The sequence below is a fragment of the Abramis brama genome (genome assembly GCF_963993115.1).
Source record: "Abramis brama genome assembly, chromosome: 1".
NCBI lineage: Eukaryota > Metazoa > Chordata > Actinopteri > Cypriniformes > Leuciscidae > Abramis > Abramis brama.
The window spans coordinates 79201858-79346036 of NC_139963.1; the positions used below are offsets into that span (position 1 = coordinate 79201858).

Sequence of the window (144179 nt, forward strand, 5' to 3'; positions counted from 1 at the left end):
CTAGCTTGATTAGCATGTTGTTAGCATGATGCTAGCTTTATTAGCATGTTGATAGCATAATGCTAGCATGATTAGCATGTTGCTAGCATGATGCTAGCTTGATTAGCATGTTGCTAGCATGATGCTAGCTTTATTAGCATGTTGGTAGCCTAATGCTAGCATGATTAGCATGTTGCTAGCATGATGCTAGCTTGATTAGCATGAGGCTAGCATTATGCTAGCTTGATTAGCATGTTGTTAGCATGATGCTAGCTTTATTGGCATGTTGGTAGCCTAATGCTAGCATGATTAGCATGTTGCTAGCATGATGCTAGCTTGATTCGCATTATGCTAGCTTGATTAGCATGTTGCTAGCATGATTAGCATGTTGCTAGCATGGTGCTAGCTTGATTAGCATGCTGCTAGCATAATGCTAGCATGATTAACATGTTGCTAGCATGATGCTAGCTTGATTAGCATGATGCTAACATTAAGCTAGCTTGATTAGCATGTTGTTAGCATGATGCTAGCTTTATTAGCATGTTGGTAGCATAATGCTAGCATGATTAGCATGTTGCTAGCATGATGCTAGCTTGATTAGCATGTTGCCAGCATGTTTTTAGCAAGATGCTGTTGCCAGGTGGTTGCTAGGGTGTTCTGGGTGGTTGCTATGGTGTTGCTAGGCAGTTGCTAAGGTGTTCTGGGTGGTTGCTAGGCAGTTGCTAGGGTATTCTTGGTGGTTGCTAGGCAGTTGCTAGGGTATTCTTGGTGGTTGCTAGGGCGTTGCTAGGTGGTTGCTAGGGTGTTCTGGGTGGTTGCTATGGTGTTGCTAGGCAGTTGCTATGGTATTCTGGGTGGATACTAGGGCATTGCTAGGCAGTTGCTAGGGTGTTCTGGGTGGTTGCTAGGCAGTTGCTAGGTGTTCTAGGTGGTTGCTAGGCAGTTGCTAGGGTGTTCTGGGTGCTTGCTAGAGTTTTTTGTGGTTACTAGAGCATTTCTAGACGTTGCTATGGTGTTCAGGGTGGTTGCTAAGGTGTTTTTGTTAGTTGCTATGGTGTTACTAGGTGGTTGGTAGTTGTCAAAGATGGTTACTATGGAGTTTTTATAGAGTTCTTAAAATCTTTAATAACGAGTGCCTTCAGTACTATGGCCGAATAGGCACAAGCATGGAGCGATATCGCAAGGCCACGAGAGTAAAATTGCTTTAAAAAATAAAAAAAATGTAAAAAAATGTTTTTTTTTGGTTTAGGGTGGTTGCTAGGGAGCTCTTAGTGGTTGCTAGGGTGCTGAAACTGGTTGCTATGGTGTGGCTATGAAGATTTTAGGCCATTACTTATTGGCTGCTTGATAATATAAATCCTCTGAGGGAGAGAGAGAGGGAGAGACGCAGGGGTGTCAGGCCCCTTGGAGTCTGTGTGTGTGAAAACGTCGGTTGGGATTCAAATATTTTTAGAACTCCCAATGTAAAGTCAATGGGACTTTTTTGGCCGCTTTTTCGTCCGCTGTGCGAACATCGTACACCCGATCGCTTAGAAAAGTCATAGCACACCTCTCCTCAACGAGCCGCTCGATTTGACGCCTCACTCAGGGGTCTGTGACAAACGGTGCGGGGCGCATTACGCGCCAAACTTTTGTCCAGAATAATAAAAAGAAGTAAAAGAATAATAACTAGAATGTACATTTCCTGAAGAAAATGTGAAGTGGTGCTTGCAGTGGCAAAATTCGCCACTGGGCAGATGCTAACACAATTTTCATGTTGTGATACCATGATATACCACATTTTAGCATTATTTACCACGATTTACCATGTTTCTAAGATGATGTACTACGATTTACCACATTCCAGCATGATTTACTATGATTAACATGTTGTTAGAATGATGCTAGCAGGATTAGAATGTTGTTAGCATGATTAGCATGTTAGTTGGATGATGCTAGCATGATAAGCATGTTGCTAACATGCTTTTAACAAGATGCTAGCATGATTAGCATGTTTTTAGCATGCTTTTAACAAGATGCTAGCATGATTATCATGTTGCTAGCATGCTTTTAACAAGATGCTAGCATGATTAGCATTTTGCTAGCATGTTTTTAGCTAGATGCTAACACGATTAGCATGTTGTTAGCATTATGCTAGCTTGATTAGCATGTTGCTAGCATGATGCTAGCTTGATTAGCATTTTGCTAGCATGTTTTTAACTAGATGCTAACACGATTAGCATGTTGTTAGCATTATGCTAGCTTGATTAGCATGTTGCTAGCATGATGCTAGCTTGATTAGCATTTTGCTAGCATAATGCTAGCATGATGCTAGCATTATGCTAGCTTGATTAGCATGTTGTTAGCATGATGCTAGCTTTATTAGCATGTTGGTAGCACAATGCTAGCATGATTAGCATGTTGCTAACATGATGCTAGCTTGATTAGCATGATGCTAGCTTGATTAGCATGTTGCTAGCATGATTCTAGCATGATTAGCATGTTGCTAGCATGATGCTAGCTTGATTAGCATGTTGCCAGCATGTTTTTAGCAAGATGCTGTTGCCAGGTGGTTGCTAGGGTGTTCTGGGTGGTTGCTATGGTGTTGCTAGGCAGTTGCTAAGGTGTTCCGGGTGGTTGCTAGGCAGTTGCTAGGGTATTCTTGGTGTTTGCTAGGGCGTTGCTAGGTGGTTGCTAGGGTGTTCTGGGTGGTTGCTATGGTGTTGCTAGGCAGTTGCTATGGTATTCTGGGTGGATGCTAGGGCATTGCTAGGCAATTGCTAGGGTGTTCTGGGTGGTTGCTATGGTGTTGCTAGGCAGTTGCTAAGGTGTTCTGGGTGGTTGCTAGGCAGTTGCTAGGGTATTCTTGGTGGTTGCTATGCAGTTGCTAGGGTATTCTTGGTGGTTGCTAGGGCGTTGCTAGGTGGTTGCTAGGGTGTTCTGGGTGGTTGCTGTGGTGTTGCTAGGCAGTTGCTGTGGTATTCTAGGTGGATGATAGGGCATTGCTAGGCAGTTGCTAGGGTGTTCTGGGTGGTTGCTAGGCAGTTGCTAGGTGTTCTAGGTGGTTGTTAGGCAGTTGCTAGGGTGTTCTGGGTGCTTGCTAGAGTTTTTGTGGTTACTAGAGCATTTCTAGACGTTGCTAGGGTGTTCAGGGTGGTTGCTAAGGTGTTTTTGTTAGTTGCTATGGTGTTACTAGGTGGTTGGTAGTTGTCAAATATGGTTACTATGGAGTTTTTATAGAGTTCTTAAAATCTTTAATAACGAGTGCCTTCTGTACGGCACTCGGCCTACGGCCTCGTGCCTATGGCCGAATAGGCACCAGCATGGAGCGATATCGCAAGGCCACGAGAGTAAAACTGCTTTAAAAAATAAAAAAAAATAAAAAAATGTTTTTTTTTTTGTTTAGGGTGGTTGCTATGGAGCTCTTAGTGGTTGCTAGCGTGCTGAAACTGGTTGCTAGGGTGTGGCTATGAAGATTTTAGGCCATTACTTATTGGTTGCTTGATAATATAAATCCTCTGAGGGAGAGAGAGAGGGAGAGACGCAGGGGTGTCAGGCCCTTTGGAGTCTGTGTGTGTGAAAACGTCGGTTGGGATTCAAATATTTTTAGAACTCCCAATGTAAAGTCAATGGGACTTTTTTGGCCGCTTTTTCGTCCGCTGTGCGAACATCGTACACCCGATCGCTTAGAAAAGTCATAGCACACCTCTCCTCAATGAGCCGGTCGATTTGACACCTCACTCAGGGGTCTGTGACAAACGGTGCGGGGCGAGTTACGCGCCAAACTTTTGTCCAGAATAATAAAAAGAATAATAATAAGTATGAGCAATAACAATAGTGATGCTTTCAAAAAAGCACCACTAATAAGTATGAGCAATAACAATAGTGATGCTTTCAAAAAAGCACCACTAATAATAAGTATGCAAGAGAACACTAATGATGCCTTGCTTTCAGCAAGCACCATTAATAAGTATGCAAGAGAACACTAATGATGCCTTGCCTTTGGCAAGCACCATTAAAAATAATAAGTATGAGCAATAACAATAGTGATGCTTTCAAAAAAGCACCACTAATAATAAGTATGAGCAATAACAATAGTGATGCTTTTAAAAAAGCACCACTAATAATAAGTATGAGCAATAACAATAGTGATGCTTTCAAAAAAGCACCACTAATAATAAGTATGAGCAATAACAATAGTGATGCCTTGCTTTCAGCAAGCACCACTAATAAGTTTAAATAGGATTTCAGTAAGTTGGCTTTCTCAAGCCAACTTAATTATAAATCTTTTCCTACGTTTGATATTCTTTTTTCTAATTTTTTTCACTATGGACTTGATCCTTTTTAATGCTGTTTCCTCTCCGTATTTATTCTGTAGTTCCTCTACTGTGTCTTCCAACCTCCCTGTTGTTCTTCTCCAGCTGTGTTAACCAAAGACAAACAGTTAGAAGAATAAAACGTATGTACAATAGCAAAAATAAAGTTGGTCATTAGTTGTTAGGGTTAGATACACCTGCAGACGCATTCATACACCTGTTCACCTGTTTTCATTTAGCATACACCAGAGTTCAAACATTCACTTTTTCAAAGGCCGAATGATTACGTGGTCAAAATTTCTCTTTTTAACATAAGTTAAAAATGTACACGAGTCACGACGCATTGCATTATGCACCTGACCTGCCGGCTGATGAAGTATTTATTACATCAAGAAAACATGAATACAACACACTGCACTTGGATGAATACATTTATTTATAATATTACCAGTTCCATATGATCTTTATTAAAAAATAAGACAATAAATGATTTTATTTTTTAAATTTGACTGCATTCTTGTCCATTTCTAAATGTTTACTTTTTGATTTATGAATTAAAACAGACTGATGGGAAAAAACATTATTTTGCTGTTACTTTTTTAAAATTTGTTTTATTATTATTATTCAACAATCTCTTTCTTTTTGTTATTTTTTATTAGTTGTAATTTTATATAAACATTTAACTTTTAAAATAAAGGTTTTACAACAACATCACCATCTTCTGTTATATTTGGGCCTCCATGCTCATCTATTTACAGTATATGATATTGGTGAAGGGATTCTCTATCTCTAGCTACGGCCCTGTTCACAGGAGTCGCTGAGAGCAAGTTCCAGCTGATAACGGTCATAAAGTGTGAGATAAGGTGCAAGTAGCTAAACTAAACATTTCATATTTGACAGCTGTTTTGAGAAAATTTTGACAGCTGCTTTTCTCTAATTTCACCATTTTGAACTTAAAATAGGCCTATATAATAGATGTGATTTAATGTGAGAGGAGAAGAAACAAATAACAGCCATTTTCATCATATTAGGCATAAGATTAATAATGAATGTGTACATATTGTGAATTAATTTAATAAACATATTTACCTAACATCCATAGCCTTCAGTAAATTAAGGCTAGACAAGAACAACAAAGTTCCTTTTTAACTCTGCCCCCTGCTCTAGTTAGAACTTTGGAGCGCTTAAAAGTGTGGGGCTCAAAAATAAGTGTCATTTGGAACTCTTTTATCAAAAAATATGTTGATAATGATTAGTTATGCCAAATGATAGTTTGGCATGCATGGGACTGTGTGTCCATATGCTAGTGAGAGAGAGAAATACATTCTACAATGATATAAAATATATCTTCATTAAATGCCGATTTTGTCTATTCTTTAATCCACACATAAAATAGGTTTTTATACCTGCTCAAGTACTTCTTGATGAGTTTCTTCTGTATTAAACATCGAATCTTCTCAGTCAGATCGTCGCAAGATCTCAGGAATCCTCTCACACTGCTCGTGTTCACGCGCTCCATCGTTGCACGTGTGTGTGTGTGTGTGTGTGTGTGTGTGTGTGTGTGTGCGTGACTCGAACGATTCAAACTTCCATAAAGCCAGGGTTGCCAGGTCCCAGAAATATTTCCAGCCCAATGACAACTCAAAACCCGCCCAAATGGAATAAAAACTAGCCCAATTTTCCCATGTCCAATCAGATTAGACAACGGCTGGATTATTAACTTCCGTCTTCAGCATCTGATGATTCCCGATATTATAGTTACTTTATTCCTTTATGACTCTGTTTTTCGGTTCAGCATTTAATATCAAATTAGAGGTTATGGTTTTATTGTTTTACACTTTTCAAGCGATTTCTGTTTGCTTTAAACAAGCGACTTTTTATTTTAATTTTTAGACTTGATAGAGTATTTTATATTTTGGAGGCTTTTTTGTTAAAGACCCTATCCTTAAAGGTATGCTGTGTAGGAATTTCTCCCATCTAGCGGTGAAATTCTATTTTGCATTTAAACGAATAGTGCTCTCTAGCGCCTTGCTTTTTCAAATGCGTGTTGCAACTGCGGTAGCCGTTATGTGTCAAGAATCTATGACAACGTGTCTTCCAATAGCACTTCATCGAGTTTACCTGTACATGTTTTACTGTTATGCTGCCTATATAATGATTTACACAAACAAGCAATGAAAAAAAGCTTGTAATTTAGACCGTAACTTTGACTTACCTGTCGAGAAGAAAGCAGGCACCTTCAGCGTCCTTTTCAAAGTCTTTCTCCTTCATTAGCTCTTTCCACCTGGGAAAAGCTATCCCGATATTTATTTACATCCTGATAAATTAAATTTTTGCTTTTTGGCGATGAGGATTCCTTCTCCTGCATAACTATGATCCAACATTATATTGTCCCGTGCAGTGCAGCCTTTTCAAATTTGCCGGGGAGTATCAACGCCGCCCATATGGTCTAGCGGTTAGGATTCCTGGTTTTCACCCCGTATGGGAAGACAATTTTTTTATATTGCCAACAAAATTCAAGTTATTCAAGTTCATCAATAATCATTTTTAGTTATTCATAGTCTTAGAGGCTTACACGAACTGCAGAAAATATGTAAAAACTCATGAATGAGTATAAATATATTTTCACAAATACAATTATATTGAATTCAGAAAATTTCACTATGGAATATTTACTTTATCTATCATAATTTCAATTTAGTATGTCATCATTTACACTTTTCATCTCATAATTATGACGCATAGTCATCATTTTAATTTAAACTTTTTAAGTCATAATTTTGACTTTTTGACATAATTATTACTTAATTCAGAATTACAATTTTTGTCAATTACGCCTTTTTAATGTAATACTTAAAACGATTTTAAGTCATAATTTGGTAACACTATTTTGATGGTTCTTTTGAACGTGCTGTTGACTATAGTAGTGTCGCACCTGCATGTCCACTTACTCGCTTGTGAGAGTCAGAGTGTGTAAAGTAAACTCTCATTAGTGTTAGTAGAGTATTAATGGACTGGTAGGGTTATGGTTAGAATAAGTTGAGTTACTTATAATCAGTAGAATACCTGTTGGGGAGCATCACAATAAAGAGTTAGCAGATATTAAGCATAGTCTATTTTTTCAGATGTTTAAATGACAAAATACCATTTTTTTCAACCGAGTGAATCTAGGCCTTCAGAAGTCATAACTTCAGGGGTCAACGGTTTAGGTCAGTTGGCGAAAACCCTACATGTGTAAGGTAGTTTTCCAGATTTTCCCCCATAATCAAATACTGTATTACACTTTTCAAAGTATAATCTAGCTTTAAAGTTAGAATAAAAAGTAAAAAAACAAACATATCTTCATACCTGTTGTGTTCTGACACAAGGTTATTTTTGTTTTATAAATGTATTTGCTTATTTCTACATATATCAACCTGATAAATATGGACTACCCAATACGTCTGACACAACATTTTTAAGAAAAAAAAACAGTGCTTTAAAATACAACTAAACCATGATAACAGATGATTTTTTTGACAGTCCTACAGTTTTTGACAGTCATACAGTTTTTGACAGTCCTACATAAATGCATGTTGATTGCTGAGTTTCAGGCATAGTGCATTGTTTGAGAAATCTAATATCGGTGTAATCTTTGCGAGGTCTCACTCACAACGCACAACTTTGTGTTGGGTGATATATGTCTATGAAACATCGATGTGAAAGATGAGTATTGCTGTTTTTTCTGTTACATATTACACTTCAAACTCGTCTAACTATTACACTTATTTTGTTATTATTACACAGTTATTTTGTTTGTGTGTTTGTGTGCGTTTGTGTGTCGCTAAACAACAGTTAAGCTAATGAATTACAGTTGATACGTGGTATTTTTACGTGAAAGGAGGGTTGATTCATTTTTTATTCTGTCCACACCAATACTTTGAGTTTTAGGCGTCTGTCTTTTAGGCTCGATCCAGAAAACAGACGTTCTGTTTTATGTCTTAATAATTGTTCTTCTTTTTATGATCTTCTTTTTATTCGGCATAATGCCGAAATGTTTTAACATATTGTAAATTTCAATGGTTAGATAAATCATCTAACTATTATATCTAACAATCAAAAGTTATATGTGAAACAAGCTCAGTCGCATTAGAGTTGGTTTCTTGTTTATATTGAACATTGTTATTGAACCGCATGTTTAACAGCGCTATTGTTCTCAGCCTCATCAAAGTTTTCACCGGAGCATACCGACTCTGAAACAAGACCAAATATTAGCGCGTAACATTTTGGACACCTTTGTTTTTAGGCATCTTTGATTTTGTTTGCATTTCTTCTGAAACACCCTGTTTTGAAATTGTTTAACAATTTTTAACATCGCTAGCGTAACACTTATCGTATTGCCGGGTGTGATTGTAATGTTTTGTATGGTGTTTTCTTTACACTTTCCCCCGGATATCTGTTTCCTACAGTTAGCTATAATGTTAGTGAACTCTATGTCTTCTCTTTGTTCATATACGACAGTATTCACATGAATTGGTTTGATTTGATAAAATGATGGTTTAAACCATCATCTTCATGTGAGACATTTACATTATATTATTATACCGTCCTAGTTTTTAAATAGCGCTAAAATGTATATTTTATATTTTAACCCTTTATGCGGATATAGAATTCCTCACAAGGTTCTCTGTTCTCTGGTCTATGTTTTTAAAAATACCGCAAAACAAAGACAAGGACCCTCAAAATCGGTGCATACAACAAAACACATGTTGGTGTACGATGATTTATCAGAAAATTACTTTTGTTTGAAGAAAAACTTAAATCAGCTGGTGCTTGATAACTATTGTAGTTATTAAACACGGTAATGATGTGTTCAATGCGATATTGATTTTAATTTTAACTCAGTGCGCTAAAGGTCTATGAACTTTAACATCATAGTTAACTTAAAGCATGCGCAAAATGAAATAGATCCTAACTACTTTCTAAATGTGTGTTACAGAACTTATGGCGAACAATTCACCCATGCATATGTTTAATCAGATTTCGTAACTGGATTGAGTAAAAATAATAAACTTCTCTCTGGTGACCAATGCATAACTTCTCCATGACACTACTTCTGTTGCATCGTGACTATAATTTACATAGTTATTTATGGCTTTCCTGATGACGACACCCGTACATCCTACGCAACAGGGTGGGCGAGGGGGCGGACCCCAATCGCCGTCCTGATAAATATTTCAGGACATCGCACGCTCTAGCTCTACTTCTAGCTCTACTAGCCTCGGACTGCTGTGCTACTGCATCATCTTATTGATCAAAAGTTGATGGACTGTCAAAGCCCGCTTCAACATTTGCCTGATGAAAACTACGCTCCTGACCCAAAAACACAAACTTCCGAGCATTAACGCACAAACCCTGGACGACTGTACCGCAAGGACTCACTCAGGAGATTCCAGGAACGAAAAGCATCTTTCATCATCGAATAGTGGACTATTCGAAAAGTTGAAAAAATGGCGACGCAAAACCTGATGGAGAACAAGTATCATCCAGCATGTGAGTGCGCCACGGGCAAAGAGTGTCCTTTAAGAGCTACGCTAGACTCTATGTTTAAAGATCATTTTAGAGGCCAGATGGTTGGCTTGATGCACAGGATCATCGATGCTGCGTGTGGTATGAAAAACGATTGTGCACAGGATACCAAACGTGTGACAAATCTCAAAAATTAAATGGATGTCGTAAGAGGCCTGACAAAGTCATGGACTGATGTAACGCCCATGTTTTTTAACGGCAAAGAGCCGAACGGCGTAATCCTCAGAAAAGTTCTGGATGTGCTGCGTGCATGTTGTGATGAATTTGAAATCACAGAGATACTCGCTATTTGTACTTTTGTAACGGATCTCTGTGTGTCACTGGTGTCAAAAAATGCAAAAACTGACGTTGGTGAATTAGTTGAAAGTCTGGTCAACTACATCCTAGAGCAAGACATGATAGCCTGCAGAGATTTTCTATTCTGGTTAGACCATCTGTAAATGTCATTATTGTTTTACTTTATGTACTGCCGATCTATCATTTTCTTCACTACTTCAATGTATGAAAGTATAATGTTGAAATAAAAATTTCTGAATGAAAAAATGTCTGAGCTCATAATAATAGTATTATAATAGTATACATAATAATAATATTTAGAATAATTAAAAATACTATATGATTTAAAAGATTAAATATTTCAATATTTAAATATTTGATTTCTGCATTTAAATGACTGTATTCCTGAGGTGGCAACCATTTCCAAGATGTGAATACCTGAAATTGTGTGGTGATTTTTCAATTTTTGAAATTGCGGTGTTGAACAAAATTTGATTTTGTTCTTAGCATCGGTTCCTGCATCATAGAGGGTATTTAATAAGATGAATAAGATTATGTGTTCTGTCATGGACGACTAGACACTAGTCATGGGATGTCCAGCAGAGAGAAGGGCTTGAGTGGACACGCCTTGTGGTCACATTTTTACCCGCCACCGCAAACCTCCTGTCGTCCTCTCACTCTGCCTTTTCCCCCGCTTCGCAACGTAGCCATCCTTCAGCTTTCCGCCCCTGCGACAGCCGTAACATCGACCACCACGGCATCCATTTCAGGCCAAATGGAGGAGCAGGTGGGTTACTTAAACACGGCATTCAGCAACCTGGCCCTCTCCAGTCCTATGTCTCACCAGCGACCTCCGACTTGTCACAATCCTGGCATGCGTCGGGAACTGGAACACCTTGACACCTTTCAGAATTGGACTCTTGCTACATTAACTCCAGCCGAGCTTGCCAAAAGCGGTTTCTACTACCTTGGCCAGGGCGACAGAGTGGCTTGCTTCAGTTGTGGAGGCCAGCTTAGCAACTGGGAACCGGGAGATCGGGCAGTATCAGAGCACCAGAGGCATTACCCCAACTGCTGCTTCGTTCGAGGTGACCGTGCAGATAATGTACCTTTATCTGGTGGCGGCCTTTCCAATGGATCGGCAATGCAACAGTGTGAAGAAAGGTTGCTCACATTTGTCAACTGGCCCTCAGGAATAACTGTTCGACCAGACCAATTGGCTAAGGCTGGTTTTTACTATGTTGGTCGTAATGATGACGTGAAGTGCTTTTGTTGTGATGGTGGACTCAGATGTTGGGAGCCTGGTGATGATCCATGGAGAGAACATGCTAAGTGGTTTCCAAGATGTGAATACCTGTTGCAAGAAAAGGGCCAAGAGTTTGTTCATCAGATTCAAGCAAGATTTCCAAGACTATTTGAACAGATATTGACTAATGGAGACAGCGACTCGAGAGAATTTGTTGATCCAGCTGTTGTACACCTGGGTCCTGGAGAAGACCGTTCAGAAGATGCAGTGATGATGAACAATCCTGTGGTGAAGCAAACCGTTCAAAGCAAAATCCTCGCAAGTGGAGAAAATTACGAAACCGTTCAAGAGTTGGTGTCTGATTTACTAAGTGCAGAAGATGAGAAGAGAGAGGAGGAGCGAGAAAGTAAGTTTCTTACTTTTCTTAAGCAACATCATCTTGCCATGTCACAACAACTAAAAAGTGTGCAGAGCTTAATGGACCATCTTCTAGAGGAGAACGTCATCTCGCAGAAAGAGTATGGCATTATTCGTAACTGCACTACAGTCAAGCAGCAGACAGGGCAGCTCATTGAGTTAGTCCTGTCGAAAGGAAATGCAGCAGCAGAAGTCTTCTGCAACTGGATCAAGAAGAATGATGTCTGCCTGCTGAGAGAACTGATGGCCCAGACCAATGAAGCTGCATCACCGAGTCAAGATCTTTCAGACTTGCCTATGGAGGAACAGTTAAGAAGACTTCAAGAGGAGCGCACATGCAAAGTTTGCATGGATAAGGAAGTGAACATTGTCTTCATCCCCTGTGGTCGCCTAGTTGTGTGCAAAGAATGTGCATCTTCTCTGCGCAAGTGCCCCATATGTAGAGGCTTGGTCAAAGGCGCTGTCCGTACTTTCCTATCATAAAGTTTTCCTATCATTTGGATTTGCAAATTTACATTTAACTTGATGAATAAAAACAATGTAACCAAAAAAAAAAAAAGATACAACTTAGTCTAAATAAGAGCAACGTAGAGTCCTCGGATTTCTTAAAAACATTGTGACACCATGTTGTATGGACAAAAGATCTATGATCTAAGATCTAAGATGCCTAAGTACAGTTTTTCAACCATCTAAAGTTTTTGAACAGACATTGTCTCACATTATAACAATTATACTTTAGGGTCACCATTAAACAAAATCATTTACATCATACATAAGTCTTCTAAAAGATAAATAGAATATATGAATGTATTCAAACTTTAAAGATTTGATTTAAACAGTCTTTTAATTTTAAACTTTTAAGGTTATGCTTTTAAATGAATTTAGTATAAACTCTGGATGTACTCTGGAACGCGGACTAGATTTACTGTGACATTGTCCCCCGGAGACTCATCTGGTCTGTAAGTCCTCTCGTCTCTGTGAGGGTCTGGAACATTTATTTCACACTGTAGTGTATCTCTGAAGGATCTGGAGCTGGATTGTTGCATAAAGAACTACTTCACCTCTCTGGAAATGTAAGGTGTTTTTATTTAGCTAAAACTTTGTTTACATTTTAGTAACATATGTTATTATTCATTGGTTATATATTTTATTAATAATAATTTCATTTAAAATAGAGTGTGTAAAATAATGTGTGCGCACGCAAAACAGCTTAGAAATGATATTCAATTATTTATTTATTTTATAGTTTTCTGTGATGGTCGTGTTTAGGTGTACGGGATAGAATATGCAGTTACGGTACAAAAATCATCATGGCTATGGAAAGCCATAAAAATTGAAACTCCAGCATGGACAGAAAAAAAAAAAAAAAGCTGATTTAAGACGACTAAATACAGTTTTTCAACCATCTAAAGTTTTTGAACAGACATTGTCTCACATTACAACAATTATAATTTATGGTCACCGTTAGACAAAATCATTACAGTAATCTTCTAAAAGATAAATAGAAGATATGAATGTATTCAAACTTTAAAGATTTTTTAAAGAAAGAAAGTTAAGAACTTTACACTTCAGACTAAAACAATCTTTCATTTTAAAAGATCACATTTACGATTATGCTTTGAAATAAATTTAGTACGAACAAAACTTTGGCGTTAGCAGACTAACATTACAGTTACACAGTTTCTAAATGTTTTCATTGTTGCTCTCTCTCTGAAGATAGGCCTATGTGGTCATTTTCTCACAGATACAACTTAAGGAATTATTAAACATTTTACAGGTGTGAGATGACTTTTGTGACTCTCTAAAAATGTATGGTGTTTTTATTTATATATATTTATTTAGCTAAAACTTTGTTTACATTTTATTTAATTATTTATTTATTTATTTATTTCATTTTTGAAAATGTAGGTTTCTGTGATGGTCGTGCTTAGGTGTACGGGATAGAATATGCAGTTAGGGTACAAAAATCATTATGGCTATGAAAAGCCATCAAAATTGAAACTCCACATGGACAAAAACAATGCTGATTGAATCTTTTCACATAAATGAGATTTAAGACGACTAAGTGCAGTTTTTCAACCATCTAAAGTTTTTGAACAGACATTGTTTAAAGGTCCCATGACATGCTACTTTTTGTTGGCTTTAATATAGGCCTTAGTGGTCCCTAGTACTGTATCTGAAATCTCTTTCCAAAAATTAAGCCTCGGTGCAGAATTATAGCCACTACAAGCCAGTCCCAGAATGAGCTTTCTTCAGACAGGCCGTTTCGGTGTCTGTAGCCTTAAATGATAATGAGGAGGAGAAAGGCGGCGCAAGGTGGAGGGTGGGTGTGGCCTTGACCATCTTGCGCAACGGTACCGTGGTGCATGTTTACGTTGGATATATTGCAATGGCACGAAGACACGCAGTCTTTCAAGCATTTCAGTTTGACCCAGAATCTGATCCGGATGGAGAAGCAACGGATGAAGAAGTTGCAACTCAGCGGCTCCAGCAGGACGTTTCCGAATGGTTAGTTTAAAATATTATGTCTGGATACGGTACTTTATTCGGAAGGTTTACAGTTATTATCATGTAGCTAACGCTAACCTACTGTTGCCTTTTCATGAGAGATCTGTAACGTCTGTATTTATCTTATTACAATTACATCAAGCTCTGCGATCTTGAAATGCGGATATCGCGCGCGCCATATAACCAACAGGAAAACGGTTATCCAAATAACAAAGAAGTGTACAACACTCGCATTACAGTGTGTGTATTCACACACATAAACCGCATAGCTGCATAGCTAATGTTACAGCCACATTATACGTGTAACAATCTAGGTAACCATCATTAGTTGACTTACTTGTCCGAGGTGTGTAGCTGAGCCAAAGAGAGTGATCCAGACTTTAGTTTCAGACGTTCAGCAAGCCCAGCTCTGTATTGACCCTTCGGTGTTCATTTGTACATCCAATTATTGAGCAATTGTTATGCTTCGCTCGCTCAAAAGCCATGATATCTCTTGTGGACAAACTAAAATCGCGCGCGCGCGCGTTCCTACTTCCTAGCGCATTTTCTCATGGGTGGAAAATATTCTCTGGGCGGGCAAAGCAGAGACAGGGGAGGTAACATTTCCTCCTTATGACGTCATAAGGAGGAGATTCAAGATCAGCGCGTATGAATCTCCATTTTCTCAAAGGCAGAGAAAGATAGCAAAAGCTCGATTTACACCGATTGAAATTTCTAGAAACTTGGGGACCATATACAGGCTAGGGGAACTCATATTAATGTTAAAAAACCTCAGAAAGTGAAAATTTCATGTCATGGGACCTTTAATAACAATTATACCTTAGGTTCAATTTAAACAAAATCATTACAGTAATCTTCTAAAAGGTAAATAGAAGATGCGTATGTATTCAAACTTTAAAGATTTTATTTAAACAGTCTTTTGTTTTTAAAAGATATCATTTAAACTTTTAAGATTATACTTCTTATAAATAAACTCAGCACCTGATATCCTGATCGCTGAATTTGTGTGACTCTCTGACACGCACACACACACACACACCCTTTGGCTGGTGCTTTTTGAAAGCTCCGCAGGTCAAACAGGTAGTGTAAAGAGAGGCCAGAGGGCCCTGATTTCTAAACATGTAAGATGATTTTTTATTTTCGTGAACCCGTTTTATACATTGCGTTGTTTCATGAGCTGTATGTTTTTTCTTCAACTCTCTAAACATTTAACTGATTGCATTTTTTTGTGTGAATCCATTTTATTTAAACTGGATAGTTCTACATTTATTTCAACTTTTTTGTGTGAGGTTTTAGTAAGATCTTTATTTTATATTATTTATTTATAATCATTTATATTCTTTTAAAGAACAGAATGTTTATGTAAGATGATTTTTTATTCTTTTGTTTATCTAAAACTGAAAGAATTGATTTCAGTAAGATGTTATTTTATATTATTGTATATTATATTATTTGTGTGAAATATACATTATTTTATAAAATCTCTGTTTCTCACTATCACTGTGCTCTGGAATGTGGAGGAGCAGACGGAGGGGGATGGAGAACCAATATGTGATTTTATATTTAACACATTTTTGTGAACCCATTCATAAACTTGTTTAATACCCCTAAACATTTAACTGATTGTAATTTTGTGACATTGTTTAATCACAGTGTCTGAACAGCACGTTTCAGATGTCAGAGCTCAAAAGGGTGGGAGGGGAATCCCGTGACACACACACACACACACACACACACACACACACACACAGATGGTCACATCTCCTCTGATGTCTGATCTCCACGCACATACACACACACGCTTTGAGAGACTCATTGCAATTTTTTGTGACTCCATTTAATTTAAACTTTTGGTGTGAGGTTTTAGTAAGATCTTTATTTTATATTATTTATTGTATAATCATTTATATTGTTTTAAAAGAACTGAATGGCTTTTCAACATTTGTGTGAGATAAACTTCCACAGTTTTTTCCTTATCAATTTTCACAGTACAGCCCGGATACGCTCAGGAATATGTAGGGAGGAGAATCCTGTGACACCAACTTCAAAAACACACACACTAACTGTTATATTATTATAACAGTGTCTTCAAAAGGCATCAAACAATCAGACTTTCTGTCAGATACCATGACATAATTATTTAATCACAGTGTCTTCAAAACCTTCTGTCAATATCAAAACCCAAAACTAGCTGTCATGACATAATTATTATAACTGTGTCTTCAAAAACACACACACTAACTGTCATGTTCAAAAGGCTTCAAACAATTAAAACTAGATGACATAATTATTTAATCACTGTGTCTTCAAAACCTTCTGTCAATATCAAAAGGCATCAAACTAGCTGTCATAGCCATGATGTAATTATTAAAACACTTTCTGTCAATATCAAAAGGCATCAAAAGACTTCAAAACCCAAAACTAGCTGTCAATAACTACATGATCAAGGGTTAGGAGGGTCAATAGGTCAATACTAGCTGTCAAAAAGACTTCAAAACCCCTTTGATCTCATCTCATCTTCTTTGATCCCTTTGATCCTATGCCAAAAGGGGCGGGTACCTGTCACCGGAAGGGGCGGGGCACCTGTCAATCAATCATTTTTTGACAGGTGGTCCGTTGTAGCAACTACTTATGGAATTCACTGCCCTCACAAATTAGAAGTGCTCCATCTTTGAAATTGTTTAAGTCATCCCTTAAAACTTATTATTTTAAAGAAGCATTTGGGTGAAACGTGATTGCTGTGGTTCTCCATGTGAAATATTTTATGGTTTTGTTATGTTTTGTTTATTGATTTTAAATTGTTTTTTAGGTTTATATTATTGTTTGTATGCATGCTCTGTAATAGGCCTAGTTTGTATTTCATGCTTATTTTATCTATTTTAATATTTACTATGTAAAGCGCTCTGAGAATTGACTTTTAAAAGCGCTATACAAAATAAAGTTATTATTATTATTATTATTATTATATGCACGGAGAGTTTGTGTGTGGATGCTCGCGTCTCAGATAAATATGTGCACGGAGAGTTTGTGTGTGTGTGTGTGTGTGCTCGCGTCTCAGATGAGTATGTGCGCGGACAGTTCCACGCGTCTCGTGTGTGTAGAAATTGCGTGTGTGTGCGTGAGCGACTTTAGATGTGACGTTGTGCATTTCATATGTATTAGTTTTAACATTCAGCAGTATACATGTATGTGTGACTACTTAGTATATGCAAGGGTTTAATATGTGCGTGAATGAAGTTTGATTTAAGCCCTAGATGGCGCCTCATTTCTATTCGTTCTGGTGAAATCACTAAATATAATGGACAAAAAGTGTCCCTGCTTGATATACAACCACTGATGAGCATAATCGGTTTAAAAAAAAAAAAAAAAAAAAAAAAAAACTACGAATGCGGATAAGAACCCAAAACCTCTGACACGCTTGACTAAAGTTCAAGTTCAGCTGTTCCTCTTCGGGTAAGTCTAGTATTTTAATGCCAACTGCAAATCTTGCATATCAAGTATGAAGTATATCAATATCAAGTATATACACACACACACACACACACACACACTCACTCACAGGTATTATTTTTTTGATAAAGTGTGTGCAGTTTAGTTTTCTTAAGTACCGTTTCAAGAACCGTTTAAGTACCGGAACCGTTTGAAAAATACCGAGTAGGTACTGGTATCAGATAAAACCCAACCAATACCCAACCCTAGTTGTGACCTTCCTTATTTACTAATGTTATTAATAGAAGTAGTATTATGAAAATACAATTTTAACAAATGCATACAATGTTAAAGAGGTTTTTACCTGTGTGGTTTTTTGAGTGTGTTTTGTAAGAAATCAACTTCAGAAAGGAACCCCACTCAACTTACCTCAGATTATTTTTTTTATATTTTATATACCTGTAAAGTACTGTGTGTGTCTGTTTTCCTCAGCATATGCCATTGAGTAAATTCATGTATTTGAGGCAACGACTGAGGGAAACTGAAAGGGAGCTTATTAGTAATTCATAAATAATTGTCAAATAATTCTGCAGGAATTACTTATAACCTGATTAGTAATTAATAAAGAACTATCAAATAATTATCCAGGAATCAGGCTACTTTTAACCTTAAACAGTATTCTAAAGTGAAAATATAGGGAACTTATTAGTAATTAATAAAGAATTATTAGATAATTCTTCAGGAATTACTTAGAACCTGATACAGTATTCTAAAGTGAAAATATAGGGAACCCATTAGTAATTAATAAAGAACTATCAAATAATTATCCAGGAATTAGGCTACTTTTAACCTGAAACCGTATTCTAAAGTGAAAATATAGGGAACTTATTAGTAATTAATAAAGAATTATTAGATCATTCTTTAGGAATTACTTAGAACCTGATACAGTATTCTAAAGTGAAAATATAGGGAACTCATTAGTAATTAATAAAGAATTACCAGACCGCCGCCCTGCGATACACTCATAGCCAAAATATGCTGTTACTGACTCCATAACCTGCCCATAAACAAACAGTGCACAGCTCTAAGAACATATTTTAACATCTGATGTTTTAGGATCTTTAGAAATAAAAACATTTGTTTTATGCAAGGAATCAGGCTTTTCCATCACGCAAAAAAGACAGACTCGTTAGCTAGCTAACTGACATTGTGTCCTTGTATGTTGCCTTGCATAAAATAACATGATTTACAGCACAATAATGATTTTATAGATTCAATAAAACGTACACAAACCTGTATTTCGCTGAAGAAATGCACCATATCGGCATTGTATGTTAGTTATTTTTCTTGAACCTTAATTAGTAGATAATTAATAATAGCTCATAGGGAGGTATGACAGAATTCATTAGTTATTGATTAACTAACTGTTACTTAACACAACAATAAAATTATATTACATACTGATTAGTTAACACAACTTCCTTAGTAGTTAACAATAGTGAAAAAGTAGTTAATGAAGAATTACCTATTAGTACTTCAATAATTCCTTATAAGTTATGCAGTAAGTAAGATACAGTATTCCGGTGGTTCCAGTTCCGGTGGTTCCGAAACGGAGGAGGAGAAGGAAGACTCCCTCCGTGACTGTTCCGGTGGTCCCAGTCCCGGTGGTCCCGAGTCCGGTGGTTCCTAACACGGAGACCATCCCGGAGGTGACTGCCGTCCCTGACGCACGCCCAGGCGTCTTGTTCTGCCCGCGCCGCCCTGGCCGCCCGATGGACTGTCATTTCAGCCCTGGCCGCCTGCACGACCTGCTCTGCCCTGGTCACTCGAGGGAAAGTCTGCTTCGCCCTGGCCGCACGATGGGTCGTCTGCTTCACCCTGGTCTCCGGATGGACTGTCGTCTCCGCCTTGGCCGCCAGATGGACTGTCGTCTCCGCCCTGGCCGCCAGATGAACTGTCACTCCCTGTCCCCATTTCACCTCCACGGACCTGGCCCCCCATCCCTCCCCCTGATCCTCCACCAGTCCACCTCCCGCCTGGACTCTTGTGTTGTCTGTCACGTCTTGGAGCGTCTGGTAGCCGCTCCGTAGAGGGGGGGTTATGTCACAGTGTCTGGTTTGTGTTCCCTGGGTAACCACTAGACACAACACTTCTGATCTGCGTTTCTAGTCTGTTCTTGTTTGTTTCTTTTGTATTTGGACTGCTATGATGGATTTTGACCCTTGCAATGGACGACTATGAGTTGGATTGCCCTGAGATTAAAAATACTGTTCATGGATCTCTCTGTTTCCCTAGTGTGTTTCGTGACAGTTGTACATAGATGTTTCCTAATTTATTATTTTCTGTATAAGTTTATGACTGTATCTTCTGTGATTTGTGTGCAGCTGTTGTGCTTTTGAGTGACGATTCTACATTTGTGTGGGCCACAGTTATGATTCAAGTCAAGGTTCTAGTGCTAAAATTATTTTAATCATCATAATATAACATTCACTTCTACATTAGACTAATGCTTTTTGTTTTAGGCAATAAGTGTTTCTTTTCATTTCTGAATTGTCTTGTTGTGGTGGCACACCACTACTAAAATTAATATTGAGGAAAAAGTTCATATTAAAAAAAAGAAAGAAATGCAAACATGTTTTACACTTAAACCTTTCTTTTCTTTTGTCAACAGGTGTGGTAAACTGGAACTCCTTTTCAGAGGAGTATAAATGGACCTACCGCATTCCCTATCTGATCTCCCGTTGCATTCAATGCGATGATTTGTACAAAGACTGTGAAGGATACTGGGGAAGTGGACAAAGAGGAAAACTTCAAGGGTTCTACTCTGAAAATGATTTTGCTGGATACTGCTGCATGGACTGTTTTTATGTGGCTGGAGGCACAATCTGATTTTCTATGACAATATTAGAGCCAGAAATTGTGGATTGGGTTTGCATAAACCCTCCTTGTGTTGCCTTTCAATAAAAGTTTTTTTTGTGATAAGTTTGCTTGTAGTTAATTTGTCTCAAAGTATTATAAGATATTTGACAGTAGTGCATTTAGCTGTTTATTAGTGTTGTCAAAAATTCATTTGTCAGCATATCAGGCAATATGACATGAACAGATGTTTAAAATTCGATTAAAAAGCATACGGAACTAATCGCATACTTTTCTCTAATCGCTCTCGCGGTCATTTGATGTCATCTCGTCATATCGCGGAAGTGGGCGTAGCTTGAAGTGACGTGACGTAACTTGATGGGGCGTGACTTGTGGCGTGACGTAACTTGTGGCGTGACGTAACTTGAAGGGGCGTGACTTGTGGCGTGACGTAACGTGAAGGGGCGTGACTTGTGGCGTGACGTAACTTGAAGGGGCGTAACTTGAAGTGGGCGTAACTTGAAGTGGGCGTAACTTGAAGTGACGTGACGTAACTTGAAGGGGCGTGGTTTGTGGCGTGACGTAACTTGAAGGGACGTGACTTGTGGCGTGACGTAACTTGAAGGGGCGTAAGTTGAAGTGGGCGTAACTTGAAGTGGGCATAACTTGAAGTCTTGCGGGGTGCAGACAGATTCTATTGGGTGTGTGCGGCTTGCCGTCTACCCATTGCGTTACTTGTTATGTTTTTATTGACTTTGCTGCTTCTACATTGTCACTCGTTGATCGCTTATGATCGGCAACAACTTTTAGATATTTATCATGCCATGCCAAAGCTTCTCGGAACTTATCCCGATCTAAACAACTATGAGTTTTACTCACCCGGTCACCTATGCTGGCGTGTCTGTGAACTTCCATGCAGGAGACGCCTGCGGAGACGTGGAAAACGGGGCGGTGTTGCAGTTCGGTTGAAGTCAGTCTGGGCACTGGGCTTCACCTCGGTGTCAATCTCCACCTCGTCGGATTCAATCCGGCATTATCGGCTTTTTCGAAAGGCTGCGGCTCAAAATCGTTGGTGGATTCGGTCGATTATCCCCTCTTCACCCTTCTGGCTGACTCGACGGATCTCTCCATGGCTCCGACGCAGGAATGTGAATCATCACAACCTGTGTTCACTTCGCAGAGCTTCCGACTCTTCACATGATCCACCACAACTTAGGATGGCCCTCACCAACGTTCGATCTGTAGTAAACAAAACCTTCATCTGCAGCGACCTCAACTCTTCTAATAGTACAACAAATAGTATTTGTACAAAAGACAACAATAGTACACACGACACTGTCGTTATTAACAGCAGCGCTAGAGGGCACTTGACTTTAAAACATAACTATAGGTGGTAATAAGCTGTTATTACTGTAATAAGCACATACGACCTTCTCTATTAATCACTTTCACCCTCTTTTATCCAGTCTAAAGAACTCTGTTCAACAAAAGCACTGCCAAGATTATGAAACAACAAAACTCCCAAGAACTCATTTATTTATTTATGTGTCTGTATATGTTTATGTATCAAGTCTTTTAAAACCATCTAACACACATGTTGGTGCTGTCCCGCTTGTTGCGGAAATGATCTGTTTAGTGGCGAGACTGCAGTGAAAAGCAAACACACTTGTCTTTGAAGTACTTTATTCTTGCAAGAAGGCCTTAGTACAGTTAATTCCCTTATAAGGTAATGCTTGGGACTTTCATTAACGTAAGCTTGCAAAAGCACATATTCAGATTATCTACAGATCTTATCACCCTTGTCTTATGCAGCACACACACCAAAAGCTCTATATGGAAAGTTCCCCTGTTCCCTTTGACCCTCTTCGGCTTCACACCTTTTCTATCTGTGAAGCAAGAGATGCTCCAAGTCCTCTTCAAAAACACTTGTGGTTTTAACACCCCTAAGCATGCCATGTAACTATAGCTACACACACACACGCTCTTCCTATGACCCTTAAGTTCGCAGGCCAAGCTCAAACTAGGCTTTAGGTTGACCTCGCCCTGCAAATTCAACACATCTTCATTTAAACATTTTATTTCATTTTCAACCATAAAACTGTATGCAATGTCTATTATTTTCTAATTTGATCTTTCAGCTTGTCTGATAATCTTTATTAACTGCTGTGCACGATGAATCAGTTCGTCTCGCCATCTTGGGAAATCCTAACCCCGCCCACCTTGTGTGAGACTGAGCCGGTGTGATGAGTCCGAGCCAGAGAGCCATACTCTCTATGGCTCTGGTCCGGGCTAACGTGAGCTGTTTTTGTGTTATTATGTGGTAGCTTTATGTAGAATGCTAAATCCCGCTGCTATAATCTCAAGTTGCGTCAATAGCAGAGGAGAAAGACCTCGAAATTTAAAAATACTACTGTTATTGTGTCACGAAATGTAGTCTTAAGAGTTTTTCAGTCGAGAATGTAGTTGTTTTAATCTCAAATATGTTGTTTGTTTATACAGATAGCGCCTCTTTAAAATTTTGATCTGACGTTTGCAGAGTTGCTCGGCTAGCGCATCGGACGTTTGCCGCTGGTGGATGTCTCTAGTCTAGTGGAGTGGTTAAAAATGGGATATAATTCGTCTTGTGTAGGCTATATCTAATGGACGATCTTTGATCTCATTAATCTATAATTTTTTCCCCTGGCAAATCGTTTTATGGCTTCTTATACCTTTTAGGCTACTTATACTTTCATAATGGCTGTCTAAGCTAACTGAAAAACACACTAACAACGAGAAATGTTTAATTTCACAAACTATAGCTTCGGTTAAATACTAATATATGAAACGTATAAGTTAAAATACATGCTAACTGTTGCAGTGCCACTGCCCACAAACATTGATGCTAAATAGTGCTCACTAGTTATGTGAAATAGTAGTGGATTGTCACTTACCAGAAAAACTGGAGCGAAGTCCTCCTACAGTGTCGGTTAGTGCAGTTTATAGCAGAGCAACCCATTTTATGTATGATATTTCAATACAAATGTTCAGAAAGGATACAGAGGTGGTATGATGTGTTGTGTCAGATCATGGCCGAGACGTCAAATTTCAGGAATTTGTCACAGAGTGACGAATAGGAACTACAACAAACGGAACGAGTTCCCTTGGGGAAACAGTTCCGGTGTAACACCAGGCCGGTTCCAGTGACCTGTCATGGCCGCTCATAGTGATGAGTAACAGCTGCCGTGGATAATCAAGCAGCTATTGGAGCGCGCGTTGGGAACGGGGGATTTAAAAGCGGCGTTTTGAAGAACGGCGTGAAAAAAAAAAAGCGGAGGGGCAGAACGGAGGCAGCGGGCAGCAGGCGAGAGAGCGGCCGAGGCCAAGGAGGGCGGAGGAGAGGAAAGAGGCAAAAGCGACGAGGCAGCAACAGAAGCAGAGACGGGAAAGATAAAGTGCAGTGCGTGGCGGTTTGAAAAGCGAGAGGCGGCAGTTTGAAGACACGAGTGTGCTCTGAATTACGGATTGTGGATCGAACGTGGTGTCTCCCTTTGAAAGTATCATCATAGTGGATTTGCCGGCCCGACGAGCTGAAGTGAAGGTACTCTTGTCACTGTTAAGTGGTGTGTCATTGCAGTGTCTGACGATTGAAGTGAGCACGTGTGAAGATTTAAAGTGGTTTGATACATGCACGAGTGTTTGAAAGTTTGATGCTACCAGCACTTGGAAAGCTTAGTGACATTCCTTTAAAGTGTTTTTATATTCAATAAAAAGAATCAAGCTTTTACATCACGTCGTTGTCCGCCTTTTTGTATTTTTGGTGTAGCTCCTCCGGAGTGGTGGTTGTCCTCGGCCCTAGCGGTGACAAATTCCACTCGGCGCAGCCTATGCTCAGCTGTCAATCAAGCTGTCGATCAAAGTTAACCACGCCCTTATTTGTCATATATTTTATATCTAAATACGATCTAAACTAACGAGTTAGAAAAAAATTCACCCCCCTCACAGTTGTCAGGCACTCGGAACCTATCGGAAAATACAATAAAAGTCCATGGGACCAACCTGTGAAAACATGAGTTTATGCTGTGAAAACGTACATTTAACATGGGGGTCTATGGACATTTGCTCCCTTTTGGGACCTCCCTCTAGCGGATTTTAGATGTATTGCAGTTTTTCGCACTTCCGGGTAGGCTTAATTTTTCAGATTAGAATGTTGCCGCTTGGTCGGAATGTAGGGTACTAATAGATCAGAAAGATATTGCGGAGCAAGTCCATTTAACGCCTTGTAAGTCAACATAAGAATTTTAAAATCAACACGAAATTTAACAGGCAGCCAGTGCAATGTCTCTAAAACAGGTTTTATGTGATCTCTTTGTCTGGTCATGGTCAGAATACGTGCAGCAGAATTTTGTACCCACTGAAGTCTGTGCAGAATAGATTTCGATGCTCCCGCCTACAAGGCATTACAATAGTCAATTCTAGAAAAAAACAGAGTATTAATTATTTTTTCTGCTACAGAAAAAGGCAACATGGACCGTAATTTAGATATATTTCTAAGATGAAAAAATTAATATTCTATATTTCTAAGATATTAAAATGTAATGTAATCTAATTACAAGTACTATATATTTGGAATCTGATTATTTAATCCAGATTACATGAACAGGAAGTTAATAACCACAGGAGGAGATGATGATGTTTAAAGGAGGAGCTGTAACTATATATAATGAAGAGCAAGACTGACAGAAACAGAAGATGTCTGATAAGTGTGATCTGTGTCTGCTGGGACTGATCATTCTCTCTTCACTTCTCACAGGTAAAGAAATCTGTATTTTCTCTAAAGACATTTAGTGGAATTAGTCTGGAAAGAGTTCATTTGAACATGCTCAGTTTATTCTTGCACACATTCACGTTGTGATCTCAGAGTTGTGTATTGATACACACAGATCATACTGTATTATTCCTGATACTGGACATAGTGTCACTCAAACATCTGATGATGAAGAATTATCTTCATATTAAGAGTGTGTCAGTGATTTGAACAGCTCTCTGATAAAGACTAATAGTTTATTCTGGAGAGTGTGTTGTTTGCTTTAAGTCAGGAAAAATACTATGATTTAAAACTTCTGCTTTTTATGCTGGTGTGTTTTATGTTTCATTTATAAATAAATATCATAGTGATCACTGAGATATACTGTGTTTCAGGAACCAGTGAAGTGGATGTGTTCATCAGTTCTGGTGAAAATGTCTCTCTGTCCTGTAATAAAACTCTTTCTGACTGCAAATCAACTACATGGATCTATTATAAGATATTCAGTGGTTCAGTAGTTGAACTGATTACTGGAGGGATAAAGAATAAAGACACAGAGAGACATGAGAGACTGAGTCTGGAGTCTGACTGCTCTCTGAACATCAAGAACGTCACAGGAGAAGATTCTGGAATATACAGATGCAGTCAATTTGTGAATGGAGAACAACAAGGAACTGATGCTGATGTTTATCTGAATGTTCTTCATGGTAAGTTTATGATTATGTGGTCAATTTAAAAAGGGCAGATTCTCCCTTGATTGAAGAGTCTGTGATTTGTGTCTTGTGTTCAGTTTCAGTGTCTCATTCATCATCTTCATCATCATCATCATCATCATCATCTTCATCATCAACATCATCAACATCAGCATCTCCATCATCATCATCATCTTCATCATCATCATCATCTTCATCCTCACAGACTGAGATCAGTCCAGGCCGCTCTGTGACTCTCTCCTGTCAGTTGTATTCATTTGATGCTGGATCATCCTGTGATGATTGGGTCCGTTCTGAGGGAGTTGAGCTGTTGTGGGTGAATCAGGCTGGTGTTGATCTGAAGACAGACTCCAGATATCAGATATTATCATCATCAGATCAATATCACTGTATCCTCACTCTGACTACAACACTCCTGAATGAAGATGACAACAGAGAGTGGAGATGTCAGCTTACTCAGGGAAATCGCCTCGAGACCTCAGTCAGATACACTGTCAAGTATTCAGGTGAGAAAACACTCTTTTCTGACAGATTTGTGAAAACTTCCACAGATCGGCTCTACTCTTTCTGATGGCTTCATACGTTTTGGAGTTGTAAAATATTAGTGTTCAAAGTCATAAACTGCACAACAATCCTTATCATTCCCAATATTGGCCTCCTACATGGGTCATACATGATATATTGCATAAATCAGACGAGTGTATTAAAGCCTAGTATGACCCATGTAGGAGGTCGGTTTTAGGAGTTATAAGGTATAACATATATACGACACTGTAAAATATGACGTTAATGTCCTACAGATGATGCGATAAATGCGATGATGAATAAATTATACAGTAACACATTAATACAGTAACACAGTATAATACAGTACAGTCTCTTCTCAAGTACTGCCACTGTAAACTGTGATGATGGAACACAAACTGCAGGTCATGATTGATATGAATATATGATGTTAACCCTCTGAGGTCGACAAACGCGCCGGCGCGTTTTGCTGGATTTTCTCCACATTGTAGCACTATAAACTTAAATTACTCCGTCATTTATGGTCATACAGAAAAAAGAAATATAAAAAAAAGAATCTGTGATATTTCTACTTTTGTATGTGTCCACTTACAATCAAATCAAAACATTGTGCTTTTGTAAAATAAAGAAAATAAACAGGGTGTGCGTTCTGCCTCTCCATTGCGGTGAACTTTTTTTTCTTGAGCACGTCTATAAACTGAAACAAAACTCAGCGAATACTTGTCACACATTTATGAGCCATATACCTTTATAAACATTTAAGTGTGTACTTTTAAATGATCGGATTCAAACTGAAAACAAATATTCTCTGTTTAAGTAATTTGTATAAAACCAACAAGACATAAGACAGAAAAAGACAGAAGAAAGATGTAAGGTAAGAAATTCTTACATATTAGTTTGCTATTGTTGCATAAATTTCACATTGCAGTTGAACTGTTGCTAGATATATGGTGAATATTATAATATTTAGACCTGTATTTACTGTTACTGTGTTTGTGGATATCTGCTCAAACGTAGATATGTATATGGTAACCATAATGTATCATATTTTGCAGCGCGATCGCATTTGAATGTATCATATTTTGCAGCGCGATCGCGTTTGAATGTATCATATTTTGCAGCTCAATCGCGTTTGAATGTATCATATTTTGCAGCGCGATCGCGTTTGAATGTATCATATTTTGCAGCGCAATCGCGTTTGAAAAGCAAACGGCTTCATGTTTTTACTATTATCTCATTTCATATCATCATAACGAATGGAAACATTTGAAGTAACATGATAATCAATATATTTTTCTCTAGCTTAGTTGTTACTGAAATCTTTTGGAAGATTTATACTGCTACAGGTTATTGTTATTTTATCCAGCACTGCATAGCTTATGCCTACAAGGCACAACAAACATGGTGTTTATCATTATATTATATATTGTTGGAAACATTTGTGTGTGTGTGTGTGTGTGTGTGTATTCTGTGAAATTTAAAAAGCAATTTTAACCAGAAAAATCTCAAATTTATTCCCAAAATCGTGCAGGCCTTTCTCTTGATATCAGTATGTTCACTTTTTTTTTTCAGGGACCAGATGCCACTGAGTCCTGCTGACTTCAACATTCACATGAGTCTCTGTACATGAACATGGTAAAGTGAAAATCAAACACCTTGGAAATGAAAGGTATGTACAATGTTTTTAGGAATGGCACAAAGGTCTCTGTCTTTGGATCATTGTTTTCAATAAGTGCTTTTTTGGCATTTGTTGTGTGTATCTTTGGACTATGTTGTGTTGTAAATAAATCCAAACAATTTAAAAGCCATTCTTTTTTAAATCTCCTCATTTACAGTATTGTGCAAGGTTGCCCAGAATGACAGGGCCTGATAGCTCCTAATAGGGCCATCAGGGGAGGGTCTTTGTCTTTCTCAGGTGTGAAAACAATACATATTAATGACCTCCGCATAAAGCTTTTTCACACAAAACACGTCGTAAAAATTTTAAATCAATATATTGTCTTATCTGAATGAGCAGGCAGGGTGATTTCACATAGTTTTAGAGCAAATATTCTAGGCTACGTGATACAATTTTCAAAAGTCTTGTGAAGAAATAATCAGTATGGGTTTCATGGCCTTATTTCAGTGAGAATTTTTTTTTTGTATTTTCACAAACCACGCATAAATGTCATTATCTCAAAACTACAAACTTTTACATACATGCTGCTGATATATTATTGTAGCAGAGTTTGTGCTGAATACAGTGTAATTAGACTTTAGCCATGAAAATGTCACAAGTAACAGAAATAACCAGAAATGTCAGAGCATGTCAGAACACCTCCAGGGCCCAGAAAACAGCTCAGACCTCAGAGGGTTAATTTCCTACAGATAATGCGTCTGAACATTCATCTTCTGCAGATCCAGTCGCTTCACCAACACTGATTCCAGTCAGAAGCTCAAACTCTGAGAAGACATCAAGCCGAACTACAGCAGCAGATCCTACTGTGGAATATCTATGTATTGGCGGCATCTAAAACATACAACGCTTCATACGAAAACATTCAAATGCACAGATGAATGAATTTAGATTCAAATGTTTGTTTTTTTACATATAAAAAGCCAGATTTATTTTCATTTATATGGATTTTATGGATATATTTGCCTACAGTGTTGAAAGTCATTCTCTTGCGCTTCATATGTAAACTGCTTTAAATATAATATTAATGCAGTAATGGACAGACTCAGACTGTATAATCTCTCTCTGTTCTGTGTGATGGAGCTGATTTGAGGATTCTTGGATCTTGTCTGTTCATTCCAGTTTTTAGCATCTTTTTTCATTTTGAATGATTGCTATAATTTCTTAATAAACCTCTGCAGTTGTGTTTAATAAGTCTCCTTTCCTGAGATGTTTGTTATGAATATGTGACCCTGCCTGTGAAAACCGAGCTAAAGTCATTTTTTTGTGATTCAATGTTTTCTACATAAAATCATGCATATGTGCCTTATAACACATTAACCCTCTGAGGTCGACAAACGCGCCGGCGCGTTTTGCTGGATTTTTTTCACATAGCAGCAACATAAACTTAAAAAAATCCGTCATTTGTGGTCATATAAATAAAATAAATACATGATTATAAACTATAGAGGGTCTTCATTTTTTGTGTACACTCACATTAACATCAAAACCTTGTTTTTATTTTTAAATAAATAAAATAAACAGGGTGCGCTTTCAGCTCACTCTGTCTCCGCAAAAATCTTTCTGAAACACGTCTGGAAAAAGAGCTGAAACTCAGCTAATACTTATCACACAACCATGAAACATGCGTCTAAAGAAAGCTTTAAATTTCTACTTTTAAATAAAACAATTCACATTCAAAACAAATATTCTCCTGCAATGTAATCTGTATGAAACTAAAGAGAAGTACAGTTTCTCCCGTCTCATCTAATTATCTGTAATGAGTTCACACCCACTCGCAGAGCGCGCTATTCATAAGATAATGTGCTGAGGTGATCTATGCAAAATGAGGTAAACGCCCCCCGAAATGCCTTCAAGCCAGCAAGTTTCATTCATTCACTTTCCTGCTGTTGGAAGATGACACGAGTTAAAATTTTGCTCAAGAGCGGGACTCTGACGTTTGTATTTTGAGCGACGAACGTTGAACGACTTGATCCAGCCGTGGATAATATTTCGGATGAGTAAGTCTTTTTAAATTTACTTGCATTAGTTGACAAGCTATTTTATATAAACGTAGGCTACATTTTTCCGCTTACAAAAAAAAAAAACAAAAAAAAAAACAGAACAAGGCACCTCTTGCAACAGTGATTATTAAATCAAACAACAATATTGTTGATGATAAATTCAAAGTAAAAAAAAATATTTTCAAAACGCTATAAATCCATCCATTTTTCCCCCAAAACGCTATAAATCCGCTCTGAAAGCAGCACTAAAAGACTTTCACACTTTCACAGACACCTCAAAACAGAAAGCACAAATCCTTTCTTTAAAACAAATTTCGTTTTGTATTAATTGTATCTTAATTTTAATATTTTTTTCATTAACAAATTTCCTTCATTTAATACATAAAAAGTAAATAGTTTACACCTTAGATTATAAATGTCCCACCCACTCTGCATAATTAGCCATTCACTCAGGTGTGAAACTGACTGAGCCACAATGCAAGGACAAAAGATGTATTTAGAAGAAGACTTATATTGACCATTTAAGATTTCGCTTACATCTCTCTTGTAAATATGTTTTGCCATTTTATTAAAAATGTTACAATTACAACAATAATTACAATTTCAACAATATTTCAAGTGTACTCTTTCTTTGTAAAAAAAAAAAAAAAAAAAAGATTATAGGCCTACATTTTATCATATGTATTCATTAGTTTGAATATAGCCAACATTGGAACATCTAACATCTTAGTCTATGAATTTATTTTTGACAAAAATAGTATTTTTTTTTGCAGTTTAATACATTGCTTATACAAATACATTTTATTTCAACATATTCCAGTCGATTTTTACTCATCTCAGTAGGCTATAGCAAAGCAGTTTATTCTTTCACACACAGACGCGCGATTCATATTTAGGCTAAACATTCTTTACAAATATGTCCCCTTCATTCATCTCACAGAAAGGCGAGTCATATTATAGAAATGCGATTCATCTTTTTGCGGTTTACATAGGCCTACACTAACGTTATTCCATAACGTTATTCCACACGTGAGAAAAGAAAACAGCCTACCTCACTCCTCAGCGGAATCTGCTCCTCATTTCAGGAGATATTGCTCCTCATCAGCACTGTTCTGAGGAATCTTTTCTCCATAAGGTAGGCTATAATGTCTCACTCGCGAGGAGTCGCAACGCGCTTTGTTTACAGCTGATGTGGGCGTTTCACAGCTATGAAATAGTTCTCAGAATTTGCGTTTGAATAGCACGCGCTCTCCGGGGAGTGGTCACATTACTGTGAATGAGCTCGTAATGAGCTCGACAGGAGTCGCTCTCTTTTTATACAGATTACAGAAGCTGAGAATATTTGTTTTTTATATAAATGACTTCATTTAAAAGATGCGATCTCAAGCTTTATGCCCGTGGGTCTGTTTGCCTTTTTGACTGAATTTTCGCGGAGTTATAGATCATTTTCGAACGCGTTTCAAATGGGAGTTTACTGACAGAGAGAAGGCAGAAATCGCATCATGTTAATTTTTCTTTATTTGTCAAAAAGCAAAACACTTTATTTTTATTGTGAGTATACAGAAAAAAATAGAAACTGAACAGGATCGATTGATGTATTACACGAAAATGAAAGATCAAAATTAACAGAGCATTTAGTGTTTATTTTCATTGCTAAAAAAAAAAAACGAGCAAAACGCGCGGGCGCGTTTGTGGTCCCCAGAGGGTTAATAAACAATTAAAATGTCTTATTGCAATACTTTACATATTCATAATCATTTTCTTTTGGTGGATCTTTGAGGCAGCTTTTTAGGTTTATGGCGTTTTGGAAAAGAGCTCTTCACGTAGGCTACAAACACCGTTTCACCAAGGCACAGCGGCCCTTCAGCACATAAGAAAAAAAAGAGAAAAAGCACGGACTTACTAATTACGAAACTTTGATGTGGTTGAACAGGTGAAACAGTCACAAATTCCTCTGCAACTCAAACCTTCTCAGTACGAGTTATGAAGGAAGAGAACAGCATTACAGTTTTCAGCGCGTCCTCCTCTGATTGCTGTGTTCTGACTGAAAAAGTGCGTGCAGGAGCACATGCGCAAAACGTAGGTTTGTAAAATATCCTTTTGTAAAATGACATATGATAAAATAAAAATAATTCATATATCATTTTACAAAACGGTTTTGCGCATGTACTTCTGCGCGCACTATTTCGAATTTACATATGCGTTTTTGACGACACGGGACCATGGGCTGGGCCACTCGGAGGTTGCTTCCGGGAATAGTAGGCTACTGATCCACAGTATTAAAAATCGCATATAATTTATAACATATAATTGTTTAGAAGGTTATAGTGTGCGTTATTTGTTTTCTCTTTAACTTCTTTAAGCTCTTTTCATGTTTGGGGGGTCGGATTGTACAAATTACTTTTGTTTATCGCTCTTTTTTTTTTTTTTTTGCTCACATTTGATTTGCTTAGAGCAAATTTAGAACATTTATTTCCTCCACATAGAGGAATTAGAATAAAACAGATTGAAAAACAAAACCTTTGAATCTCCTCTACTTCTTTTGTTCTTCTTTGGCCCTTTAGTCATTGGGGGTGTCTGAAAGCCTATTTGTTCAGCGCTGAAGTTTTCTAAGTGCGTTTGAACGCTCCATCACGTGAACTGCGCCTGGACAGGAAATGCAGCGCGCTGCTCAGTTGTTCGCGCTCAGGCATGATGAGAGAAGACTCAGAGACCCTTTTCTTTACTTTCGTGTGCGTTTTATGAAAAGCAAGTAAGTTTTTACTACTGTTGCATGTTTGTACTGCGTTGTGATGAATGTTTTGAAATTCATGTATGTTCATGCAAACTAGTTTTATTTGTTGAACTGCGTGACTAATTAGTGTAGTCATGATGCCAGAGCGTGATGTAATATGCGACATTTTTTCCTGTGTGCAATAATTAGCCCTCTATATGTCGATTTAGACTTTATTTGTGTTAGTTATTTAGAGATATGCTTCTGTGTTTGAGTGCAGTGCATTTACTGTTTGTTTGGTGCTACCTGCATCGAGTGTTATAGTGATACAGTGTCATGCTGCATAGCCAATTAAAGGTGCAGCAGTATAGATATTAAAGGGCATAATAGTGACATATTTTGTTGCACTGTATTAACGTAAATTATTATTTTATGTACTGTACTGTTGTGAATGATGACAATGAGCATAGTATAGTATTCCTTTATTTGTTTATTAATCAGTTATTCTTACCATTGCATTATTTCTTTTTCTTTCTCTCTGTTTAGACCACATACACACTTATACGAACTTGTATATTGGCATCCTGATCTTGAAAATAAAGCTGATAAAGGATTCTCTGGCCGGAATCTTTCTGTAGTGCTCCCATCCTAAAACGAACCACTAGTCCATACTTTACATTGCTCCTTCGAGCCGGATTAGGGTTCCACCGACACTATGGAGTCAGCAACTGATGGTCAGCAACAGGAGTCATCGGACCGACCCAAGAGAGACCCTCGTCCACCTGCACATTTGGCCCAGTACGAAGTCACTTTTCTGCCCTATCAACAGCCTGTGGTCCAAGCCTCCTCTACCCCTGTAGGACAACCAGACCAGGCTCAGTCAACCAGAGCTAGGAGTTTGACAAGTTACCGGTCAGCTGCACATTCACGACGGTCCTCTCAGTTATCTTACGGACTCCATCTGTTTCGAAGTACGTCTGATATACAAGAAGCTGCTTTAGAGGAGGAGATCAAAGGATTGGAGTTAGCTGACCTACAACAGGAAATAGAAGAGGAAAGGAAAGCTGACTTAGAAGCGGCAGCATTGGATGCACAAGCCAGAGAAGGACAGCGGCTACAAGAGGAAGCACATCTGGCTAAAGAGAGAATAGCTAGAGAGATGGGAAGACGAAGGCGCTTGAAGAAACTCGAGAAGGAGGTACACATTGCCAGTCTTGTAAAGACCTACCTGACAGGGACAAATGATGATTCCTTGTCTACGTCGTCAGCTCCTGCTACGTTCTCCAAGCTACCTCTGCCATCACAATTGGCTCAACAGCCACCTCTGGTGCCATTGGTTCCCATGCAGCATCCACCTGTGCAACAGCCAAATCCAGAGCCAGTTCAGGTAACACCTCTCTCCACTGTTCCTACTCAGATATTAGCACCACCTGCTAATCCCGTCACGAGTGCCCAGATCAGTGTTCCTGTCAGCGCAGCACCGATTGCAGTACCAGTCTCTGTACTTCCATCTGTACCTGTCTCATTCGTTCCTGTCCTGTCCACGGTACAGGCAGGTGGAGCGTCACCGATGGCAAGGTCTTCTGTCACAACTAGTCTACCGTCTCAGTACCTAGGGGCTCCAGCTACCAGTACAAGCTTCACAATGCCACCAGAAGCAGTTACAGTGGCATCGCCACCTCCTGCAGTGCAGTATACTCACCGCAGTATGCCAACTGCAACACCAGTTCAGACGGCACCACCCTGGACCTACCCGGGTATGGAGACCCTGATTGCTACATCTTACGGCATTCCCAAGCCGACACTTCCCTTCTTCGAGAGCGGCAAAGAAAGTGATTTCGCACTTTTGAAGATGGCGCTCGACAACTTGATGAATAGTCACCCTCATCTCAGCGAGCACTATAAATATCAAGTTCTCCTGAGTCAGCTCAAGCTTCAGAGTGCTCTGCAGCTGGCCAAATCATATATGTATGACCCCGCACCGTATACATCTGCATTGGGAGCTCTGCAAGACAAATATGGCCAGCCAAGACAACTGGTTCAAAGTGAACTAGCGGCAATACTCAACTCCCCAGCCATTAAGTCAGGAGACGCAGAGGCATTCGACTCCTTCGCTCTCTCAGTCCAGTCGCTGGTCGGTATGCTGCGCACTTTAGAGGGACCTGTTGGATACGAGCTCAGGTGTGGTTCCCATGTTGACCGTCTCTTAAGCAAAATGTCTCCTTCCCACAGAGATGGATTTGTGGAATATTGTCTCGTTCGCGGCATCCTGCAGCCAGGTTCAGAGCTCACCTACTCCCTGCCCGACCTCGCTGCGTGGCTGCAGATGAAGGCTCAAGCCAAGCGTCTTGCCAGTCGAGCTACTCTTCTCTACAATTCTACAGGGCCTACCCTTCCAAAGAGAGATCAATGTAGTTTAAAGCCCAAAGATAAAATAGCGTCAGTCTTCCTCTGCTCTGGTGAGACAGCCAACAAGGAGACCTTTCATTCGAAGTCCCAAGCTTTCAAACTCAGTCCTTATTGTCCGTTCTGCAACAATAAGGAGCACTACCTTAACTCATGCCCCGACTTTAAGAAAATGTCTACTGCTGAGATTAAGAAGTGGATCCAGGAAGGCGACAGATGTTGGAAATGCGGCCGCGGCCACAAAGCTACAGCCTGCACGCTTAAATGCCCCTGTAAGATTTGCAAAGAGAAACACCTTACAGTCCTCCATGACGCCATTCAAGAGTCATCCCAGAAAGTGCTGATGGTCAGTAATCCGAAGCCCATTGTCTACATTGAGCAGCCCAGAAGCCCTCAGAGAGTGTTGCTGAAGGTTGTCAAAGTGCTCCTGCATCATGGAGATCGCACTCTTGAGACATTTGCAGTGCTCGATGATGGTGCGGAGAGAACGATTATCCTCCCACAAGCTGTAGAGCAACTACAACTCTCTCAGCATCCAGAGACGCTTCATCTGAGGACAGTCCAGCAAGAGGTGAAGGAACTGAAAGGTTCCTCAGTTAGCTTTCATGTATCCCCCATCTTCAAGCCAAACAAGAAGTTTTGGATTCAACATGCGTTCACTGCAAGCAGTCTGAGTTTATCTGAACACACATACCCAGTAGCAGCTCTCCAGAAGCGCTATGAGCATCTCAAAGGACTTCCTTTGACGCCTATCCACAGAGTCCAACCTCTGCTCCTCATCGGCTCTGATATGCCTCAGCTTCTCACTCCTATACAGCCAGTCAGAGCAGGCCCATCTGGCGGTCCTATAGCCATCTGCACAAGGCTAGGCTGGTCCTTGCTAGGTCCTTCTGACATCATGCCAGTCTCTTCTCACCAGTCTTCTGCACATCGCCACTGAGTCTTCATATACTGAACTCCTCAGGAATGTGGAACGTCTTTGGCACATTGACACAGTCCCCTATGTCAGTGAGAAGACTGCAACGTGTTCCAAGCAAGACCAACAGGCACTCATCTTCTTACAGACAGCCTCCGAACGTGTATCTGTCGATGGTACCCAGCGCTACGCTACTCCACTGTTGCGTTGTCAGCCAGTCATCCAACTTTGTGCTCAGCAAGATGCCGTGATGCCTAACCTACGCAGCACTGAGCGCCGGTTGGCCAAGGACAGAGTTCGAGCAGCCTCATATTGCAAGGAGATGGATAAACTTGTTCAGTCTGGTTATGTCGCGGAAATCTTTACAGAAGAGGCAGCAAAGTCCACAGAGTCGTGGTATGTACCTCATCATATGGTGCACCACAATGGAAAGGACAGAGTAGTCTTTAACTGTTCCTTCTCCTTTAAAGGCCTGTCCCTGAATGACCAACTCCTGCCGGGACCAACGCTCGGTCCGACCATGATTGGAGTCTTGATGCGGTTTCGATGTCATGCTGTGGCCATCAGCGGAGATATTAAGTCGATGTTCCACCAGATCCGCTTGTTGCCCAGTGATAAACCACTCCTACGATTCCTGTGGCGTGACATGCAGAGGACATCTGAACCACGCATATTCCAATGGGAGGTGTTACCATTCGGAACAACGTGCAGCGCCTGTTGTGCAGTCTTTGCCCTGCAGCAGCACGTCAGAGACCACAAACCACCAGACTCTCCTCTCATGCATGTGATCGAGCACTCGTTCTATGTCGACACAGGCGCACAGCTGGCTAGAGTGATCGAGACAGAGCTTGCAGTACCACCTGAGCACATCACTCTTTGGTCAGACTCCACAACTGTGCTGCAGTGGATCAAATCAGAATCCTGCCGTTACAAAGTGTTCGTGGGAACATGCGTCGCAGAAATCCAGAACCTGACCAACCCTGTTCAATGGCGGTATGTTGATACTCTAAGCAATCCAGCTGATGATATAACCCGCGGACTCACTCTGCAAGAGATGGTACAGGATCATCGCTGGAACAAAGGTCCACATTTCCTCCATTTGTCTGAGAGGGAGTGGCCCAACATGCCTTCATCTGAGGTAGAACCAGACACCACAGAGTTAAGGAAGTCTGCCTTCGTGGGAACTGTGTCCAGCATCTTGCCAACACAACTTCCGGACCCCAGTAAGTTCTCCAACTGGAAAGAGCTTCTTAAGGAAACTGCTAGCTCCCTTCACGGGGCGGCTGATGCTAATACTACAGTACACTTTCCCGCTGCCGATTTTCTGCAAGCAGAGAAGCTGATGTTACAAAAGGCTCAAGAGGACTGCTTTGCTGAAGAATTGAGAGCTCTCAAAGCTGGACGTACTCTTCCTTCAGACAGTCGTCTCGCATCTCTGTCACCAGAATATGAAGGAGCCACGGAGCTACTCAGAGTCGGTGGCAGGTTAAGGCATGCTGAAGGACTAGACCTGGATACTATCCACCCAGTTATCCTGGACCCAAGCCATCCCGTGACAAAGCTTATCATCAAGGATTTTGATGAGTCACTACTGCATCCTGGGCCAGAACGAGTTCTTGCCGAGATCAGACGAAGGTTTTGGATTATCCGTGGTAGAGAGGCAATTCGAAAGCATCAAGATTCATATCTGGAGTGCCGGCGATGGAGAGCAAAGCCCGATGTACCGAAGATGGCAGATTACCCACCAGCTTGGCTATGACTCACTAAGCCACCGTTCTATTCAACCGGAGTTGATTGCTTTGGACCTTTCCAAGTGAGGATCGGTCGCCGCACTGAAAAAAGGTGGGGCATTGTCTACAAATGCATGACAACTCGCTTGGTGCATCTGGATCTATTAGAAAGCCTTGATACAGATGCTTTCCTGCTGTCACTGAGAAGATTCATCTCTCGACGTGGCAGACGAGTTTTCTATAGTCAACAAACTCACTAACCCTCCTGCACCCGCTATGAGTAACTCTGCAGACCTCTCTGAGTCATTTCTGCTCTTCTTTCAAAGTAAGACTGATAGAATTTATTCTCTCTTCCCATCCACTACCTCTACTATTGTTACACATGTCTTCCCCACCTCTTCTACACTTGGTACTCTTACTGCTTTTGCCCCTCCAACCCCTGCTTATATCTCTGAACTAATTAACAAAGCTAACTCATCTTCCTGTCATCTTGATCCTGCTCCTACTACTCTACTCAAAAAATGTGCACCTGTTATTTCACCATCGATTTCACTTCTCATCACTCAACTTCTAAGCACTGGTGTTGTTCCTCTGGAACTTAAAACTGCTGCCGTCACTCCTGTCCTAAAGAAACCTGGCCTCGACCCCTCTGACATGGCCAACTACCGACCTATTTCTAATTTACCATTTCTTTCAAAACTGCTTGAGAAAGTGGTTGCTGCTCAACTTCAAACTCACTTGTCATCCAACAACCTTTATGAATGTTTTCAATCTGGTTTTCGCACCCTTCACAGCACTGAGACTGCACTTCTTAGGGTTGTTAATGATCTCCTTGTGGCCACTGACTCCGGCTCCACCAGTATTCTAATTCTCCTAGACATTTCCTCTGCATTTGATACAATCTCTCATAGTATTCTCATTTCACGACTCTCTGCTCTTGGTATTTCTGGAACTGCCCTATCCTGGTTCACCTCCTACCTGTCTGATCGCCAGCATTACATCTCCATCCATCAGTCAAAGTCCACTTCTGCCTCTGTCCCGCACGGTGTTCCTCAGGGTTCTGTTCTTGGGCCTATTCTCTTCATTATCTACATGCTTCCACTAGGTGATATCATCCGTCATCATGGCTTCAAATTCCACTGTTATGCAGACGATACCCAACTATACATCCATTCCCAACGCAATTCTCCTTTCCCAACGCTTTCCATATCAGCTTGTATTGATGAAATAAATGCTTGGATGACCAGTAATTTTCTCAAAATCAGACAAAACAGATTTACTTCTTATTGGTTCACCTCAAACTACATCCCGGGTCTGTGTTGACAATCTCAATATTGCTGGAGTTCCGGTTCAACCTTCCACCACTGTCAAAAACCTGGGTATAATCTTTGATTCCTCTCTTTCCTTTCTTCCTCACATCTCCTCTCTCACTAAATCTGCCTTCTTCCACCTTCGCAATATTGCACGCTTACGTCCATTTCTTACCATCAGTGATGCTGAGACCCTAGTTCATGCTTTCATCAGTTCACGTCTTTACTACTGCAATTCTCTTTTCTATGGCCTACCAAATTCATCATTAACCCCCTGAGGTCGACGGTATCGCCGGCGATACCAGCTCGCTTTTTTTTTATCAGTGTAAAAGAAACTCATAAATACTCTGTTGACTTTGATTTTCCATAGGAGTTTCATACATCAATCGATTCTGTTAAATGTGTATTATTTTTGTGTATACTCACAATAAAAACAAAGTGTTGTGCTTTTTGCCAAATAAAGAAAAATAAACACGAAGCGAGTTCTGCCTTCTCTCTGTCCGTGTAGTCCATTCTGAAACGCGTCCGAAAATGAACTGTAACTCAGCGAATACTCAGTCAAACAGATATACAGACACACAGGCATGAAGCTTGAATTCTCTTCTTTTAAATGAAGTAATTTATATAAAAAACAAATATTCTCAGTTCATGTAATCTGTAAGAAAAGAGCAAGATGACAGTCGTTCTCATCTCATCTAATTACTTGTAATGTGACTCCGCCCTCGGAGAGCGCGCGCTATTCAAACGCAAATGACTGAGCAATCCGTGCAAACTGTGAACGCCCCCATATCAGCTCGAGAAAACAAGTTGAATCAGATCATTGTAGCCTACTTGTTTACACCGTCTCACAGCACTGTGAGGAATAATAATAATGGAAAATGTACCTCAGAAGTGCGGGTATATCGAGGAGCGAGCTGAGGAATGGTGTAGTAAGTTTTTTTCCTTCTCACGTGAATCGGGTTTCTGTTTATGAATGAATGAACGGCATAGATGCGCGCTGTTTACCACAGCTCACAAAAAGACAGTTTAAATTTAAATCGCGTGTGTGAATGAATGATGATGTTTTAGCAAACTGTATTGCTATACTGAGATGAGTAAAAATCGACTGAAATATGTTGAAATAAAGTGTCTAGGTTTTGACATAAATGCAAATATAAATGTAATTTTACAAAATATTATCGATTTTCAAATACTGCTGTATTGAATGAACAGCTTTTACTATACTCTATTGCTATACTGAGATGAGGAAAAATATCAAAAATTATCAAAAATAAAGTCATCAAATAATACGTTTTGTATACTTTATTTTTTAAAAAGAAAGATTACACTTGAATTGTTTTAATTGTAACCTTTTTAATAAAAAATATATATTTTTAAGGTAGATGTAAACAAGTAAATATATTTTTTTTTCTTTAAATAATTTGAATTGTGTTTTATTAGTGACAAATTTGTGGAGAGGATAAATATTCCAAAACTGAAAATACAGTATGAGAATTAACTGCACAATTACTAGACATGTTTACCTTGGATATTATACAATTTGCAAGCACAATTTGTGAAAAAAAAAAAATGCGATGCCTCCAACTGTGAACCAATTTGGTAGTGTACATATATATATATATATATATGTATATATATATATATATATATATATATATATATATATATATATGTATATGTGTGTATATATGAAGAGTTCAGATGCAAAAGCCTCTAAATGCCATCTGAAATTTTCTTCTAGAATGATCATTTTTATGAAGCTTGTATATTTAAGTTAGCTATAGGTGACACACCTGAATGAATGGCTCATTAAGTATGCAGGGGCATTGTCTAATCAGGTGTGAACTACTAAATATGCATGATCGTTTACGCCCCATCCGCATATTGGCTTTCCAAACTAAAAGTGTTTTGCAAAACTTAAATCAATGTATCGTTTTATGTGAATGATTAGGCAGGATGATTTTCACATCATTTTGAAGAAAAAACTCTAGGCGAGGACATCCATTAGTCAAAAGTCTTCAGAAACTTTAATTTTTTGTTTTTTTCAATAACCATGCATAAACATTATTCTCTCAAAAATGAAAACATGTACATACATGTGGCTCACATATTATGGTGCTAAATAGAGTGTAATTTTTTTTTGCCATTGATATGTTTATAAGCAACTGAAAAAAGCACAAATGTCAGGGCATGTCAGAACATCTCAAGGACCCCAAAAACAACCCAGACTCCAGAGGGTTAAATAAAATTCAATATATCCAGAACTCTGCTGCCAGAGTCCTCACTTACACTAAGAAATCTTCCCACATTACTCCCATCTTACGCAGTCTACATTGGTTACCCATCCGCTATCGCATTCAGTACAAGATACTCCTTATTACATTCAAAGCACTCCATGGTCTTGCCCCAAACTACTATATCTCTGACCTCATCCATTACATACACACCTGTCCTCACACTTAGATCATCTGATACCGGTCTGTTGACAATCCCACGGCACAAACTATCATCATTTGGTGGAAGGGCTTTTTGCACCGCTGCGCCAACTCTTTGGAATTCAATTCCACAACAAATCCGCAATCTCTCATCACTACAATATTTCAAAACCCGCATTAAAACACATCTTTTTGTCACTTGTTTCCCTGACCCCTGAATGTTCTGATTCTATATGTACTATACCTCTACTATGTTATCCTTCACAGTTTATATGTATCCTCTCTATGTCATGTTTCTATGTTATGTGCATTTGTAATTATTGTAAAGCGACCTTGAGTCCTCAGAAAGGCACTATATAAAATAAACATATTATTATTATTATTATTATTAATTCAGTGGAATGATTTGTATAACTTTTTTAGTAGGCTAAAATGTAATATCAGTGAAAAAAATGTCAATAATATATCAATTAAATAACATAACATTTCTCATTCGCTGAAATTATCATTCTCTTACTGGCCCACGGTGTAACATTGAATAAATCTGGAGTAAATAAATAAATAAATAAAATTTCAAGGGATATTTTACCCAAAAACTACAATTCTGTCATCATTTACTCATTCTGATGTTGTTCCAAACCTGTATGAGTTTCTTTCTTCTGCTGAACACAAAATAAGATATCTTATAGCTGCAGCTTTCCGTTCCTGCTCATACTTCGGTGTCGCCGTGTCAGATGTCAAAACAACGCATTACCATCCAGCAAATAACACGTAGCAGGCCAAAAATGTCCTAAAAATAAGTTTAATAGTATTGGCAGAATACTGAGCTACAAAACAAATAAGCAGTGCTTAAAATATTGGTTATGACAAGAAAAAATCACCACAGACATCTAAACCCGGCTTAAATCTCTCTCTCTTTTTTTTTTTTTCCGTTGTGTTGACCTGATTACCGCTCGCAGATTGATATTAAAGTCTGTTTTTACTCTTTCTAATAGAAAAGACACAGAAACGAAGTTCCTGAACCGAATGATATAAGAATCAGCAGTGTTGTTGCGCAAAATAAACCCAGAGACGATTGAAATCAATGTTGAGGAAGCCCACGTACGTTTTTTTTTTTTTTTTCACAAAAGTATAACATAGTGTCAATAAAATCCTTAATTTCAGTATTTATCATGTTATAAATGAAAATGTAAGTATTGTATCTCAAAATCATTGGTATAATCTATCATTTACAGCAATAAACACACATGGCCTATTTGTCATTTTTATGGCTATGACTACTTTGACACTCGTTAACTCATAATTCGATTCTGCGACTTTAGCCGGGGTTTCACAGGCGGGGTCACATATGTTAATTCCCCTTCATGAGCTGGTAATGTATCTGTAAGTCCACTGAAGCGAGTTGTAGTTGAGAAGCCGCTTCAATAACCGAGAGCTAGATATTGGGTCTTAAACACCTCACGACACCCTGAAGGACCCACTGAGAGGTCAGACTTGAAGCACTGTTCCTGAGATGCTCTTCTTGGTGGTTAACTGTAAGCAGCAGACAGATCCAGCAAGAGGAGAACTGAGGATTCGGAGGCTCCTCTTGCCAGTCTCAGAGCTTCAATAACCGATAGCAGGGCCGTCTCAGTTTAGTGGCGCTTCTGAAGCCAGACTGGTTGTTGTCCAGGAGGATGTTCTGTGTGAGAAATGTAGATAGTTGGTCGAAAACGACTCGTTCAAGTGTTTTAGCAAAGTGGTCCAGAAGTTCAGTGAGGCGGAAGTTAAATCAGTGGTGCTTGAGAAATACATCCCAGATCTTCCAGAGCATTTGTAGTGTTGATAAAGGAGTCTGGATCTGATATATTTCTCAAGGCTGGAGAGAGTAAAGCAGAACGTTATAATCCATGTGTAGAAAATCCCTGAAGACAGTTAATATCTGCTTTACAGACGCTCATGTGCAAATGCAGGTTTATTTTACCAAGCTGATGCTAATAATTACTTTACAATACTTTTAAAATCTGTTTTATAATTCAGGAAACTGCTAAAATAAGGAAGGGAGACTAACAGTAATGCTCTCGTGTGCAAAAGAATATCTTATAAACTGTGTTCAGAGCAGATGTGTGTTGAGATAGTGCGGTTCACAATACGCATGTAAAGCAGCACTTCACTGTGGCATCGTGTCTCTATACAGCAACTCTAGCAGGATTTAATCACTCAGTTGATCAGATAAACAGGAAGATAATAACCACAGGAGGAGCTGATGATGATTAAAGGAGGAGCTGTAACTATATGTGGCCTGGTATGTGAGTTAGTGACAACACCGGACACAGGATGAAAAATCTATACTTGAAACTGTGCAGCGTTAATTATGGAAAATTTGGGAAATTAGAGTAGAAAAGCTTGTGTGCAGTGATTGTAATCATTAAAGTTTGTTTCTCACATCAAAATGAGTCTTTCTATCTCTCTTGTTCTCAGTCACAACATTATACAAATCAAATACAAAAACTGGCTAACATAGACAACGGTAGCAGCCTCTCATTCTAGACAAATAATGATAACATTTATCAGCACAGAAGACCAAATAAAGCTGCTTATGTTACAGGAAAAATACAGGGAAATGAAATTATTTACAAAACAAAAACCGCATGACACACACACACACACACACACACACACACACACACACATCAAGAATCAGTGTACGAGTCTCAACAACAGCAACAATCAACAAAATATTCAGATAAACAGATCATCTTGGACCGTCACAAAACAAGCTACTAAACAAATCACAAGAACTACAGCAACAAATGAAAATCATTTGAGACATTGCATCTGCATAATTTATTCATGCCGCAATGCATGCTGGGAGTCTTTGATTGGTGGTTCCCATCAAATCATTCTCAGACATAATCATAATCTGTTTAAATTAAACATTGCCCTTACCTTTCAGATTAGGGATGTCTGATGTCGATTCAGGGTCCTCGGCGGAGCACACACACACACCCGCGCACAGACACACACACGCGCACACACACGGCGGAGCCTCGAACCAGATCAATCTGGAGTTCGAATGCACTGGGCGTTCGCTAGCATTAATATTTCATTACTAAATTCATGAAATAATAATAGGGAAAATTACTCTGAGACTTGTTTAACAAGTTTTACGAATCACCACAACATGACTTTGTTTTATTAAAAAGATTCAGAATAATAAACACATGAGAGTCTTCACCCGAGTTGTGGACCCGAAAAAACCCTTACAAAAACCCTCTTTTTTGGGCCGCCTTCTATCTATGGGCTGTCATCTTAGTACAGTTAATTCCCTTATAAGGTAAAGCTTGGGACTTATCCGAGTCCCTTCACTAACATAAGCTTGTGAAAGCACATATTCAGATTATCTACAGATCTTATCACTCTTGTCTTATGCAGCACACACACCAAAAGCTCTATATGGAAAGTTCCCCTGTTCCAGCCCCTTTGACCTCTCTTCGGCTTCACACCTTTTCTATCTGTGAAGCAAGAGATGCTCCAAGTTCTCTTCAAAAACACATGTGGTTTTAACACCCTTAAACATGTCATGTAGCGATAGCTACACACACACACTCTCTTCCTATGACCCTTAAAGGGATAGTTCACCCAAAAATGAAAATTCTGTCATCATTTACTCTCCCTCAAGTTGTTCCAAACCTGTATGACTTTCTTTCTTCTGCTGAACACAAAAGATGATATTTTGAAGAAAGTCGGTTACCAAACGACTGATGGACCCCATTGACTTCCATAGTAGGAAAAAAAAAAATACTATGTATGTCAGTGGGGACCAGCAACTGTTTAATTACCAACCTTCTTTAAAATATCATCTTTTGTGTTCAGCAGAAGAAAGGAAATCATACAGGTTTGGAACAACTTGAGGGAGAGTAAATGATGACAGAATTTTCATTTTTGGGTGAACTATCCCTTTAAGTTCGCAGACCAAGCTCAAACTAGGCTTTAGGTTGAGCTCGCCCTGCAAATTCAACACATTTTCATTTGAACATTTTATTACATTTCAACCATAAAACTGTATTAGTTATGTGCAAAGCAACGGGAATTTGTATCTGTATCTGTATTTGTATTTGTTGAGGGGGGAAAAGTATTTGTATTTGTAATCGAGTAAAATTCAAAATAGGCGTAAAAATCCATTTTTTTTTGCATTACACTTCTAATTACCCAGCAAACACAGAACGTTGGCGCAACGTACCTGACCTTCTAACAACATTTTAACAACATGGCCAAAAAGTTGCTATAACTACATTGTGTGGTGAAGGTTGTTACAGGGTTGTCACAATGTTGACATTGAACCACCGTTCAGGGCCATTGCATAAGGTTGTGCCTAGGGTGACTGAACAACCACTGGACTACATAATGTACTCGTCACTGCCCTGAAGCGCGAAAATCAGCCTTTTAAATCCCAACCACCTGTTGGGCTCATTGTTGTCTCGTTCTTCATCGAGCAAGGATACGTGAGTATTGCGTTTAGCCTACCTCAGCTATCAAACACAACCTACAACTTTAATTTCTAATGTGATTAATGTAGCCTCGCTTGCACTGTTTAGTTTTTCATTCGATTTTTCCGCTATTTAGTCTCATTCGTTTCTTTGCTGCTCTATCGTCCGTCTTTCGGCTACTGTCTGCCATACAGACCCGGTTTTGTTCATTAAATGTTCTGATCTGCCTTTGCTTTTTATGTTTTATTTATTATACTTAAAATAAATTTGTATATTAGTTTTTTTCTTTTTTTTCACAAATGTATTACTTTTGGAAGTGCAAAATGATGCAGTTTTAATAAAGTTGAATTAACGAAACCTGTCATTTTTACTCTTCGAAGAGTTTGATCAAAGTGTACACTTGCAGGTGTTGATAGCCCCATTAAATAATAATATAGGTAAACAATAAACGATAAAAAGTATATAATTATCTAACAAAATGCTAAATGGGGGATATAGCAGCATATAAAAATATTGCCAGAACGTCGTCTCTCAGTTGCTGAATGTCGCGCAACAACGTTGCTACAGCCCTGTCGCGTCTTACAATTCTACGTTGTTACAATGTTGCTGTCACGCTCATGGGTAGATGATGAAGATGATGAATGAAGGATGCGTAGTCAAAAGTACAAAAACAGCAAAGGTTTAATTCTCAACGGGCAAACAAACTGAACAGTGTGCTGATGCACAAACAATAACCGACCATGATGAGTGAAAACCAGGAACTTAAATACACAGACAGATGAACACAAGACAGGTGATGCAGATGATGACGAACAGGTGGTAAATGAAGGGAGTGAGTTCAGGTGAGGAGACAAGGAGGATTCTGGGAACTGTAGTGAAGACGAAGACAGACGGTGAATGTGACATTACTCCCCCCTCCCGGTAGGCGCGTCCTCGCGCCGTAGACAGACCAACAAAGGGGTGGGAGGGTGGGCGCCCTGGAGGCTGACAAGGGCGTGGCTTGGCAGGACAGGGAGCCTCCAGGGCGGAGCTGGCAGTTCAGGTGACCAGGGCGAAGACGGCCTTTCAGGCGGCCACGGCGGAGACGACCCCTCGGGTGGCCACGGCGGAGACGACCCTTCGGGCGGCCACGGCGGAGACGGCCTTTCGGGCGGCCACGGCGGAGACGACCCCTCGGGCGGCCACGGCGGAGACGACCCTTCGGGCGGCCACGGCGGAGACGACCCCTCGGGCGGCCACGGCGGTGCGGACCCTTCGGGTGGCCATGGCGGAACTGATGGACCCTCGGGCGTCCAGGGCAGAACTGATGGACCCTCGGGCGTCCAGGGCGGAACTGATGGACCCTCGGGCGTCTGGCCCCCCCAAAAAATTTTCCTGGGGAGGCTCCCCAGTATGGAGCCAGCGATGAAGAGGACTCTGAGCTGGGCAGGACCAGCGGCGAAGAGGGCTCTGAGCTGGGCAGGACCAGCGGCGAAGAGGGCTCTGAGCTGGGCAGGACCAGCGGCGAAGAGGGCTCTGAGCTGGGCAGGACCAGCGGCGAAGAGGGCTCTGAGCTGGGCAGGACCAGCGGCGAAGAGGGCTCTGAGCTGGGCAGGACCAGCGGCGAAGAGGGCTCTGAGCTGGGCAGGACCAGCGGCGAAGAGGGCTCTGAGCTGGGCAGGACCAGCGGCGAAGAGGGCTCTGAGCTGGGCAGGACCAGCGGCGAAGAGGGCTCTGAGCTGGGCAGGACCAGCGGCGAAGAGGGCTCTGAGCTGGGCAGGACCAGCGGCGAAGAGGGCTCTGAGCTGGGCAGGACCAGCGGCGAAGAGGGCTCTGAGCTGGGCAGGACCAGCGGCGAAGAGGGCTCTGAGCTGGGCAGATCCAGCGGCGAAGAGGGCTCTGAGCTGGGCAGATCCAGCGATGAGGGCTCGGTGCTGGGCAGATCCAGCGATGAGGGCTCGGTGCTGGGCAGATCCAGCGATGAGGGCTCGGTGCTGGGCAGATCCAGCGATGAGGGCTCGGTGCTGGGCAGATCCAGCGGTGAAGGCTCGGTGCTGGACGGGACCAGCGGTGATGAGGACTCTGTGCTGGACGGGACCAGCGGTGAAGAAGGTTCTGGGCTGGACGGGACCAGCGGTGAAGGCTCTGTGCTGGACGGGACCAGCGGCGAAGAAGGCTCTGTGCTGGACGGGACCAGCGGCGAAGAGGGCTCTGAACTGGGCGGGACCAGCGGCGAAGAGGGCCCTGAGCCGGGCGGAACCAGCGGCGAAGAGGGCTCTGAACTGGGCGGAACCAGCGGCGAAGAGGGCTCTGAGCTGGGCAGGACCAGCGGCGAAGAGGGCTCTGAGCTGGGCAGATCCAGCGGCGAAGAGGGCTCGGTGCTGGGCAGATCCAGCGATGAGGGCTCGGTGCTGGGCAGATCCAGCGATGAGGGCTCGGTGCTGGGCAGATCCAGCGGTGAAGGCTCAGTGCTGGACGGGACCAGCGGCGATGAGGACTCTGTGCTGGACGGGACCAGCGGCGAAGAGGGCTCTGAGCTGGGCGGAACCAGCGGCGAAGAGGGCTCTGAGCTGGACGGCACCAGCGGCGAAGAGGGCTCTGAGCTGGACGGGACCAGCGGCGAAGAGGGCTCTGAGCTGGACGGGACCAGCGGCGAAGAGGGCTCTGAGCTGGACGGGACCAGCGGCGAAGAGGGCTCTGAGCTGGACGGGACCAGCGGCGAAGAGGGCTCTGAGCTGGACGGGACCAGCGGCGAAGAGGGCTCTGAGCTGGACGGGACCAGCGGCGAAGAGGGCTCTGAGCTGGACGGGACCAGCTGTGAAGAGGGCTCTGAGCTGGGCGGAACCAGTGGCGAAGGGAGATCCAAGCCAGGCGGAACCAGCGAGAAGAACCTCTCTGCAGGCATGATGTTCTCAGTCTCAAGCTCGGCGGCGGGCACGGCGCATACTGCTTTGGTCTCAGCAGATTTGACGTGAAGTGCGGGCTCGGCTGGACTGGCGTGAAGTGCAGGCTCGGCTGGACTGACGTGAAGTGCCGGTTCGATTGGACTGGCGTGATGTGCAGGCACGGCTGGATCGATGCTCTGGATGAAGAGGGGTGGCTCAGCGGAGATAGCTGGTTCTGGATTAACTTCCACTGTGAAGGAGGAACCACACACCCAAAGAGTGCGGTCGATGAACTCCGTGAAGGGGAGATGAAAATCGCCCCACAAGAGCATCTGATCTAGTGGATTACTCAATCCACTCCAAAATGTCATCTTCAGAATATGTGGATCTTTACTCACATCTTGGAAGTAGTCAAGGTATATTTCAACATATTCTTCCAGAGACAAACTCCCTTGCTCCATGTTTGGTTGGGTCGGTTATTCTGTCACGCTCATGGGTAGATGATGAAGATGATGAATGAAGGATGCGTAGTCAAAAGTACAAAAACAGCAAAGGTTTAATTCTCAACGGGCAAACAAACTGAACAGTGTGCTGATGCACAAACAATAACCGACCATGATGAGTGAAAACCAGGAACTTAAATACACAGACAGATGAACACAAGACAGGTGATGCAGATGATGACGAACAGGTGGTAAATGAAGGGAGTGAGTTCAGGTGAGGAGACAAGGAGGATTCTGGGAACTGTAGTGAAGACGAAGACAGACGGTGAATGTGACAGTTGCGAGCACGTAGACAGCGACGTTGCCATAGCAGAAATGCAACGCGCCAGAGACGTTGCCACAACGTAAATGTGTTTGCTGGGAATTTACGTTATAGTGTAAGTATTATTTAATTATATCCATTATAATAATTATGGATATGCAATATTGGTTGATGTTTTTCCATAAATCCACAAAAAATGCGAGGGAACTATTCCAGGCCGTCCAATCGTGGCCGGTTGCCAGTCCTTAACTGAGCCTATCTCTCAGTATGTAGACTGGCACATTAAGCCAATTGTCTGGACATTACCCTCATATTTAAGGGACACTACTGATTTTTTGAGTAAACTGATGAATGTCAATGTATCAGATGATGATTTGTTATGCACTATGGATGTAACTAGCCTATATACTAATATTCCACATGATTTAGGTTTATGTGCTTTAGAACATTATTTAAAATCTAGAGATGTTGACAAGCCTCCAACAAAGTTCTTATGGGATCTGGCACATACGGTGCTGACCATGAACTATTTCAAATTTGAAAACGGTTTTTATCATCAAGTGAAAGGTACGGCTATGGGTTCTCCATTTGCCCCTAATTACGCAAACTTGTTCATGGGCAAATTTGAAGCAGACTTTGTGTATTCTTCAAGTAACATTTTTCATCACTGTTTGAAGTGTTGGTTTCGATATATTGACGATGTGTTTTTCGTTTTTAGTGGAACAGTTGAAGAACTTAATCAATTTCACGAATTCTTAAATTCCAGACTTGACTCCATACGATTTTCATTGGAATACAGTATGTCTTCTATATCGTTTCTTGATGTTAAGGTTTTTAGATCTACTGGACAGACTCTTCAGACGACAGTATATCGTAAATCCACAGATAAGAATAATTTTTTACATTCTAAAAGTTATCACCCTCCTTCTATGAAAAAAAGCCTCCCGTATAGTCAGTTTTTGCGTATAAGAAGGATTTGTAGTACTGATGAAGAATTTGAAAACCAGGTGAAAGTAGTATATAACCGGTTCCTTTCAAAAGGTTACGATAATATGAATCTCGACTCGAGTTTGGACAGGGTACGTGGTATTGAACGTGAATCACTTTTTAAGAAAAAAACAGTCATTTCAGATAATCGAGTTGTCTTATCTACGACATTTTCTCCCCTTTCGGGTAAAATCAAATCAATAGTGAATAAACATTGGCATATTTTATCGAGTGACACACAGATCGGCCAGACTTTTCAAAACCCTCCGCTTTTTGCTTATAAGAGATCACGTAATTTGAGAGATATGCTGGTTAGAGCTGATTCTTACACTTCGCCTACCAATTGGCTTACAGCCCTAGATCCGGGCAATTTCCCTTGTAGGAGTTGCATTAATTGTAATGCGATGATTATGGGTAATTCCTTTTCACATCCACGGACCGGCAAGACATATTCTGTGAGAGGGAGAATTTCTTGCCGTACGTCCTTTGTTGTTTACTTGCTTAAATGCCCATGTGGGCTTTGTTATGTTGGTAAAACAAAAAGAGAGTTAAGAACAAGATTACACGAACACAAAAGTAATATACGCAATCACGATATTAAGTCACCCGTGGCGAGACATTTTAATGAGTTTGGACATGATATCTGTACTTTGAAATTTCAAGGCATTGAGTTAGTTAAATCTTTTCAACGGGGTGGAGATAGGGAGCGTTACCTTCTTCAGCGAGAGGCATTTTGGATTTTTACACTTCAAACAGTATACCCTAATGGTTTAAATGAAGAATTGCCTTTGAATTGTTTTTTATGAAATCATGTAATTTGTCATTGAGATCATGTAAAAATGTATTTACCATGTATTTTGAAACTAATTTGTTTATACAGTTCAAATAGTATACCCTAATGGTCTAAATGAAGAATTGCCTTTGAATTGTTTATGAAATCATGTAATTTGTAATTATTTTTTATATATAATTTTATTTTATTATTTTTTTTTTTTTTTTTTTTTTTTTTTTTTTTGTATAACTTGTTCATAAGGGTCACATGGACATTACATATGGTATGTTGTGTTATTCCTGGTGTTTCCATAATGTTGGTAACTTGATGCACCTGAAGGTGCTGATGATTTGCGGAATGAGGTTCACCTGCGATGTGTTTCTTTTAAAAAACAATTTTTTCGGTGTTTCATAGTACACACTGATGATGGCTTAGGCCGAAACGCGTTTGTGAGGACATAGTAATAATAAATGTATGAAAATAGAACCTGAGAGTGCGGTTTTTCATCTTTACTTTTGATAAACGTTTTTTATTACTCGCACCCACAAACTATTTTGCGAGTTGAGCGCGCCTGCTCTTAATACTATTTGAAGACTTTTCGTCGTTTGACGCTGCTCCTCCATAGTTAATCACCATGTCCTATGAAGATATAGACAAACTTACAGACACAAGAGCTTCCACTCTGGCCTTCTCCGAATTAGATTCCGAAAGGATTCTATTTCCACCGGATTCGACACTTTCTACTGACTTCCTTGGGTCTTTATCCCAGCGTTTGGAATTTCTGAAGAAGAAGGAAATCCGCAATTCGCTTCATGGCTCAACCCTTTCGCAATATTGGAGGAATAAACGTATTCCAAGGGGACTTAGAATCAACAAGGAACCTACTATAGGACGACTCAATGAGAGATTTTGTAAAAAGTGGTGTGATATCTTGAACAAATGCTCACTGGATCTTATGCTTTTGGTCATTGAACACGCGAATGAAGAAATCTCAAAGGTGCGGGTGGAAATTACCGACGTCCAAAATGAAATGAAAAGTAAGTTTGACACTCAGCAACTAAAAGATATTGATGATCGTTGCACTGCTCTTTTGGATAGCTACAGAAAGGAAATATCTGATGTGAAAATACGGAAATATCGCCGAGACACCTTGGATTATAAAAATGATCGGGTCTACCAGTGGTTGTCTAACCCTGTTCATGTGCGGAAAATGCGTTCTTCACGCCAAATGACTGACTCCCTTTCCAGTGGTCTTTCTACCGATGAATCTGGAAGCGACAATGCATTAACAGGTACTACATATCGTTTTTTATCTCAAGGGGGGAGACAGGGACTTCGGTCGCAAAACAGAAGAGGAGACCTACACGGAGGGGCGGTAAGAAACACAGAGCCTGCAGCACGAAGGGGGCGGACACAGAGATATCCAATGTAGTAAATCTGTCTAAAAGACCACTTAGTGTCGAAGAGACCGACGTTCTGTCAAAGGGTCTTTCCTTTGTTCCCTCGAAATATACTGATCCCTTTTTGACAAAAATTGAACTTTTCAAATTTTTCAGGTTAATAAAATTGAAGTCCTTTTTTTCCTGTGGAACTAGTCCTTTGCTTTCAGTTCAGCCCATAGTTAGAACTCATCCTAAGGTACATTTGGAGAAGAGCCGTTTCCGGCCTAAAAGTACATTTATGCCCCCTGTATCAAACCCTTCTGTCCAGACTTTTTGCCGGCTGGTTGATCAGGATGTTTTTCACCTATTCACAAGAGATCGACATTTCTTCCCGACCCTTTCGATCAGAGAACGTGAAGCTTTGAGGGCTCTTAGTGAAGACGTTTCAATTGTGATCAAGCCTGCCGACAAAGGTGGTGCTGTTGTAATACAAGACAAAGATTCATATCGTAATGAAATTTTTAATCAACTTGGAGACCAGGAATTCTACTCCTCCCTGTCTTGCGATCCCACGAGTCGCTTCTTTAATATGATAAAAAAAACTTTGATTGGTGGCGAATCAGACAATTACATCACTAAGGAGGAATCTGACTTTTTATTACAAACTCATCCAGTACGACCGGTTTTTTACACCTTGCCGAAAATCCACAAAAAATGCGAGGGAACTATTCCAGGCCGTCCAATCGTGGCCGGTTGCCAGTCCTTAACTGAGCCTATCTCTCAGTATGTAGACTGGCACATTAAGCCAATTGTCTGGACATTACCCTCATATTTAAGGGACACTACTGATTTTTTGAGTAAACTGATGAATGTCAATGTATCAGATGATGATTTGTTATGCACTATGGATGTAACTAGCCTATATACTAATATTCCACATGATTTAGGTTTATGTGCTTTAGAACATTATTTAAAATCTAGAGATGTTGACAAGCCTCCAACAAAGTTCTTATGGGATCTGGCACATACGGTGCTGACCATGAACTATTTCAAATTTGAAAACGGTTTTTATCATCAAGTGAAAGGTACGGCTATGGGTTCTCCATTTGCCCCTAATTACGCAAACTTGTTCATGGGCAAATTTGAAGCAGACTTTGTGTATTCTTCAAGTAACATTTTTCATCACTGTTTGAAGTGTTGGTTTCGATATATTGACGATGTGTTTTTCGTTTTTAGTGGAACAGTTGAAGAACTTAATCAATTTCACGAATTCTTAAATTCCAGACTTGACTCCATACGATTTTCATTGGAATACAGTATGTCTTCTATATCGTTTCTTGATGTTAAGGTTTTTAGATCTACTGGACAGACTCTTCAGACGACAGTATATCGTAAATCCACAGATAAGAATAATTTTTTACATTCTAAAAGTTATCACCCTCCTTCTATGAAAAAAAGCCTCCCGTATAGTCAGTTTTTGCGTATAAGAAGGATTTGTAGTACTGATGAAGAATTTGAAAACCAGGTGAAAGTAGTATATAACCGGTTCCTTTCAAAAGGTTACGATAATATGAATCTCGACTCGAGTTTGGACAGGGTACGTGGTATTGAACGTGAATCACTTTTTAAGAAAAAAACAGTCATTTCAGATAATCGAGTTGTCTTATCTACGACATTTTCTCCCCTTTCGGGTAAAATCAAATCAATAGTGAATAAACATTGGCATATTTTATCGAGTGACACACAGATCGGCCAGACTTTTCAAAACCCTCCGCTTTTTGCTTATAAGAGATCACGTAATTTGAGAGATATGCTGGTTAGAGCTGATTCTTACACTTCGCCTACCAATTGGCTTACAGCCCTAGATCCGGGCAATTTCCCTTGTAGGAGTTGCATTAATTGTAATGCGATGATTATGGGTAATTCCTTTTCACATCCACGGACCGGCAAGACATATTCTGTGAGAGGGAGAATTTCTTGCCGTACGTCCTTTGTTGTTTACTTGCTTAAATGCCCATGTGGGCTTTGTTATGTTGGTAAAACAAAAAGAGAGTTAAGAACAAGATTACACGAACACAAAAGTAATATACGCAATCACGATATTAAGTCACCCGTGGCGAGACATTTTAATGAGTTTGGACATGATATCTGTACTTTGAAATTTCAAGGCATTGAGTTAGTTAAATCTTTTCAACGGGGTGGAGATAGGGAGCGTTACCTTCTTCAGCGAGAGGCATTTTGGATTTTTACACTTCAAACAGTATACCCTAATGGTTTAAATGAAGAATTGCCTTTGAATTGTTTTTTATGAAATCATGTAATTTGTCATTGAGATCATGTAAAAATGTATTTACCATGTATTTTGAAACTAATTTGTTTATACAGTTCAAATAGTATACCCTAATGGTCTAAATGAAGAATTGCCTTTGAATTGTTTATGAAATCATGTAATTTGTAATTATTTTTTATATATAATTTTATTTTATTATTTATTTATTTTTTTTTTTTTATTTTTTTTTTGTATAACTTGTTCATAAGGGTCACATGGACATTACATATGGTATGTTGTGTTATTCCTGGTGTTTCCATAATGTTGGTAACTTGATGCACCTGAAGGTGCTGATGATTTGCGGAATGAGGTTCACCTGCGATGTGTTTCTTTTAAAAAACAATTTTTTCGGTGTTTCATAGTACACACTGATGATGGCTTAGGCCGAAACGCGTTTGTGAGGACATAGTAATAATAAATGTATGAAAATAGAACCTGAGAGTGCGGTTTTTCATCTTTACTTTTGATAAACGTTTTTTATTACTCGCACCCACAAACTATTTTGCGAGTTGAGCGCGCCTGCTCTTAATACTATTTGAAGACTTTTCGTCGTTTGACGCTGCTCCTCCATAGTTAATCACCATGTCCTATGAAGATATAGACAAACTTACAGACACAAGAGCTTCCACTCTGGCCTTCTCCGAATTAGATTCCGAAAGGATTCTATTTCCACCGGATTCGACACTTTCTACTGACTTCCTTGGGTCTTTATCCCAGCGTTTGGAATTTCTGAAGAAGAAGGAAATCCGCAATTCGCTTCATGGCTCAACCCTTTCGCAATATTGGAGGAATAAACGTATTCCAAGGGGACTTAGAATCAACAAGGAACCTACTATAGGACGACTCAATGAGAGATTTTGTAAAAAGTGGTGTGATATCTTGAACAAATGCTCACTGGATCTTATGCTTTTGGTCATTGAACACGCGAATGAAGAAATCTCAAAGGTGCGGGTGGAAATTACCGACGTCCAAAATGAAATGAAAAGTAAGTTTGACACTCAGCAACTAAAAGATATTGATGATCGTTGCACTGCTCTTTTGGATAGCTACAGAAAGGAAATATCTGATGTGAAAATACGGAAATATCGCCGAGACACCTTGGATTATAAAAATGATCGGGTCTACCAGTGGTTGTCTAACCCTGTTCATGTGCGGAAAATGCGTTCTTCACGCCAAATGACTGACTCCCTTTCCAGTGGTCTTTCTACCGATGAATCTGGAAGCGACAATGCATTAACAGGTACTACATATCGTTTTTTATCTCAAGGGGGGAGACAGGGACTTCGGTCGCAAAACAGAAGAGGAGACCTACACGGAGGGGCGGTAAGAAACACAGAGCCTGCAGCACGAAGGGGGCGGACACAGAGATATCCAATGTAGTAAATCTGTCTAAAAGACCACTTAGTGTCGAAGAGACCGACGTTCTGTCAAAGGGTCTTTCCTTTGTTCCCTCGAAATATACTGATCCCTTTTTGACAAAAATTGAACTTTTCAAATTTTTCAGGTTAATAAAATTGAAGTCCTTTTTTTCCTGTGGAACTAGTCCTTTGCTTTCAGTTCAGCCCATAGTTAGAACTCATCCTAAGGTACATTTGGAGAAGAGCCGTTTCCGGCCTAAAAGTACATTTATGCCCCCTGTATCAAACCCTTCTGTCCAGACTTTTTGCCGGCTGGTTGATCAGGATGTTTTTCACCTATTCACAAGAGATCGACATTTCTTCCCGACCCTTTCGATCAGAGAACGTGAAGCTTTGAGGGCTCTTAGTGAAGACGTTTCAATTGTGATCAAGCCTGCCGACAAAGGTGGTGCTGTTGTAATACAAGACAAAGATTCATATCGTAATGAAATTTTTAATCAACTTGGAGACCAGGAATTCTACTCCTCCCTGTCTTGCGATCCCACGAGTCGCTTCTTTAATATGATAAAAAAAACTTTGATTGGTGGCGAATCAGACAATTACATCACTAAGGAGGAATCTGACTTTTTATTACAAACTCATCCAGTACGACCGGTTTTTTACACCTTGCCGAAAATCCACAAAAAATGCGAGGGAACTATTCCAGGCCGTCCAATCGTGGCCGGTTGCCAGTCCTTAACTGAGCCTATCTCTCAGTATGTAGACTGGCACATTAAGCCAATTGTCTGGACATTACCCTCATATTTAAGGGACACTACTGATTTTTTGAGTAAACTGATGAATGTCAATGTATCAGATGATGATTTGTTATGCACTATGGATGTAACTAGCCTATATACTAATATTCCACATGATTTAGGTTTATGTGCTTTAGAACATTATTTAAAATCTAGAGATGTTGACAAGCCTCCAACAAAGTTCTTATGGGATCTGGCACATACGGTGCTGACCATGAACTATTTCAAATTTGAAAACGGTTTTTATCATCAAGTGAAAGGTACGGCTATGGGTTCTCCATTTGCCCCTAATTACGCAAACTTGTTCATGGGCAAATTTGAAGCAGACTTTGTGTATTCTTCAAGTAACATTTTTCATCACTGTTTGAAGTGTTGGTTTCGATATATTGACGATGTGTTTTTCGTTTTTAGTGGAACAGTTGAAGAACTTAATCAATTTCACGAATTCTTAAATTCCAGACTTGACTCCATACGATTTTCATTGGAATACAGTATGTCTTCTATATCGTTTCTTGATGTTAAGGTTTTTAGATCTACTGGACAGACTCTTCAGACGACAGTATATCGTAAATCCACAGATAAGAATAATTTTTTACATTCTAAAAGTTATCACCCTCCTTCTATGAAAAAAAGCCTCCCGTATAGTCAGTTTTTGCGTATAAGAAGGATTTGTAGTACTGATGAAGAATTTGAAAACCAGGTGAAAGTAGTATATAACCGGTTCCTTTCAAAAGGTTACGATAATATGAATCTCGACTCGAGTTTGGACAGGGTACGTGGTATTGAACGTGAATCACTTTTTAAGAAAAAAACAGTCATTTCAGATAATCGAGTTGTCTTATCTACGACATTTTCTCCCCTTTCGGGTAAAATCAAATCAATAGTGAATAAACATTGGCATATTTTATCGAGTGACACACAGATCGGCCAGACTTTTCAAAACCCTCCGCTTTTTGCTTATAAGAGATCACGTAATTTGAGAGATATGCTGGTTAGAGCTGATTCTTACACTTCGCCTACCAATTGGCTTACAGCCCTAGATCCGGGCAATTTCCCTTGTAGGAGTTGCATTAATTGTAATGCGATGATTATGGGTAATTCCTTTTCACATCCACGGACCGGCAAGACATATTCTGTGAGAGGGAGAATTTCTTGCCGTACGTCCTTTGTTGTTTACTTGCTTAAATGCCCATGTGGGCTTTGTTATGTTGGTAAAACAAAAAGAGAGTTAAGAACAAGATTACACGAACACAAAAGTAATATACGCAATCACGATATTAAGTCACCCGTGGCGAGACATTTTAATGAGTTTGGACATGATATCTGTACTTTGAAATTTCAAGGCATTGAGTTAGTTAAATCTTTTCAACGGGGTGGAGATAGGGAGCGTTACCTTCTTCAGCGAGAGGCATTTTGGATTTTTACACTTCAAACAGTATACCCTAATGGTTTAAATGAAGAATTGCCTTTGAATTGTTTTTTATGAAATCATGTAATTTGTCATTGAGATCATGTAAAAATGTATTTACCATGTATTTTGAAACTAATTTGTTTATACAGTTCAAATAGTATACCCTAATGGTCTAAATGAAGAATTGCCTTTGAATTGTTTATGAAATCATGTAATTTGTAATTATTTTTTATATATAATTTTATTTTATTATTTTTTTTTTTTTTTTTTTTTTTTTTTTTTTTGTATAACTTGTTCATAAGGGTCACATGGACATTACATATGGTATGTTGTGTTATTCCTGGTGTTTCCATAATGTTGGTAACTTGATGCACCTGAAGGTGCTGATGATTTGCGGAATGAGGTTCACCTGCGATGTGTTTCTTTTAAAAAACAATTTTTTCGGTGTTTCATAGTACACACTGATGATGGCTTAGGCCGAAACGCGTTTGTGAGGACATAGTAATAATAAATGTATGAAAATAGAACCTGAGAGTGCGGTTTTTCATCTTTACTTTTCCATAAATCCAGCAATGAACATGTAACAAGGAACGTCCTGAAAAGAAAATAACATAACAGCCATTACCTCATCCATGGTTAAACCATTAGCGTAGCCAGGAATCACAATGTAGGTGAGCCCAGAGAAAATCAGGTGGGCACAGCCTAAAATGCATCTGTTATCAAAATAGGCCAACACAACTACACCTGCATGAATACACCACAGTTTAAGTTTGTTTCTAATCAAATTGACTTTTTCCTTACTACCAACAGAACTCCAGGGATCTCAGCCTCCCTTCTTTGGGAGACTTTGAAAGCATACATTAGAAGTGAAATTATTTCATACAGCAGCTATGGGAACAAACAAAGGAAAAAAAATTAAAGGAATTGAGGTTACGAATCTCCCAGCTTGATAATATTTATGCTTCCTCCCCATCCCCTAACATATATAAGGATCATCTCTCTCTTCAGGCTGAGTTTGATGTTCTTTCTACTAAAGAGGTTGAGGAGCTCTTATTTAAGGCTAAATATTGTTATTATGAATCTGGGGATAAGGCGACCAAACTTTTGGCCCATCAGCTTCGACAGGCTTCCTCCTCTCAGCAGATTCTACAAATTCATACTCCTTCTGGCGTAGATGCTGATACTGCTGTGCAGTTAGAGGGCCCAATCACCATAGATGACCTTAAACGGGCAACATTTTCTATGCAGTCTGGAAAATGTCCAGGCCCAGACGGTTTTCCGACCGAGTTTTACAAAACCTTTTTTGACAAATTAGCACCAGTTTTGATAGAAATGTTCAATGAATCTCTTACTCTTTCTAAATTACCTGAGACTCGAAATCAGGCCTCCATATCATTACTCTTAAAAAAGAATAAGGACCCTCTGTCCTGCTCAAGTTACCGTCCAATTAGTCTTTTATCTGTTGATGTAAAACTTCTGTCCAAATTATTAGCTCTGCGACTGGAATCAGTTTTGCCTTTGATAATCTCTCCTGATCAGACAGGTTTTGTCCAGAACAGACATGGGTTCTTTAATCTCAGACGACTTCTCAATGTTGTTTATAATCCTTCTACGTTAATGGGGCCGGAAGCCGTAATCTCATTAGACGCCGAGAAGGCTTTTGACAGAGTGGAGTGGAACTACCTTTTTTACGCTTTGGAGAAATTTGGTTTTGGTCAGGAGTTCATTTCTTGGATTAAGTTGCTCTATTCATCTCCTGTGGCTTTAGTCAGAACTAATGACACCCATTCAGATCATTTCCCTTTGCACCGCTCCACTCGTCAGGGCTGTCCTCTGAGTCCTCTTTTTTTTTGCTGTTGCTATTGAACCTCTGGCTATTGCGCTTCGTTCAGAGCCACGCATCACTGGAATAACAAGATATAGTCTTGAACAGAAGGTCTCCCTCTATGCTGATGACTTATTACTGTATGTGTCAAATTTCTCTGTCTCAGTTTCAGCTGCCCTTGACATCCTTATGCCTGGCTCACACTACAGGAGTTTTAGGCCGATTTATGCCCGATTTACCCCTCCCGAGAATCTGAGAAAAAATCTTGTGGAGGACCTCGATCGGTTCCGATGTTCGGCGCAGATTATCTGGTAATGTGAGGCGTTCACAGATCGAATCTTGCCCCTCCCGATCTGCTCTCACACAAATCGGGCTCGCCCCGATCATATCAAACATGTTTGATATTTATCGGGATGAGCCAGATTGATTATGTCAGTGCTGTCAAAAAGACAGCAGGGCTGTCGTGCTGAAGGAATTTCCCTTGAGATAATTTTGAATGACATAACTCGATATGCGTTTTTATCTCCATTTATTTATTGCTAAATAAATAAGTATTACGCTGTGGTCAGCAGGCACAAAGGCGAGTAACGTAATGAAACCGAAACTAAAAAGCGCGTTAAAATGAAATGGATTTCAAAATCAATGCACGCGTCACCGGATTTAAAAATGCACATCTAGCTTGTTGCACGCACACATATTATGTCGAAATAACGATAGTATAGCCTATTATGTTAACATTAGGCCTATTAGCCTAATAATAATAAATCTTTAATCAATATTTGATTGAATGCTGAATGTTGTGCTTGGTCAATTTAATAAAATGAATACTTTAATTGTGACAATTAAAATGATTGAATATTAAATATTAAGTGGACAATTTTTGCAATAGTATTTATATGCTATATATCTAGCACCCCCTCAGCACCTGCGTTAAAAAATATCTTGCACGTACCGCCCCTGGCCCACGTATTTCAAAAATGGTCGGGTTTAAATCGGGCTCGGGCTCATAATTACAGTTATGTTAATGTGTTGTGTCGGGCCGGGCCCGGACACAATGTGCATGGGCTCGGGTAGGGGTTGGGCTTGATTTTTTGGGCTTGATTTTTTGGGCCCGATCTAAGCTCTTAACTCAAAGTACTGGTAGGTTCAAAGTCTCTGTGCGTGTGTATGTGCGTGTGTATGTGCGTGCGTGCGTGTGTGTGTGTGTGTGTGTGTGTGTCTCATGGCAATGCATATCCATATGTTTCCATGCTTTTCCACTTCAGATCTGCTGCGTGAAATCACGTGAGGCGCTTCCTCTGGCACGATAATCTTAATTACATTTTGTAGTGTGTGGTGCACCGCGATTTTCAAACCTTGTAGTGTGAGCATGTTTAAGATTTGGGGGAAGAAAATCTGCAAAGATTCTCCTTAAGTGTGTGCTTCAACCAGATTTCAAAATCGGTTAGGATTTTAAAACTCCTGTAGTGTGAGCCAGGCATTAGTTCATTTGGTCAGATTCCATAATTGTTCCATTTGGCTTTAAAAATAGTATGACGTGTTTTGTGTGAAAAAGCTTTATGCGGAGGTCATTAATATGTAAGCTTTTCACACCTGAGAAAGACAAAGACCCTCCCCTAACGGCCCTATTAGGAGCTATCAGGCCCTGTCATTCTGGGCAACCTTGCACAATACTGTAAATGAGGAGATTTAAAAAAGAATGGCTTTTAAATTGTTTTAGATTTTTCTGGTTAAAATTGTTTTTTAAAATTCACAGAATACACACACACACAAATGTTTCCAACAATATATCATATAATGAACACCAGGTTTGTTGTGCCTTGTAGGCATAGGTTATTATTATTAAAATAATAATAACAATAACCTTTAGCAGCCTATAAATCTTCCAAAATATTACAGTAACAACTAAGCTAGAGAAAAATATATTGATTATCATGTTACTTCAAATGATATGAAATGAGATAATAGTAAAAACATGAAGCCGTTTGGTGCTTTTCAAACGCAATCGCGATCCAAAATATGATACATTCAAACACGATCGCGCTCAAATATAAAACATTATGGTTACCATATACATATCTACATTTGAGCAGATATCCACAAACACAGTACCAGTAAACACGGGTCTAAATATTATAATATTCACCATATATCAAGCAAAAGTTCAACTGCAATGTGAAATTTATGCAACAATAACAAACTAATATGTACGAATTTCTTACCTTTTAAGTTACATCTTTCTTGTCTTCAAATTGCGTTCTTCTTCTTCTGAGGTAAATCCAATGTAAGCTCAGGCGCGTCTAAAAGCAGAGACTTGTGAAGTGTTTTGTTGTTGAGGTAATGAGCGAGTTCGCGTTCCATGTGGAGATTTGCATGTGAATCTCTTTCGCGCGAGTGGGCGTGTTCTAATTAAAAATAATTAGGAAGCATTTGAGAAGCTGAACATCTTGTTGGTTTTATACAAATTACTTAAACAGAGAATATTTGTTTTCAGTTTGAATCTGATCATTTAAAAGTACACACTTAAATGTTTATAAAGGTATATGGCTCATAAATGTGTGACAAGTATTCGCTGAGTTTTGTTTCAGTTTATAGACGTGCTCAAGAAAAAAAAGTTCACCGCAATGGAGAGGCAGAACGCACACCCTGTTTATTTTCTTTATTTTACAAAAGCACAATGTTTTGATTTGATTGTAAGTGGACACATACAAAAGTAGAAATATCACAGATTCTTTTTTTATATTTATTTTTTTTGTATGACCATAAATGACGGAGTAATTTAAGTTTATAGTGCTACATTGTGGAGAAAATCCAGCAAAACGCGCCGGCGTTTTTGTCGTTGTTCTCTGTATTGACAGCACTCCAAATTTACAAAAAAATGAGCTCAATGTTAAAATTGACCGGAGTTCTCCTTTAACAATGTCTTTATTAACTTTTCTGGGCCAGCAAGTTCCATTCCCTTAGAAGCCTATGGAGGAGTGATCCAGCTCTCAGATTTAATCAAAAATATCTTAATTTGTGTTCCAAAGATGAACGAGGTCTTACAGGGTTGGAACAACATGAGGGTGAGTAATTACTGACAGAATTTTAATTTTTGGGTTAACTAACCCTTTAAAGCAGGATGGATTCTGATTGGCTGTCAATGTTTTTATTGTTCATCAGCTGGAACAAATCGTTTTGAAAGTGATTAACAGTGATATCATTCCTCTGTGCCGTTATCGTTATTGTCAGAGTTCTGTCACTTCTGTTTGGGTTACATCTTGGGTTGGTGACAGAGCTCTGGCATTCCCGGTCTGTCATGTGTTTGTGTATAGTCTGGTTTGTTGTGAGCGCATGGCTTGTCATGTATTTCCTTGTGCCATGTGCTCTCCTGTTAATTGTCTAGCCCCTCCCATCTTGTTACCTGGTTGATTAATTTGCCCCTCCTGCTTTCCTCATTACCCTCTTTTGTTTGCAGTGCTGTGCTGGTTTGTTGTTCTATGTTCCCTTGTGTTTCCAGTTATGCCAGATGCCTGTCTTGTTTTACCCTACGGGGAGTTTTTGTTGTAGTTTTGTTTTATTTTGATTACTTATTAAAATGCCTTCGTTTCCCGCACTTGAATCCTCTCTTCATTAGTGATGGCAAAATCGAGGCCTCGTGAACCAATGAAACAGTTGAACCAAATGTGCCATATTGTTTCGAGGCTTCGAATCAATCCGACACCCGTCTCAACGGTGACACCTAGTGGTCACTTGCAGGTGTTGATCTGAAACAACCTTGACGAGCCATTAAAAAAATGTGTTGTTTTTTTATTATTATAATGTTCTAATATGTGAAGCTTGTAACCTATAGGCTCCTCACTGTGCATGTTATTTTGGTCATGAAAAATGAATATTAATAAAAGAAATCAAGCCACAATGTCTCACTTTTTTAGAGATTTTTATTCAAAAATATTAATTTATCTGCTGTGGAAGGACTTAGCCTACTTCTTTTTTTACAGATAATTTCTCCAGCCTTTGAAAAAATCCTCTCACAAAAACCCACGAGGTCAAAATGCGTTTATTTCACTTTTATACAGATGTGCGATTGTGTGGTCTGTTCCCGACCGTTCCAATCAAACGCTGATTCGGCGGACCACACCTGATGAAACACTTAGTGAAACACTTCGAGGCTTCGTTTGGTCATAGTCACGTGACATGGGTGTTTCGAATCACGCTTCGGATCAGTGTTTCGACACATCTGCGCTTCGGGATCTCGCAAAGCTTCGGAACGACTGTTTCGCTTCAGCCATCCTTACTCTTCATTAATTCACCATTCTGTGACCGTTATAGTTAGGGTTCTTGGTGTGAACGGGTCTTAACACAATACATTCACAGTCAGACTGAGATCTAAACTAAAACTAGCTGAGAACTAAAACGGATGAACGGATGAGTTTGGAGACTTCTGCCTCCGAGAGCAGAGAGAAGGAGGGGAGAATGTGTGTGTTTGCTGTTGAGATGTGCATGTTGATTTGTGGTGTGTAAAATTGTTCACCGATGGTTTTATTTTAAAGAATGTAGCAAAGTTTTGAAGTGAAACGTCAATGCTGTGTCATGGTGTTGATGCTATGGCAACACTGTGTGAACCGGTGTCTGAAGCATGTGTGAGACACACCAGCAATCTGGCAACAGTAGCCAGATGACATCACAGGTGCGCTGACAGGCCACAAAACATCATCAGCTCTTCTGTCTTCAGAAAGGGAGACTAACAGTAATGCTCTCGAGTGCAAAAGAATATCCTTGTTCAGAGCAGATGTGTGTTGAGCCAGTGCGGTTCACAAAATGCATGCAAAGCAACACTTCACTGTGGGACAGTGTCACTGACAGCAACTCTAGCAGAATTTAAACACTGAGTTGGTCAGAACAGAGGAAGTTAATAACCACAGGAGGAGCTGATGATGTTAAAGTCTTTACAAATGGGACCTTACAAATGCTCACATAATATAAGCATTTTAGAGCTTATAATATGAATAATGCTCAACGTTAAGTATGAAGTAAATGAATGATGATCATAAACAACCACTAACAAATCTGGATAAACAGAATCACACAAGAATTAGACAAAATACAAATCTAGAAATAAAAGAGCATTTAAATAGACTCTGTCATCCCTATTTATGAGCAAACACTGGAAGATTACATAAGCTTGAATGATTGCAGCTCATGGATGCTTTAGACTACAGTCCTAGCCATGGTTTCCTTTAAAAGACACTTAGGAGGTTTTGGTCAAGTAAAAGCAAGTAGCAATATAACTGCAAAAAAGAAGTTTACATTTATTTTAAGCACTTTACTTGCAGTTTAAACAAGCAAAACGGCCCACAGTGTTAGTGTTTGCAGTAAAGAGCTATATTAGAATAACACACACATCAATGTCTGCCATGAAGAGTCGTTAACTTAAAGATTTCACTCATTTCTTTCTAAAACATGTAAGCTGGTTGAGGAACGACCACTCCTCGAGAAGACAAAGGACTTTGCTAAAAATTACCATTTGAACTCACCATTTGAGACAAAAGTCTCACCTAATCTACATTTCTTCCCCTCTTCCCCCACTCTTTCTATCACCAAAACTCACACTAGAATATATATGGTTTAATGTGAATGATTATCATCGAGTAGGCCTATTATACATGTTTGGTATCGTTTGAAATGTTTAAGGGCTGGTACAAATGTCTCATTTCCAAATAAGTAAAAATCAAGCATCGCGTTAGTTCAGGCAGGCCACGTCAGCCAAGCCCGCATCAGCTGTTAGCCAGCTGGTTATGACGTGGTCCAATCCGGTGTCGAAATCTATCTCAGCGGCACACATAAATCTTACACTCCTTCAGCACTCCCACATAGCTTGCTGCTCGCATCTAAACTCCCTCCTCCAACCCCAACTCCTCCTAACCATTATCTTTCTGATTTCTTGTTTTCTTTACAGCGTAATATTGGCAATCTTTATATATATTGTATTTCACATGTAATTGCTCATTTCAACATATAATTGAGAATTGTAATCATGCATATACTGGTTCTGTTCTGTACCCCATGGGGGGTTTGCCTTGCTGCTCTCCCGCTCTGTCCAGGCATAGCTGCATGGACAGGCGTGGGAGTTTTGCCCAGAACAGATCCATACCGCCAACACTAACTGTATGCTATATTATCGCAATAAATCTATTTATCCATATTTGGCGAAGTGGTCCTGACTGAACAAAAGGTAATTTTGTTTATATAATATATATATATATATATATATATATATATATAGCCTATCTATATATATTTTGTAATATATATATATATATAGAATTGCTATCTATCTGTCTATCTATCTATCTATCTATCTATCTATCTATCTATCTATCTATCTATCTATTATACATGTTTGGTATTTAAGGGTGACTGGTCCAAATAAGTAAAACAAAAGGTAATTTTGTTTATATATATATATATATATATATTAGGGCTGTCAAAAGATTAAAAATATATATATATATAATATATCATTTATATTATATATAAATATATTTTTTATATATATAAATAACACATTTTTCTTAAATATAAACATGCATGTGTGTGTATTTCTTTATACACAGTACACACACATATATTATTTAAACACAAACTTTTATTTTGGATGCGTGATTAATCTTTTGACAGCCCTAATATATAGCCTATCTATCTATCTATCTATCTATCTATCTATCTATCTATCTATCTATCTATCTATCTATCTCTCTCTCTCTCTCTCTCTCTCTCTCTATATATATATATATATATATATATATACACAATTTAGCATACAAAACCACTCAAAACCAGGATCAGACCCCTCCAAAACCACTAAAACCTAACCCAAACCACCCAAAACCAGGACCAGACCCCTCCAAAACCACTAAAACCTAACCCAAACCACCCAAAACCAGGACCAGACCCCTCCAAAACCACTAAAACCTAACCCAAACCACTCAAAACCAGGACCAGATCCCTCCAAAACCACTAAAACCTAACCCAAACCACCCAAAACCAGGACCAGACCCCTCCAAAACCACTAAAACCTAACCCAAACCACTCAAAACCAGGACCAGATCCCTCCAAAACCACTAAAACCTCACCCAAACCACCCAAAACCAGGACCAGACCCCTCCAAAACCACTAAAACCTAACCCAAACCACTCAAAACCAGGACCAGACCCCTCCAAAACCACTAAAACCTAACCCAAACCACCCAAAACCAGGACCAGACCCCTCCAAAACCACTAAAACCTAACCCAAACCACTCAAAACCAGGACCAGATCCCTCCAAAACCACTAAAACCTCACCCAAACCACCCAAAACTACTCAAAACCAGGACCAGACCCCTCCAAAACCACTAAAACCTAACCCAAACCACTCAAAACCAGGACCAGACCACTCCAAACCACTCAAAACCAGGACCAGACCCCTCCAAAACCACTAAAACCTAACCCAAACCACCCAAAACCAGGACCAGACCCCTCCAAAATCACTAAAACCTAACCCAAACCACCCAAAACCAGGACCAGACCCCTCCAAAACCACTAAAACCTAACCCAAACCACCCAAAACCAGGACCAGACCCCTCCAAAACCACTAAAACCTAACCCAAACCACCCAAAACCAGAACCAGACCCCTCCAAAACCACTAAAACCTAACCCAAACCACCCAAAACCAGGACCAGACCCCTCCAAAATCACTAAAATCTAACCCAAACCACCCAAAACCAGGACCAGACCCCTCCAAAACCACTAAAACCTAACCCAAACCACTCAAAACCAGGACCAGACCCCTCCAAAACCACTAAAACCTAACCCAAACCACCCAATCCATTCAAAACCAGGACCAGACCCCTCCAAAACGAATAAAACCTGACCTAAACCACTCAAAACCAGGACCAGATCCCCCCAAAACCACTAAAACATAACCTAAACCACTAAAACCACTCAAAACCAGGACCAGGCCCCTCCAAAACCAATAAAACCTAACCCAAACCACTCAAAACCAGGACCAGACCCCTCCAAAACCACTAAAACCTAACCCAAACCACCCAAAACAAGGACCAGACCCCTCCAAAACCACTAAAACCTAACCCAAACCACCCCAAACCACTCAAAACCAGGACCAGACCCCTCCAAAACCACTAAAACCTAACCCAAACCACCCAAAACCAGGACCAGACCCCTCCAAAACCACTAAAACCTAACCCAAACCACCCAAACCACTCATTTAAAACCAGAAACAGACCCCTCCAAAACCACTAAAACCTAACCCAAACCACTCAAAACCAGGACCAGACCCCTCCAAAACCACTAAAACCTAACCCAAACCACCCAAAACCAGGACCAGACCCCTCCAAAACCACTAAAACCTAACCCAAACCACCCAATCCACTCAAAACCAGGACCAGACCCCTCCAAAACCAATAAAACCTGACCTAAACCACTCAAAACCCGGACCAGATCCCCCCAAAACCACTAAAACATAACCTAAACCACCCAAAACCAGGACCAGACCCCTCCAAAACCACTAAAACCTAACCCAAACCACTCAAAACCAGGACCAGACCCCTCCAAAACCACTAAAACCTAACCCAAACCACCCAAAACCAGGACCAGACCCCTCCAAAACCACTAAAACCTAACCCAAACCACCCAAACCACTCATTTAAAACCAGGAATAGACCCCTCCAAAACCACTAAAACCTAACCCAAACCACTCAAAACCAGGACCAGACCCCTCCAAAACCACTAAAACCTAACCCAAACCACCCAAAACCAGGACCAGACCCCTCCAAAACCACTAAAACCTAACCCAAACCACCCAAACCACCCAAAACCAGGACCAGACTCCTCCAAAACCACTAAAACCTAACCCAAACCACCCAAAACCAGGACCAGACCCCTCCAAAACCACTAAAACCTAACCCAAACCACCCAAAACCAGGACCAGACCCCTCCAAAACCACTAAAACCTAACCCAAACCACCCAAACCACCCAAAACCAGGACCAGACTCCTCCAAAACCACTAAAACCTAACCCAAACCACTCAAAACCAGGACCAGACCCCTCCAAAACCACTAAAACCTAACCCAAACCACCCAAAACCAGGACCAGACCCCTCCAAAACCACTAAAACCTAACCCAAACCACCCAAACCACTCATTTAAAACCAGGAACAGACCCCTCCAAAACCACTAAAACCTAACCCAAACCACTCAAAACCAGGACCAGACCCCTCCAAAACCACTAAAACCTAACCCAAACCACCCAAAACCAGGACCAGACCCCTCCAAAACCACTAAAACCTAACCCAAACCACCCAAACCACCCAAAACCAGGACCAGACTCCTCCAAAACCACTAAAACCTAACCCAAACCACCCAAAACCAGGACCAGACCCCTCCAAAACCACTAAAACCTAACCCAAACCACCCAAACCACTCATTTAAAACCAGGAACAGACCCCTCCAAAACCACTAAAACCTAACCCAAACCACTCAAAACCAGGACCAGACCCCTCCAAAACCACTAAAACCTAACCCAAACCACCCAAAACCAGGACCAGACCCCTCCAAAACCACTAAAACCTAACCCAAACCACCCAAACCACCCAAAACCAGGACCAGACTCCTCCAAAACCACTAAAACCTAACCCAAACCACCCAAAACCAGGACCAGACCCCTCCAAAACCACTAAAACCTAACCCAAACCACCCAAAACCAGGACCAGACCCCTCCAAAACCACTAAAACCTAACCCAAACCACCCAAAACCAGGACCAGACCCCTCCAAAACCACTAAAACCTAACCCAAACCACCCAAAACCAGGACCAGACCCCTCCAAAACCACTAAAACCTAACCCAAACCACTCAAAACCAGGACCAGATCCCTCCAAAACCACTAAAACCTAACCCAAACCACCCAAAACCAGGACCAGACCCCTCCAAAACCACTAAAACCTAACCCAAACCACTCAAAACCAGGACCAGATCCCTCCAAAACCACTAAAACCTCACCCAAACCACCCAAAACCAGGACCAGACCCCTCCAAAACCACTAAAACCTAACCCAAACCACTCAAAACCAGGACCAGACCCCTCCAAAACCACTAAAACCTCACCCAAACCACCCAAAACCAGGACCAGACCCCTCCAAAACCACTAAAACCTCACCCAAACCACCCAAAACCAGGACCAGACCCCTCCATAACCACTAAAACCTAACCCAAACCACTCAAAACCAGGACCAGACCCCTCCAAAACCACTAAAACCTAACCCAAACCACTCAAAACCAGGACCAGATCCCTCCAAAACCACTAAAACCTAACCCAAACCACCCAATCCACTCAAAACCAGGACCAGACCCCTCCAAAACCAATAAAACCTGACCTAAACCACTCAAAACCCGGACCAGATCCCCCCAAAACCACTAAAACATAACCTAAACCACCCAAAACCAGGACCAGACCCCTCCAAAACCACTAAAACCTAACCCAAACCACTCAAAACCAGGACCAGACCCCTCCAAAACCACTAAAACCTAACCCAAACCACCCAAAACCAGGACCAGACCCCTCCAAAACCACTAAAACCTAACCCAAACCACCCAAACCACTCATTTAAAACCAGGAATAGACCCCTCCAAAACCACTAAAACCTAACCCAAACCACTCAAAACCAGGACCAGACCCCTCCAAAACCACTAAAACCTAACCCAAACCACCCAAAACCAGGACCAGACCCCTCCAAAACCACTAAAACCTAACCCAAACCACCCAAAACCAGGACCAGACTCCTCCAAAACCACTAAAACCTAACCCAAACCACCCAAAACCAGGACCAGACCCCTCCAAAACCACTAAAACCTAACCCAAACCACCCAAAACCAGGACCAGACCCCTCCAAAACCACTAAAACCTAACCCAAACCACCCAAACCACCCAAAACCAGGACCAGACTCCTCCAAAACCACTAAAACCTAACCCAAACCACTCAAAACCAGGACCAGACCCCTCCAAAACCACTAAAACCTAACCCAAACCACCCAAAACCAGGACCAGACCCCTCCAAAACCACTAAAACCTAACCCAAACCACCCAAACCACTCATTTAAAACCAGGAACAGACCCCTCCAAAACCACTAAAACCTAACCCAAACCACTCAAAACCAGGACCAGACCCCTCCAAAACCACTAAAACCTAACCCAAACCACCCAAAACCAGGACCAGACCCCTCCAAAACCACTAAAACCTAACCCAAACCACCCAAACCACCCAAAACCAGGACCAGACTCCTCCAAAACCACTAAAACCTAACCCAAACCACCCAAAACCAGGACCAGACCCCTCCAAAACCACTAAAACCTAACCCAAACCACCCAAACCACTCATTTAAAACCAGGAACAGACCCCTCCAAAACCACTAAAACCTAACCCAAACCACTCAAAACCAGGACCAGACCCCTCCAAAACCACTAAAACCTAACCCAAACCACCCAAAACCAGGACCAGACCCCTCCAAAACCACTAAAACCTAACCCAAACCACCCAAACCACCCAAAACCAGGACCAGACTCCTCCAAAACCACTAAAACCTAACCCAAACCACCCAAAACCAGGACCAGACCCCTCCAAAACCACTAAAACCTAACCCAAACCACCCAAAACCAGGACCAGACCCCTCCAAAACCACTAAAACCTAACCCAAACCACTCAAAACCAGGACCAGATCCCTCCAAAACCACTAAAACCTAACCCAAACCACCCAAAACCAGGACCAGACCCCTCCAAAACCACTAAAACCTAACCCAAACCACTCAAAACCAGGACCAGATCCCTCCAAAACCACTAAAACCTCACCCAAACCACCCAAAACCAGGACCAGACCCCTCCAAAACCACTAAAACCTAACCCAAACCACTCAAAACCAGGACCAGACCCCTCCAAAACCACTAAAACCTAACCCAAACCACCCAAAACCAGGACCAGACCCCTCCAAAACCACTAAAACCTAACCCAAACCACTCAAAACCAGGACCAGATCCCTCCAAAACCACTAAAACCTCACCCAAACCACCCAAAACTACTCAAAACCAGGACCAGACCCCTCCAAAACCACTAAAACCTAACCCAAACCACTCAAAACCAGGACCAGACCACTCCAAACCACTCAAAACCAGGACCAGACCCCTCCAAAACCACTAAAACCTAACCCAAACCACCCAAAACCAGGACCAGACCCCTCCAAAATCACTAAAACCTAACCCAAACCACCCAAAACCAGGACCAGACCCCTCCAAAACCACTAAAACCTAACCCAAACCACCCAAAACCAGAACCAGACCCCTCCAAAACCACTAAAACCTAACCCAAACCACCCAAAACCAGGACCAGACCCCTCCAAAATCACTAAAATCTAACCCAAACCACCCAAAACCAGGACCAGACCCCTCCAAAACCACTAAAACCTAACCCAAACCACTCAAAACCAGGACCAGACCCCTCCAAAACCACTAAAACCTAACCCAAACCACCCAATCCATTCAAAACCAGGACCAGACCCCTCCAAAACCAATAAAACCTGACCTAAACCACTCAAAACCAGGACCAGATCCCCCCAAAACCACTAAAACATAACCTAAACCACTAAAACCACTCAAAACCAGGACCAGGCCCCTCCAAAACCAATAAAACCTAACCCAAACCACTCAAAACCAGGACCAGACCCCTCCAAAACCACTAAAACCTAACCCAAACCACCCAAAACAAGGACCAGACCCCTCCAAAACCACTAAAACCTAACCCAAACCACCCCAAACCACTCAAAACCAGGACCAGACCCCTCCAAAACCACTAAAACCTAACCCAAACCACCCAAAACCAGGACCAGACCCCTCCAAAACCACTAAAACCTAACCCAAACCACTCAAAACCAGGACCAGACCCCTCCAAAACCACTAAAACCTAACCCAAACCACCCAATCCACTCAAAACCAGGACCAGACCCCTCCAAAACCAATAAAACCTGACCTAAACCACTCAAAACCAGGACCAGATCCCCCCAAAACCACTAAAACATAACCTAAACCACCCAAAACCAGGACCAGACCCCTCCAAAACCACTAAAACCTAACCCAAACCACTCAAAACCAGGACCAGACCCCTCCAAAACCACTAAAACCTAACCCAAACCACCCAAAACCAGGACCAGACCCCTCCAAAACCACTAAAACCTAACCCAAACCACCCAAACCACTCATTTAAAACCAGGAACAGACCCCTCCAAAACCACTAAAACCTAACCCAAACCACTCAAAACCAGGACCAGACCCCTCCAAAACCACTAAAACCTAACCCAAACCACCCAAAACCAGGACCAGACCCCTCCAAAACCACTAAAACCTAACCCAAACCACCCAAACCACCCAAAACCAGGACCAGACTCCTCCAAAACCACTAAAACCTAACCCAAACCACCCAAAACCAGGACCAGACCCCTCCAAAACCACTAAAACCTAACCCAAACCACCCAAAACCAGGACCAGACCCCTCCAAAACCACTAAAACCTAACCCAAACCACCCAAAACCAGGACCAGACCCCTCCAAAACCACTAAAACCTAACCCAAACCACTCATTTAAAACCAGGACCAGACCCCTCCAAAACCACTAAAACCTAACCCAAACCACTCAAAACCAGGACCAGACCCCTCCAAAACCACTAAAACCTAACCCAAACCACCCAAAACCAGGACCAGACCCCTCCAAAACCACTAAAACCTAACCCAAACCACCCAAACCACCCAAAACCAGGACCAGACTCCTCCAAAACCACTAAAACCTAACCAAAACCACTCAAAACCAGGACCAGACCCCTCCAAAACCACTAAAACCTAACCCAAACCACCCAAAACCAGGACCAGACCCCTCCAAAACCACTAAAACCTAACCCAAACCACCCAAACCACTCATTTAAAACCAGGAACAGACCCCTCCAAAACCACTAAAACCTAACCCAAACCACTCAAAACCAGGACCAGACCCCTCCAAAACCACTAAAACCTAACCCAAACCACCCAAACCACTCAAAACCAGGACCAGACCCCTCCAAAACCACTACAACCTTACCCAAACCACCCAAAACCACTAAAACCTAGAATTTCAGGGTCCTACAACATTCCGTCTCCTTACGGACGCGTGACCCTTTTTTGACCTTTTGACCCCTGTCAGCTTATGACATTTTTGAATGAGGCCTCATTAGTTTTAAACACTAAACGTGTATTAACCCGCCTCTACTGTACTAAGCACACTCAACTGGACACATCACACTCATTTTCAAGTGATTTCAGTGGTTAATAAAAAAATTACATGATTTAAAAATATATAATAAAGTAAACTACTTATCATGATTTAATCATGGAAAATCACAAATTATAATATTCTAAAATAACAGTGCAAAATTCTAAAAATTCTAAAAGTTATAAATGCAAGATGTGATATTTATATATATATTAAAAAATGTATACCATGGTCTGGGTGAATACTCGATTCTGATTGGCTGCAGGGTGTCCATTAAAAAGTGATAGAGGACACCTAGTAAATAAACCGTCAGGCGTAACCAGGGAAACCAAGTTATTGTTTGTAAAAACTTTAGATTTCGATTGTAAAACTAATTAAAATATAAACTAGATTAAAAAGTTCGTTGAGACAAACTTTAAGTTGGCTTGAGAAAGCTGGACCAGAAAGTTTGAAGAAGTTTAAAGTAGTTTGGAGTTTAAAGTAGTTTGAAGTTTAAATTAGTTTAAAGTTTAAATTAGCTAGAAGTTTAAAATAGTTTAAAGTTTAAATTAGTTTGAAGCTTAAATTAGTTTAAAGTTTAAATTAGTCTAAAGTTTAAATTAGTCTAAAGTTTAAATTAGTTTGAAGGTTAAATTAGTTTAAAGTTTAAATTAGCTAGAAGTTTAAAATAGTTTAAAGTTTAAATTAGTTTGAAGCTTAAATTAGTTTAAAGTTTAAATTAGTCTAAAGTTTAAATTAGTCTAAAGTTTAAATTAGTTTGAAGGTTAAATTAGTTTAAAGTTTAAATTAGTTTCAAGTTTAAAGTAGTTTAAAGTTAAAAAGTTGTTGGGGGTTTTCTAGTGGGTTGCTAAGGTGTTCTGGGTGGTTGCTAGGCGGTTGCTAAGGTATTTTGGGTAGTTGCTAGGCGGTTGCTAGGGTGTTCTGGGTGGTTGCTATGCTGTTGCTAGGTGGTTGCTAGGGTATTCTGGTTGGTTCCTAGGGTGTTCTGGGTGGTTGCTAGGTGGTTGTTAGGCGGTTGCTAGGGTGTTCTGGGTGGTTGCTATGGTATTCTTGGTGGTTGCTAGGCGGTTGCTAGGGTGTTCTTGGTGGTTGCTAGGCGGTTGCTAGGGTGTTCTGGGTGGTTGCTATGGTGTTGCTAGGCGGTTGCTAAGGTATTCTGGGTGGTTGCTAGGGTGTTCTGGGTTGTTGCTATGGTGTTGCTAGGCAGTTGCTAGGGTATTCTGGGTGGTTGCTAGGGTGTTCTGGGTGGTTGCTAAGGTATTTTGGGTGGTTGCTGGGTGGTTGCTAGGGTGTTCTGGGTGGTTGCTATGGTGTTGCTATGCGGTTGCTAAGGTAATCTGGGTGGTTGCTAGGCGGTTGCTAGGGTGTTCTGGGTGGTTGCTATGCTGTTGCTAGGTGGTTGCTAGGGTATTCTGGTTGGTTGCTAGGGTGTTCTGGGTGGTTGCTAGGCGGTTGCTAGGGTATTCTGGGTGGTTGCTAGGGTGTTCTGGGTGGTTGCTATGTTGTTGCTAGGCGGTTGCTAGGGTATTCTGGGTGGTTGCTAGGCGGTTGCTAGGGTGTTTTGGGTGGTTGCTAGGCGGTTGCTAGGGTGTTCTGGGTGGTTGATATGGTGTTGCTAGGCGGTTGTTAGGGTATTCTGGGTGGTTGCTAGGCGGTTGCTAGGGTGTTCTGGGTGGTTGCTATGGTGTTGCTAGGCGGTTGCTAGGGTGTTCTGGGTGGTTGCTAGGGTGTTGCTAGGGTGTTCTGGGTGGTTGCTATGATGTTGCTAGGCGGTTGCTAGGGTGTTTTGATGGTTGCTATGGTGTTGCTAGGCGGTTGCTAGGGTGTTCTGGGTGGTTGCTATGATGTTGCTAGGTGGTTGCTAGGGTATTTTGGTGGTTGCTAGGGTGTTGCTAGGCGGTTGCTAGGGTATTCTGGGTGGTTGCTAGGCGGTTGCTAGGGTGTTCTGGGTGGTTGCTATGGTGTTGCTAGGCGGTTGCTAGGGTGTTCTGGGTGGTTGCTAGGCGGTTGCTAGGGTGTTCTCGGTGGTTGCTATGGTGTTGCTAGGCGGTTGCTAAGGTATTCTGGGTGGTTGCTAGGGTGTTCTGGGTTGTTGCTATGGTGTTGCTAGGCAGTTGCTAGGGTATTCTGGGTGGTTGCTAGGGTGTTCTGGGTGGTTGCTAAGGTATTTTGGGTGGTTGCTGGGTGGTTGCTAGGGTGTTCTGGGTGGTTGCTATGGTGTTGCTATGCGGTTGCTAAGGTAATCTGGGTGGTTGCTAGGCGGTTGCTAGGGTGTTCTGGGTGGTTGCTATGCTGTTGCTAGGTGGTTGCTAGGGTATTCTGGTTGGTTGCTAGGGTGTTCTGGGTGGTTGCTAGGCGGTTGCTAGGGTATTCTGGGTGGTTGCTAGGGTGTTCTGGGTGGTTGCTATGTTGTTGCTAGGCGGTTGCTAGGGTATTCTGGGTGGTTGCTAGGCGGTTGCTAGGGTGTTTTGGGTGGTTGCTAGGCGGTTGCTAGGGTGTTCTGGGTGGTTGATATGGTGTTGCTAGGCGGTTGTTAGGGTATTCTGGGTGGTTGCTAGGCGGTTGCTAGGGTGTTCTGGGTGGTTGCTATGGTGTTGCTAGGCGGTTGCTAGGGTGTTCTGGGTGGTTGCTAGGGTGTTGCTAGGGTGTTCTGGGTGGTTGCTATGATGTTGCTAGGCGGTTGCTAGGGTGTTTTGATGGTTGCTATGGTGTTGCTAGGCGGTTGCTAGGGTGTTCTGGGTGGTTGCTATGATGTTGCTAGGTGGTTGCTAGGGTATTTTGGTGGTTGCTAGGGTGTTGCTAGGCGGTTGCTAGGGTATTCTGGGTGGTTGCTAGGCGGTTGCTAGGGTGTTCTGGGTGGTTGCTATGGTGTTGCTAGGCGGTTGCTAGGGTGTTCTGGGTGGTTGCTAGGCGGTTGCTAGGGTGTTCTCGGTGGTTGCTATGGTGTTGCTAGGCGGTTGCTAAGGTATTCTGGGTGGTTGCTAGGTGGTTGCTAGGGTGTTCTGGGTGGTTGCTATGGTGTTGCTAGGCGGTTGCTAAGGTATTTTGGGTGGTTGCTATGGTGTTGCTAGGCAGTTGCTAGGGTGTTCTGGGTGGTTGCTATGCTGTTGCTAGGTGGTTGCTAGAGTATTCTGGTTGGTTGCTAGGGTGTTCTGGGTGGTTGCTAGGCAGTTGCTAGGGTGTTCTGGGTGGTTGCTATGGTGTTGCTAGGTGGTTGGTAGTTGTCACAGATGGTTACTATGGAGTTTTTATAGAGTCCTTAGCATGATCTTGGTATGATTTAGCACTTAACTAATTGATATTAGCATGTAGCTATTCACTGCTAGCATGTGTAGCATGTTGGAAGTGCTGTTTGCTAGCATGAGTCAAAAGAGCCAAACCTCATCTCTATACGATGTTCTGATACAGAGATATAGGTCTTGCAAAACGGTTGCTAGGGTACTCAAGTTTGGTTGCTATGGAGTTGCTTGGGAGCTTGAAGCTTTAAACTTAAAACGCTTAAAGTGGTTTGAAGTTTAAAGTAGTTTACGAGTTTTGAGTTTACAAGTTTAAATGAGTTTAGAGTTTAAGTTTAAATGAGTTTAGTGTGTGTGTGTGTGTGTGTGTGACACACACACACACACACTCAGAGTTTATGAGTTTAGAGTTTATAAGTGTATAAATTGATGAGTTTATAAGTGTTAGAGTTTTTGAGTTTAGAGTTTATAAGTTTTAAATGAGTTTAGAGTTTATAAGTTTTAATGAGTTTAGAGTTTATAAGTTTAAATGAGTTTAAGAGTTCAGAGTTTATTAATTTATGAGTTAAAGAGTTAATAAGTCTATGAATTCATGAGTTTATAAGTTAATTAGTTTATAAGTGTATGAGTTTAGAGTTTATTAGTTTAAATGAGTCTCATTGGCTAATATAGTATATAGAACGGCAGTTTGGTTTAGTCTTCAAGGTGTTTAGATTTGAATTTTCGTCGGTTGGTGAGTTTGAATCTGGATTTGAATTGGGAGTTGGGAGTTTTTCCGAGTTTTGATCGTCATTTTTAGGAAAACCGTAAGTCCGATCAGTCTGAAAAGATATAGCAACTAACTTCAGATCAGTTTGAGTGTCTGAGCCGAGTTTGGAGTATGTAGAGTTAAAGCTCTAGGACGAGTTTGAGTCAACAGTTTTTAACAGAAGAATAATAATAATAACTAGATGCGAAAGTTCGTCGAGACAAACTTTAAGTTGGCTTGAGAAAAGTTTGGAGCAGAACGTTTTTTGCTAGGCAGTTGCTAGGATGTTATGGGTGGTTGCTATGGTGTTGCTATGGTATTTTGGGCGGTTGCTAGGGTGTTCTGGGTGGTTGCTAGGGTATTTTGGGTGGTTGCTAGGGTATTCTGGGTGGTTGCTAGGCGGTTGCTAGGGTTTTCTGGGTGGTTGCTAGGGTATTCTGGGTGGTTGCTAGGCGGTTGCTAGGATATTTCTGATGGTTGCTAGGGTCTTTTGGGTGGTTGCTAGGCGGTTGCTAGGATATTTTAGGTGGTTGCTAGGGTCTTTTGGGTGGTTGCTAGGTGGTTGCTAGGGTCTTTTGGGTGGTTGCTAGGTGGTTGCTAGGATGTTTTGGGTGGTTGCTAGGGTCTTTTGGGTGGTTGCTAGGCGGTTGCTAGGGTGGTTTGGGTGGTTGCTAGGATATTTTGGGTGGTTGCTAGGGTCTTTTGGGTGGTTGCTAGGCGGTTGCTAGGGTGTTTTGGGTGGTTGCTAGGGTCTTTTGGGTGGTTGCTAGGGTATTTTGGGTGGTTGCTAGGGTGTTCTCGGTGGTTGCTAGGGTCTTTTGGGTGGTTGCTAGGCGTTGCTAGGGTGTTTTGGGTGGTTGCTAGGGTCTTTTGGGTGGTTGCTAGGGTGTTCTGGGTGGTTGCTAGGGTGTTCTGGGTGGTTGCTAGGGTCTTTTGGGTAGTTGCTAGGCAGTTGCTAGGATATTTTGGGTAGTTGCTAGGGTCTTTTGGATGGTTGCTAGGCAGTTGCTAGGATATTTCGGTGGTTGCTAGGGTCTTTTGGGTGGTTGCTAGGCGGTTGCTAGGGTATTTTGGGTGGTTGCTAGGGTCTTTTGGGTGGTTGCTAGGCGGTTGCTAGGGTCTTTTGGGTGGTTGCTAGGGTGGTTGCTAGGTGGTTGCTAGGGTGTTATGGGTGGTTGCTAGGCTGTTCTGGGTGGTTGCTAGGCGGTTGCTAAGGTATTCAGGGCGGTTGATATGGTGTTACTAGGTGGCTGGTAGTTGTCACAGATGGTTACTATGGAGTTTTTATAGAGTTCTTAGCATGATCTTGGCATGATTTAACACTTAACTAATCACTACTAGCATGTAGCTATTCACTGCTAGCATGTGTAGTATGTTGGAAGTGCTGTTTGCTAGCATGAGTCAAAAGAGCCAAACCTCATCTCTATACGATGTTCTGATACAGAGATATAGGTCTTACAAAACGGTTGCTAGGGTACTCGAGTTTGGTTGCTATGGAGTTGCTTGGGAGCTGGAAGATTTAAACTTAAGAAGTTTATAGTGGTTTGAAGTTTACAGTGGTTTGAAGTTTACAGTAGTTTGAAGTTTGACAGATAGATAAATAAGTTAGATAGACACACACACACACACACAAACACACACACACACACACACACACACACACTAACTCGCTCACACACTCACTCATAAACTCAGTGTGTGTGTCTGAGTTTAGAGTTTATAAGTGTATAAATTGATGAGTTTATAAGTGTATGAGTTCTTGAGTTTTGAGTTTATAAGTTTAAATCAGTTTAGAGTTTATAAGTTTAAATGAGATTAAGAGTTCAGAGTTTATTAATTTATGAGTTTAAGAGTTCATAAGTTTATGAATTCATGAGTTTATAAGTTAATTAGTTTATAAGTGTTTATAGTTTAGAGTTTATTAGTTTAAATGAGTCTCAATGGCTCATATAGTATATAGAACGGCAGTTTGGTTTAGTCTTCAAGGTGTTTAGATTTAAATTTTTGTCGGTTTGAATTTTTTAGAACTCCCCAATGTAAGTCAATGGGAGTTTTTGAATGAGTTTTTTCGAGTTTTGATCGTCATTTTTAGGAAAACCGTAAGTCCGATCAGTCTGAAAAGATATAGCAACTAACTTCAGATCAGTTTGAGTGTCTGAGCCGAGTTTGGAGTATGTAGAGTTAAAGCTCTAGGACGAGTTTGAGTCAACAGTTTTTAACAGAAGAATAATAATAAGAATAATAAGTTTAAATTGGATTTCAATATGTTGGCTCTCTCAAGCCAACTTAACTAGATTAAAAAGTTCGTCGAGACAAACTTTAAGTTGGCTTGAGAAAGCTGGACCAGAAAGTTTGAAGAAGTTAAAAGTAGTTTGGAGTTTAAAGTAGTTTCAAGTTTAAATTAGTTTAAAGTTTAAATTAGTTTGAAGTTTAAATTAGTTTAAAGTTTAAATAAGTTTAATGTTTAAATTAGTTTAAAGTTTAAAGTATTTTAAAGTTAAAAAGTTGTTGGGGGTTTTCTAGTGGGTTGCTAAGGTGTTCTGGGTGGTTGCTAGGCAGTTGCTAGGGTGTTCTGGGTGGTTGCTAGGCGGTTGCTAGGGTGTTTTTGGTGGTTGCTAGGGTGTTCTGGGTGGTTGCTATGGTGTTGCTAGGTTGTTGCTAGGGTATTCTGTTTGGTTGCTAGGGTGTTCTGGGTGGTTGCTAGGTGGTTGCTAGGGTGTTCTGGGTGGTTGCTAGGGTGTTGCTAAGCGGTTGCTAGGGTATTTTGGGTGGTTGCTAGGGTGTTGCTAGGCGGTTGCTAAGGTATTTTGGGTGGTTGCTAGGCGGTTACTAGGGTGTTCTGGGTGGTTGCTAGGCGGTTGCTAGGGTGTTTTAGCGGTTGCTATGGTGTTGCTAGGCGGTTGCTAGGGTGTTCTGGGTGGTTGCTAGGGTGTTGCTAGGCGGTTGCTAGGGTATTCTGGGTGGTTGCTAGGCGGTTACTAGGGTGTTTTGGTGGTTGCTATGGTGTTGCTAGGCGGTTGCTAGGGTATTATGGGTGGTTGCTATGGTGTTGCTAGGGTATTCCAGGTGGTTGCTAGGATGTTGCTAGGTGGTTGCTAGGGTGTTTTGGTGGTTGCTATGGTGTTGCTAGGTGGTTGCTAGGGTGTTCTGGGTGGTTGCTATGATGTTGCTAGGTGGTTGCTAGGGTGTTTTGGTAGTTGCTATGGTGTTGCTAGGGTATTCTGGGTGGTTGCTAGGGTGTTGCTAGGGTGTTCTGGGTGGTTGCTATGGTGTTACTTGGTGGTTGGTAGTTGTCACAGATGGTTACTATGGAGTTTGTATAGTTCTTAGCATGATCTTGGTATGATTTAGCACTTAACTAATCGCTATTAGCATGTAGCTATTCACTGCTAGCATGTGTAGCATGTTGGAAGTGCTGTTTGCTAGCATGAGTCAAAAGAGCCAAACCTCATCTCTATACAATGTTCTGATACAGAGATATAGGTCTTGCAAAATGGTTGCTAGGGTACTCAAGTTTGGTTGCTATGGAGTTGCTTGGGAGCTGGGAGCTTTATACGTACGAAGTTTAAAGTGGTTTGAAGTTTAAATTAGTTTACGAGTTTTTGAGTTTTGAGTTTATAAGTTTAAATGAGTTTAGAGTTTAAGTTTAAATGAGTTTAAAGAGTGTGTGTGTGTATGTGGGTTCACACACACACACACACACACTCAGAGTTTATGAGTTTAGAGTTTATAAGTGTATAAATGGATGAGTTTATAAGTGTACACGTTTTTGAATTTGGTTTGTAAGTTTAAATGAGTTTTGAGTTTATAAGTTTAAATGAGTTTACAGTTTATAAGTTTAAATGAGTTAAAGCTTAAGTTTGAAGTTTAAAGAAGTTTAAAGTTTATATTAGTTTGAAGTTTAATTTAGTTTGAAGTTTAAAGTAGTTTAAAGTTTAAAATAGTTTGAAGTAGATAGATAGATGAGTTGATTAGTTTAATTGAGTCTCAATGGCTTATATATTATATAGAATGGCAGTTTGAATTAGTCTTCAAGGTATTTTGATTTGAATTTTCGTCGGTTGGCCAGTTTGAATCTAGATTTGAATTTTTTAGAACTCCCCAATGTAAGTCAATGGGAGTTTTTCCGAGTTTTGATCGGCAATATTAGGAAAACCGTAAGTCCGATCAGTCTGAAAAGATATAGCAACTCAAGTCAGAATAGTCTGAAGGTCTGAGCCGAGTTTGGAGTATGTAGAGTTAAAGCTCTAGGAGGAGATAGGCGATAAATTTTTAGTAAGAAGAATAATAATAATAACTAGAATGTACATTTCCTGAAGAAAATGTGAAGTGGTGCTTGCAGTGGCAAAATTCGCCACTCGGTTGCTAGGGTGTTGTACTTGATTGCATACGAGCCAACAACCATGTCTGTACGATGTTGTGGAGCTGAAATATGGCTTCTATATGTTGCAATATGGTTGCTAGGTGGCTCTAAATGGTTGCTAGGGTGTGAATACACAGTTACCATGGTGATATTTACAGACTGTTTTCCAACCGAAACTAATGAGCCAACCCCCATCTCTATACAATATTCTGATGCAGAGATGTAGGTATTGTAAAATGGTTGTTAGGGTACTCTGTTTGGTTGCTATGGAGTTGCTTGGCAGCTGCTAATGATGAAACTACAAAGGTTGCTTGTCAGTATGAATGATATAAACCAACTCCCATCTCTATACGATGTTCTGATGCAGAGATACGTTTTGCTAAACGGTTGCTAGGGTACTCTATTTGGTTGCTAGCGAGTGGCTTGTCAGCTACCAATCATGAAACTCTAAAGGCTTCTTGTCACTATGAATGATATAAACCAACTCCCATGTCTCTGCGACATTCAGAATGGAAGATATGCCTCTTTGGATTTTGGTTGCTAGGGTGTACTCTGTTTGGTTGCTATGTAGTTACTTGGCAGCTGCCAATGATGCAATTCCAAAGGCTTCTTGTCACTATGAATGATATAAACCAACTCCTATGCCTCTGTGACATTCAGAATGGAAGATATCCCTCTTTGGATTTTGGTTGCTAGGGTACTCTATTTGGTTGCTATGGAGTTGCTTGACAGCTGCCAATGATGAAACTGCAAAGGCTTCTTGTTATTATGAATGATATAAACCAACTCCCATGCTTCTGTGACATTCAGAATGGAAGATATCCCTCTTTGGATTTTGGTTGCTAGGGTACTCTGTTTGGTTGCTAGGGAGTGGCTTGGCAGCTGCTAATCATGAAACTCCAAAGGCTGCTTGTCAGTATGAATGATATAAACCAACTCCCATGTCTCTGTGACATTCAGAATGGAAGATATGCCTCTTTGGATTTTGGTTGCTAGGGTACTCTGTTTGGTTGCTATGGAGTTACTTGGCAGCTGCAAATGATGAAATTCCAAAGGCTTCTTGTCAGTATGAATGATATAAACCAACTCCCATGCCTCTGTGACATTCAGAATGGAAGATATCCCTCTTTGGATTTTGGTTGCTAGGGTACTCTGTTTGTTTGCTAGGGAGTGTCTTGTCAGCTGCCAATCATGAAACTCCAAAGGCTGCTTGTCAGTATGAATGATATAAACCAACTCCCATGCCTCTGCGACATTCAGAATGAAAGATATACCTCTTTGGATTTTGGTTGCTAGGGTACTCTGTTTGGTTGCTATGGGGTTACTTGGCAGCTGCTAATGATGACACTGCAAAGGCTTCTTGTTAGTATAAATGATATAAACCAACTCCCATCTCTATATGATCGTTCTGATACAGAGATATACGTTTTGCTAAACGGTTGCTAGGGTACTCTATTTGGTTGCTAGGGAGTGGCTTGGCAGCTGCCAATGATGAAACTGCAAAGGCTTCTTGTCACTATGAATTATATAAACCAACTCCCATTTCTCTGTGACATTCAGAATGGAAGATATACCTCTTTGAATTTTGGTTGATAGGGTACTCTGTTTGGTTGCTATGGAGTTGCTTGGCAGCTGCAAATGATGAAACTGAAATGGCTTCTTGTCACTATGAATGATATAAACCAACTCCCATGCCTCTGTGACATTCAGAATGGAGGATATCCCTCTTTGGATTTTGGTTGCTAAGGTGCTCGACAATGGTTGCTAGGGAGGGGCTAGCAAGTGGTGTGGTGTCTCTTGAATGGCTGTTTGCTGCCCTGAGTCAAACTTGTGTTAACCCCATCTCTTTATGATGTTCTAATGCAGAGATATAAGTCTTGCAAAATAGTTGCTAGGGTACTCTGTTTGGTTGCTAGGGAGTGGTTTGGCAGCTGCCAATCATAAAACTCCAAAGGCTGCTTGTCAGTATGAATGATATAAACCAACTCCCATGCCTCTGTGACATTCAGAATGGAAGATATCCCTCTATGGTTTTGGTTGCTAGGGTACTCTGTTTGGTTGCTATGGAGTTGCTTGGCAGCTGCCAATGATGAAACTGCAAAGGCTGCTTGCCACTATAAATGATATAAACCAACTCCCATGCCTCTGTGACATTCAGAATGGAAGATATCCCTCTTTGGATTTTGGTTGCTAGGGTACTCTGTTTGGTTGCTAGGAAGTGGCTTGGCAGCTGCCAATCATGAAACTCCAAAGGCTGCTTGTCAGTATGAATGATATAAACCAACTCCCATCTCTATACGATGTTCTGATACAGAGATATTTGTTTTGCTAAACGGTTGTTAGGGTACTCTGTTTGGTTGCTAGGGAGTGGCTTGGCAGCTGCCAATCATGAAACTGCAAAGGCTTCTTGTCACTATGAATGATATAAACCAACTCCCATTTCTCTGTGACATTCAGAATGGCAGATATCCCTCTTTGGATTTTGGTTGCTAGTGTACTCTGTTTGGTTGCTATGGAGTAGCTTGGCAGACACCAATCATGAAACTCCAAATGCTGCTTGTCAGTATGAATGAGATAAACCAACTCCCATGCCTCTGAGACATTCAGAATGGAAGATATGCCTCTTTGAATTTTGGTTGCTAGCGTAATCTGTTTGGTTGCTATGGAGTTGCTTGACAGCTGCCAATGATGAAACTGCAAAGGCTTCTTGTCACTATGAATGATATAAACAAACTCCCATGCCTCTGTGACATTCAGAATGGAAGATATCCCTCTTTGGATTTTGGTTGCTAAGGTGCTCGATAATGGTTGCTATGGAGTGGCTAGGAGGTGTTGAGGTGATTCATGATTGGCTTTTTGCTGCCCCGAGTCAAATGAGACCACCCTCATGTTTCTATGACAATTCAGTCTGGAGATATCCCTTTGAACTCTTTCAATGAAAGTCTATGGGACTTGTTGCTAAGGTGCTCTAAATTGTTGCTAGGGCGTGGCTTGATAGCTTCACAATGATCCTGAGAGACTGATTGGTCATCTGAGTAAAATGAGCCCACCCCCTTGTCTCTATGACACTGTGATCCAGAGCTACGTTCAATACAAAATCCCTATGCAATGTGTAGGACGGCCCATTTCATGGGCCGTCCTACACCATTGTAAGTCAATGGGAAACTTTGGGATGCTCCTGCACTCCAGGGGTGCAACTTTTACCCCATTGTGAGGTATGTTCCTACAGAGCCTGTCAGCCTCTTCAAATGTGGCAAATCACACGTTTCTGCGAAATCCTCGCTCAGAGCTATGAGTGGTCAAAGTTTGTTGCAATGTTAAGTCAATGGGACTTTTTTGGCCGCTTTTTCGCCCCTGGGGTGAACACCGCACCCCCGATCGCTTATAAAAGTCATAGCACACCTCTCCTCAATGAGCCGATCGATTTGACACCTCACTCAGGGGTCTGTGACAAACGGTGCGGGGCGAGTTACGCGCCAAACTTTTGTGTGGAAGAATAATAATAAAAAGAATAATAAGTATGAGCAATAACAATAGTGATGCCTTGCTTTCAGCAAGCACCACTAACTAGAATGTACATTTCCTGAAGAAAATGTGAAGTGGTGCTTGCAGTGGCAAAATTCGCCACTGGGCAGATGCTAACACAATTTTCATGTTGTGATACCATGATATACCACATTTTAGCATTATTTACCACGATTTACCATGTTTCTAAGATGATGTACTACGATTTACCACATTCCAGCATGATTTACTATGATTAACATGTTGTTAGAATGATGCTAGCAGGATTAGAATGTTGTTAGCATGATTAGCATGTTAGTTGGATGATGCTAGCATGATAAGCATGTTGCTAACATGCTTTTAACAAGATGCTAGCATGATTAGCATGTTTTTAGCATGCTTTTAACAAGATGCTAGCATGATTAGCATGTTGCTAGCATGCTTTTAACAAGATGCTAGCATGATTAGCATTTTGCTAGCATGTTTTTAGCTAGATGCTAACACGATTAGCATGTTGTTAGCATTATGCTAGCTTGATTAGCATGTTGCTAGCATGATGCTAGCTTGATTAGCATTTTGCTAGCATGTTTTTAACTAGATGCTAACACGATTAGCATGTTGTTAGCATTATGCTAGCTTGATTAGCATGTTGCTAGCATGATGCTAGCTTGATTAGCATTTTGCTAGCATAATGCTAGCATGATGCTAGCATTATGCTAGCTTGATTAGCATGTTGTTAGCATGATGCTAGCTTTATTAGCATGTTGGTAGCACAATGCTAGCATGATTAGCATGTTGCTAACATGATGCTAGCTTGATTAGCATGATGCTAGCTTGATTAGCATGTTGCTAGCATGATTCTAGCATGATTAGCATGTTGCTAGCATGATGCTAGCTTGATTAGCATGTTGCCAGCATGTTTTTAGCAAGATGCTGTTGCCAGGTGGTTGCTAGGGTGTTCTGGGTGGTTGCTATGGTGTTGCTAGGCAGTTGCTAAGGTGTTCCGGGTGGTTGCTAGGCAGTTGCTAGGGTATTCTTGGTGTTTGCTAGGGCGTTGCTAGGTGGTTGCTAGGGTGTTCTGGGTGGTTGCTATGGTGTTGCTAGGCAGTTGCTATGGTATTCTGGGTGGATGCTAGGGCATTGCTAGGCAATTGCTAGGGTGTTCTGGGTGGTTGCTATGGTGTTGCTAGGCAGTTGCTAAGGTGTTCTGGGTGGTTGCTAGGCAGTTGCTAGGGTATTCTTGGTGGTTGCTATGCAGTTGCTAGGGTATTCTTGGTGGTTGCTAGGGCGTTGCTAGGTGGTTGCTAGGGTGTTCTGGGTGGTTGCTGTGGTGTTGCTAGGCAGTTGCTGTGGTATTCTAGGTGGATGCTAGGGCATTGCTAGGCAGTTGCTAGGGTGTTCTGGGTGGTTGCTAGGCAGTTGCTAGGTGTTCTAGGTGGTTGTTAGGCAGTTGCTAGGGTGTTCTGGGTGCTTGCTAGAGTTTTTGTGGTTACTAGAGCATTTCTAGACGTTGCTAGGGTGTTCAGGGTGGTTGCTAAGGTGTTTTTGTTAGTTGCTATGGTGTTACTAGGTGGTTGGTAGTTTTTATAGAGTTCTTAAAATCTTTAATAACGAGTGCCTTCTGTACGGCACTCGGCCTACGGCCTCGTGCCTATGGCCGAATAGGCACCAGCATGGAGCGATATCGCAAGGCCACGAGAGTAAAACTGCTTTAAAAAATAAAAAAAAATAAAAAAATGTTTTTTTTTTTGTTTAGGGTGGTTGCTATGGAGCTCTTAGTGGTTGCTAGCGTGCTGAAACTGGTTGCTAGGGTGTGGCTATGAAGATTTTAGGCCATTACTTATTGGTTGCTTGATAATATAAATCCTCTGAGGGAGAGAGAGAGGGAGAGACGCAGGGGTGTCAGGCCCTTTGGAGTCTGTGTGTGTGAAAACGTCGGTTGGGATTCAAATATTTTTAGAACTCCCAATGTAAAGTCAATGGGACTTTTTTGGCCGCTTTTTCGTCCGCTGTGCGAACATCGTACACCCGATCGCTTAGAAAAGTCATAGCACACCTCTCCTCAATGAGCCGGTCGATTTGACACCTCACTCAGGGGTCTGTGACAAACGGTGCGGGGCGAGTTACGCGCCAAACTTTTGTCCAGAATAATAAAAAGAATAATAATAAGTATGAGCAATAACAATAGTGATGCTTTCAAAAAAGCACCACTAATAATAATAATAATAAGTTTAAGTACAATATCAGAAAGTTGGCTCTCTCAAGCCAACTTAACTAGATGCGAAAGTTTGTCGAGACAAACTTTAAGTTGGCTTGAGAAAGTTTGGACCATAAAGTTTGAAAAAGTTTAAAGTAGTTTAAAGTTTAAAGTAGTTTAAAGTTTAAAGTAGTTTAAAGTGTAAATTAGTTGAAAGTTTAAAATAGTTTGAAGTTTAATTTAGTTTAAAGTTTAAATTAGTTGAAAGTTTAAAATAGTTTGAAGTTTAATTTAGTTTAAAGTTTAAAATAGTTGAAAGTTTAAAGTAGTTTGAAGTTTAATTTAGTTTAAAGTTTAAATTAGTTGAAAGTTTAAAATAGTTTGAAGTTTAATTTAGTTTAGTTTAGGGTGTTCTGGGTGGTTGCTATGGTGTTGCTAGGCGGTTGCTAGGGTATTCTGGGTGGTTGCTAGGGTGTTGCTAAGCGGTTGATAGGGTATTTTGGGTGGTTGCTAGGGTGTTGCTAGGCGGTTGCTAAGGTATTTTAGGTGGTTGCTAGGGTGTTCTGGGTGGTTGCTAGGCGGTTGCTATGGTATTTTGGGTGGTTGCTAGGGTGTTGCTGGGCGGTTGCTAGGGTGTTCTGGGTGGTTGCTATGGTGTTGCTAGACGTTGCTAAGGTATTTTGGGTGGTTGCTAGGCGGTTGCTAGGGTGTTATGGGTGGTTGCTAGGGTATTCTGGTTGGTTGCTAGGGTGTTCTGGGTGGTTGCTAGGCGGTTGCTATGGTGTTTTGGGTGGTTGCTAGGGTGTTGCTAGGCGGTTGCTAAGGTATTTTGGGTGGTTGCTAGGCGGTTACTAGGGTGTTCTGGGTGGTTGCTAGGGTGTTCTGGGTGGTTGCTAGGCGGTTGCTAGGGTTTTTTAATGGTTGCTATGGTGTTGCTAGGCGGTTGCTAGGGTGTTCTGGGTGGTTGCTAGGGTGTTGCTAGGCGGTTGCTAGGGTATTCTGGGTGGTTGCTAGGCGGTTGCTAGGGTGTTCTGGGTGGTTGCTATGCTGTTGCTAGACGGTTGCTAGGGTATTCTGGGTGGTTGCTAGGTGGTTGCTAGGGTGTTTTGGGTGGTTGCTAGGCGGTTGCTAGGGTGTTCTGGGTGGTTGCTATGGTGTTGCTAGGCGGTTGCTAAGGTATTCTGGGTGGTTGCTAGGCAGTTGCTAGGGTGTTCTGAGTGGTTGCTATGCTGTTGCTAAGGTGTTCTGGGTGGTTGCTAGGCGGTTGCTAGGGTGTTCTGAGTGGTTGCTATGGTGTTGCTAGGCGGTTGCTAGGGTATTCTGGGTGGTTGCTAGGCGGTTGCTAGGGTGTTCTGGGTGGTTGCTATGGTGTTGCTAGGCGGTTGCTAGGGTGTTCTGGGTGGTTGCTATGATGTTGCTAGGCGGTTGCTAAGGTATTCTGGGCGGTTGCTAGTCAGTTGCTAGGGTGTTCTGGGCGGTTGCTATGGTGTTGCTAGGTGGTTGGTAGTTGTCATAGATGGTTACTATGGAGTTTTTATAGAGTCCTTAGCATGATCTTGGTATGATTTAGCACTTAACTAATTGATATTAGCATGTAGCTATTCACTGCTAGCATGTGTAGCATGTTGGAAGTGCTGTTTGCTAGCATGAGTCAAAAGAGCCAAACCTCATCTCTATACGATGTTCTGATACAGAGATATAGGTCTTGCAAAACGGTTGCTAGGGTACTCAAGTTTGGTTGCTATGGAGTTGCTTGGGAGCTTGAAGCTTTAAACTTAAAACGTTTAAAGTGGTTTGAAGTTTAAAGTAGTTTACGAGTTTTGAGTTTACAAGTTTAAATGAGTTTAGAGTTTAAGTTTAAATGAGTTTAGTGTGTGTGTGTGTGTGTGTGTGTGTGTTCTCACACACACACACACACACACACACACACACACACACACACACACACACACACACACTCAGAGTTTATGAGTTTAGAGTTTTTAAGTGTATAAATTGATGAGTTTATAAGTGTTAGAGTTTTTGAGTTTAGAGTTTATAAGTTTTAAATGAGTTTAGAGTTTATAAGTTTTAATGAGTTTAGAGTTTATAAGTTTAAATGAGTTTAAGAGTTCAGAGTTTATTAATTTATGAGTTTAAGAGTTCATAAGTCTATGAATTCATGAGTTTATAAGTTAATTAGTTTATAAGTGTATGAGTTTAGAGTTCATTAGTTTAAATGAGTCTCATTGGCTAATATAGTATATAGAACGGCAGTTTGGTTTAGTCTTCAAGGTATTTTGATTTGAATTTTCGTCGGTTGGTGAGTTTGAATCTGGATTTGAATTTTTTAGAACTCCCCAATGTAAGTCAATGGGAGTTTTTCCGAGTTTTGATCGTCATTTTTAGGAAAACCGTAAGTCCGATCAGTCTGAAAAGATATAGCACACTAAGTCAGAACAGTTTGAGTGTCTGAGCCGAGTTTGGAGTATGTAGAGTTAAAGCTCTAGGAGGAGTTTGAGTCAGATTTTTTTCCGCTCAGAAGAATAATAATAACTAGAATGTACATTTCCTGAAGAAAATGTGAAGTGGTGCTTGCAGTGGCAAAACTCGCCACTCGGTTGCTAGGGTGTTATACATGATTGCATACGAGCCAACAACCATGTCTGTACGATGTTCTGGTGCTGAGATATGGCTTATTCATGTTGTTCAGGTGGTTGCTAGGGTGTTGCTAGCGTGTTCTGTGTGGTTGCTAGGGCTTTGCTAGGTGGTTGCTAGGGTGTTCTGTGTGGTTGCTATGGTGTTCTGGGTGGTTTATATGGTGTTGCTAGGCGGTTGCTAGGGTATTCTGGGTGGTTGCTAGGGTGTTCTGGGTGGTTGCTAGGGCGTTGCTAGGCAGTTGCTAGGGTGTTCTGAGTGGTTGCTATGGCGTTGCTAGGCGGTTGCTAGGGTATTCTGTGGGGTTGCTAGGCGGTTGCTAGGGTATTCTTGGCGTTGCTAGGCAGTTGCTAGGGTATTCTGGGTGGTTGCTAGGGCGTTGCTAGGCAGTTGCTAGGGTATTATGGGTGGTTGCTATGGTGTTGCTAGGCGGTTGCTGGGGTATACTGGGTGGTTGCTAGGCGGTTGCTAGGGTATTCTTGGTGGTTGCTAGGGCGTTGCTAGGTGGTTGCTAGGCTGTTCTGGGTGGTTGCTATGGTGTTGCTAGGCGGTTGCTAGGGTATTCTGGGTGGTTGCTATGGTGTTAATAGGCGGTTGCTAGGGTATTCTTGGTGGTTGCTAGGGCGTTGCTAGGCAGTTGCTAGGGTATTCTGGGTGGTTGCTATGGTGTTGCTAGGCGGTTGCTAGGGTATTCTGGGTGGTTGCTAGGCAGTTGCTAGGGTATTATAGGTGGTTGCTAGGGCGTTGCTAGGCAGTTGCTAGGGTGTTCTGGGTGGTTGCTATGGTGTTGCTAGGCGGTTGCTAGGGTATTATGGGTGGTTGCTAGGCGGTTGCTAGGGTATTCTTGGTGGTTGCTATGGTGTTGCTAGGCGGTTGCTAGGGTATACTGGGTGGTTGCTAGGCGGTTGCTAGGGTATTCTTGGTGGTTGCTAGGGCGTTGCTAGGTGGTTGCTAGGCTGTTCTGGGTGGTTGCTATGGTGTTGCTAGGCGGTTGCTAGGGTATTATGGGTGGTTGCTATGGTGTTGCTAGGGTATTCTGGGTGGTTGCTAGGCAGTTGCTAGGGTATTCTGGGTGGTTGCTAGAGCGTTGCTAGGCAGTTGCTAGGGTGTTCTGGGTGGTTGCTATGGTGTTGCTAGGCAGTTGCTATGGTATTTTGGGTGGATGCTAGGGCGTTGCTAGGCAGTTGCTAGGGTGTTCTGGGTGGTTGCTAGGCAGTTGCTAGGTGTTCTGGGGGGTTGCTAGACAGTTGCTAGGGTGTTCTGGGTAGTTGCTACGGTATTTTTGGTGGTTACTAGAGCATTTCTAGACGTTGCTAGGGTGTTCAGGATGGTTGCTAAGGTATTTTGTTTAGTTACTATGGTGTTACTAGGTGGTTGGTAGTTGTCAAAGATGGTTACTATGGAGTTTTTATAGAGTTAATAAAATCTTTAATAACGAGTGCCTTCAGTACGGCACTCGGCCTGCGGCCTCGTGCCTATGGTCGAATAGGCACAAGCATGGAGCAATATCGCAAGGCCACGAGTGTAATATTGCATTAAAAAATACAAAAAAATTTAAAAAATTTTTTTTATTGGTTTAGGGTGGTTGCTAGGGAGCTCTTAGTGGTTGCTAGGGTGCTGTGACTGGTTGCTAGGGTGTGGCTATGAAGATTTTAGGCCATAACTTATTGGTTGGTTGATAATATAAATCCTCTGAGGGAGAGAGAGAGGGAGAGATGCAGGGGTGACAGGCCCTTTTGAGTCTGTGTGTGTGAAAATGTCGGTTGGGATTCAAATGTTTTTAGAACTCCCAATGTAAAGTCAATGGGACTTTTTTGGCCGCTTTTTCGTCCGCTGTGCGAACATCGTACACCCGATCGCTTAGAAAAGTCATAGCACACCTCTCCTCAATGAGCCGGTCGATTTGACACCTCACTCAGGGGTCTGTGACAAACGGTGCGGGGCGAGTTACGCGCCAAACTTTTGTCCGGAATAATAAGAAAAAGAAGAAGAATAACTAGAATGTACATTTCCTGAAGAAAATGTGAAGTGGTGCTTGCAGTGGCAAAACTCGCCACTCGGTTGCTAGGGTGTTATACATGATTGCATACGAGCCAACAACCATGTCTGTACGATGTTCTGGTGCTGAGATATGGCTTATTCATGTTGTTCTGGGTGGTTGCTATGGTGTTCTGGGTGGTTGCTATGGTGTTGCTAGGCGTTTGCTTGGGTATTCTGGGTGGTTGCTAGGCGGTTGCTAGGCAGTTGCTAGGGTATTCTGGGTGGTTGCTAGGGTATTCTTAGTGGTTGCTAGGCAGTTGCTAGGCGGTTGCTAGGGTGTTCTGGGTGGTAGCTATGGTGTTGCTAGGCGGTTGCTAGGGTATTCTGGGTAGTTGCTAGGGCGTTGCTAGGCAGTTGCTAGGGTATTCTGGGTGGTTGCTATGGTGTTGCTAGGGTATTCTGGATGGTTGCTAGGGCGTTGCTAGGCAGTTGCTAGGGTATTCTGGGTGGTTGCTATGATGTTGCTAGGTGGTTGCTAGGGTATTCTGGATGGTTGCTAGGACATTGCTAGGCAGTTGCTAGGGTGTTCTGGGTGGTTGTTATGGTGTTGCTAGGCGGTTGCTAGGGTATTCTGGGTGGTTGCTATTGTGTTGCTAGGCGGTTGCTAGGGTATTCTGGGTGGTTGCTAGGGTATTCTTAGTGGTTGCTAGGCAGTTGCTAGGCGGTTGCTAGGGTGTTCTGGGTGGTTGCTATGGTGTTGCTAGGCGGTTGCTAGGGTATTCTGGGTGGTTGCTAGGGCGTTGCTAGGGTATTCTGGGTGGTTGCTATGGTGTTGCTAGGGTATTCTGGATGGTTGCTAGGGCGTTGCTAGGCAGTTGCTAGGGTATTCTGGATGGTTGCTAGGGCGTTGCTAGGCAGTTGCTAGGGTGTTCTGGGTGGTTGCTATGGGGTTGCTAGGCAGTTGCTATGGTATTCTGGGTGGATGCTAGGGCGTTGCTAGGCAGTTGCTAGGGTGTTCTACGTGGTTGCTAGGTGTTCTGGGTGGTTGCTAGGCAGTTGCTAGGTGTTCTGGGTGGTTGCTAGGCAGTTGCTAGGTGTTGTGGGTGGTTGCTAGGCAGTTGCTAGGGTGTTCTGGGTGGTTGCTAGAGTTTTTTGGTGGTTACTAGAGCATTTCTAGACGTTGCTAGGGTGTTCAGGGTGGTTGCTAAGGTATTTTTGTTAGTTGCTATGGTGTTACTAGGTGGTTGGTAGTTGTCAAATATGGTTACTATGGAGTTTTTATAGAGTTCTTAAAATCTTTAATAACGAGTGCCTTCAGTACTATGGCCGAATAGGCTCAAGCATGGAGCGATATCGCAATGCCATGAGAGTAAAATTGCTTTAAAAAATAAAAAAAAAATAAAAAATATTTTTTTTTTGTTTTAGGGTGGTTGCTAGGGAGCTCTTAGTGGTTGCTAGGGTGCTGTAACTGGTTGCTAGGGTGTGGCTATGAAGATTTTAGGCCATTACTTATTGGCTGCTTGATAATATAAATCCTCTGAGGGAGAGAGAGAGGGAGAGACGCAGGGGTGTCAGGCCCTTTGGAGTGGTGTGTGTGTGAAAACGTCGGTTGGGATTCAAATATTTTTAGAACTCCCAATGTAAAGTCAATGGGACTTTTTTGGCCGCTTTTTCGTCCGCTGTGCGAACATCGTACACCCGATCGCTTAGAAAAGTCATACCACACCTCTCCTCAATGAGCCGGTCGATTTGACACCTCACTCAGGGGTCTGAGACAAACGGTACGGGGCGAGTTACGCGCCAAACTTTGTCCAGAATAATAAGAAGAATAATAATAATAAGTATGCAAGAGAACAATAGTGATGCCTTGCTTTCAGCAAGCACCACTAATAAGTATGAGCAATAACAATAGTGATGCTTTTAAAAAAGCACCACTAATAATAAGTTTAAGTACAATATCAGTATGTTGGCTCTCTCAAGCCAACTTAATAATAAGTTTAAATTGGATTTCAATATGTTGGCTCTCTCAAGCCAACTTAATAAGTTTAAATAGGATTTCAATATGTTGGCTTTCTCAAGCCAACTTAATAATAAGTTTAAATAGGATTTCAATATGTTGGCTCTCTCAAGCCAACTTAATAATAACTAGATTAAAAAGTTCGTCGAGACAAACTTTAAGTTGGCTTGAGAAAGCTGGACCAGAAAGTTTGAAGAAGTTTAAAGCAGTTTGGAGTTTAAAGTAGTTTGAAGTTTAAATTAGTTTAAAGTTCAAATTAGTTAGAAGTTTAAAATAGTTTAAAGTCTAAATTAGTTTGAAGCTTAAATTAGTTTAAAGTTTAAATTAGTCTAAAGTTTAAATTAGTTTAAAGTTTAAATTAGTTTCAAGTTTAAAGTAGTTTAAATTTTAAATTACTTTAAAGTTTAAATTAGTTTGAAGTTTAAATTAGTTTGAAGTTTAAATTAGTTTAAAGTTTAAATTAGTCTAACGTTTAAATTAGTTTAAAGTTTAAATCAGTTTGAAGTTTAAAGTAGTTTACAGTTAAAAAGTTGTTGGGGGTTTTCTAGTGGGTTGCTAGGGTGTTTTGGGTGGTTGTTATGGTGTTGCTAGGTGGTTGCTAGGGTATTCTTGGTGGTTGCTAGGCGGTTGCTAGGGTGTTCTGGGTGGTTGCTAGGTGGTTGCTAGGGTGTTCTGGGTGGTTGCTATGGTGTTGCTAGGCAGTTGCTAGGGTATTCTGGGTGGTTGCTAGGCGGTTGCTTGGGTGTTCTTGGTGGTTGCTAGGCGGTTGCTAGGGTGTTCTGGGTGGTTGCTATGGTGTTGCTAGGCGGTTGCTAAGGTATTCTGGGTGGTTGCTAGGGTGTTCTGGGTTGTTGCTATGGTGTTGCTAGGCAGTTGCTAGGGTATTCTGGGTGGTTGCTAGGGTGTTCTGGGTGGTTGTTATGGTGTTGCTAGGCGGTTACTAAGGTATTCTGGGCGGTTGCTATGGTGTTACTAGGTGGTTGGTAGTTGTTACAGATGGTTACTATGGAGTTTTTATAGAGTTCTTAGCATGATCTTGGCATGATTTAGCACTTAACTAATTGCTATTAGCATGTAGCTATTCACTGCTAGCATGTGTAGCATGTTGGAAGTGCTGTTTGCTAGCATGAGTCAAAAGAGCCAAACCTCATCTCTATACGAAGTTCTGATGCAGAGATATAGGTCTTGTAAAACGGTTGCTAGGGTACTCAAGTTTGGTTGCTATGGAGTTGCTTGGGAGCTGGGAGCTTTAAACTTAAGAAGTTTAAAGTGGTTTGAAGTTTAAAGTAGTTTACGAGTTTTTGAGTTTTGCGTTTATAAGTTTAACCCCCAGAGGTCGGCGGTATCGCCGGCGATACCAGCTCGCTTTTTTTTAGCAGTGTAAAAGAAACTCAAAAATACTCGGTTGACTTTGATTTTCCATTGGAGTTTCATACATCAATCGATTCTGTTAAATGTGTATTATTTTTGTGTATACTCACAATAAAAACAAAGTGTTGTGCTTTTTGCCAAATAAAGAAAAATAAACACGAAGCAAGTTCTGCCTCCTCTCTGTCAGTGTAGTCCATTCTGAAACGCGTCCGAAAATGAACCATAACTCAGCGAATACTCAGTCAAACAGGCATACAGATATACAGGCATGAAGCTTGAATTCTCTTCTTTTAAACAAAGTAATTTTTATAAAAAACAAATATTCACAGTTTATGTAATATGTATGCAAAGAGAGAGATGTCAGTCGTTCTCATCTCAGCTGTAACGACAATGAGAAGAAATCAACCACAGACTAATTTTCTTCCAAAAAATTAATTCAAACTCTCTACTTCCTGCCGAACAAAACAGAAGATTGGTTCAGAACGTCAAATGATCCTCATCACTCTGGCTATTTAAAAGAGCCTCCCCCAACACTAACTAAATAACTGGTCAATGGCTAGCTTTGTGGCCAACTACGGACTGGTTAAGATAAAGACAGTGTCCTCACAGTCCAGAGCCTTAAGTCACCCATCCTGGCGCCACAGAGTCTGCAAAAGACCCTTCTAATGACCAAACCAACGAAAACCCCCCAACTAAGAACTTTTATGAGCCCAGCTAAAGGAAGAACTTGTCAATATGAGGGGGTTTTTAAAAGACAAATTGGTTCAGAAATGACACCACAGCATTCCTGACCCCTCCTCCTTAAGACCTCTGAACAGAACAAACAGTGTTCTGTCTCTTCAAACCAGAGAACTGATTCTTACCAATAAACTACATAAAATCATTTAAGAACAATTCTCAATGGACTTACAATCAAACAATCACGCAACTACATAATCCTGTGTGTTTCCACCACTTATATGCATATTCTAATAAGATATGTTTTAATCCCATATAATTCATGTAATTGTTATAATTATTAGGTGTGTGAATGACAGTGTGTACTGTTTCATATCAATGCTATCTTACGAACACAACTAGCAAGATGGCTTGAATGATATCGGTGTAATATGTTTTGATCTTCTTTTAATTAGAAATCATGTCTAAACTGTGGCCTCTGTCCTCTCTGCTTAAAAGTTAGAGAACACACCAACACTCCAGATTTACGATGAGACAAAGCCAGTGTCTAATTGGTCCGCTCTCTTCAGGAGGGGGGACAAACTTTTAGTTAAAACCTTAGACCCAAAACTAAGTTTTCTCTCTCGCTGCTCTAAAAGCTCTAAGCTCTCTAAGTTCCGGCAGACTAGTACCATGTAACAAACGAGCAGAAATAACCCAAATCAAGATCTGTAGAACATGGGTTAAACAGTTTCATTCAAGCCGTCTTACTACTCTCGTCTAAGTCTTCTTTTCTTTTCTAAGTCTTCCTTTATTTTCCGATTGAAAGTCTCGGTTTTAAGTTAAGTTTTGCTGCAAAGTTTCGTTCCACGATTCGCGGCTGCAACGCACGCTTTCAACTTCAAAGACTCATTCAACCATCAGCAACCGCCAGCCACACGTGACTGGTTCTCGCCCCATCTATCCATGCACAAGGAGACCACAGCCGACGAACGAACCCGGGGGAACCCTCTGTTACGCAACGAAGGGAATTCCCAAAAAGGAACGAGAAGACAAGCAAGTAACCTCCAGACTGAAAGCTAAACTGGTGTATTTATATAACTTTAATAACCTGCCTAAAACGATAGAAGGGTTAAATTAATGTTTGATGGTTCGTTCAGGTCATGTCTAAGTGCATTATGGAATCGTGAGATTTCATCCTTTCACTCTTAAACCCACTCTTTCCTCACTCTCTTCCTTTCTGCAACTCGTATGAATGTGTGTGTGTGTGTGTGCGTGTGTGTGTGTTTGTGTTAGACATTAGCTGTACGTGTTAGTATATAATCAATAAAGTATTGTTTGTATTTGAAAAGAGATTGCTTGTGTATGTGCTTATCAAATTTTATTGTCTTGAACTTCGATCAAAAGTTACCTATGCTGTTACCCTATTTCTTAATTTACTGTTAGGGGGTTATTCTTTCTTGGCCAGGAAGATATTATATTTCCTAGAGTTAATAATTGTTTATGCTTTCTGTTCATTGGATGAACTGTAAATTATCATATTATTGATTCTGTTACAGTAAATAATTGAAAATAATTAAATTATTAATTATTGATCATAATTCGTTATGAATAATAATTAATAATATTTATACGTGGGCGTATAAACGCTACATTTATGGTGGAGACGAATGCGGGAAGTTTAACCTAAAATTGTAAGCATATACGAAGTAATTATCTTTTCGAGAGAGATCCGGACCTCTGAGTCTGTGTGTGACGTATGCAGCGCGCGCCGCGCGCTCTGTTTGAATGACTGTCTGCTGAGTGAATACACAGAGAGCTGTTACTCTAGTCTAGGCTGCCTGCCTATTTTTATTTTATTTTAAACTGCAGTAAAATAACCCAAGATATAAGATCTCACACAACGACAAGGTAACAATTGAGCGTGTCCCTCGATTCCGAAATACTTTAATTATAGCTTAAGACATCTGCGTGTTCCAGAGTCTTTCAAATAGCTATAACGTTATGTGTGTTTGTATCAGTCAGAGAGCTGAATGAAATTAAAACTGCAGTAATTAAAATAACCCTGTAAAGGACGAATGAGCGTGTTCCTCATAAAAGTCCTTTGACTCAGTGCGTGTTCCACTGGGACGAATATTCTCCTCACAGATTAGTCTTTATTTATCAGGTTGTCTGTGCGTGTCCCACGGCAATCCCCGTGATAAACTATAAGCTTATCTGTGTCTGTTCAATTAATTCTCGTGTAAACACTGCGTATGTCCGAGTGTAGTTGAATAGGAATTATTTAAAGTTGTGTTCAAGTAAAGCTTGACGTTGAAACTCAACCAACAGTTAAAAACCCTGTTGTTTTTGCGTGCTCAGATAACATTGCACAGAGACGATCCGCCGAGATCGTTTGTTCCATCTATTACAGCACAAAGCTGTCCTTTAAAGTTAATCACTCTTAAACAACCGAGTGAAGCCCCACGTCGTAAAAACAGCTACGAGTGGTGTCCTTTATTTGTATTTTTGAAATGCGCCGACATTTCATATAATATGATCGACGTGCATATTCTTTGAACATTGTTTGAAATGTGCCGAAATTTCATGTAACTTAACATGCATTACTGTTTACGAGCTGCAATTCACAAGTTCGCCCACTAGAGTTTGTTTTGTCGCCATAGTTACAATCGTGACACGGAAGTCTTAACCAACGCTTCCGGGGGAACTCGGACCCCACAGCAAAGCCCGTCTGGCCACAGTGTAAACAAACTGAAACAAACCCATTTGTGGCTAAGCTAAGCTAAGCTAAAGCTAAGCTAGGTAGTTGTTTACATTGAGGCCTAACCTATACTAAAGCCTTAAGCATTATTTACGGTTGTCATTGACAGTGGTTAAATACAGTGTCTGTTTGAACAACGTTAAAGGGATTTAACCATTTAAACACCTTGATGTTTACACCTGTTGGTCTTTTCTTCTTTCCTATTTGACCTGTCTCATATTATACTTTACCCATATTTTTCTGCGAAAAGGAAATTTCGGTTCACAATTATTACTTTCATTTACCTGCATTTTACTTGAAAAGAAAATACTGGTTTATGATTATTAATTGTCAAATTTTAATTTGATTTAAAAAGGGTTTAAATTCTATTTTCCTAAACAGGTAATTTCTAATGATTTCTCGATTTATTTTTAATAAATCTAATTTCATAATTTTTCCTAATTTCTAAAATTCTCTTTTAGATTTAATCACTTCAGGTGAATACATTTTTGAACTTTGAAAGCTTGGGAGTAACACACCTGAGCCTCAATAGGAGACATTGGTATCTCACTACAAGTGTCAAATAAATCAGAGATAACCCTCTCTTACAAAGTTTTATTTTTGAATGTTTAGTTGTTGGCAACTATCAATTCTACACTCGTAGTTCGACACAAAGGCTTCAGAGCCATTTGTGGACCCAATCTCCTTTCACTCCTTCCTCTTCCTTCTTTACACGTCTTTCCTGTTCTGTCCTGCTTTATTCCATCCCCTTTCTTCACATTTGTAGGAAACAAACCTGGAAGAACCATCAATCGAGTCTAAAGAAAGAGAAAGATAATTTTTCGAAAGAAAACAATTAATAGGTATTTGATTTGTAATCAAACCCTCTCTTGTTCTCCATACTCTCTCTGTTTTGTAAACACAATTTACAATTTAACATCTTATCCAAGATAAATTAACAGAGACAAGTGTTGAGCAACTGTCGCCTTCATAGCATCCCAGCTGTAAGCAGTCCAACTGACGGTGTGTGGTGTCAATCCTGTAAAACTCGGAAAAAGGTATCAGCATTATTATTGTATTATTTTTCCTTGTAAACATAAACAATAATATTGTTTACCTTTCTGGAAACAGATTCTCACCGATAGGCAGCATTTATGAGAAAAATAATATTTCTCCTACTTAAGAATTTTCTTTCTTGTTTTAGTGAAATTGGTTTTAACCTCTCTCTCTTTTCCCCTTTCTCAGTTGAGTGAAACATCACGAGTTTAAACCAGTTTTTCATTGATAGGAAATATTTATAAAAATATTTCTCCCACTGAAAAAAAAAAAAAAATCCTTGCAATTGAGATTTGTTTTAACCTTTTCTCTCTCTTTCTCTCACTTAGTTGAGTGACAAAGTTTCCACATCACTAGCCTACCTGTCTACACTGAGACCAACACTTAGACATTACAACACTTCACTATTGTTGTACAGTCACTGAAACGACACTTAGCTGTTCAACCACATAGGCTTACACCCCACACAGATCTGTGTCAGTCTCTTCACCCCAGCGTGCCAACATGCCGTGGACGACAAACCCCACCGACGTGGACGCCTGGCTCAGAGGCATTACGGACTGCCTCACACCAAAGACAATTGAACTGTTATTATTTTTAATAATAATCATAATTCTGAGAAGATTCCTGACACATGATTCAAGCCAGAATCAAAACCACAACCACGTGGAACTAACCAAGATTATCTGTTCCCTAAGCAATGCCTTCACAGCCCAGCTGACACTAAGCGACAAGCACATCACCCACCTTCGGGAGGAGCTGACACGTGCCCAGAGCCGCATGGACAAGCTGGAAGTGAAAGTCCAGGACGACTTCAAGCGTCAGACCACTGAGTTCCTGAGGGAGCTGATGCACACCCAACGCTGCACAGACCAGCTCAAAGCGAAAGCTCAAGTGCCTGACGAAGTGGAGCAAGAAACAAAGAAACAAGTTGACAAGCTCCAAGAAGCCCTTGCAGCCACTGAAAGTGACAAACAAGAATTAAAGACTGTCCAGAAACACCTGGTAAACCAACTCCAGTCTGCTGAACATCAGCTAGAGAAAGCTAAAGCTGACATTGAAGATAAGAACTCTGAAATTAATGCTCTGAAAGACCACCTGGAAAGGTGCAATGCTGAAATCAACCATCTGACCCAACAGCGAGATGACGTCAACGACGAGCTCTACGCGGTCAGAGATGAACTCCAGCACATTTTCCAACAGAAACCAGAGCCAAGAAGGGAGAGACCTCCCTCAGCATCACCACTGCCGAGCAGGACAGAGTCCTCCATCCAAGAACTGCCATACAGTGAAAGAAGTGAATGGCCACAACCCAAAACGTCACAGGCCTTCACCACAGAACCGTTCACTGCCAACAAGCAACGAGAGCTCATCCAGGCAGACTCCAGAGCTGCACCGGCGATGACCTTTAAAGATCTCAACAAGCTGGTTAAGAATATCACTCCGTTCAACCCGAACTCCACGGAATGCCCGGACATCCAGTCCTACATCCGAGATATCAACTTCCACCTAGAGGTGAGACCTCATGTGACTGACAGAGACAGGTTCTACCTCCTCAGATCGACATCCAGTTCAGAGGTACGAAGCTTCCTAGACCGACAACCTGCTCATGTCAAGTCAAACTACCAACTGCTATGTAAGACACTGATAAAAGAATTCATAGGCCCAGAGTCAGAACACGGTGTGTTAATCGCCTTGGAAACCAAACAAGGTCGACACGAGACTCCCCAAGCATACTACCACCGTTTTCGACAAGCCTTCTTTGGTGCACATAACTCACCTGAACAAGAAGAGGATGTGAACTTCAAAAACCTCTTTCTGAGAAACCTGCACCCCGGATTAAGTCATCATCTTGGTCTCGAGGCCTGCGCAGACACAATGACAATTCAACAGTTACGTGACCTGACGCACAAGGCCCACATCAAACAGAAGATGTCCTCAAAGAAAGGTTTGAAAACATCCACAGTTTCAAACTCCTTCAGCCAAGACACAAGCCTTGCACTGGAAGACAACCAGTGGCATGACAACACCACAGTTCTTCGTAAGAAGCACAGAGAACGTGATTCCCATGCTGATGACAGATACCACACCAACCACATGGAAAAGCCATGGGACCAGCCACGCTTCTCAGGAAACCCACCTCGGCACAACTCAGTTAAGCACAGCACTGAGTATGCCCAAGAACAAGACAGTTTACCCTCAGAAGATATGGAGCAACTAATGAGGCGACTGGAAGTGTTCTTAGAAAACAGGCTGAACACGGAAGACCACTGATTCATCTGATGCACCTTCATAATGAAGATGACAACCACTTGTTCTACAACAACACAGAACAGAGTGGTCTCTCACAGTCAACCACTGACAAACACCCAGAGGTACCAGAAAACACCATCCTGGCTACCCATCACTCATAAAGAAACCACCAAACGAGCTCCAAACTCAAGAACCATATGTGTGCTACAGAAACAACAGTAAGCCCAGAACGTCAGAAAGTCTGTCACAACCAAAAGGTATCATCGGAGGAATGCAACAACGGAGACCAAGTTTTGCACCACAGCTTCATCCAGCCATGCCAAACTGCCTCCCAATGTCTGCCAGAGAACTTCCTGCCTTACTGGTTTGACTCCCAGCAGATCACAGAAGATCCCTTTTCCAAGGCAAAGAGGCAACAAGCTCATCAAAGCTAAGCCATCAAGCAAAGGGGGGAGCAAAACAGACTGAAACAGATCTGACCATACATACATACATGCATACATCCCTAATACATACATACATACACTACACAACATCCCTAACATACTCACTAACATACAGAAGTTAACCGCCTCTACTGTGCAAAACATTCAACAAACATGTTTTCCCCCACAGGTAGAAACTAACTTCAGAAACTAGCTTAACAACTTAGCTACACTTACCATAGGAAACATGGCAACTAACTACTCATCCAACAAGTACACCTGAGAACACCTATCATTACATCATGATCCCTGACACCTTAGCTGTGCAACAGTAGTTACAATTCATATCAGGAGGAACACTCAACTGCTTTGTTTTGTTTTACCTCTTCCTTCCTTCCTTTTCTTCTTTTATTAGGTAAAATGCCTGTCCGCCCCATAAGGGTCAAGGTCACAATAATAGGATTGACACACCACGCCTAATATTTGTAAGTCACCTCAAAACGAATGTGAGCCAGAGAACTCCCTGCATCATTCGAATCACAAATTGAAAGGTAAATTGGTCTAAACCTAGAACAATTTAGAAGAGAATAAAACAAACAAATCAAATTTAGTCACAAAATTAATTAATCACCGTCCCAAAACAAATTAGGATAACGTCCTAAAATTGAACTAAACTTTAGTCAACGTGATTAACTATATTGAGAGAGTGAACCTGTTTATGCCTAGGTAATCTAATGCCCTGCACCAGTAAAGTGACCAGTCATGGAGGTGTTGTCTTGTTGTTTGCTGTTTGTGTTTGCTTCCTCTACCCATTTCTCCAGCGTTCACCGATGTCTTCTACTCAACACATCGTCGACCGAAGGGGGGATATGTAACGACAATGAGAAGAAATCAACCACAGACTAATTTTCTTCCAAAAAATTAATTCAAACTCTCTACTTCCTGCCGAACAAAACAGAAGATTGGTTCAGAACGTCAAATGATCCTCATCACTCTGGCTATTTAAAAGAGCCTCCCCCAACACTAACTAAATAACTGGTCAATGGCTAGCTTTGTGGCCAACTACGGACTGGTTAAGATAAAGACAGTGTCCTCACAGTCCAGAGCCTTAAGTCACCCATCCTGGCGCCACAGAGTCTGCAAAAGACCCTTCTAATGACCAAACCAACGAAAACCCCCCAACTAAGAACTTTTATGAGCCCAGCTAAAGGAAGAACTTGTCAATATGAGGGGGTTTTTAAAAGACAAATTGGTTCAGAAATGACACCACAGCATTCCTGACCCCTCCTCCTTAAGACCTCTGAACAGAACAAACAGTGTTCTGTCTCTTCAAACCAGAGAACTGATTCTTACCAATAAACTACATAAAATCATTTAAGAACAATTCTCAATGGACTTACAATCAAACAATCACGCAACTACATAATCCTGTGTGTTTCCACCACTTATATGCATATTCTAATAAGATATGTTTTAATCCCATATAATTCATGTAATTGTTATAATTATTAGGTGTGTGAATGACAGTGTGTACTGTTTCATATCAATGCTATCTTACGAACACAACTAGCAAGATGGCTTGAATGATATCGGTGTAATATGTTTTGATCTTCTTTTAATTAGAAATCATGTCTAAACTGTGGCCTCTGTCCTCTCTGCTTAAAAGTTAGAGAACACACCAACACTCCAGATTTACGATGAGACAAAGCCAGTGTCTAATTGGTCCGCTCTCTTCAGGAGGGGGGACAAACTTTTAGTTAAAACCTTAGACCCAAAACTAAGTTTTCTCTCTCGCTGCTCTAAAAGCTCTAAGCTCTCTAAGTTCCGGCAGACTAGTACCATGTAACAAACGAGCAGAAATAACCCAAATCAAGATCTGTAGAACATGGGTTAAACAGTTTCATTCAAGCCGTCTTACTACTCTCGTCTAAGTCTTCTTTTCTTTTCTAAGTCTTCCTTTATTTTCCGATTGAAAGTCTCGGTTTTAAGTTAAGTTTTGCTGCAAAGTTTCGTTCCACGATTCGCGGCTGCAACGCACGCTTTCAACTTCAAAGACTCATTCAACCATCAGCAACCGCCAGCCACACGTGACTGGTTCTCGCCCCATCTATCCATGCACAAGGAGACCACAGCCGACGAACGAACCCGGGGGAACCCTCTGTTACGCAACGAAGGGAATTCCCAAAAAGGAACGAGAAGACAAGCAAGTAACCTCCAGACTGAAAGCTAAACTGGTGTATTTATATAACTTTAATAACCTGCCTAAAACGATAGAAGGGTTAAATTAATGTTTGATGGTTCGTTCAGGTCATGTCTAAGTGCATTATGGAATCGTGAGATTTCATCCTTTCACTCTTAAACCCACTCTTTCCTCACTCTCTTCCTTTCTGCAACTCGTATGAATGTGTGTGTGTGTGTGTGCGTGTGTGTGTGTTTGTGTTAGACATTAGCTGTACGTGTTAGTATATAATCAATAAAGTATTGTTTGTATTTGAAAAGAGATTGCTTGTGTATGTGCTTATCAAATTTTATTGTCTTGAACTTCGATCAAAAGTTACCTATGCTGTTACCCTATTTCTTAATTTACTGTTAGGGGGTTATTCTTTCTTGGCCAGGAAGATATTATATTTCCTAGAGTTAATAATTGTTTATGCTTTCTGTTCATTGGATGAACTGTAAATTATCATATTATTGATTCTGTTACAGTAAATAATTGAAAATAATTAAATTATTAATTATTGATCATAATTCGTTATGAATAATAATTAATAATATTTATACGTGGGCGTATAAACGCTACACAGCTAATTAAGTTTTAATGTGCTCCGCCCACAGAGAGCGTGCGCTATTCAAACGCAAATGTGAGGCGATCCATACAAAACCTGTAAAACGCCCATCAGCTGGATAACACACACCGCGAGTTTACTTTCAGACTTATGTACTTTACGATGCTGTGAGGAATAATACTATCTTGATAATAATCCTGCAAAAATTTACCTCAGAAGTTCTGGAAGTATCATTTCGAGGAGCAAACGGATCCCGCTGAGGAATTAGGTCAGTTCTGTTTGCTTTGTTCTAATCGGAATGAATGAACGCAAAGATGCGCGCTGTTGTGGAGCTACTACAGCTGGCAAAAATACTGTTTAAATATGAATCGCGAATACAAAGAAAGATTACACTGGAAATATTGTTACAATTTTAAATGTTGTTGTAATTGTATAACCTTAAAAAAAAAAACTGTATATAAGGATAGATGTAAACAAAATCTTAAAAGGTCATTATAAGCCTTATCTTTAAATAATTTTATTATGCTTTATTAGTTACACATTTGGGAAGAGAATATATTCCAAATCTGAAAATACAGTATGAGAACAATTAACTGCACAATTACTAGAAATGTTTACCTTGGATATTGTACAATTTGCAAGCAAAATTTGTGGAAAAAACAACAAACCAGTTATATATTGTCCTTGCATTCTTGTGGCTCAGTCACACACCTGAATGAAAGGCTCATTACCTATGCAGCCTCATTATGCGGGCCCCATTGACTCAGGTGTGAATCACGCCCACCCGCATATGGCCTTTCCAAACAAAAAGTGTTTTACAAGATTTAAATCAATGTATTGTGTTATGTGAATGATTAGGCAGTGTTATGTGAATGATTTTCACATAATTTTGAAGAAAAAATTCTAGGCAACGACATCCATTAGTCAAAAGTCTTATTTACATATATTTAGAATGTGTTTTATGGCCTTATTTCAGAAACTTTAGTTTTTTGTTTTAAAAAAAACATGCATAAACATTATTCTATCAAAAATACAAACATGTACATGCAAGTTGTTCACATATTATGGTAGCCCTGTTTGTGCTAAATAGAGTGAATTTACACCTTTGCCATTAATATGTTTATAAGCAACTGAAAAAAGCACAAATGTCAGGGCATGTCAGAACATCTCAAGGACCCCAAAAACCCCTCAGACTCCAGAGGGTTAAAAAAGGTCACAGAGAAAATTAAAGCACCATGGTACAATAATACTATGCATGTTCTAAAGAGAGAAACCCGTAATTTAGAGCGTAAATGGAAACAAACTAATTTAGAGGTCTTTAGAATCGCGTGGAAAGACAGTATGTCACGTTATAAAAAGGCCCTAAAAGCGGCCAGGGCTGAGCACCTCCGCAAACTAATAGAAAACAACCAAAACAATCCTAGGTTTTTATTTAACACCGTGGCTAGACTAACAAATAAACAGACGTCACCTGAGCAAAATATCCCGTTACAGTTTAGTAGTAATGATTTCATGAACTTCTTCACTGAGAAAATAGAAAACATCAGGACCACAATTGTAAACGTTCAATCCTCAATCGCACCTTATAATTCAGCCTCAATTTTCCCCCCGCAAGAACAATTACAGTGCTTTACAACTATAGAACAAAAAGAGTTAAATAAACTTATCACTTCATCTAAAACAACAACATGTTTATTAGATCCTATACCAACTAAACTACTGAAGGAAGTGTTATCAGGCACATCAAAGTCAGCTCAGTAGAGCCGTTTGGGTCCAACAGCGCAACGGGTTGCTATGGTTGCTACTACAGTTACTATGCTCACTGTTGCTACGTTCAGACGCGCAGTCATTGCGTGCAATGAAGAGAGCAGAGAGCGCGCAGACAGATGAAACTTTCAGCGAGTGAAAAACGCAGAGAGATAAAACTTTCAGTGAGTGAAAAACAATGGCATTTTCAAAAATTAGTAAAGTTGACGCTGAAAACCGAGTTTTCCGGTGGGAAAATACGCATTTATTCTTCCTGCATCGAGCTGTAACTGTTACAAGGCCTGTGTGTCTCATTTGCTCCGAGTCTGTCGCGGTTGTTCAAAGTGGAAACATTAAATGTCATTACGAAGCTAAACATAGACACTTATTAGAAGAAACTTATCCTCAGCAGTCCGAGGTAAGGGCGCAGAAAATAAATGAGCTCAAAGCCCAGTATGAGCGATCTACACGGGTCGTCCTCTCTCACTCATTCGCCGCCCAACATCGAGCATATGAGTGTTCACTGAGAATACAGTGAATTTTAGACAATTTTATTTAAATTTCATAAGAGGTTATTTACATTTTTATGGACTGTACAAAATAAGAGATAAAGGGTTTCTTGCACTTTTTATTTTTCCAACACTGGTGGCACTATTTTTTGCATGTGTTTCTGAATGATATTGCTGATTATCAACATTAGATACATTGATTTAGTTAAGTAGAGACAATACAAGGAGGTTTGCGTTGATTGTGATAGTTAATCTCAGTTCAGCCGAAAAAAGCACTTTAGTTTTCCTTTTAAGTTGTTAATGTTGAAATTAATGTATGTTTAGTGCACATTTAGAGATGAAGGCATTTTGCACAGTTTCCTTAATCATATTTGTTGTCAGACATTGTTACTGGTTGAATTCAGATATTTTGTACCAAATCAACTTAAAGGACATAACAGAACAGCATTAAAATTAGATCAGTTTTGTGAAGGATTACTTATGGCTGCTTATACATATGAAAATACATATGTTTATCCATAACATTATATTTTGTTCAATAAAAAAAAAAATGTTATCTACACTCATTTCTTTAGTCTGGTAAAACCCATCAATTCATATTTTTAGGTATATAATTGTCCGGACCTCGGCTGGTGAGGAGGGTTCATTTACTGGACCTCAAGCGATTTTAGTTGAAGACCCCTGTTATAGACCCATTTCAAATCTACCTTTTATGTCCAAAATACTAGAAAAAGTTGTGTCCACTCAACTGGGCTCTTTCTTGCAAGAAAATGATATCTATGAAAAGTTTCAGTCTGGATTCAGGCCGCATCATAGCACTGAAACTGCGCTCGTTAAAATCACAAATGATTTACTTTTAGCTTCTGACCAAGGCTGTATCTCTATACTAGTTTTACTTGATCTAAGTGCTGCGTTCGATACTATAGATCATACAATACTCTTAGATCGACTACAAAATTATACTGGTGTTCAAGGACAAGCATTAAGCTGGTTTAGATCATACTTATCAGACCGCTACCATTTTGTCTATTTAAATGGAGAAAAATCGATCATAATTCCAGTAAACTATGGAGTGCCGCAGGGATCTGTGTTAGGCCCTCTGTTATTCTCAATATATATGCTGCCACTTGGAAATATTATAAGGAAACATGGAATTAGTCTCCATTGTTATGCTGATGACACTCAAATATATATTTCATCACGGCCGGATGAAAACGCTAAATTATCCAAATTGACAGAGTGTGTTAAAGATATAAACGATTGGATGACGCGTAATTTTCTTTTATTAAATCCAGACAAGACAGAGGTAATACTTATCGGTTCAAAAAACCGCCCACAGAACCTCTCACAATACAACTTTGACATCGTAGGATGTCCTGTTACTTTATCCTCTACAGTAAAAGACCTGGGTGTTATACTCGATTGTAACCTGTCTTTTGAAAATCATATTTCGTATGTTACAAAAACAGCCTTTTTCCACCTTAGAAACATTGCTAAGCCACGTAATATGCTATCAGTTTCTGATGCAGAAAAGTTAGTTCATGCATTCATGACCTCGAGACTAGATTACTGTAATGCTTTATTAGCTGGTTGTCCTGCATCCTCAATAAACAAGCTACAGTTAGTCCAAAATGCAGCCGCTAGAGTTCTTACTAGATCAAGAAAATATGATCATATAACACAGATTTTATCATCACTACATTGGCTACCTATAAAGTTCCGTATTAATTATAAGGTATTGCTACTGACTTATAAAGCCCTAAACGGCTTAGCTCCAGTCTATTTAACGGATCTTCTATCACCCTATAATCCATCACACTCTTTAAGATCAATAAATTCGAGGCTTTTGGTCATACCTAGGATATCCAGGTCCACCAAGGGAGGGAGAGCATTTTCACATTTGGCTCCAAAACTCTGGAATAGCCTTCCTGATACTGTTCGTTGCTCGGACTCACTCTCCCAGTTTAAAACTAGATTAAAGACGCATCTTTTCAGCCAGGCATTCATATAATATTGTTAATCTCACAGTTTCAAACTACAATCCGGCCTCTAGTTCATAAATGCCAGAGGAGAACTGGCCCCCGACTGAGCCTGGGTTCTCCCAAGGTTTTTTTTCTCCATTAGGTCACCTGATGGAGTTTTAGGACACCATTAGGTCACCTGATGGAGTTTTTTCGGTTCCTTGCCACTGTTGCCTTTGGCTTGCTCAGTTGGGGATATTTTGGGGATATTTAATTTTATTCTATCAATCAATAAATTCCACTAGAAACAAACTTTGTTGTATTATTTTAATTTAATACTGTGAAGCTGCTTTGATACAATCTGTATTGTGAAAAGCGCTATACAAATATACTTGATTTGATTTGATTTGATATTGCATAAATCAGACGAGTGTATTAAAGCCTAGTATGACCCATGTAGGAGGTCGGGTTTAGGAATTATAAGGCTTATGTCCTTCATTCAAGCTGAAGGTTTATTTGCAGAAGCTCAACTGTGTTTCACTCTCATATAAACCAGGAATAAATTATACAGTAACACAGTAATACAGTAATACAGTAATACAGTACAGTCTCTTCTCAACTACTGCCACTGTAAACTGTGATGATGAACACAAACTGCAGGTCATGATCGATATGAACATATGGGGCCCTATCTTGCACCCAGCGCAATTGACTTTGTACAGCGACGCATGTATCATTCCTATTTTTCACCCGCGCAAAGCGCGCTTTTCCCTCCACAGAAGCACGTCGCTAAACTAGGGAATGAACTTGCGCTCCCTGGGCGGTTCAGCGCAAAAAAGGAGGCGTGTTCCGGCGCAAACGTTCCTTCATGCTATTTTGCAGGTTTAGAAAACAATTGCGCCACTAACCAGGAAAAAATAGTTTAAAGTCAGTGGCGCGTTGCGCATGTTATTCATATGCTATTTTAAGGGCGCATGCTTGGCCATAATCAATGTAGCGTGTGCACAACGCGCATACACTTTGATTCTCTAATCTACACAGAAGCAGCAGTTTTCATTTTTGCAAATCATACATTATTACGATAGATAGATAGATAGATAGATAGATAGATATAGATAGATAATTTATTATAAAAGCATACATCTAGCTTACACATTTACCCAAATTATCATACGCCTTTTTAACCGAAGTTAATTTGGGTGTGTTTCTCCATCCCCAACCTCCCTGACGAGAGCGTTGCTTTCCTCGGCTGTGAACCGCTCCAGGCAAATGCGCCGTTTTAATAGGAATCCGCTTTAGAACAAGCGCGCCTGCTCTTAAAGGGAATGTGAGATGACGCTCTGATTGGTTTATTTCACGTTACGCCCAAACCACACCTATGAATAATGAAGCTCTTCAGACCAACCCATTTTAGATTTGCGCCTGGCGCAAGAGTCATTTATCCCGCCGGGAAACTAGCAACAGCGCCAAGACCCGCCCACAAAGTTACCTGAGCTTTGCGCTTTGACACTTGCGTTTCAGATCGTTAAAATAGGGCCCATGATGTTAATGTCCTACAGGTGATGCGTCTGAACATTCATCTTCTGCAGCTCCAGTCGCTTCACCAACACTGATTCCAGTCAGAAGCTCAAACTCTGAGAAGACATCAAGCCGAACTACAGCAGCAGCTCCTACACAAGGTTCATGATCACATGATCACTGTAGAAATAGATTTATTTTTGGTGAATGGCGATAGTCATTCTCCTCCTGACAGCTTGAGAGTGAAGTAAGAAGATAATAGATGACAGATTCGTGCACATATTCATCATTTCTGTGATGTGAAGCTCCAGTATTATGTGATGATGATGTTGTGTATTTGTGGCATTATGTGTTGAACTGAACTAACAGACGTGATCCACAGATCCAGCTGATACAGCATCAGAAACTGGAGTCAGTGTGACTGCTGGATCATTATACAGAGGTACGACACGTTCATTTATACTGACAGCTTTATAACATTAAACTATCAGCCAGTCTGTAAATGCTTCATCAATAACTGTTGATAGTTGAATACCCTTGACTTCAGTCATGTACAGTTTCTCTTCTTCCTCTCATGTTTCCTGCAGTGATTGTGAGTATTGTTGGGATCGCAGTGTTTGCTGCTCCTACTGTGATTCTTCTTCAGATCATCTGTGCAAGAAGAGCTGGTGAGTTTTGAGTCGCACACAATCTGATGATTCACACTCATCTGATCTGGAACAATCTGCAATCATGATAAAAACACATACGAGAGGTCAGTCAATGCTTTTATTTTGCAGGGAGGAAGGACTCGAAGCGCCCAGAGGAAATAGAGATGCCGACAATATTAGAATAAAATACTGATGAGTTTAGAGCCAATCTGCAGCAATATTTACAATAGCAAAAACTTACAGAGGATTGTTCATTGTTTTATTTTCTTCTTCTCAGAAAACAGAGAAAAGACTCGCTTATAGTGACATAGTCATGTTTAGATACATTTTTCTTGATTTTATGGATATATTTTCCTACAGTGTTGAAAGTCATTCTCTTGCGCTTCATATGTAAACTGCTTTAAATATAATATTAATACAGTAATGGACAGACTCAGACTGTATAATCTCTCTCTGTTCTGTGTGATGGAGCTGATTTGAGGATTCTTGGATCTTGTCTGTTCATTCCTGGTTTTAGCAGCTTTTTTCATTTTGAATGATTGCTGTAATTTTCTTAATAAACCTCTGCAGTTGTGTTTAATAAGTCTCCTTTCCTGAGATGTTTGTTAGGAATATGTTAATTCCCCTTCATGAGCTGGTAATGTATCTGTAAGTCCACTGAAGCGAGTTGTAGTTGAGAAGCCGCTTCAATAACCGAGAGCTAGATATTGGGTCTTAAACACCTCACGACACCCTGAAGGACCCACTGAGAGGTCAGACTTGAAGCACTGTTCCTGAGATGCTCTTCTTGGTGGTTAACTGTAAGCAGCAGACAGATCCAGCAAGAGGAGAACTGAGGATTCGGAGGCTCCTCTTGCCAGTCTCAGAGCTTCAATAACCGAGAGCAGGGCCGTCTCAGTTTAGTGGCGCTTCTGAAGCCAGACTGGTTGTTGTCCAGGAGGATGTTCTGTGTGAGAAATGTAGATAGTTGGTCGAAAACGACTCGTTCAAGTGTTTTAGCAAAGTGGTCCAGAAGTTCAGGGAGTTAAATCAGTGGTGCTTGAGAAATACATCCCAGATCTTCCAGAGCATTTGTAGTGTTGATAAAGGAGTCTGGCTCTGATATATTTCTCAAGGCTGGAGAGAGTGAAGCAGAACATCTCGGTTACGTATGTAACCCTCATTACCTGAGTAGGGAACAGAGACATTACGTTGGATGACGACGAATGGGGTTTCGCTTAGAAAGCCTCTCACCTTCGAGTATACAAAACGAGCCAATGGCAAAGAAATGCCATGGGTCTGCGGAATTTGCATAGCGTAACTCAGCCCCACCCCGTGGGTATATAAGGAAGAACGCTGGCAACATGCAGATATGTTTCTTTGCTGAGGAGCCGAGACTGAACTCCAGCGTTCCAGCGGTACAGTGGAAGTGGCAGGCAGACGTAACCGGTTACCAGTGTTGGGTATAGTTACTTTGGAAAGTAGTTAATTAGGTTACTACGTTACCATCAATTAAAAGTAATCAGATACGTTACAGCGTTATCTATTCATAAAAGTAACGCGTTAGAGTACTCATGCGTTACCAAAAATTAAAAGCCGTTTGCAGCGGCTCACACACAGCCCCCGGCCCCTTTAAATGCACCTAGACGTCGTGACTCCTGACAATGAATAACGTCAGTCATCCGACTAAATTAACACTGCAGGATAACAATAACAGGAAAGACAGTCAGCAATAGGCTATTCCACATGGCGTTTTATTTATTTATTATCACAGAACATATTAATCAAAATTCGCACCTACCCAGCCCGGGTAGCCTAGGCTACTGTATATGAGCACCATACAAGACTCCTGATTTTTTCTTTAACTCTAATGCAGTTATCAAAGTGTATCAAGTGTGCTTACTTGTAAACACAACCTGAGGTAAACAGGCTTGCAGATTTAAATCCATTTAGAAATGAACAACCAGTCAACGATCTAACAGAAATTAACAGCTGCCTGTCAAACAAAAATGATTACAAACCAAATTAAATTTTGGCGGTCGACAGAAGCTTTTCACCAACACAGAGTGAGCATTTTCTTTTCCTTTTCGTTGACAAATTGAAAATGATGTGCGTACTTCCATAATCCAAACGCGGTCCTCTCTGCCATCTTGCCGGGAGTTCAAAAAAAAAAAAAAAAAACCCACACACACACATACACAGTCAGGCGCAGGGCACAGACGTATCACAGCCATTGACTTTACGATCACAGCGCTTCGGCTCCGCTGATACATCCGCAGGTGGCACAGCAGACCTAAGCATACTGTCTGACAAAAAGCAGGCTGCAGTCGGGATTTTCCTTTCCTTAAAATAACGGATTATTTTTTTTTAAAAATAACGAAGTTACTGATTCATTTAATTAGAGTACTCTAACGCGTTACTTTGTAACGCGTTACCCACAACACTGCCGGTTACATACGTAACCGAGACGTTCACTTTCATGGTCACTCCGTCACACTCTGAAATAGTTTCAGTGGAACCGCACTCTTGTCCTCGAACTGGCGAAGACAAGTCAGCAGTGACTGCGCATGCTCGCTCGCTCATAGCGGCCCGGTGCGGGGGCACGGCCATTAGCTGTGTCCTGCCAGAGGAGGCAAGGGAAGGACCAGCGTTCCATGGGGGTGTGCTTTGGCAGGGGTCTGGCGACAGAGGGGGACGAGAGTGGCGAGGCTCATGAGCGGTGCGCACTGTCATCCACAGCCTCTTGGGGCTCGGAGGAAGGGGCATCAGTTCTTGAAACAAGAAATTCTCCCCCAGCCCTCAACCGGGGGAAGGAGTGGCCCTGGCGGGAAGCAGACTAAGGAGACCGCACATGACGGATGACCATTGGTGCAGAAGGCCTCAGTCTGCTTCTGGGGGGTCGAAGACTGTAGGGTACAGTCCTCAACCACACTGCCGAGGTGCCCAACCTGAGACATGGGGCAGCTGAGAAAATGAATTCTCAGATCCCCTCACATCAACCTGGCTGAGCCCATTCCTGGACCACACCTGTGGACATCACCTGGCCCGGGATCACACAAGTACCGATGTCGGCCGTAGAGTGAGGTCAGTAGTGTGCATGGCGGATCGACCAGCCCGGACATGGGAGGCATAGCGTCCCTGCGTGGGGGCGTGGTCGAGTTTCCGCGTTCTGTCAGTGTTGGCCAGGGAAGGACCAGCGTTCAACGGTGGCCTGGCGACACACAGCACTGCATGCCTGTGCCACGATAGTGACAGAGAACATACAGCCCATGATCACAACGCGATCGAGTGCAGCGAAGGCAAAGGACGCCTGTGGGCCGCAATAAGTCACGGGGACCCTCGCGAGCCGGAGGCGTCCTGATGCACGTCCGGGAGAAAGGCACTGGGAGCAAGTGCTGTAGAACAACACGCGCCCAGGAACCAATCATAAGCCTACAGCGCTCGGGGGGACAGCGCTCGCCACTCCAACCGATGCTTTCAGCTACCCGGGAAAGCATAAGAATAAACACGAAAAACATATCTGCATGTTGCCAGAATACTTTCTTATATACCCACGAGGTGGAGCAGAGTTACGCTATGCAGATTCCGCAGACCCATGGCATTTTCCTGCCATTGGCTCGTTTTGTATACTCGAAGGTGAGAGGCTTTCTAAGCGAAACCCCATTCGTCGTCATCCAACGTAACTCGGAGTGACCACAAAAGCAGAACGTTATAATCCATGTGTAGAAACTCCCTAAAGACAGTTAATATCTGCTTTACAGACGCTCATGTGCAAATGCAGGTTTATTTAACCAAGCTGATGCTAATTATTACTTTACAATACTTTTAAAATCTGTTTTATAATTCAGGAAACTGTTAAAATAAGGAAGGGAGACTAACAGTAATGCTCTTGTGTGCAAAAGAATATCTTATAAACTGTGTTCAGAGCAGATGTGTGCGGTTCACAATACGCATGTAAAGCAACACTTCACTGTGGCATCGTGTCTCTATACAGCAACTCTAGCAGGATTTAATCTCTCAGTTGATCAGAACAGAGGAAGTTAATAACCACAGGAGGAGCTGATGATTTTTAAAGGGGGAGCTGTAACTATATGTAATGAAGAGGAAGACTGACAGAAACAGAAGATGTCTGATAAGTGTGATCTGTGTCTGCTGGGACTGATCATTCTCTCTTCACTTCTCTCTGTCAAGGTTCTCCTCTGACCGTTCTGTCAGTCCTGTCAGTCTAATCTGTCTATTTTAGTGGTGTTTTGTTCTTCCCGCTGTTCCAGAGGATCCTTGCTATTGTTTAGTATATTTTCCCCCTTAGTTTTCTCTGCTTATTCTGGAGCAATGTAGCTGTTATCTGATTGGCTTGAGTAAATGGTGGGTGGAGTTCACTTATCTGTGGCTTTTTCTGCATGTTGACGCTAGAAGTGTTTCATAATCCACAGATGCGTGCAGCGATTTACAAATGCACAGATAGCGGTTCACAAATACTGGAAATTTCAGTGAAACTTAAGGTGTGTGAAAACCCCCTACACGTCCATACACTTCAGATCCACAGAGATGATCAGATACAGGACATTTCTGATTACACGCACTAGATGTGTTCAGAGATTTCCAGTATACCAGCAATTGCGGATGTTGTAATGTTTAAAACCTTGTATGACACACTTCAACTCTTACTCTACACCTTTTATAGGTGACAACTTAAAACTGTCAATCACACCCAGGGCCAAGTTGACTTTACAGTTTTATAAAGTTTTTACAAAGGGGACAAATGCTTACATATTATAAGCATTTTAGAGCTTAAGATATGAATAATGCTCAACGTTACGTATGAAAGTAAATGAATGATGATCATAAACAACCGCTAACAAATCTGGATAAGTAAGAACTGTGTTGGTGCTGCTGGTGCTGAACTCGGCCCTGGTGTGTCCTCAGGGATTGGTGCAATGCCTCTGTCCCAACACCTCATCCATGAGGACAAACCAGGGCCAAGTTTCAGCAGTGATGATTCAGCAAAGATGTGTGTATTAACTTTCTTACTTTGTAATTATATATATATATATATATATATATATATATATATATATATTTTAAGTTGTCCCATTATGGAAGTTAACTTCCCCAGCAGACCCATTTTCTCCAGAATTGCTCTAAAAAAGCAGAAAAGGGTACTTATGAAAAATATGAACACAGGGGTGCAATATTAACATTAGTGCATTGTTAACACTGTAAAATATGACACATTAGGATATGCTTACAAAATACTTCAGAAATCATATTTCTGGATACTCAAATGTGGTTAAAACCTTTGTAGTTTTTCTCCCCCATAAAGAAATGCTCATTTTCAGACCGCAATTTAATAAATTCAGCTGTCTGATCCTTGCTCCCTGAAACAATTATTAAACTAATATTAGCACAAGTTCTGCCTCAAACCACCTGAGAAATGAAGCCACGCAATGGCGACGAAGGAGTTAAGATGAAGTTTATAAGAAAGAAAAACTTGTGGCTTTTAACTCTGGTTTCGCTAGCTATTTGAGTAAATTAAAACATAATACTTACATTTAAATGTCAATTTGCAATTTGTGGAGTGACGCTCGAGTGATCAAGTATTCCAATGTATAAATAAGCTTTCCTTGGATTCCTCCGTCCTCCTTATCCTTGCAGCCTTCCCTCGTATCCTACAGGGGGAGGAGCTGAGACGCGAGGAAAGGAAGCAAGGAAAGGAAACGAGGATGCACAAATAAGAAATGAGAAGCACCCAAAGGGTGCATTTGGTGTCGCTTTTGAATCAGGGTAGCCTTCGTCACGCCGCGATGATGCAACCGGCCTTCGAATACTGCCTTCACATTGGGAAACAGCTACCGTCTCGCCTCAGCAGCCTTTTTCAAACTGGAGCAGCACTTACAGTAGGAAGAAAATGCATGATTTGATTTGTTAAACATGAAAAGGTTATCGTCTGGCATGGCCGCTCGCTCTGGCGTTGATCTAGATAAATGTGTGCTATTATTAGGTGCATATCCAAGTGTTTGAGCGGAGTGTGGAGCGCGCACTGCATGACATGGAGGCGCCGACGCGATTACTTGCATTTTCCTATCAACAGTGGAAACAACTCAAAATACTCCATCATTTCTATGGAATAAAATCACTTTCAAAAATAATCGTACGTAATTCAAAACATTTGTGTGTAATTTTAATATACTCGTGCGTAATTTAAAACTATTGTATGTAATTCTGTTTTTTGTCAGAGTTGGATTCCAAAATCTACGGCCACGACAGTTTACAGATACGCGATTTTGTGTGTTTTTTAATCTGACATGTTTAAGCAGAGGCCATCAAACTTGTTCCTGGCGGTCATGAGGTCGGAGCTAAACTCTGAAGGACACCGGCCCTCCAGGACCGAACTTGACGAGCCCAGTGTTTAAGGGTTAACGTTAGTTATAACCAGTGGTTAAAGTGGGATTTGGCAGGTGGGGGAACCCTCAAATTTTGTGTTGGTGCAACAGGGAAAAATGACTCACTGTGGGACAACATATTGAGTATTGTGGTAGGCTATAGCAATACTTTTTGGGACAAGAGTGTCACTGTGACACCAAGTATCACAATACTTATTTACTTGATATTTAAATGGTATCATTTTGGTCCATCTACATCTACACTGATATGATGACGATACTGTGTTAAAATTGCTGACCACCACAATATGTAACACAACCTTGTTTTTCACAATGTAAATTCAAACATAAAAATGGGAAGTCCAAAACGGACTCAAATGTGAGGTAGTTAGGGGGGTTCGGGGGCATGCTCCCCCGAGAAAATTTGGATTTCTCTGACATAATTATGTGCAATTTAGGGCTTTTGAAGGCCATTTTTTTTTAATAAGAAATAGCTTTAAAACCTTGTCATTAGATTATTTGTCAATACCTGCTCGCACCTCATCTTCATCTTTCTTTTTCTGTCTCCTTATCCTTCCCTATTTGTTCCCCTAAAGCTGAACTTTGAATGATAGTCTTTTCATTTTCGTCTGTGTCAGTGAAGAAAGTAAACATAGGCTCAACTGATATTTATATGTTTTATGAATCATTTTCTTAGACAAGTTAATTTACTCAAGGCTACCAGGAAAGCTGTAGCCTAAGTCAGTATTGCCAATAGGAACCTTCTACAAGCTTTGGAATTTGAAAACGTCTGTTTTTAAATGTTAAAAGTAATTTTAAATAAGACAAATTATAGTCTACGTTTAACGCAGTTGGTGGAATTGGCAGACGTTCCCTTGAGGCATCATGCGCTGTGGAAACGCGTCAGAGCATTCTCAGGTATAAATATAATATAATAATAAATAATAAAGTATAATACAAAATGAAAACAAATATATAATACAAAGGGAAAACAAATGTCCGGCGAATATCGAATCTAAAACTAACTTTACCGCGCTAAACCACCGTGAGTGCATTTCACGCATTTGTAATCGCTGGCGTTCAGTGGGGAGGGAGGAATGACTTTGTCTGCATGCGTGAACCGGTCTAGATCATAGGTGTAGATGCATTTAAATCAGACAGGAGAACCTTGACTGAGAACATAACGTCGGGAAGCGTGTTTGTGAAGGCGGGGCCAGGGGGTGATATTACTTTTTGATTTGATGAATGATGAGAATCATTGAATTTGATGAGAATGATTTTATTTGAATTAATTAATTTATTTATTTATCTGAGGTGCCGGAACGCAGTTCCGGACCGTTCCGGCCCACTTTAACCCCTGGTTATAACTAATAACAGAGAGGAGCAATATTACAGAGATAGTATAGTAGGTAAGATAAGCTCTCAGAGTACATGTAACGGTGCTTAACCCTCTGGGGACCAAGGTGTTTTTGGGGCCCTTGAGATGTTCTGACATGCTCTGACATTTGTGCTTTTTTCAGTTATTTATAAACATGTTAATGGCAAAGGTGTGAATTCACTCTATATAGCACAAACAGAGCTACCATAATATGCGAGCAACTTGTATGTAGATGTTTGTATTTTTAAGAGAATAATGTTTATGCGTGGTTATTGGAAAAAATTAAAATGAAAGTTGCTGAATTAAGACCACAAAACACATATTAAATATGTGTCCACAAGACTTTTGACTAACGGATGTTGTCCCTTTGAGTTCTAGCTTCAAAATTATGTGAAAATAGTCTTGCTTTATCGTTCACAAAAAAAAATACATTGATTTAAATGGTGTAAAACAGGTTTTGCTTGGAAAGACAATATGTGAGGGGGAGGAGTAGTTTACACCTTAGATTACAATGTCCCACCCACTCTGCATAATGACTCTGCATAATTAGCCATTCATTCAGGTGTGACACTGACTGAGCCACAATGCAAGGACAAAAGATGTATTTAGAAGACTTATATTGACCATTTAAGATTTCGCTTACATCTCTCTTGTAAATAGGTTTTGCTATTTTATTAAAAATGTTACAATTACAACAATAATTACAATTTCAACAATATTTCAAGTGTACTCTTTCTTTGTAAAAAAGAAAAAGAAAAAAGATTATAGGCCTACATTTTATCATATGTATTCATTAGTTTGAATATAGCCAACATTGGAACATCAAACATCTTAGTCTATGACTTTATTTTTGACAAATATATATATATATATATATATATATATATATATATATATAACATTAGATATGAGCAGAAATTGCTAAACAAGCTTATTTGATGTGGCAGTATATTCTACAGTAGCCTAAAAACTGTACCCAAATCTAGTCAACAAGTGACTGACTGTAACGTTGTTTTTATGAAATATTAGGGTATATAAATGCTAATTTGCAGTTTAATACGTTGCTTATACAAATACATTTTATTTCAATATTCCAGTCAATTTTTACTCATCTCAGTAAGCTATAGCAAAGCAGTTTATTCTTTCACACACAGACGCGCAATTTATATTTAGGCTAAACAGTCTTTACAAATATGTACCCTTCATTCATCTCACAGAAAGGCGAGTCATATTATAGAAATGCGATTCATCTTTTTGCGGTTTGCATAGGCCTACACTAACGTTATTCCATAACGTTATTCCACACGTGAGAAAAGAAAACAGCCTACCTCACTCCTCAGCGGGATCTGCTCCTCATATCAGGAGATATTGCTCCTCATATCAGCACTGTTCTGAGGAATCTTTTCTCCATAAGGTAGGCTATATTATGCCTCACTCGATCGCGACGCGCTTTGTTTACAGCTGATGTGGGCGTTTCACAGATCTTCAAAGTTCTCAGAATTTGCGTTTGAATAGCACGCGCTCTCCGGGGAGTGGTCACATTACTGTGAATTAGCTCGTAATGAGCTCGACTGGAGTCGCTCTCTTTTTATACAGATTACAGAAGCTGAGAATATTTGTTTTTTATATAAGTTACTTCATTTAACAGATGCGATCTCAAGCTTTATGCCCGTGGGTCTGTTTGCCTGTTTGACTGAATTTTCGCGGAGTTATAGATCATTTTCGAACGCGTTTCAAATGGGAGTTTACTGACAGAGAGAAGGCAGAAATCGCATCATGTTAATTTTTCTTTATTTGTCAAAAAGCAAAACAGTTTATTTTTATTGTGAGTATACAGAAAAAAAATAGAAACTGAACAGGATCGATTGATGTATTACACGAAAATGAAAGATCAAAATTAACAGAGCATTTAGTGTTTATTTTCATTGCTAAAAAAAAAAAAACGAGCAAAACGCGCGGGCGCGTTTTTGGTCCCCAGAGAGTTAAGGTAAGTAGGTCTTAACTCAGCATTCTAAGTCCGACCTAAAAGTTACGACCGTTGCACCATCCAGGCTTAAGTCCTCTTCTCGCTAATACCGGGCGTAAATCTTACGCCTAGTCAGTAGCAGGCGTAAATTCAAAATCTAGGCATATAATAGCGTTAATAGCCGTTATCCGATAGATAATGTTTCTATAGTAACCACTTCGTAACCACATAAGTAAAAACAGTAGTAAAGACATGGCGCGCCTTATACACAGACTTTACAATGAGCGGGCTTTTAGACGGGAGAGAGTTATTCGGGACAGAAGCAATCCATTGGACCTTTACAATGATGAGGAGCTGATAGAGAGGTTTCGATTCTGTCGGAGGGATATATATGAACTTGTTGAAGAGCTGTCACCCGACTTACAGTATGTATCGGACCACAACGCAGCATTGACACCAGCATTACAGCTACTAATAGCGCTACGTTTTTATGCAAATGGTGCGTTTCAAAACACTGTTGGAGATATGATTAATGTCCACAAATCCACCGCATGTCGGGCCATCCGCAGAGTGTCACTGGCACTGAGCCGCCGCCTTCCGCGATCTGCTCACCTCCCCACTGAGGCCGAGTCTGCGGTGATGAAACACCGATTCCGCCGGGCCTCTGGCATTCCTGGTATTGTGGGCTGCATCGATGGGACTCACGTCCGGATCCAGGCACCATCTGAGCATGAGTATCTGTATGTCAACCGCAAGGGATACCATTCAATAAATGTGCAGATTGCTTGTGACGCCAATTATAAGATCTTTAATTTGGTGGCGAGATGGCCTGGATCTACCCATGACGCACGCATCCTCCGGGAGAGTGCGTTATACCAGGATTTCGAGGCTGGACGAGTAAACGGGCTCCTTCTCGGCGACAGTGGATACCCACTGAAACACTGGCTGATAACACCTATAATTGCTCCGAGGACTGAGCAAGAACGACGGTATAACACCATCCACACCACCACTAGGTCACTCGTTGAGCGGTGCATCGGAGTCCTCAAGCGCAGGTAAAATCCTTTCCACAGTGTCTGTATCCCTATCCAAGATATATCAATATATCGAGAGACATGGAGCGGGTCAGACATGATTTTGTTTTGTAGAAAGCCTTTCTTTAAAGTGAATTTCGTTTTGGATAAATTGTATCTTAATTTTAATAAATTTTTCAGCATACAATTGCCTGTAGCCTATTTAATAAATAAGAAGTATATAGTAGACAATCATGGAGGCGCCCGCGCGGTCACTTGCACTGCACGTTAACGGGAGCGCGTCTCATCCTATAAGTTAACGAAACTCAGTGTATGCCTCACACAGACATGAGAAATACATCAAATACACAAAGCTTGAAATGTCTTTAAACGAAATAATTCAAAACGAAAAAACATAGGCTACTCTCTGATTATGTAATCCATGTGCATTTCTCTGTATAGGCGCGTTCACTATGAATATGGCGATCGTCAAATTTTTTTTTTTTTAAACTTGAATATTACATATTTAGTGGCCAAGTTTTGCTCATTTATTAATAGTAAAAAAGTGACACATTTAGGTTTTACAGTAATCATTGACTTTTTTTCTAGGTTTCATTGTCTTCATGGAGAGATGCGGATGCACCCTGAGCGAGTCTGCACCGTAATAGCAGCGTGCACTGTCCTCCACAACATCTGTGTCACCAAGATGATCCCTCTCCCTAGGCAACACCATCAGCCGGTGCCAGAGGAAGGTGTCGACCCTGTGGACCATGCAGGGCATGAAGATGTCGGTGGACGACTTGTCCGTACACGCATTATTAATGCTTTATAAATGTTAAAATATTTCTGCCAATTATCTGCAGGTTGTAAACCATAAAAATAAGCCACAAAGAAAGTCCAGTAGGTCTATGTGATAAGGTTCAGTTCGTCAATAGTAAGGAAGGAAGAAGACAGGGGTCGGCTGGAGCTGGGACACACGTTTTATTTACTCTTTTCGTATTAACAGAAATATGCGCACAAAGCGCGTTCACCATGCACATGCACAGCAATACAAAACAATAACTCAGAATTCTCTTTTAGTCGTCTCTTGCAGGATCAGCATCACACGAGGTCCCAGCTCGTCTCTCTCTCTCTCTCTCTGTCACTCTCCGGCTTATATCCGGTCTCTCCACGCCAATTACTGAAATCAGACACAGGTGTTCATCATCTGCACTTGACCTACTTACGCTCCGCTCCGCTCCGTCCTCTCTCTCCCGCTACAGACTCAGCAAAACCACGCCCCCCTCGCCACATACCCCCACCGCCCGACTCAGGCCGGGGAGCCATCCGGTCTGCAGCCTCCCCCCCCCTCCTCCTGGAGAGAAAGTCAGCCACAGCCATCTGTACACCCGGCCTGTGGATCACCTGGAACTTAAAAGGCTGTAAAGCTAGATACCAACGAGTGATCCGCGCGTTGTTATCCTTCATGCGGTGGAGCCACTGCAGGGGAGCGTGGTCCGAACAGAGGGTGAACTCCCGCCCCAGGAGGTAATAGCGAAGGGTGAGAACGGCCCATCTGATGGCCAAACACTCCTTCTCTATGGTGCTGTACATCGTCTCTCTCTTAGAGAGCTTTCGACTGATGTACAGCACCGGCCGCTCTTCACCCTCCACCTCCTGGGACAGGACAGCGCCCAACCCCCTGTCCGACGCGTCTGTCTGTAGAATAAAGGGGAGAGAAAAGTCAGGAGCATTTAAGAGCGGACCGCCACACAGAGCAGCCTTTATCTGGGTGAAAGCCTGCTGACACTGCTCCGTCCACTGGACCCTATCTGGTGCTTCCTTTTTAGTTAAATCAGTCAGCGGGCTGGCAGTGTCCGAAAAATTAGGTACAAACCTCCTATAATAACCTGCCAGCCCCAGGAACTGTCTAACCTCCTTTTTGGTCTTGGGTCTCGGACAGGTCGCAACTGCTGCCGTCTTGTCAATTTGTGGACGCACCTGACCATGACCCAAGTGGAAACCCAGATATTTCACTTCCACCCGCCCAATTGCACACTTCTTCGGATTGGCCGTGAGCCCAGCCCTTCTCAGCGTCTTCAGGACAGCTCGCAAATGCTGCATATGTCGCTGCCAATCACCACTATAGATGATGATATCATCTAGGTATGCAGCGGCATATGCAGCATGCGGCCGGAGAATTCTGTCCATCAGACGCTGAAAGGTGGCCGGAGCCCCGAACAACCCGAACGGAAGGGTAACAAATTGGTGTAATCCGAACGGCGTCGTGAAAGCTGTTTTTTCTTTGGTCATGGGAGACAAGGGGATCTGCCAATAACCCTTAGTTAGGTCCAGTGTCGAATAAAAACGAGCAGTGCCGAGTCGATCAAGCAATTCGTCAACCCTAGGCATTGGATATGCGTCGAATTTCGACACAGCATTCACCTTCCTGTAATCCACACAGAACCGTACTGAGCCGTCCGTTTTAGGAACTAAAACTATCGGGCTCGCCCAGTCACTGTTAGATTCTTCTATTACTCCCATTTCTAACATCGCTTCTAATTCACTCTGAACCACTTTTTTCTTGTGTTCTGGTAATCTATACGGCCGGCTGCGAACAACCACGCCCGGCTCAGTCTCAACGTGGTGCTGAATGAGATTCGTTCGGCCAGGCAGGGGTGAAAACACATCAGCAAAATCTGCTTGTATAGATTTTATATCAGTGAGCTGCGAGGGTGAGAGGTGGTCTCCTCCAGGGGCCAGAGCGAGGGATTGAGATTTTGAACTCACTTCTGGACCGAGATCCTCCTCCCCACTCACTACCGTCGCCAGCATCACTGACTCCGCCTCCGACCATTTTTTAAGCAGGTTGAGGTGATATATTTGATGTGCACCACCCCTATCCGTTCAAACTACCTCATAGTTGAGATCACCAACTCGCCGTGTAACCTCAAAGGGTCCTTGCCACTTTGCGAGTAACTTTGAAGTAGAAGTAGGGAGTAATACAAGTACTTTATCCCCCGGTGCGAATTGACGTAGTCTAGCCCCCCTGTTGTACAACCGACTCTGCTTGTCTTGTGCCTGTAACAAATTCTCCATTGATAGCCGCCCCAAAGTGTGGAGTTTTGTTCTCAGGTCCATGACATATTGAATTTCATTTTTGCTATTAGAAGGTCCGTCCTCCCAAGTTTCTCTAAGGACATCTAACACCCCACGGGGCTGACGTCCATAGAGAAGCTCGAAGGGGGAAAACCCTGTGGAGGCTTGCGGGACCTCCCGTACAGCGAACAAGAGGGGTTCTAACCACTTATCCCAATTTTTGGCGTCCTCCTGTACGAACTTACGAATCATGGATTTCAACGTGCGATTAAACCGTTCGACCAGCCCGTCTGTCTGTGGGTGATAGACACTTGTTCGAATTGATTTAATGCCCAATAATTCGTACAGCTCGCGAATAGTACGTGACATAAACGCCGTGCCCTGATCGGTGAGGATTTCTTTCGGAATCCCCACCCGGGAGATTAATTGAAACAGTGCACTCGCCACACTCTTAGCAGAAATAGTGCGGAGAGGCACTGCCTCAGGATACCGCGTTGCATAATCCACCAGAACTAATGCAAAGCGGTGTCCCCGTGCTGACCATTCTAATGGCCTGATGAGGTCCATACCAATTCGTTCGAAGGGGACCTGCATTAATGGTAAGGGGCACAATGGTGCTTTTGGGGTGGCCGGTGGATTCACCAACTGACATTCACGACAAGACGCGCACCACCTGCGCACGTTCTCGTGAATGCCCGGCAAAAAGAACCGGGCCATGAGACGGTTTAGTGTAGCCGTTTGTCCTAAATGCCCGGCCATTGGATTACAATGAGCCGCCTGGAAAAGCATTTCCCGACGGCTTCTCGGTATCAATAACTGGGTTGTATCTTGCTTTGTCTGGGTGTCTTGGGTCACCCGATACAACTTATCTTTTAAAATTGAAAAATAAGGATAGGAGAACGGTTGTTCAGGATGAAGAAGCTGACCGTCGATAGAGCGAACCTGATCAAAGGCATTTTTCAGCGTTTCATCCCGTGACTGTTCCAGGGGAAAATCATCACGCTCAGGGAGGATGTTTCGCTCCAGAGCACTCTGTTCCCCTGAAACAGGCTCCGGAGGTTCCGGATCAGCCTCCCCCAACTGTGCAACCGCTATACTACCCTTCTCTCTTTTCTCCCAAGCGGCATCCGAACATAAATATCCCAATAATTTATTAAACGAGGGCCAATTAGTACCCAAAATTATCGGATGCCGGAGGTGCGGATTAACTGCCACCTCTATTCTATGCTTTTCTCCCCTGAATTGAATATCCACAGGCAAAATAGGATAACTCACCACTTCCCCGTGCACACACCGAACCTTAACCACGCGGCTATTATCCAATGCCCTAGGTTGAATCAGGCTTTGATGTATGGAGGATTGGTTACATCCTGAATCCACCAGAGCCTGATATGTACCCCCCTTGATACTCACTGGTATTTGGTATAGGCCAGCTTGATCGAGGGCAGCCTGTGGCGCGTCGGGGACCCGGATCAATGTCCCCACCTCCATCACTGGACATCGATCAATAAAATGTCCTGGGTCCCCGCAGCGCCAACAGGCCGGCCCAGACTTTACCGCCGCCCTGGCGGCAGGAAGCGGGTCAAGCGATTGGCGTGGAGAGAGCGGTGATGGAGGGGCCGGGGTGAAGAATCCCGTGGTCGAACTCCCTCCCCTGGGAGGAACTCTGGGGATCGCTGATGGCTCCGTCGGATAACCAGCTCTCCACCGGGGCGCTGGTTTCGACGGGAGTCCTCCACGGGTCCTGGGAAGGGGAACGGGTTTGGAGGGAGAGAGGGGAGAGGGAGAGAGAGAGAGAGAGAGGCAGATGGTAGAGGGTCGCCGACCCCTGGGCACGCCACCATTTGGTCCTCCGCCAGCTGGATGGCCTGGTTCAGCGACGTCGGGCGGTGGCACTGGACCCACTGCGCAGTTTTTCTCGGCAGCCTGGCCACGAACTGCTCCAGTACCACACGATCGATCACATCCTCGACGTCGCTACTGTCGGCCATCAACCATTTGCGGCAGGAGTCCCGGAGCTGCTGTGCCATCACGAAGGGTCGGCCGCTGGCGATGCTGCTCCGGCGTCCGACCGACCCGCTGCAGGATGGCACGCTTGAGGTCCTGGTAGACCAGGAGGTTCTGGACTGGCAGTTGGTGTGCGGCTACCTGCGCTTCTCCTGACAGCAGGGGGATCAGCCGCATTGGCCAGTCTCCGGTGGGCCATCCCCGGGCCTCTGCCGACTTCTCAAATAGATCCAAGAAGGCCTCCGGATCATCATGAGGCCCCATCTTGTTGAGCGGCAGAGGAGATGTACTGTCCTTGGGGATGGCCCGAGCCTCCCGGTCTACCCAGCTCCGGAACAGCTCGCGGTCTTCATGCTGGGATCGGAGGAGCGCTTCGAAGCGTTTGTCCTGCTCCTCCTTGATCGCCAGCAGATGTTGGTGTTGCTCCTGATGAAGACCGGCGAGCGACTGGATGATGTCCGCAAATGGTGTACCTGACGGGGACTGCATGGCGGCGGCGATCTTCTTCCTTCCCGGGTTTCGGCACCACTGTGATAAGGTTCAGTTCGTCAATAGTAAGGAAGGAAGAAGACAGGGGTCGGCTGGAGCTGGGACACTCTTTTCGTATTAACAGAAATATGCGCACAAAGCGCGTTCACCATGCACATGCACAGCAATACAAAACAATAACTCAGAATTCTCTTTTAGTCGTCTCTTGCAGGATCAGCATCACACGAGGTCCCAGCTCGTCTCTCTCTCTCTCTCTCTGTCACTCTCCGGCTTATATCCGGTCTCTCCATGCCAATTACTGAAATCAGACACAGGTGTTCATCATCTACACTTGACCTACTTACGCTCCGCTCCGCTCCGTCCTCTCTCTCCCGCTACAGACTCAGCAAAACCACGCCCCCCTCGCCACAGTCTATAATAAACTTTTTTTTTAATTTACATATATAATTGTCATTGATTCATTGTACACAATTTGCCATTAGGTTTATTTACAGAAATACAAAAGACCGCCCATCCTCTTCAGAAATAGGCGAAGATGACCTGTTTATCTGTTGTTGGAGCAACTGTATTTCTAAACATATTTTTTGTTTTTCAAGTTCCAACTTTTCCTGCTCGGTCTGTAATTTTTTTGTTTCAATCTCCACTCTAACAATTTCCTTCTCAAGAAGTGTCTGCTGCAGATTATCCAGCCTCCTCATCCGTTTCACCGGCGGTGCACTGCTGCTGTGTTCGTGAGAACTTTGTGGAGTGACTGGGTCCTCCATCGAGTCTAAAAAATACAGATAATCTGTCATAGGCCTATTGTTATCTGACAACTACTAAAACTGTTATTCTAGGCTACTCTAATATATAGGCTACACACCTTCACAATTCACACTCTCGCTTGAGTGATCAACATCCATCTCTGGAGAGACAGAGGTTTCTTCCATGTCGGTACCGCCACTTTCCGCACCGACCAAACCAATAAAAGCTGGGGAATCCTCTCCAAAGATATCCACAATTATGATACTGTACACGGAAGTTTTTGGGGGAGGACCCCCGCCGGTCGGGTGGTGTTTTTTTTGCAGACAAATCTTTTTTTGCTTTGCTCAGGAGGTCTTTCCACTTTTTTCTTATATCGCTCTCAGTCCGAAGGCAGCCGGAGTCAGAGCAATCGTTAATCGCCTCTGTTATCTGTCTCCATGTTGTTTGTTTTTTCTTGTTTGTTATTGTATTTGATTGCTTGGCAGTCAGTGTGTGTCTGTGCTGACTGTACTGCTCTATTAACTTTCGTATTTCAATGTCGGTGAAATTTCCTTTTCTTTTTCTTTGCTCTTCCATTGATACGGCTAACGTTACAAGTTAACCAAACAGCGGAAGATAGTTTACAGTGTAACCTAGCAACGCGCGCTGCTGGTCAACAACACATGAACGCGCAACGCTAAGACCAGGCTAGGCCTTAAGTTTGGTTGGTGCAACAGACGTTAGGTCAACTCTAAAGACTGGTCTTAACTAAGACCTACTTAGCAGTTAGGACCAGGCTTAGTAAAGCCCTGTTGGTGCAACTGGCTCCTGAAGCTTTCAAAACTTACATTAGATCCAGCCGCTTCCACATCAGAAACGCCCACCAAGCCCTAACTAATTAGATCATTCATTTCCATCACCTGCAACATCACATCCTTCGTCACCTTCCGCACCAGAAACGCCCACCAAGCCCTAACTAATTAGATCATTCATTTCCATCACCTGCAACATCACATCCTTCGTCACCTTCCGCACCGATATCAGTTCAAACCCACTTTCCGAATCTATTTTGCTCGCCGTATTTACACTCGCTTCAATAATTATAACATTTTTACAATCAATTGCAGGCTCCCCCGTTCGCACGCAGTGACGGCTCCCCGCTCGTGGGCCGGGCTCAGTCCCCCTTCCGAAGCGCCGGTCGAGCCTTCCCATTCGAATTGCAGTGAGAGCCTGCCTGTCTTAGTCGTCGCCGGACGGCCGCGCTCGTGTCGCTAGGTGGGCTCCCCATTCGTCGGGCCGCGAGGGGTCTATTCCCGTGCCCCAGCCCCGTCGAAGCGCTGGTCGAACCCTCCCGACCAAGTCCAGCGGGCGCCCTCCGTTCAACCTAGCGAGGCTTACCCGTCCGATGCCGTGAGCATATAAGTTCCCATCGGATGCTGCGAGAGCCCTCCTGGGTGAACGGTTAAACTCGTTCTCAAATTCACGCTCGCATAATTCTTGCGTCATCGAGCTGTCAGTTCAACTGCAGAACAGGCTCATCCGTCCGATGCCGTGAGCATCCAAGTTCCCGTCGGACGTCGCGAGAGCCTTCCCAGTCGAATAGGCAAGCTCGTTCCTTGGTAAATACATACCCTTCACATTTTGGGGAGATTAATTCTACGCTCGCTGTCCTGCGTTCATCTGGCTTTTACTCTGGGGTCGGGCCGAATTCCGAGCTCGGAGCCCTCCCCCCGGACAGCAAGCCAAATACGCATTATAATATTACATCAGATTTCATTAACATGTGAACTCGTGAAATGAAGTTTTATGTAACAAAGTTCGGGAGGAGCATGTTCAGGTAATCATCCAATCAGTACAAGAAGAAGCCAGTATAAATAAAGCCTTCCCTTACCTCCTGTCTCATGACAGATTTCTCAGCATTCCACCACCACCCCATCACCTCACATTCAGATGGGCCTGCTCATAGATACCTATGATCTATACATTCATAGGGGGGAGTACTCTGGGGTCGGGCCGAATTCCGAGCTCGGAGCCCTCCTGAGGGGAAGTTTCATAACTTTATAAGCTATTTAACTTTACCGATGTATGGTTAGACTAGAGCGTTGACTTTGTATGTTTGACTGAATTGTTTGCTTTATTTGTATAGCTTCTTATACCTTTTACTTATACTTTTATTATGGCTAATATTGATAAAACTGAAATTTAACAAAAAGAGACTGGGTTGAGTTTTGTCATTTTAAATTTTAATACAACGAAGATGATCTGTAAAGGTGTTTACTGCAAAATCTGTTGTTTAGTACAAATGCACAGATTGCCTGGACCATAAAATGTTTAATATTTTTATATTATATTTAAAATGAAAAGAGGCAGGTTTGTGTTTTATATTTAGTTTTTTCATAAATAGGCAAACGTTATGTGCAGTGAATATAATCAATATGCGTTGCCTGAACCACATTTGTGTGGCTATAATGTTTAAGATTTCTTTAAATGAAAACGAAAAGAGTTAGTATGGTGTTTTATAACATATTTCGTTGCCTAAAATATACACAGAGATAACCGGAGTAGCAGAGCGAGCTGAGTGACGCGCGCTGCGTCAGAAGGTGGGCGGGGTTAGGATTTCCCAAGATTTTCCAAGATGGCGCCGCCCATACCCCCCATAAATGGCTTCAAACCCGTTCTTCAGAAAGTCTATGGGTGACGTCACAGACGCTTTGTCCATATTTTTTACAGTCTATGTTACGGACGCGTGACCCTTTTTTGACCTTTTGACCCCTGTCAGCTTATTACATTTTTGAATGAGGCCTCATTAGTTTTAAACACTAAACGTGTATTAACCCACCTCTACTGTACTAAGCACACTCAACTGGACACGTTCCACTAATTTTCAAGTGATTTCAGTGGTTAATTAAAAATTTACATGAATTAAAAATATATAATAAAGTAAACTACTTATCATGATTTAATCATGGAAAATCACAAATTATAATATAAAATAACAGTGCAAAATTCTAAAAATTCTAAATGTTATAAATGCATGAATGTTATATTTATATATATTTAAAAAAATGTATACCATGGTCTGGGTGAATACTCGATTCTGATTGGCTGCAGGGTGTCCATTAAAAAGTGATAGAGGACACCTAGTAAATAAACCGTCAGGCGTAACCAGGGAAACCAAGTTATTGTTTGTAAAAACTTTAGATTTCGATTGTAAAACTAATTAAAATATAAACTAATGTTTTAAAAATGTGTTATTTGGCAAGTGACCATGGTATAAGCGGGTTAATGCCCTTCGAGGTGTCCATTGTCAGGTATTAATGGACTTCGGCGGAGGCTCCGCTGCGCGTCGGACGGTTCACGCCTCGCCGTCGTCCATTAATACCTGAGAATGGACACCTCGCAGGGCATTAACCCTTACTTATTTTCATAAGTGTTTACAACATGATAAATAAATGTTGCTTGCCCACTAGAGGGAGACACAGGATAAGGATGGAAACTGAATTGAAATAATCGCATTGATCTAGTAAACTAGTTATCATGATTTAGTAACATTAACCAATGGAAAATAAAATAAAAAATAATATTATAAAATAAAAGTAAAAATTTCAAAAAATTCCAAATGTTATAAATGTATGAATGTTATATTTATATATATTTTATAATTATATGTTATTTTCATAAGTGTTTAAAACACTTATAATAAATAAATGTTGCTTGCCCACTAGAGGGAGACACAACATAAGGATGGAAACTATGAATGGCATTAATCACATTGATCTAGTAAATTTTTAGAATTTATGGTGTACTGACAGAATTGTTTTATACAATTAGTGTACATAGAATCTGTGAAATGCTTATGGATTATTAAATGTTATAACACACATATACACATATGTTATATTTATAAGTATTTATACCATATATGGTGCACTTACAGGTATGATGATATATAATTATGAGCCTGATATGAAGCCAAGTGAGCAGGACAGGCCAGGATTAGACAGAACAACGGTGCGTTGTGGTGTGAGGAGAACAGGGCAGGGTCTCGGTGAGAGAACAGTGTTAGCTTATAGATGTATTCACGTTAGCCAACGATATGTATAACACTATGCTCAGATCACAATACTGTACAGATTATTATCATCATGTATCAGGCAATAGCAAAGCTAGTATTTAGACCCTTACCTGCATGTGTTGTGTGTGTCAGCTATTAGGAGACAGTTTCCAGAGGAAGAGGGACTTTATAAGGCTTTGAATGGCCCCATTTGGTGACGATGAATAAAAAAAAAGACCACAATCACAACTGTCTTACTGTATAAAAACTTAATATGTAGAAACAGCCAACACAAACATTAAAGTCAGATTGAAAATTAATTATAGAACATAATATATTATATTTATAATAATAATAATAATAAGTGTTGGCTGTAGACTAATAACAAACACATAAATGCATTACAATACAAGTTTATGTAGGATATGTTAATGAATTAAATTAAGACCAGGCACATTTAGTGTTTTCTTACAATACTAATGAGAATTTTTAATTAAAGTATATTACAAACTTTTCATTTAGACCCTAAAGAATCATATTAGCTTGTACAAAAATGGCATTATATGACCCCTTTAATGTTCTTGTGGAAACTGTCATATTTCAGTATTCTTTTATGAAATGGGAAATTCAAAAGAACAGCACTTAAGATAATTATGATGAAATTAAAAAGTTACAATCTCGAAGAAATTGTGGATCATCAGTAGCAGAGTGGCATTCAGGAGAGTCAGTTCAGTTCAGTATTTATTTATCCCCGTAGGGAAATTGTTTTTGCAGCGTACACTCATTCACATTTGGCATATATTTAAATATGAATACATAAGAAAATAATCTAATAGTAAACCTAATTAAGGTATCCAGTTTGGCAACTATTTATCCACTACCACTGGAAGGAGGAGAATTTAAAAACTTAATTGCTTGGGGAATAAAAGAGAATTTAAACCTATTTTTTTAAACATCTAGGGACACAATATCGTCGGCCTGATGGTTGCAATTCAAAAGTATAGGATAAAGGGTGCCTCTTATCATTCACAATGATGTTAGCCTTGTTTAACACTCTTCCTTTATATATGCTCTCTATACTCTCTAACCTTATTCCTAACAATTTACTTGCTGTTACTACCACCTTCCCCAATGATCTCTTCTGAGCCTCAGAGGCATTGCCATTTCCCGGGACGTTTCCCGGTGGGGCTGGTAGTGTTTCGAGGCTGCGAGGGCCGGTCTGATAATAGTTCTACATTGCCAGTTCTTAGCAACAGTATCCGGCGGCCTGGTGTGTGTAAGAACTGATTTTCCTGCTAAAACAAAACTCACTCTGCAATAATGCCATAAAATGCACCCTGGACAGCAGATAACAAAGACAGAGCACAGAACCTTGTCCTGCCCAAACTTATCTCATTGTCCCCTTGTCTGACTTCAACTCATCCCCCCTCTCCCTCCTCAAGGCACTGAAAGTTCACTAAGAATGTCTATTTAACACATATGGTGTATCTTGTGAATATGTTGTTTTTCCTTTTCATGTTTGGTGTCATTTTAATGGTCGCAGTGTGATTGGTAAAATGGTCTTAATTTCATTGCAGTCATTGGTTTAATGAGAAAGGTTGAGAACTTAGGAGAATCCTGTATCTCCTCTCTGGCTGATATCTCTTTACGATATCTCCTGAAACCAGGTGCTACCCCCCTGGGGTACATGGATTGGCCCAAACAACATTTGTATAACCGCTTTTGTTCTGATCTGGTATTTAAGGCGAGGGAATATAACACACTTTGGGACTCTTTTACCAGGATCATCCCCCATAGTAATGTTTCAGTGTTTTTCTGGTTGGAAAGCCCTGACACATTACTGTGTGTCTCTGTCAGGAAAACATTGCTTACTTTTAGAGTCATCTTTGAGTAAATGATGTCATGTATTTTCTGAATTGGCTTTTAATCATTTACTTCTGTAATTGGCATGATACATTTTTACCTGACAAATAAATGTTACATCTTGATTTATTCTGAAGTATTCTGAAATCATTATTTTAATATATTAAGGAGGCTGGTGCTACCGCAAATCTTAGTTAAGGTAGGTCAAACTAAAGGCGCATGTATGAACGGAGCAGTAGGCACGTCATCTGAAGACCTTTTGATTTCTGTCTATCACTGGTTTAGCAAGTTGTATGGAAATGGCTAAATTAAACTACACTCTCTGGTCCGAGTGAGCAGTAGGCAACCGACCTTACTCCAAACCCTACATCCTCTGACTCAAATCAGAATTAACAAGTTTGTGTCCGTGAGAAACACGAACTGGCCGACGTGATCTCTGTGCGGCATTGGGTCCATAATGAATTAATAACTGAAAGTATGGGATACTCAGAATAATCAAAGATCTATTCATAATCAATATTTATGATTATTTTCTAATCAGAAATACAATCTAAATTTGATTATCATTTGAAATTGGAGTCAGATTACGCATAGAGCTGAAGTAATACTAAAACTAAGTTCCAATAAATTAAGTGAACTTCACTGGAGAGCTGAAAAGACATACACGCTTTAAACCTTCGCCAGGCCGTTGGATTCCGTCATTGGGCCGATGGATGGTCCTTACATGTGCGGCCGCTGGTCAACCCGGACGGCGGGCCGCAGATCCTCTTATTTCAGGGGAAACACAGGCTAATCAGAAAGCACTCGCGAAGTGCAGGTCCAACCATGTCTAGGGTTTTCACAAATATAGGGGGATCAGTCTTTTGGAAGTCTAACGTTAACAGACAGTGTGTGAGTGAGTCTAAATGATGGAAAGGCACAAAAGAAAAGGGAAAGGTGGCGCTGAGAAGGTCAGACTCAGAAGGAAAAAGATTATGGAGGAGCGAAATGCTCCAAAATAACAGACATGTTCTGGGAATCACCGAGCAAAGAGACTACAGGGGAAATAAGCTAAAGCTCCTAATGTCTCCGCTAGGCACAGATGGGAATTAGCACCAGCTGCCAGCCAGCCAAAAGCTTGTGAAATTTGAAAGTAGCTCAGTGTAAATTTGAGACAATGAATGGTTTACTATTGAGTGGCTCTTGAATTTGTCCTTCAGTGGTTGGCAGATGTTCCTAGTTTTAAAACGAGTAACTTCCCTTGGCTGCTGCTATGTTAAGTGTATAAGGATTATGACGCTAACACTAGCAGAAGCTAATGCGTGTTCGAGCAAGATGACCGTGAAAATAGACCCTTTTCAACAGGGTGATGGAGACGCGTTTTAACGGTCATCATCAGCATCGTAAATCCTGCAAAGTTTTTTATATTTTCATTTTTAAAAATATGTATTTACATTTATAACACTGTACTTTATATTATATTACCTTTGTATCAAATTACAAAAACTAGTTAATGCTGCTGTGAGGGTGTTTCTAATACAGCGGCTGTGGGAGTGATGACAAACTGACATGTTTCTCTCTTCTGATGGCCGTTATCAACCTATGGCTATTTTCTCTCAATCTCTCACTATTAAATATTAGGTACATTAGATAAATATTAATTATTCAAGAAAAAAAAGCTGGTCTTAGTCTATTATTAAAGGTCCCGTTGCATGCGATTCCATGTTTCAAAGTTTAGTTAGTGTGTAATGTTGTTGTTAGAGTATAAATAATATCTGTAAAATTATAACGCTCAAAGTTCAATGCCAAGCGAGATATTTTATTTAACAGAAGTTGACTACAGTGAACGCCGGATTGGACTACACCCCTCTACTTCCTTCATTAGTGACATCACCAGAACCGTGTTTAGACTAACCTCCGCCCACAGGAACACAGGCGTATTGATGGCGAAATGTCAACAGACGGTTGATGTTTATCTATAATCGGATACCGCAAAAGTTTAATTCGAAGTTGTTAGTTTGCTCTGTCCATTTCACCACGGACTGTTTTTCTAACCTGGGATAATATCAAGCAGGATCTCTCAGCGTTTCATACTGACGAAGGGGGCAATTTCAACTATATTCCAGCAAGCGGTAAGTAGTGATTTAATATGGAAGTAGCGATCAACTTAACATCGTTTCTCTTAGTAGGATGAAAATAATCTTACTTAAACTGTGATTAATATACAGAAAGCGATCAAAGAACAATCCCTTTCCAATCGTCCAAGCTGTCAATCAATCACACAGCGCGAGTTTATATGGACACTTGCCAAAACTCGTTATGAAATCAATGACGCTGTTACACTGCACAACGAAGCTCTTACTGTATTTATATGCCTCACGTTTGCATTGGTGAAATCATTAGTGAGTGCAGAAACTGCGTTGCAATGATAAGATTTTTTCTTTTTTTCACGCGATCAACAGGCTGTCATCTGCTCAACGCTCACTGCAATTTTTTATGTGATTGAAATAGATCTAAATACTTAAAAAACTTCTCACGATTCGTTAATCCCGATAGTTGTAATAGTAAAAGTTTTCCAGATAGTTCCACATGTAATGCCAGATATTTCATATGCAAGCATGTCAGCCAATCACAGCAGAGGGCGTTTACACTGAAGTCTCACAGCAGACACGCCCCTTCAAACAGAGTGTTCAAACCAGGGAATGAAATCAGGCTAGGAAATATGCCTTTTATTTCTAAATTATAACAAATTTTGATCTAAAAAACATACTAACATTATAAGGGCACCCCTGGAAACATGATAAAATAATAAAAATAATCCATGGAATGGGACCTTTAAAGGTTAAAAATATCAACTCAAATATAATTAGAATGTGTTTTTATTATGATAATGTTATAATATTTTAACTATATACGTAAAAAAATATATAATAAAATAAATATATAATATAGTGCACATATTTAGCAAAATACTCCTCTAGCTAATTTGTCTAGCCAACTAGCGTGCTATGGTCATTAATGTTCCTGAGGTAAATGTAGCGTCACGTGTAGGTTATAGTGTTCTCCAGCTGTTATTGAGCTCTTCCGCGGGTGAAAAACACTGACTGATCGATATTATGTATGAGGGATTTACATTTTGGTAAGTTGTACTGTATCTTTCAACACACCTATTGTTCATTCGTGTTTATTTGCTATTAACTAGTAGTGAAGAGTAAGAGATGATCGGTTCAGGCGATACAGCGATCTGTCACGTCACATTTACAAGCGCCAAAACCGTATTTATTGTTGCATTCCGTGATAAAATGGACAGAATCTGAGAGCTGAGAGTGTGTTTCATATCAATAGTAGCCTTGTCTGTCGGTGTCAGTCCTCTTTGCTTCATGATTTTCCTCTGCGTGAGAAACTGGATGTGTGTCGTGAGAGCGAGTGAAAAGTGTCGATTGCCTGATTCTCAGCATTGGCAGCCCTGCATGAAGTCAAATTAATTTCCATAACACACCACTGAGGATTTGTTCTGCATGATATCAGCATTGACCAGCAGGTGTCGCTGTGTGCATTCCAAACCTGGAGAAATCAACCACTTTTACACACATCAGGCTGGAAAGCTTTAAAGCTTCATGAAGCTTCATCTCACCATCACTACCTTCAGGTTCACTCAGCTCAACAGTTATACGCTATATTAGCAATAATAATTATTTTGGGAGACATGGATGAGCTTTGATTGGTGGTTCCCATCATGCACTGCAACATTAGGCTTTATGTTTATTTCACCAGTGATGGTTGGTTGGTCAGATGAGAGGAAGTTAATAACCACAGGAGGAGCTGATGATGTTTAAAGGAAGAGCTGTAACTATATATAATGCAGAGGAAGACTGACAGAAACAGAAAATGGCTGATAAGTGTGATCTGTGTCTGCTGGGACTGATCATTCTCTCTTCACTTCTCACAGGTAAAGAAATCTGTATTTTCTCTAAAGACATTTAGTGGAATTAGTGTGGAAAGAGTTCATTTGAACATGCTCAGTTTATTCTTGCACACATTCACGTTGTGATCTCAGAGTTGTGTATTGATACACACAGATCATACTGTATTATTCCTGATACTGGACATAGTGTCACTCAAACATCTGATGATGAAGAATTATCTTCATATTAAGAGTGTGTCAGTGATTTGAACAGCTCTCTGATAAAGACTAATAGTTTATTCTGGAGAGTGTGTTGTTTGCTTTAAGTCAGGAAAAATACTATGATTTAAAACTTCTGCTTTTTATGCTGGTGTGTTTTATGGTTCATTTATTAATATATATCATAATGATCACTGAGATAAACTGTGTTTCAGGAGCCAGTGGAGATGAGGATGTGTACATCAGTTCTGGTGAAAATGTCTCTCTGTCCTGTAATAAAACTCTTTCTGACTGCAACTCAACTACATGGACCTACTTAAACAGACGTTCAGTAGTTGATCTGATTACTGGAGGGATAAAGAATAAAGACACAGAGAGACATGAGAGACTGAGTCTGGAGTCTGACTGCTCTCTGAACATCAAGAACGTCACAGTAGAAGATTATGGAAGATACATCTGCAGTCAATATGTGAATGGAGAACAACAAGGACCTGGTGCTGATGTTTTTCTGCATGTTCTTCATGGTAAGTTTATGATTATGTGGTCAATTTAAAAAGGGCAGATTCTCCCTTTAAACTCAGATGATGATTGAAGAGTCTGTGACTTGTGTCTTGTGTTCAGTTTCAGTGTCTTCATCATCATCATCTTCATCATCATCTTCATCATCATCATCCTCACAGACTGAGATCAGTCCAGGTCGCTCTGTGACTCTCTCCTGTCAGTTGTATTCATATACTGTATACTTATGTCATCATTTGATCAGTTCTGAGGGATTAGAGCTGTTGTGGGTGAATCAGACTGGTGTTGATCTGAAGACAGACTCCAGATATCAGATATTATCATCATCAGCTCAAGATCTCTGTATCCTCACTCTGACTACAACACTCCTGAATGAAGATGACAACAGAGAGTGGAGATGTCAGTTCACTCGCAGAGATCGACTCGTGACCTCAGTCAGATACACTGTCAAGTATTCAGGTGAGAAAACACTCTTTTCTGACAGATTTGTGAAAACTTCCACAGATTGGCTCTACTCTTTCTGATGGCTTCATACGTTTTGGAGTTGTAAAATATTAGTGGTCAAAGTCATAAACTGCACAACAATCCTTATAATCCCCAATATTGGCCTCCTACATGGGTCATACATGATATATTGCATAAATCAGACGAGTGTATTAAAGCCTAGTATGACCCATGTAGGAGGTCGGCTTTAGGAATTATAAGGCTTATGTCCTTCATTCAAACTGAAGGTTTATTTGCAGAAGCTCAACTGTGTTTCACTCTCATATAAACCAGGAATAGATTATACAGTAACACAGTAATACAGTAATACAGTAATACAGTACAGTCTCTTCTCAACTACTGCCACTGTAAACTGTGATGATGAACACAAACTGCAGGTCATGATCGATATGAACATATGATGTTAATGTCCTACAGGTGATGCGTCTGAACATTCATCTTCTGCAGCTCCAGTCGCTTCACCAACACTGATTCCAGTCAGAAGCTCAAACTCTGAGAAGACATCAAGCCGAACTACAGCAGCAGCTCCTACACAAGGTTCATGATCACATGATCACTGTATAAATAGATTTATTTTTGGTGAATGGTGATAGTCATTCTCCTCCTGACAGCTTGAGAGTGAAGTAAGAAGATAATAGATGACAGACTCGTGCACATATTCATCATTTCTGTGATGTGAAGCTCCAGTATTATGTGATGATGATGTTGTGTATATGTGGCATTATGTGTTGAACTGAACTAACAGACGTGATCCACAGATCCAGCTGATACAGCATCAGAAACTGGAGTCAGTGTGACTGCTGGATCATTATACAGAGGTACGACACGTTCATTTATACTGACAGCTTTATAACATTAAACTATCAGTCGGTCTGTAAATGCTTCATCAATAACTGTTGATAGTTGAATACTAGGGGTGTAACGGTTCACAAAATTCACGGTTCGGTTTGATACGATACACTTGTGTCACGGTTCGGTTCGGTACGTTTTCCATACAGCAAAAATCAAGTATATATTTGTATAGCGCTTTTCACAATACAGATTGTATCAAAGCAGCTTCACAGTATTAAAATAAAATAATACAACAAAGTTTGTTTCTAGTGGAATTTATTGATTGATAGAATAAAATTAAATATCCCCAAAATATCCCCAACTGAGCAAGCCAAAGGCAACAGTGGCAAGGAACCGAAAAACTCCATCAAGTGACCTAATGGTGTCCTAAAACTCCATCAGGTGACCTAATGGAGAAAAAAAAAACCTTGGGAGAACCCAGGCTCAGTCGGGGGCCAGTTCTCCTCTGGCATTTATGAACTAGAGGCCGGATTGTAGTTTGAAACTGTGAGATTAACAATATTATATGAATGCCTGGCCGAAAAGATGCGTCTTTAATCTAGTTTTAAACTGGGAGAGTGAGTCCGAGTAACGAACAGTATCAGGAAGACTATTCCAGAGTTTCGGAGCCAAATGTGAAAATGCTCTCCCTCCCTTGGTGGACCTGGATATCCTAGGTATGACCAAAAGCCTTGAATTTATTGATCTTAAAGAGCGCGATGGATTATAGGGTGATAGAAGATCCGTTAAATAGACTGGAGCTAAGCCGTTTAGGGCTTTATAAGTCAGTAGCAATACCTTATAATTAATACGGAACTTTATAGGTAGCCAATGTAGTGATGATAAAATCGGTGTTATATGATCATATTTTCTTGATCTAGTAAGAACTCTAGCGGCTGCATTTTGGACTAACTGTAGCTTGTTTATTGAGGATGCAGGACAACCGGCTAATAAAGCATTACAGTAATCTAGTCTCGAGGTCATGAATGCATGAACTAACTTTTCTGCATCAGAAACTGATAGCATATTATGTAGCTTAGCAATGTTTCTAAGGTGGAAAAAGGCTGTTTTTGTAACATACGAAATATGATTTTCAAAAGACAGGTTACAATCGAGTATAACACCCAGGTCTTTTACTGTAGAGGATAAAGTAACAGGACATCCTACGATGTCAAAGTTGTATTGTGAGAGGTTCTGTGGGCGGTTTTTTGAACCGATAAGTATTACCTCTGTCTTGTCTGGATTTAATAAAAGAAAATTACGCGTCATCCAATCTTTTATATCTTTAACACACTCTGTCAATTTGGATAATTTAGCGTTTTCATCCGGCCGTGATGAAATATATATTTGAGTGTCATCAGCATAACAATGGAAACTAATTCCATGTTTCCTTATAATATTTCCAAGTGGCAGCATATATATTGAGAATAACAGAGGGCCCAACACAGATCCCTGCGGCACTCCATAGTTTACTGGAGTTATGATCGATTTTTCTCCATTTAAATAGACAAAATGGTAGCGGTCAGATAAGTATGATCTAAACCAGCTTAATGCTTGTCCTTGAACACCAGTATAATTTTGTAGTCGATCTAAGAGTATTGTATGATCTATAGTATCGAACGCAGCACTAAGATCAAGTAAAACTAGTATTGAGATACAGCCTTGGTCAGATGCTAGAAGTAAATCATTTGTGATTTTAACGAGCGCAGTTTCAGTGCTATGATGCGGCCTGAATCCTGACTGAAACTTTTCATAGATATCATTTTCTTGCAAGAAAGAGCCCAGTTGAGTGGACACAACTTTTTCTAGTATTTTAGACATGAAAGGTAGATTTGAAATGGGTCTATAATTTGCTAGATTATGCGGGTCTAATTGT

The 144179-nt window shown here is 41.1% G+C and overlaps 1 protein-coding gene and 1 long non-coding RNA gene across 5 annotated transcripts; both read left to right on the forward strand.

Annotated features, from left to right (window-relative positions):
* Window positions 1–25257: 25257 nt before the first annotated feature.
* LOC311084115 (uncharacterized protein) lies at window positions 25258–113949 on the forward strand. 4 transcript variants are annotated; one of them, XM_084115966.1, is made up of 7 exons: window positions 25258–25363; window positions 25753–26064; window positions 26148–26576; window positions 112806–112925; window positions 113147–113206; window positions 113352–113432; window positions 113544–113949. In XM_084115966.1, the coding sequence occupies exons 1-7, from the start codon at window positions 25303–25305 to the stop codon at window positions 113597–113599; spliced, it is 1119 nt and encodes a 372-aa protein (XP_083972092.1). In that variant the 5' UTR covers window positions 25258–25302; the 3' UTR covers window positions 113600–113949. The 4 variants fall into 4 exon arrangements, with proteins under 4 accessions (XP_083972092.1, XP_083972093.1, XP_083972094.1 ...); XM_084115967.1 differs by lacking the exon at window positions 112806–112925; XM_084115968.1 differs by lacking the exons at window positions 112806–112925; window positions 113147–113206; window positions 113352–113432; window positions 113544–113949 and adding an exon at window positions 28963–29459.
* Window positions 113950–141208: 27259 nt separating this feature from the next.
* LOC311096130 lies at window positions 141209–142291 on the forward strand. Its single transcript, XR_014608962.1, has 3 exons — window positions 141209–141427; window positions 141890–142009; window positions 142231–142291. It is a non-coding gene; the product is annotated as an uncharacterized lncRNA (long non-coding RNA).
* Window positions 142292–144179: the final 1888 nt, after the last annotated feature.

Bases quoted from the DNA above. Each gene is read 5' to 3' on its own strand.
- LOC311084115 (XM_084115966.1), top strand. From the start codon at position 25,303: ATGTCTGATAAGTGTGATCTGTGTCTGCTGGGACTGATCATTCTCTCT. The intron at 26,577-112,805 runs GTGAGAAAACAC...AATGTCCTACAG, and splicing joins ATACACTGTCAAGTATTCAG to GTGATGCGTCTGAACATTCA. The intron at 113,207-113,351 runs GTACGACACGTT...TGTTTCCTGCAG, and splicing joins TGCTGGATCATTATACAGAG to TGATTGTGAGTATTGTTGGG.